This window comes from Vigna umbellata, chromosome 7, assembly GCF_029865625.1.
Source record: "Vigna umbellata cultivar VRB3 chromosome 7, Vumbellata_1.0, whole genome shotgun sequence".
NCBI classification, from domain to species: domain Eukaryota; kingdom Viridiplantae; phylum Streptophyta; class Magnoliopsida; order Fabales; family Fabaceae; genus Vigna; species Vigna umbellata.
Window position 1 is genome coordinate 7,522,094 of NC_142171.1, and position 144,179 is coordinate 7,666,272.

Below are 144,179 nucleotides of genomic sequence, written 5' to 3' on the forward strand. Positions count from 1 at the left end.
TACAGGGGCAACTGCCTGTATTTGATGGGAAACTATTTGATGACTGGCGCATCAAGATGCAAGCCATCTTTGGTTTTCAAGATGTGTCCGAAGTTATAGAAGATGGGTTACCAGAGTTGAGTGAAAGAGCTACTGAAGAGGAGAAAAGAAGTTATAAACTGCAGGTGAAATTGGACAGCAAGGCCAGATTTTTGCTGTATCAATGTGTCAGCCCAAAGATCTTTAACAAGATTTCTAAGGCTTCTACTGCTAAGGAAGTGTGGGACATTCTGGTGAAGATGTATGGTGATGGAGATAAAAACAAGAAAGTGAAATTACAGGCCTTAAGGAGGCAGTTTGAGATTCTGATCATGGATGAGGGTGAAACTGTGGCAGAATACTTTGACAAAGTCCAAGAACTGGTGAATAAAATGAGAGCATGCAAGGATACAATTTCGGATGAGTACATTGTTGACAAGATCCTAAGAACTCTAACCCCCAGATTTGATCATGTTGTAGTGGCTATTGAAGAAGCACGTAATCTGGAGTCTATGGAGATTGAGGAGCTGCTGCACTCATTAGAAGCTCATGAGTATCGCATCAATGAGCGCAAGCAGTGCCAAGAACAGGCCCTACAGGCCAGATCTCAGTTTAAAGGGAAAAAGGGGTTCAAGAAGTGGAATAAGGGCAGCAAGAAAGGTAAAGATTCACAGGAACAGCAAGGGGAAGATTCCAGTGAATCTGCACCAGTGAAAAACCAGAAAACTGGAGGAGATTGGAAGTTTGACAAGAAGAAAGTGAAATGCTATAATTGCCAAAAACTTGGGCATTATGCAAAAGAGTGCTGGAAAGGGGAAGGTGCTAAAAACAAACCCAAGAAGAGGGCTAATCTGGCCCAGGAGGAGGAGTCAGATTCAGAGGCTGTGATGTTGATGGCCAACACAGGAGAGGAGCAGCCAGAGAGCACAACATGGTACTTGGATTCTGGTTGCTTTACCCATATGACAGGGAGGAAGGACTGGTTTGTGAAAATGCAAGGAGCTGCACAAGGGAAGATCCGGTTTGCAGATGACAGGAGTTTGACTGTAGAAGGATCTGGGAGAGTTGTTCTGAGAGATGCAGAGGGGAAAGAAGTGATAATTGAAGAGGTACTGTATGTACCAGGGCTGAAAACGAATCTGCTAAGCTTGGGACAGCTGTTACAGAAGGGATATGTGATGAAAATGGAGAATAACTGTCTCAGCATTTTCAATCAGCATAAGAAGATGATTGTGCAGGCCCAGCTGTCACAAAACAGAACTTTTCGGGTGGTAATGAGTGCAGTAAAACATCACTGTTTTACTGCAACAGAAAATAAAGAAGAATGGCTATGACATCTCAGATTTGGACACCTAAATTTCAGAGATTTATCACTGTTAAGCCAGAAAAATATGGTGAGTGGCTTGCCTAAAGTGGAAATTCCTGAAACAGTTTGCAAGGAGTGTGTCCAATGCAAGCAGACCAGGGGCAGTTTTCAGAAAATCCTACCCCAGAAGTCAACAGAAAAATTGGGAGTGGTGTATTCAGATGTGTGTGGCCCTATCCAAGTAGAAACACCTGGAGGCAGCAGGTATTTTCTACTTTTTATTGATGACTGGACCAGGAAATGTTGGGTCTATTTGATTAAGAGAAAGGGGGAGGTGCTGCAGACATTTGAGAAATTTAAATCTCTTGTTGAGAGGCAGTGTGAGAAGAAGATTAAGGTGTTGAGGACAGATGGAGGAGGAGAGTATACCTCCACTGAGTTTAAAGAGTTGTGTGAAAAGGAAGGGATAGTGCATGAAGTTACCCCTCCTTATACACCACAGCACAATGGTGCAGCAGAGAGGAAAAACAGAACCATATTAAATATGGTTAGGTGCATGCTGAAGAGTAAAAAGTTGCCTAATTTTCTGTGGGGAGAGGCTGTGTTGACAGCCACATATGTCCTTAATCTGTCTCCATCAAAGAGACTACATGGCTTGACACCCGAGGAAGCTTGGACAGGGGTGAAACCAGATGTTAAGCATCTGAAAATTTTTGGATCTATATGCTACAAGCATATACCTGACCAGTTGAGAAAGAAGCTGGATGACAAGGGAGTGCCACTGATTTTGGTTGGGTACAATGCCACTGGAGGTTACAAACTGTATAATCCTATAGGAGGAGCAGTTTGCATCAGTAGAGATGTTGTAGTTGATGAAGCTGGAGTATGGCAGTGGGAGACAAGTGAGCAGGAAGCATCAACCATTAATCTGGAAGATGTCACTGCTGGAGAGGAAACAGTGGAAACAGTGGAGACAGGGGAGAGAAGAGATGACAGCAGGAGAAGGTCATCAAGAGTTTCACAACTGCCAGCACATCTAAGAGACTATGACTTATCCTATGAGGCCACACTCACATCAGAAGGTAACTTTGTTCACTTTGCTTTAATAGCAGAAGCAGAACCAGTTGAATTTGATGATGCAGTGAAGGATGAAAGGTGGTATAAGGCAATGCAGGAAGAGATTGACTCTATAGAGAGAAATCAGACCTGGGAGTTGGTTGATCTGCCCTCTAATAAGAGGCCCATAGCATTAAAGTGGGTTTATAAGTCAAAAATAAATCCACAAGGTGTTGTAGTAAGGCACAAGGCAAGGCTGGTTGCTAAGGGTTTTCTACAAAAGGCTGGAGTTGATTATGGTGAAGTTTTTGCTCCTGTGGCCAGGGTAGAGACAATCAGGTTGGTGGTGTCTCTAGCTACTAAATTTCACTGGTCCCTACACCAGTTGGATGTGAAGTCAACCTTTCTAAATGGAAGGCTGGAAGAGGAAGTATATGTTGTACAGCCACTGGGATTTGAGGTTAAAGGGCAGAATGACAAGGTGTACAGGCTGAGAAAGGCTCTCTATGGGCTTAAACAGGCTCCAAGAGCTTGGAACCAGAGAATTGATGGGTTCATGAACAGTATTGGCTTTGAGAAGTGTGTATCAGAACACGGGTTGTATGTGAAGAGCTGCCAACACAGTGGTAGACAAGAGAAGTTAATTGTATGCCTATATGTTGATGACCTATTAGTTACTGGGAGCTGTGAGGAGTTGATTTCAGATTTCAAACTTCAAATGCTGAGTGAGTTTGAGATGAGTGACTTGGGAAAGCTCAGCTATTTCCTTGGGATAGAATTTACTGAGACTGAAAGTGGAATTGTGATGCATCAGTCCAGATATGTTCTAGACTTACTAAAAAGGTTTGAAATGGTTGACTGCAATGCTGCCAACACCCCAGCAGAAGTGGGGTTGAGACTTGAGAAGGAGCCAGATGAAGAAGCTGTAGATCCAACAGCTTACAGAAGTATTGTTGGAAGTTTGAGATACCTCTGTAACACAAGGCCTGACTTGAGTTACAGTGTTGGAGTGGTGAGTAGATATATGGAATGCCCCAGATTGTCACACTTGAATGCTGTCAAACGCATTCCAAGATACTTGCAGGGCACTCACTCTTATGGAATACTGTTGGGAAGAGGAGAGACTGGGGAAGAAGTGCAAATCACTTCTTACTCAGATGCAGACTGGTGTGGTGATAAAGAAGATAGGAAGAGCACTACTGGTTATATCTTCTTCATGGGAGGAACACCAATTTCATGGAGTTCAAGAAAGGAACCAGTGGTTGCCTTGTCATCATGTGAGGCAGAGTACATAGTTGCCTGTGAAGCTACTTGCCAAGCAACTTGGCTGGGATTCCTATTGGAAGGGTTGAAAATCGAGCTAACTGGAAGAGTGAGGCTGCTTGTTGACAACAAGTCAGCCATAGATCTTGCTAAGCACCCTGCATCTCACGGCAGGAGCAAGCATATCGAGACTCGATTTCACTACATCAGAGAACAAGTCAGTAGTGGTAGACTGGATGTAGTACACTGCAGATCCGAAGACCAACTAGCAGATATACTCACCAAAGCACTCAAAAGTGAGCGTTTTCAGTCACTCAGAAAGCAGATTGGGATGGTGCGAGCTGAGATCAGTGAAGATCGCACCAGGAGGAGGACGAAAACCTAGGGTTTCCGCCGGAGAGGATGAAATCTACCTAGGAAGAGCTTTCTCCGAGTTTAATCGGTGGAAAGTGCTCAGAATCACAGGAGAAGAATTTTCACCGATTGAATTGGTGAAACAAGTGTTTTTCTTCAGAAAAATCTAGTTTTTTGTTCGATTAAACGTTTTTGTTTAGGAGGAGTGTTAGAATAAACAAAAACAGTTCAGATTCAATGTATCAGAACAAGCTATAAAAGCATTTTAAAACAGAAATACAGTTTAGATGTTACTCAGTACCTTGTATGTGTGTTTGCTTTCATTTTTCTCTCTACTCTGATCACCTTCATCTCTGCTTTTCCAGCAAGGGTTACGAACCCTAGTTTTCTCCATTCTCGAGCTCTCATTCTCGCTCTCTCTTTCTCTCTAAGTCTCTGATTCAACTTTCTCTTTCTTGCACGTGGGATTATCACTTAATCCTATCTCTGACCTGTGCTTTCTCGGTTTTACCCTTACCACTTGTGTTTTTCCATTTCTGCCCTTACACTAATAAAATAAAGTCATATAACTTTGGAAAATAAAAATTTCAAAAAACTAATATTAATTTGATTATTTTAAAAAAAATGAATTTATAATTAAATAATAATATATTTTTGTAAAAAACATAATTTTTATTTATATGATAAAATTTACGACATTATGCTTTAATATATTATTTTAGGTCTAGTAACTAATTCATTAGTTATATCATACACTTCTTTAAATATAATAAGTTACTTTATTTTCTAATAATTTATAAATTACCAATGTATCAACCAATTGTCAATTCATTTCATTAGTGCATAAAAGAATTAAGATATTGATTATTTTGGACATCAGGTTTCATTATTTTAGAACTGAAATAAATTTTAATAAAATAAAATTTGTGGCTTTTTAGTTTCGTTATGAACTAAGTATAAAGATTTTTATTATATTTTTATTTTTTTAAAATTAATATTTGAAATGATAAATAAATTATAAAAAATATTAAAAATTATGAATTAAGCTTCGATTCAAATAATAATTGAAGTTTAAAATTTTTTGATTTAAAAAATTATTTAGTTTTAAGAATATTTGGTATTGATTTTTATAAGAATTGAGATTAAATATTTTTAAAATTAAATAATATTTTAAATAAAAAAGTACTAGACACCGGTTCTTCCAAAACCAAAGTTAAATATCATTTTTTTTCATTCATAGTTATAATTAAAGGTTAATGTAGCCTCTTTTTTTAATATTTTTTTGTTTTTCTTTATTTCTACATATTAAACTTACATAGAATACAAAGAAACAACATAACTTATTATATTTATCACATCCAGAATATGTGAGAATCTATTTAAATATGTTATCCTTATATCAAGTAAATATGTTAAATACTAATATAATATATAAGAAAATAAAAAAATACTTCAAACAAAAAAAACATACTTTAACATAAATATACAAAAATAAAATATTAAAAATGTATTTACAAAAAAATATTTTTTCATGAATTTGGGAGCACAAAACAAATTGAAATCGGAAGCCTCACAGATTCTCCAAGTACCAAGTGATAAAGTGTATCTAATGTAAGAACTTGAACAAAAAAAATAATTGTATTAGTCTTTGAAATAAAAAACAGAAAAAAAAAAACTTAAATGAATCTCTCTTGCGATTTCGAGAGGAAAACAAAACGAAGGTAATGAAATTGAGGGTGTGGAATGAAATGGAAAAGAGGATAATAAAAGAGTGATAACAATGACAAAGCGACGACCTGATGACATTTGATGACAAAAGCGTGAATGATAATGATGGTGGCAAAATGACATTTGCAAAAAATTAAAAGATAAAAGATATTAGTTCCTTCATAAAAGTTTTGTAAAAAATAACTCTAGAACACTTTATGCTATGATCATAATAAAAATTAAAACCAAATCCTCTTGTTAGATAAAATAATTAAAAAAAAAACTAAAATTTTGAAAATTTTCAAGAATTGTGAAAAAATTTGAAAATTTTCGCGTATTTTTGAATCTCAGTTGTTGAAGAATCGGAGCAGAAAATGATTTATATAACGAAGTCAAATCTCGTCACTTAGATAAAATAATTAAAATAATAACAAAAGTTTTAAAATATTTTGAAAATATTGGGGACATCTTTAGGCTTTGGTTACGGAGAATGGAAGTAAAAAGTATGTATGACTTTAATTATTAATAACTGAAACCAAATTTTCTCTCTCTCATAAAATAATTAAAATAATAACGAAAATTTTAAATTTTTTTTATATCATTCCGCCTAAAATACTAAGAAACCGAAACAGAAAAAATATGTATAAATAGGTTATTGTATAATTAAAGTCAAATCTCCTCTAGATAAAAAAATTACAATAATAACAATAATTTTAAAAAAAATTGAGCACCTTTTCCACCAGGAAACTCAAACAGGAAAATATATATGATTTCGGTTTCTTTGCCATCAAGATCTATAAAAATTACCATCCCGTCTCTATATTTTTCGCTTTTTTTAAATCAAAACATATCACACAAATTTAAAAAATCAAAACTTCACGTTAAAAACCAATTTATCAATAATCTAGTTTGATTTAAATATATTTTATAATTACAAATTACTTTAAGTAGCTCCTAATTTATTTAATTTTTTTTTATATTTTATATTTTAAAATATATTTTCATTATCCTTAATATATTTTAATAAATTATTACGGGTGTTTATAAAAACGATGGTTGAGAGCAGTATCAACATATTAAATTTTCATTTGAAGTATTTTACTTATTAATTCTTTTTTATAATTCATAGAAAAATATTAATATTATAAGCTAAAGTCGGAAATGTTTCATATGAAAAAGATACACGCAATAAAAATTAAATAAAAACTCAATATAACATTAGTTTAAATAAAAAATAATTTTCTAGAAATAAATAAAATAAAAAATATAATAACACTAATTAGATTAATTAGTTTAAATAAATGACTTCTACTAGTAAAAAAATTAATACAACTTTAAAAGTTAAATAGAATCCCTAAAATACTTAATAAACATTTATTATTTAAAAATAACTAAAATTATATTAGAAATTATTATATAGTATTGTTTATATTATTTTATATTCATAAACTAATCTTGCCCTATATTTCTAATATATAAATTAATATATTAATTTAAGACTTATAAAGAGTCTTAGAGCACATTCTTAATATAATATTTAATATTTAATATTAACAACAAATTATATTTATATATTTTAAGTTTAATATTTCGGTAGGTCTTTTTTTTTTTTTAAATCTCAAATAGATATCCAAGTTATTCGCTGTCTCAATAAGGTCCTTATTTTTGAAAAATTGAAACAAATAGAGGTTTCTCCTCAAATTGGATAAACGTCATTTAAGAGGCCCTTACTTAGGATGCTGACAGTATTTTCGCTTAAGTTAAACCTTCTCGCTTGGGCGAGATATGCAGAAAACTAAAACACAGTTTTGCTGATATATTCGTTTTGTTAGGATGCAATAGATGATGTTAAAGTGAGTTTGCGAATGAAAACTCAAATAGCAATGTATTTGACTATCTTGAATGAATGAAGCTATATTATATTCACTCTACTGTTTGGCTCTCTTGATAGTTGTTTCAGGGTCGAATTTCATCAAAGTAGTATACTTTGTTGTGTAATCCATGAAAATGAGCTATCTTACCTCAATACCAACAATGATGTTAATGGTATATCAAAAAGTAGGAATCCTAATCAAGAAGGGATCATATTCCTGTGGAAGCAAAACCATTTTTCTTTATGTGATAAAGTACCAATGTTTTATCTCTTCATACCTTGCACCCTATAATTTGAGGAAAGAAAGCACTGTGTTGGAAAGAAAGTGGTTGTGAATTAGTCTTTCTTTTTATGAGTTTTAACACAAGGTCGCGTGGTCCCACTTAAGCTAAAAAATTTCACTTAAGTTAGATTGATGACACAACAATTTTAAAAGGATTCGCCTAGACAACCCAAGTTTCACCTAAGTGAAAAAGCTCCAGTGGCTCAACCTTAGTTGCAGGACATTGTCGCCCAGGCGAGCAAATTTCGCGTAAGCGAAAATGTTCTGGTAGGCACCCCTAGTTTTATCCTAAATCTCGCCCAAGCAACTTAATTTTAGCTTAAGCAAAAATGTTCCAGTGCATATCTCGCCAGACGAGAAGGTTTAGCTTAGGCGAAAGTACTATCAGCATGCCACGTAAGGACCTCTTAAACGACGTTTGTCCAATTTGACGGCAAGCCTCTATTTGTTTCAATTTTTCAAAAATAAGAACTCAATTAAAACATCGAATAAGTAGGGACCTATTTGAGATTCTAGACGAAAAAAAAATTTAACATTAAACCTATATTTTATGAATATCTATATTTGATATTTGGAACTTTAGTTACTCATGGCGGAGCAAAAGAAAAAATGGCTTCATTTAATTGAAGGGACATACATGGAAAAAACTTAACGACATTTAGGAAATTTTTTTAACAAAATTAAAAGGTTAAATCATTAAGAATTTACTAGCATAATAAATCTATGTTTTGAATTAATTAGCAACTAGTTAGATACATAAACACAGTTTTTGAAGTATATTTTTATGGTATAATTCTCCCAGACTTCATTGAAATTATATTCATAAAATACAACAATATTTTTTTTTTACCTTTTAACTATGATATAATTTATTTATAAATATGAAAGTGAATTAAAAATATATATATATATATATATATATATATATATATATATATATATATATATATATATATATATATATATATATATATATATATATATATATATATATGATAACAAATATAAATGAAGTTAATAACCGGTTTTCTAAAATTTTGAAATATGTAAGGACCTTAAAAATATACTTAGAATAGAAATGTCTTTTAAAGGTGGAGCTTGATTATTTTATTAATAATAGTCCAAAAATTAATTAAGTTTTATTTTATAAAAATCATTCTTTTAAAAAAAATATTTTTTCTTTGACTTTTTTCTAAGTTTTTGGCCAATTTACTCATATGTTTGATGATCGAAATACATTATAGTAGTCCTAACGAAGAGTACTATAATCTTAACTGGTCAAAATCTTAAATATAGTAAGTTCATCTTTTATCATTCTTTTGAGTCTTTTTGGTGAATCTATTGTATGTCGGGGGTTTTTGAGTTTGCATGTAGAGCTCAAAAATGAATATTTGTTTCATTAGGATTGTTAAGGTGTGATAAGATCTTTGGTCTGAGTTTTCTATGCGTATATATTTCATCATATATGACTAGAGGTCTTTAAAGACAGTAAGGCTCTTTGTGTTAGTAGCTCACAATCCAATTAAGGGAGATCAGTAAATTATAATAATAATTAGGTAGGAAAATGGATACATTGAACACAAGTAATTGATTATATATATGTGAATCAACGTGCATTTGTGTAAACTGAAAGAAAGATTACATGTGCTAGTCGCCAAAAGCTTCGCCTAGGAAGGGTTTGAACAGAGAAGAAGGTTTCGCGTAGCAAAGATAAAGTGAATAAAATTTCACTCTCCTACTCAAATTTTTAATGAATTCACTAACATATAACGTCTAAAAAGTGATATTCCAACATCTTATAACTCTTTGACATCTAAAACTAGAGCATTCAATGTCATACGTGAGTATATTTTCACCTTTGCACCAAACTTTTGTTAAGACAAAATCGTCTATAAGACTTATATGTCTAAACACTATAATATTTTGAAGTTTAATCAAATAACATTAACCGAGACAAGAATCTGAAAATGCTTAACCCAAAAGAATATGATAGATAGAAACACAAGTGCTAAGAACAAAATCCCCAATCATCCATCAGCATAGAAAAACCTTAGGAAAACACTTAGGGTTATATGAAACGAAAAACAACTAGGTTAAAGCTTCCAGATGTAATGCTAAACGACTTACAAGTCAAAGCGTCTAAGAAAGTTATGCTAAACGTGTAAGCTATATTGTACCCAATGGTAATCAGTTGAACTCTCAAGAAGTTATTTTTGAGTGAATCTACATCTACAATATAATAAAAAGAATGCTAACTAATAATATTGAAACACAAAATAATAAATAATTAAATTAGATTAGGTGGGTTGGTGAGCCAACCTGACTCACCACGGGTTCAACCCAGGTGAGCCGGGTTGGAAACTAGCCCGCATAAAATAATTACATTTTTTTTAAACCCAACCCAGCTCAAACACGTGGTGAGCCGGGTTGGCTCATGAGTTACAACCCATTTTGACAGCACTAATTTTTTTTAAGACTCTTCTTTTATGCATTTACTTCCTTGTTATAGCAAACAATTCATCCAACATGTGCATTATGAACCATTCATTTTTATCTTTAAGATGTTCATTTCATCAAATAAGTTGAAATTAACTTCATAATCATAAACTCTAACTTTAATATTGTCAATTGATAACATTTATAACCACACATATAACCAACAAAAAGGTAAACTATCAAATTAAAATAATATATCCAAATCAAATGGCAATTAAGTTATATACATGTAACTATGAACAAATTCAAATTTCTAAATTGTCATTCATGTCATCAACCATATATCAACCATCTAAAGAACAAAATAATATTCAATAATGAATATATATATGCACTGTGAAATACTTATATTAATTATACTCTACCGAAAGCTAACATCTAACCTAATTTAAACATCTCAAGTCTATGCTTCATGTATATATATCACTACAAAAAAGAAGGGCATTACCGAAGGCCAGAAGCCCTCGGAAACAACCCAAAACCGTCGGTAAAAGGTGATTACCGAAGGCTTATCGACGGCCAAAGAGCCCTCGGTAAATCCCTTGTCGCTAACATTTACCGAGGGCTTTTGCCCTTCGATAATTACCGAGGGCCAAAAGCCTTCGGTAATTACCGAGGGCCAACAGCCTTCGGTAATTTCCGAAGGGCTAAAGCCTTCGGTAAATACCTAACGTGTGTATTTACCAAAGGGCAAAAGCCTTCGGTAAGTTGGACGGAAAAAAAAGAGACAATTTTATTTGTAATGAAACTAACAAAATAAACATACCTGCATAACAGTTTTGAAGCACAAACAGACCTGCATAACAGTTTTCAATCACATACAGACCTGCATAATGTGCATCTCAGATGCAATCATTGATCAATATCCATAGAACATCTATTAATGCATATAACATCCATTTAATCCATAGAACATGTAAAGTTATTTAAAACATAAAACAATGTATAACATAATGATGTTCTAACATTCAAAGTCATCCAGCTCATCTAACATCGAAATGATCTAGACTCTAAATGTTATAATCAAAATGTTTCTATAACAAGTTATAACAAAATGAAACTAATAATGTACATAGTTATCATCAGAATGATCTTCATCATCCTGCTCCTCTATTGATGGCTAGACTGTTGATGGCTGGACTGGTGTGGGTTGGACTGATGAGGGTTGGACTGATGAGGGTTGGACTGATGTGGGCTGCTGAGGGGCAACGGGTGACATCTAATATCTTGCGTTTGAATGTGCAATATACTCTTATTTTTTTATTACTTAATGTGTTAACTTACATAATTTAAATACTCACCAAAGCTACGAATACACACAATTCAAAAACTAAGTTAACATAAGCATCATAAATATGCTAATTAAACAATCAAATCCAACATATCATCCAACAATTCAATCAAATATATCATAGAAAATTTATATATACTTAAACACATTATATACACCAATGTATATAATACAATTAGAGTTCGTATAGTTAAATCAAAGATATAATTTATAATAGAGTTCACTAGGTGAGCAAAATAAAATTTGTTGAGTGAATTTATTTAGAAAATTATCCTAGTTGCTCTTTAGTTGAGATTCATTGTGCAAATTTAGTGAAATATCAAAATCTACTAAAAAATTTCAAATTTATCTAACGAATCAAGTTTGAAACAATCCTTATCTATCATGTTTTGCTAAGCGAAAATCAATTCACTTATTATGAAGAACCAGTAGTTTCTACAAAATTCTCTAGGATTTGTACCAAAACCAAAATTCTACCTTTCCACACTTGCAAAACAAGTTTAAATTGTATAAAAGAAATTAAAAATATTATACATTAACTAACATAAACCTGTTTGACCTTTCCAACAAAAAAATCAAAATTTAAGAACGAGTTTCAAAAGAAAATTATAAATTCAAATTCTATCTTTCTTTTTTAAGTCGAATACAAAACATCATAGAGGACTAAAGTCAAAGCACATGTGACAAAAGAGACAGGATATTAGCTAAATATAAATTGAGGTAACCCCAAATGATTCCTCAAGAAATCTTCCCTGCAAGATGGAGGTAAGGAGGAGTATCACCGAAAATCATATTCTACATGTAATCTAAGATTAGCTAACATATCCGCACATTTGTTTTCTTTTCTGTAGATGTGTGTTACTGGTAGTTGTTTTCCATCTATTTTTAATATCGCAAGGGACCATTTCCGGTTTAGCAAAAGCTAAATTTCTTAGTGACGAATCACACTCCAACCAAAGGTTAGTCCATCCTCTATCCACTATAATTTCAGTTGTGATAATAGTCCCCATCAGTTCGGCTTTAAGCGCGACAACCTTTCCAATAATGAAGGCACTGAAGCTTTCCAAGTATTCAACATCACTTCCTCTGAATATTCCTACACAAACAGTTGGCCAGGTGTGCCCTTTGCAGCACCATCAACATTGCATTTCACCATACCTGCAATGGGAGGTTTCAACAAATCCTTGTAATCTATTGTGACTTTTTTGGATGAGCAGTTACATTGAAACTTTTTATGACAATAAAATCTTCGATATCATTGTGAATAGTTTCCGTAGAGATGTTGCCTGCCATCTTACAATTGCTACTTAAAATAGAAAAAGCAGAAGACAATGCAATTAGGGTGTCATATTTAGCATTGTTCCTCATCTTCTACATTATTCAAAAGATGTTGATGCAGGCCGCAATTCTTAGATCTTTGAGCTGAGAACTACATTGCCTCTCCATGAAATGCAAGACATCGTTCGTATTATTGCAAATTGTGTTTGTGTTAAACATTTCAGCCAACAACTTCCAAAAGTCTAATGTGACATTTCAATGAAAGGAGGTATGTTGTAGCATTTCCTGATCAGCTTTGCATAGACCACGTCTAGAGCATATAAAAAGGTCATATTTCTGCAACTTGTTGTCTAGTAAGAGTTTGTTTTTGCAGGATTTTCCATGCCACCAAGCTCCTTGCTGGTGGAACAGTTGCAGCCAAATCAATTTCACCTACCTAGGTCCCCTACACAGGTTGCTGTAGAAAACGTTTTGCAGCCTTAGTGGACAAAATTCCATTTGGTTCCTTCCCCCAAATAGGTTCATCTGGGAAGTCCCCAACATAATATTTTTTAGCCAACCCTACAGGAGAGGTAACCGCTGCAAAATTGTAATGGGCAGACACCATCCGCCATTCCAAGCATCAAAAGCCTTTTTTTAGATTGAGCATAGGAGGAACATGTAAACATTCTATTAAAGGTTGAGAACCACACCAATAGTCTTTCAAGAAGCGTATAGTTTTTCAATCCCCTAGGACCCAACTTGTATGTTATGAGATATTAGTCAAATGAAGTTTCAACCCTGGCAAATAGAAGATGCTATGTATTTTGCAAGCAGAGAACCTCTACTATTTAGAAATCTTTCCCTCATAAAATTGGCCCAAACAGATTTTTCAAACTTGAATTCCCATGCCAGTTTTAGCATGGTCACTTGATTGTTCAGATTTGAATTAATGATTCCCAGGCCCCTTTCTTGCTTAGGTATGCACATTTTATTCCATTTCATTGCCACTAAGCCTCTGTCATTAATGCTTCCACACCAAATGAAATTTCTAATTAACCTCTCCATGTCCTTAATGAGATGCTTACCCCATTTATAAATTCTGAATGAATAGTTTAACAATCGTCCTATGGCGGAGTTTACAAGTTGCATTCTCCCCATCATGCTCAACATTTTCCCTTTCCAGTTTTGTAGTTGTGTCTTCACTTTGTTTGTAAGGTGATTGAAGAAGGGTGCTCGAGGAATCCCTTTGAATAGAGGAACCCCCAAATAAAGAAGAGGTAGAGATCCTCTATGAAATCATGTGATATGTCTCGCAGAATTAGACAAATGTGTTGTAGCTTTTTCCTCCTCATAGAAATTGTTCTTTTCTTGTTAACATGCTGCCATGAGGTCAAGGCATACTTGTCCAGAATATTGTTTAGTGAAATTAGAGAGATTTCTTTTGTCCATTGCAGAAGATAAAAATGTCATCGGCGTATAGGACATGAGACGAAACGATCTTACTATATGAGCTAGTCATATGTTTTACATGGTTGCTTTGGAAAGCGTTTTTCATAACTGTGTTAAGACCTTCTTCAGCCAAACAAAATAACAAGGGTGACACTGGATCACCTTGCCTAACACCTTTGTAACATTTGAAGTATCCAATACAATTGCCATTGACCCTAATCGACAACTTGGCCGATTCCAAAATTGTTCTTATCCAACTGCAGAATCTTATATTGAAGCCAAAAGCCATTAAGCTGGATATGAGGTAGTTCTAGTCAATGGTATCAATGGCCTTTTGGATATCCACCTTGAGTGCTACGCAACCTCCAAAGGCTTTCCTGTCTGACAGATTGATGGCTTCTGAGGCAGTGACGAAGTAATATGTAATGTCTCTACCTTTAAGAAACCCCTTTTGATTTTTGGAGATGATTCTATCGGCTATCGGTGCCAACATATAAGCTAGAATCTTGGATATGATTTTGAATCTAAAATTGGCCAAAGCTATAGGTCTGAAATCAGTAATATTGAGAACATTTGTGGTTTTCGCAATGAGAGCAATGGCATTACTATTCATCTCAGGCATGATCCAATTTTGTAGGAAGAACGGTTGGACAACAAAAAAAACATCTTGACCTACAATGGCCCAATATTTTTGAAAGAAAATTGCACCAAAACCATCAGGACCTGGAGCTCCATGCTTGTTCATGTTGAAGATTGAATTCTTGATTTCTTCCATATTTGGATTGGCTGTGTGGATTTTGTTCTTGTTGAAAATCCAAGTGTGAGTCCAAGTTTCACATTAGATAGAAATGAAAAATTAGAACACCATTAATCCATTGTCTTAAGGTTTTGAGTAGAGAGTGATGTCAATCCCTTATATAGTTGGGCTTAGATCTCAGTGGTGTTTGTATCTCTCCGGTGAACCAACTCCTGATAGACTCAACAAATATTGCTAATGTTTTCTTGCACAAAGTGTTGCGTGTCTTGTGGTCTAACTATTGAATGTTTACTATATAAGTTCTCATAGTGATGATATGGTTTTGAAAGTCCTTTTGTTGTCAATGAATTTTTTATTGTCCATAAGCTTTGTGATAGCTGAAAAAGTTGTTTTTGATTTTGTCATGATTTGGAAGAACTTAGTGTTTCGATCACCATGAAGAAACCAATTTAGGTGGGCCTTTTCTTTCCAGTAGATCTCCTCCATATGCAACCTTTCATTAAGTTTATCTCGTAACTTTTGTTCTTGCAACAAAAAGTCTTCAGAGTGCCTTTCTTGTATTTTTGTCTGAAATTCATTTAAAGCAAGTTGTAGGCCAGAAATTTGATCTTGTATATTTGCCACCTTATATCTGTACCATTCCCTTAACACCGTTTTAAGCATTTTTAATTTTCTCTACAGCACCGACATAGGACATCCTACAATGTGTGTAGACCAGATTTTGTCCACAAGAGTTTGACAATCTTCTCTCTCTTTCCACATTGCTAGAAATCTAAAGGAAGGTTTAGCAATGTCCGCCGAAACTCCAAAATTGAAGCAAAATAGGGTGGTGGTCAGAGTTACGTCTATTCAGGGTTTCACAACTAATATTATTGAACAAGTTTAAACAATTGTAGTTGCAAACACCCTTGTCCAGCCTCATGCCAATTCGTTGTCTTCCTTTCCTGCCATTAGTCCAGGTAAACAACTGTACCCTTGTAGGTATATCCATCATGCCACTATTGTTCAACCAACTATGAAATTCTTTGCATGAGATCTATGTGGCCTAATTCCTGCTTTTTTCTCCTCATTTGAAATAATTGCATGGAAATCTCCAAACACACATGACCCCAGTAATCTTTGTTGAAGGCTTCCCAAATTGGACCACAAGATCCTACATTTAGTGTATAAGATAGCACCATAAAACCCCACCATGAAAACTGAGCAGTTCTCGCACTGTACCCTCAGTGCAATAAATTGAGCATCGTAGCCAATAACATCACATTTAACATTATTTTTTGCAAAAACCCATATAGAGGGTAGCTTGTTCCCACAATCATTGATTGCTTGGAATTGCAATCCCAAGCTAGACCAAAAGGAATAATTTATTTTTTATAGCTTCACCATAGGTTCTGCAACAAACAAGAGATCCACGTTGGAGTCTTTGGTGATTTTTTTTTGAGGTAGTTTCTTGTGCTTGAATTACCCATGCCCTGGCATTCCAATACATTAATTTAAAAACCATTATTGTTTTTTACTACCAGCCCTCTCAAAGGATTTTTTTTCTCTTTGGTAGTCTTCCTTTTTTATTGGTTACAAGTTGAAAGGGGGCCTCATCTTCCCCTTCCGAAATGGAGTAATCTTCCACTTCTGCTCTTCCACTTAAACTGAATCTTCTCTTTTGAATTGTTCCCCAATGGTTTCTTTTAACTTTTCTCCCTATGATATATTATGCTTACACACTGACAGTGAAGGACCAATTGCTCTACAAAGAGAACAAAATTGTAGGAGTTTTTCATATTCTAGTTCTACCACCAGAGCAAATCCTTTTCTTTCCACCATAATTTCACTCGACAAATCATATTGTAAGTCAATGTAAACTAAAATCCGAGCAAAGAACCCTCTTGATTTTTGCAAGGTACACTCATCTAGCGATAAGGGCGTACCAATGCCCCTGGCAATAGAGATGATTCTTCTTTGTATGTGCTTTTGCACTCCTCCAGACCTTGTAAGTGATCCTCTTCATCAACCTGTACAGTAACTATATCTCCCTTAACACATGGAATAGGCAACTGCTTTACCAGAATATCACATGTTACCTTTAGAGCTTGTGCAAAATTTTTTTTGGTTATCATTGTGACGAGGACGTGACCAAGAACAAGGAAAATGATCTTTTTGAAGAACTTAGAGGACGTATGACAAAGGCTAGAGTAAGTAAAGCAAAGGAAGCTCTTCAACAAGTGTTATCCATATTAATTGAATACAAGCCCGAATTTCAAGGAGAAAAGGCCAAGATGATGAATTGCATTATGGTCCAATTGGAAGAAAACTAAATTGTTGCTGTTTTATTTTACAAGTCATGAGTTTGTTTTTAAAATGGTCCAATCTTTGTAAAATTGGTTGACCAAATTATGTCTTTGGGTCAATCAATCAATGAGCTTTAGTTTGTTTTTATTTTCAAGTCATAATAAGGGCCCAATTATGGAAACATAGACATTAAACATGTGGTATGTTGAAGCATCCTTCAAATAAAACTGTGCCACCTGCAAATAAAAGGATGCCTCAACATGTCACATGTTTAAAAAGTTAACGCCATCCATTATATTTAACGGAAAGGGTATTATTGACTCAATTTTATTAAATTAGGGACCAAATTGATCACTTTCAAAATTGGAAGACCCAATTGAAACGAACCCACAAATATAGGAACCTTCGAACCTATTAAACCTATTTTCAAGTCATAATAAGGGCCCAATTATGGAAACATAGACATTAACCCTTAGGGTGTTGCTCCTTCCACCACCACACCTTTCTTCCTCCACCTCCCCAATTTTTTTTAATTCCAATTATATCCTCAAATTAAAATTTTTTACTTATACTATTTTAATTTATTTCAAACCTAGTTCTCCTACTTTACTCCCTGCACTCAATCTTTCCATCTCGCAATTCCGTTTAACAATTTGTCTTCAGTTTTACTCTACAACTCCATTTGTCTTCTTCGTTTCACTTCTCCTCATCTGTTTCTTTCTTCTTCATTTTCCTTACATTATTAAAATACATTAAAAATATATTCAAAAATAATAAATCAAAACATTTAAATTAAATTATTAAAATATTTCTAAAATAAAGAATAAACTAATAAAACAAACCCTAAAATTAAAAACGTAGGTGACATCCTTCAACGGATGTCAACATCCGTTTAAGGAAAAAACGTCCGTTGAAGGATTTTGACATCCGTTGAAGGATGTCACCTCTGTTTAAAGGTTACGTTTTTTATTTTAGGGTTTTATTTGGAGGTTTATTCGAATACGCACCTTGAGGAAGTAACACACGCACTGCACCACTCCACACATTGCACCACGAGAGCGACACTGCACCACGAGAGGGAGACTGCTTGATAATTCTTTCCACCACCATCAACCTTTACAACTTGTAGTATCTCACAACGACAAAATAAAGAGAGGAAGAAATATAATGTTAAAATAAAAGAAAAATATTTTACTCATATACGAAGGACTGGAATAAGTTATTAGTGGAATAGGTTGTGAATGGCTAAAATTAAAAAATAACCCTAAAAAAAAATTTTACTTAGGGGCAAAATAGTAAATGGGAGGTGGAGGGAGAAAGGTGTGGTGGTGGAGGGAACAACACCCTAACCCTTATAACCTTAACTTTTTGGAATGAAATGGATAAGTTAGATTTGCATGAAAAGAAATTAGGGTTTTCTCCCTTCTATCTTAGTGAGAGTGATTATCCTAGGTTCTTGAGTGATTCAAGAACCTTTGGCTGTATAAAAGGATTTTCCATCCTTTATGCATTGCCTCTTTTCTGAGTGTTTTTTTTCCAAAAATTTCATCTAATCAAACTATGCACGTCATTATTAACATATTAGCTCAATTTAACGTTGTCTGAGAGCACTTAACGGTTAGGATAAAATTGGCTTATTTTTAAAAAAATATGACTCAATTGAAACAGTTACACAAATGAAGCCCTAACTGAGATTACCGTAAAAAATAAGGACCAACCAGGAGGTTTAAACCTTATCTTTATCTTTTATTTGTATTAAATATTATTATAAAATAACATGACTAGTGGTTTCCTGTTGAGTTTCTAGATTCCAACAAATCAGATTATTTGGACCAAATCTACCACTCAAGATATATTGGGTGACACTCATTTTCTTAAATTTAAGAAAAGTCTTTTTTTCCAAAGTGTTTCTTTAAAACATAAATACTAATTTTTAAGTAAAGCAAAATCAATTTCTAAGCATAATTTATTTTAGACATTATTAACCGAAATAAATAATTATAAAAATATAAATATTTGTTCTAAAACAGAACTGTGCACTAATTTTTTTTTAAAAAGCATATGACATCATGAAGTGACAAAACTACTAGAAAAATAAAAGAAAATGGTTTAGAAAATTCTGGTAAGAAATTTCTATTGAAAATGTTTCAGTTTTTTATTTATTTGAAAAGTAATATAAGAAAAAGTAATTTACAGTTTTACATGTTTTTGAAAAGTAAAAGTTGAAAAACTATTTTGTTTTATTTTTTTAATGTTTAAAATAAATGTGGACATAATTTGTTTTTGTTAGAAATATTCAAAGCAACCTCTTAAAATAATTAATATTTATTTATTTTCTTTCAATGTTTAAATGTTTAAGCCAGCACACCAAGATCATCCAAAAAGGTTTTTGTAGTAAATAAAAAGAGAAACTAATACAACCATAAATGAAGTAGCAAATGTTGTTCATATGATAAAAAATCTAAAATAAAATAGTAAATATCAGTTTAAAAAAATTCTAGAAAATATTATATTTTCTTCCTTTTACATTAATTAAACAAATTCATCAAGTTCAATATAAGAAAAACCTAAAATAGAGTTCCCATGGTCATCTTCCAGCTACAGAGTGACTAACTTCACTGTGTGAGCCTTTCAACACCTCACCTGTACTCATCCTCCGCTCCGCTTCAGAATGAACAACGCAACACGCAACGAAGCGGAGCGCCTCATTGGGATCGCGGAGAAGCTTCTCCAGAACCGTGATTTGATGGGTTCGCGCGAGTTCGCCCTCCTCGCGCAGGAAACTGAACCTCTTCTCGAAGGCTCTGACCAGATCCTCGCCATCGTCGACGTGCTCCTCGCCGCCGACAAGCGCGTCAACAACCACCCAGACTGGTATGCCATCCTTCAGGTCGATCGGCGGTCCGACGACCTTGATGTCATAAAGAAACAGTACCGCCGCCTTGCGCTCCTCCTCCACCCCGATAAGTCCCGCTTCGCCTACGCTGACCACGCCTTCAAGCTCGTCGCCGACGCGTGGGCTCTATTTTCCGATCCCGTGAAGAAGTCTGTGTACGACAAAGAGCTCTCATTCTTCTCCCGCGTCGATTTGTCAGTTCCCGGATGGGTCCAGCAGGAAAAGCTCTCAGTCCGCAGGCCTGGGCCTGGGCCTGAACCCGGGCCAAACACCCGCAACAGTGCCTCTGCCCGCGATCAGATTCACGCTGATGAAAGTTCCCGCAGGAGAAACTCAACTTTCTGGACCGCGTGTCCCTACTGTTACTGTTTGTATGAATACCCTAGGATTTACGAGGGTAATTGTCTACGGTGCCAGAATTGCGATAGATCCTTCCACGGCGTGGCGGTTCCGACGCTGCCGCCGCTGGTCCCCGGCCAGGACGCGTATTATTGCTGCTGGGGCTTCTTCCCCATGGGGTTTGTAATGGGTAACTTTGGTTCACCGGAGAAAGAGGCGGCGGTGGAAGTGCCAGCACCGCAGCCCCCTCCTCCTCCGCCTCCGCCCGCGTCTCAACCGGCTTCTTCTCTGCCGAATTGGATGCCCGTGCCGGCAGATAACGGTGCGCAGGCGACGCCGGTGCCGGCGAGGGTGACTAGGTCTGCGACGACGGTGGCCGCGAGAGCGATGAACGGGACTGGGCCGAAGAAGAAGAGGGGGAGGCCGAGGAAGTATCCATTGCAGTCATGAGAAGTGAATGTGAATGAAGATTTGTAGGTACTCTGTTATTTAGCTGTTTTTTTTTGTCTGTAGATATGGTTAACTGGTTTTTATCTCTTGAATTGGGGTATTTTCTTTGTCTCTGTAGTTTTTGCTATAGGGTTTAATGTTGTATGCCTTGTTGAGAAGTAGAACAATGTGGCCGGTTATCTTTTGTTGAAAGTAGATTCAGAAGGCCTTAAGGCCCTTAACTTCATTCAGTTGTTTTGAAGAGAATTGAAAATATTTTGTTCTCCTAACTGGGGGAAAGCTTACACCTTCAATGCCATGGACATGGTTTTGAATTGTGGTGGTTGTTGTTGTGGTTATACTGCGAGTTCTTATGAATGAACTGATGTGATCGTAGTTGAGGTTTTGTTGCAGAGCTTTATAGCACTGTTAGTGGGTGTTCAATGTAGTATAGAGTCAGGAATGCTCTTGGTAACTGGTAATCAGAACATGCACATTCTTGATGACTTGTTTATGTTCAAATTCTTAACTTGAAATGTGTTGTTTACTGGGGGGAGGGTGAGCCCTGACACAGTTGTATAGTTGTGACTTGGTGACTAGTTCTAGTTAATCATGGATTCAAATGGTAAGGAACCTTCTCATACTGGGGTACCCTGTTTTTTCTTAATCTGAGATGGGTGGAAAATTCTACTATCTATCACACACTGATGCTTAAAATTAAATACCATTTTGATAGTTAATTTTGGATGGATGATTTGAATTGATGAATGTTCCATGCATGTGTGTTTGAAGTAATCACAGTGATTTTAACTTTACATTGAATGTGTGTGGAGGCATGTGAATTAATCCTGCGTGCCAACCACCAGATAAACAGTGCTGAGAATGCTCTGAAAAGTTCAAAAGAGAATGAATATCCGATAATAAGGAGGGGGTACTTTGCCATTTATAGATTCTCTTTGGGGTACTTTGCCACCAAAGAGAGTTTTTTTAACCCGACTCGTAAAGTCTTTTACATGAAAATAACAAAATTATATAAATTCAAATACATAAGTTTATATAAATATTAATCATAAAAATATTATAAAATATAAAATGAAATGGCAAAATCTCTATGTCTAATTCTTTAATAATGATATCATTATCTTTGTCATAATCTTATCCAACTCTTCCTCTAATCAATATTGTGCATTTTGATTATTTCTAAATGTTATGTTATCAAGAGTATCTAAATCTGTTGTTGTTCAATCTAGGTGAATATTTTCACCATCATTTTCACCTTCAACTTTCAACAATATCATCTGGCTCTTTAGTTATCATTTATCATTTGATTCAATGTCATAAAAAAGAAGAGCAATAATTTTTTGAATTTTTTTTACTTTTCAATTTGTAGTTATACATTATATAAACTAAATTATTAATTTTTTTATGCAAACGATTCTTTCTCTTTGTATGAACCTAAAATGAAATATAATATTTTTAGTGAAGATATAAACATAACAAAGAAAATTATAAATTATAAATAATTTAAATTACCACTCTAAATAAGCTCCAATTATGTTTACATCTAGAAGAACTACAAGTCGAGCTTAGAATTCTAATAACAAATCTCTTCAACTCTAGAGTTCTATCACCTAACATGTGCGACCATTCTCTATGATTTAACTACTTTCTGCACTTTTTTGCATCTATCATTCTAAAAAGTCCTCTACCATAATGAAATTAAATAATTTGTAAATTTCTTCTTTCTGCCATATTTGTTACTAATCTTTTTGTGCACATGTATAATCATTTTTTCACCTCTCCATCATCGTCACATCTAAAGTTAGGTTCATAGTGGAAATGAGGTTCAGAAGATGATTTTTCATCGAGCATTAATTATTCTCCAAACCTGTTTATAACTATATATAATTACCAAACCAATTATGCTATATCAGAAATAATTTCACACATAATAACTAATTAAACTTTGAATGAGTAAAAGTTTGAAAATTTATCTTTTTTTAATATTGTTAAACTTGGATCTAATCTTATCTTTTGCACAATCCATCTCTTAATAAATGAAACTCATTGCATTAATCTTAAGACCATCATAAGAGGGACAACAACTTTCAGACATATGGAGACATTCTTCCAAAACTGGCTATCTAATACCACATGTTCTACTTTCCTCTCATCTTGTGAAGTTTCAAACTTGCTTGTCTTTCACTCCTCAAAGCTAGACATGGCCAACAATGATGCCTTCAATTCATGAAGACAAGCAAGAGTTAAATAAGTCGTGGCAAATCTATTCACACTCGTTCTTATCAAGTATGTACCTTTAGTGAACTTTTTCAACGAAGAAATCAACATTGATATTCTACAAATGTAAGTGGTAATTTTTCATCCCTTCTTAATTGTCAATTGATGGATCTTTAAATTTTTTTCAAAATCTTCAAATATCAAATCAATGCAATGTCTGTTCATGAAGTCCAAAACAATTTTTCCCTTTTTCACATCAATAACTCTCCAACTGCCTTGAAATTTGCAGCATTATCAATGACAACTTGAACAACATTTTCTTCTCCAAACAACATCATCTAACATTTTGAAAACTTTTTCAATTGTTTTTATATGTTTGAAGTGTCAAGTGAATAAAGAAAAATTGTCCCTTTAGGACTATTCACCAAGAAATTGCAAATAGAACGTTTAAGGAATCTTGATGAACGCTGAGACTACTCCATCTACAGGATTGGAGGAACGAAGAAGGATGATTTTCGGAATAATCAGTACCATTATAGAGTCGTGCAGCGGAAGGAAATATAGATGGCGGAAAGCGTGTTTGCTCAAACTCGTATTAAGATGGTCATCTTTTTGCGAAATGATTTTTCTCAGTCTCCATTTATCAATGAAGTTGGTCTCAGCTTCTTCCTCACTTATCCAACCACTCAAATCAGGATCGTGATATAAATTCTTTTGAGATTACTCAAAAGAACTCTCATCAGTTATTTTTGAGTAAATCTATTGTAACATTATAATAATTACGCAAGAATGTACTCAAGATTATATAGCAAACAATATACTATTTATTTTGTAATACTATTTAATTATCAATTTATGGATATTATCTTATTTTTCTTAATTAAGATTAGATAAATGATTAAAAATATAAAAAAAATTAGTTAATGAAATGAGAGGAAAAATGTAGGTTTCAAAATAACTTTTCAAACCTAGAATTTTTCCACTATTATTATTTTATCTAATATATACTCTTAAAGTTCATGTGTATCTTTGTATATAATAAAAAGTAAATAATATAATTAAAAATTAAACATTATGATAGTTAAAAATTATATTGGAAAATAAATTAAAATAAAAAGACGGGTTAAAAGAAATCTTTACTGTTAATGATTAAATATGTCAGAACCATTAAAAACGCACCCAAAACCCCTCTGAACGGACACCAGGTGTCAAGCGACGAGGATCCGAAAATCAGATAGTGGAATGCAGGTGTCAGCAGATGAGCGAACGTTCGTTTTAAACAAAACTGAGTTTTTGAAAGTTACGTCACACCCTCTGCATCATCTTCTTCTCCAAACACTGATATTCTCAAATTCTCCTACTTCTCTCTAAAAACTCTCCCTTCTCTCTACCAATTCACACCCTTTCTCTTCTCCGATCTCCGTTCAGGCATCGTGGAAACATTTTCGGCGTCCAGAGCTTCAGTTTGAACTGATCGGTTTCGAATTCTGAACTGGTAAGTTCTTTTTCTCATTAGCCGTTCGTTATCTGGTACATGCAAACCAATTTCTGGTTTCATGATTTCATCTTGTCTGAGCCTTTGTTGGTCTTCTGTTGTTTGGTTTAGTTTGAAGATTTGTTGAGCGTGAGGGTAGAAGAAATTTTAGTCAGACAAACCATATTCGGTCTCTAGGACGTTCGTTCATGCTCAAAGGTAAAGGAAGCTTATTAATTTAATTTGTATAATTATGTGTGTCGCATGAACGTTCGTTGATTTGATGATTGGAAATGAAATATGGTTGTACTATGTTCTGATGTATGAAATATATGAAATATATGAAATTTATATGATATGGATGTATGAACTTACATAGATAAATGTTGAGAAATTGAATTGAGAGAAATGACTTCTAAGTATGAAATTCCCCTATGAGAGTGTATGTTCGTAACTGGACGGTCTTTGACCGTTTGGTTTTCATAGTAAACTTGGTTAGAATTGGATTCTTTCATTTTGGGAAGAATCCTATTTGAGAACGAGCGTCTTCAATTCGAAATACTGTGCATGAGCGTTCCGCCAAGCACAGTTGGTTATTAATGTTCGATTATAAACTTAAGTATATATATATATATATATATATATATATATATATATATATATATGTAATTGTATATTTTCGTTGTTCATAAACATTACTACAATAGTATATTATTATATTTATCAAGGCCTTCTATTATAAGTTTAGTAGTGCTCGGTCTTACACCCAGCACTCTTACTGAGCAGTGCTCGGTCTTACACCAAGCGCTCATACTGAGTAGTGCTCGGTCTCACACCAAGCGCTCGTACTGAGTAGTGCTCGGTCTTACACCAAGCGCTCGTACTTATTTCTTTTATAATCTATTTTGATGAAAATAGCGTTCGTCCAACTTCAATAGAGTTTTTCTCTTTACCGTGCTCGATCATTGACTAGCATTCAGATTTCTTGATGTAAATTCAAATAAACTAGGTATTTATCAACGTTCGGTTTCTTCATGTGAATTCTTCTAAGTATTATTATTGGAATGTCTTGAAGTGTCTGTATCAATTGGTTTCGACCTAGAGTCTTAGTACTTGGCATGGTCTTTTCAGCGTTCGGTTGGGGTTCTCAAGAGTCAGTTCATCTTATTGGCTCGCTTTGTAAGTAACGTTCGTTCTAGTCGTTCTTGTGATATATATAGTTGTACTCAGTTTCTTTCTTAAACCGACAGTAACCCTCTCAGTCTTAATCTATTCTAAAACTGGAGACCTCTTTGTCTCGTTCCAAGTGTTCGTTCTCGTTCTGAGTTAAGATTGAACGTTCGGTATTTGGTGTCTTTAATAATCTTTGTACCAAGATGAAATTGAGATGATTGATAACGAAAGATGAAATATAGATGATTGATAATGAAAGATGAAATATTTTGGATTATGAACGAGTGTTCCGGGGAGGAATGACTCATGAATGTATATTGGATTTGGTAAAGTATGAATGTGGGCATGCTAAGCTGACGGTTCATCCTGATGTTCTGTGATTACTCGTCCTCACGTAGAGGAGGGTAAGTCATGTGTGGGAACGGCAGGAGGTCCTAGTCCTTATGGTTAATTTGGACAGATAAGACTAACCTCGGGTGGCAGCTGTTGAGGGTATCCCAGTTACTACATCACCCGGGTGCACGAACGTCTGTAGCTACACAGATTTCATACAGTCCGGACAGTTAGTCTAGTATTAGGCTTTGCATGAAACGTATGATGAAATATATCTTGCGTGTTTGATTGTGTGAAATGTATGTTTATACATGAATTAAATTACATAAGCTTACCCTATTTCCTGTCTTGTCATGTATTCTCGTTCATTCGTCTTTGTCATTGCGATGATCACCCTGTGGGTGGGAGCAGAAGGAGAAGAGTTGCTGGAAGAAGCATTGGAAGTGGCGCTGGAGGAAGATAACTTAGTAGAGTCAGAAGTTAAGACCGAGCCGTAGAACCGTTCGGTTAATAGTAGTCTGATAGTAAGGTGAACGCTCGATTACCTTTTCCCTTTGCTTTCGTTTTGACCGTTCGGTATAGGCGTTTGTAAACCGTTCGGTCAAAATTACTTAGGACGTTCGATTTTTAATTTTTCTAGTCTTATTGTAAGGTCGTTCGGCCTTAACCGTACGTCCTATCTTTTGTAAGAACTGAGTTGTAATATTATTATATGTAATCATTCTATTATATGGTTTTACACTGTATTTTTGGGACGTTACATTAATGGTATCAGAGCAATTAGTTCCTAAAACGACCTGCGAGTTGTGGGTTTGTCATGTTTTTCCTCTGAAAATTTGAGTCTAAATTGTATGTTCCACCGTTTTCCCAAATTTAGATGCAAAATTTGTATATTCAACTAAAAGTTTTGAGAACAGAGAATGTCTTGATAGAAGTAATGAGGATGCACACTCATGACTTGTACCAAAGATGATTTTCTTTTCTCAATTCTGATTGAGATTAGACCCTTTCTATCTATTGAATTCGACCGTTTGGTTTCTTGGTGATCGTTCGGTCTCTTACTGGCTTTCATGTGACCGAACGTTCAATTAATTATAACCGTTCGGTCATGCATTGTCTTTTTGACTATGCTGATTTGGCTTTTGGCTGGAGTCAGCATTCGGTTTAAATAGTGTCCCTGAGTTAGACTGATGAGTATTTCTCTCTGTATATTCGGTAGATGGCATCTAAGTCCCCTCCTCCCTCATCTACGGTTATGGATACGCTTAACTCCACGACATTGATGGAATGAATAATCACAGATATGCAGCAACAAAACGTCGCGTTAGTTCAGACTTTTCAACATTTGAAGAGCGTTCGATTTTCAGCAGAGACGTCTCAACAACAGTATGTGGATTCAGTGTGGAAGGATAGTACTACAGCGGGGCCGTCTGTTTCTTCTCTTATTCATCAACAAGAATAGATCTTAGAGAAGGTTCTCTACTACCTCATCCGACTAAGTTCAGTGGGAAGTATTTAAGCAAAAGTTTTGCGCTGAGTACTTTCCGAACAGCGTTCGGTTTGAAAATAAGGTGGAGTTTCCTGAATTGGTTCAAGGAAGTATGACTGTGATGGATTATGCCGATCGGTTTAAGCATCTAAGGTTTTATACATTGGAAACAAATGAAGAATGGCGGTGCAGAAAGTTTGAGAACGGGTTGAGGAGCGACATTAAATTGTGGATCAAGTGGTTGTGTATTCAGGAGTTACCAGTTTTGATTGATAGAGCGAGAGTATTTGAAAAGACCAAACACGAAGTGGACAACCAGCAAACTCAGCAAAGGAGAGTGGAGGAATCGAACATATCTAGAGGTAATTCAGATTCCAGAATAACTCCTCATTCTCGGCCTTATTATTTTCCTTCTGGATATCAAGGTTCTTCCGCAAAGTCAGCTGGTGCTTGTGGTCAATGTGGGCATCAAAGGCCAATAAGTTGCTATAACTGTGGAGGGCCTCATTTGAAGTCAGTTTGTTCTCAATTAAGAGGGAACAAGAGATGTTATAGGTGAAGGAGTGAAGATCATTTGGTAGGAGACTGTTCTTTGAATAAGAGCACATTTACTCAAAAATCGCTCGGTAGGAAGGTTTCAACGGAGCAGAGGTACCAGACCTTAGGCTACAATTAGAGTGTATGTTTTGTTCTATGAAGAAACGATCGGTGCAGGTAATATTATTAGTTTGCTTTTTGATTAAAGCTGAGCGTTGTTTTAATTGTTGTGAGAAGGAAGCTGTTTGATCTGGTGGTATGAACACCAGCAATTGGGTTAGTGGATATCTAACCTGTGAGATTGATGTTTATTATTATGTTAGTGAGAGTGTTATTTTCTAGAATTGACTAACTTAAGAGATACTTCACGTGAATGGTGTGTCGACGTTCGGTATCTATTAAGTTAGACCGTTCGGTAGCAAGAGGGTAGCCGAACGGTAATAGTAAATGTTTGGATTGTGGAGTCCTCCTGAAGAGGCGCCAAGGTTATCTGCTCAAAATAAAGTTGAGTCTCTTTTGCACTAATGTCAGGTGTTAGATTAACATCAGTAACTTCTTATAAGAGTAGCATTAGCAGAGTGGATAGAAATCAATAATCAGTTTAATTGAATTGAACATTTCATTATGGAGTACGCTTGTTTTGCTGACATACAAGAAGGATGAATCAGAGTGGAACATTTGTGAGCATTGCTAGGGGTGTTAAGGATAAGGAGAGTTGTGTGAAGAATTGTTCGAAGTGTTAATTACTGGATGAGTAAAGTGCAAATACTAGGGCGTGTGTAAGCAGTGATAAACCGAGAGTAGGGTTTAGTTGAGAGTTTCAGGGACTTAATATTATAAGTGAGGATACGAACGTTATTAGGGGCCTCAGTTGGGAGTAGAGAGTGAACCGTTCGGTAGAACCGATCGAAAGTGAGCAAAGAAAAGATTTTGAGTTAGGAACGGACGATATCTTGAAGATTCAACCAAAAGATTGTGTCCTTTATAGTTAATTGAGAGATTAATTTTTTAGAAAGGTCATCACAATCAATTTAGTAGTTGGGTTTATAAACAAAAGTAGCCGGTTTATGTGTTATAGTGTAACATGTCAAAAGGTGAAGGAAGAGCTTCAGACACTGAACGAAAATGCTATAACATTACCATAAAATTTATCCCTAACTTTCACGATCAGTCATAAGACTAAGATACTATTAGAGTTACTGAGAGTAGATTGACCAAGAATTTTTGCTTTATAGTCATCGGTTTGAGAAGTTAAGGATAAGGATTGGTTCAACTCTACAGCAGGGAAGTGGTTTGATTGCTTAGAATGCAATCTAGTAGCAATTCAGGTAGAGATTTTCAAATTCATCTTTTGGTTCTGTACAATCATTGAAGAGTAAGTTGGGCAACTAGTTGAAGACTTGTTCAGTATGATTCTAGAGGAACGACCAGACGAATAGAACGATTCAGACATTCGAAGATCTGTAAGAATGGCTGCTTTGGATCAATTAGGGGTTAGAGATGAAGTATCATTTTCTCCAATGACCAAGAAATCCAGTCTCTACCTAAACCTAAGATATTGGATACTCTTCTTCAAACCACTCAACAATTATCTATACTCTCTTCCTCCAACAGTAACAAACTTTTCCATTAAATTTTTTTCCCTTGGAACACTTGTGACTCTTTCTAATAGTAACTTTTCTCGTTCGGTATTCATGTTACCGATCAGTTAACCTTTCAAAGCCATTATCTCTTTATTTAAATGTTATCAACCGGTTCCTTACCTCAGAGTTCTTCTGTAGTTTACTCTCTCCCATAACCATTCATCCTTACTCAAATATAACCGTTCGATATAGTTGAAACCTGTCAACATTGAAGATTTGCTAAGGACGTACGTGTGGGCAGGGTCGTTCGTCCTAAGAAGCTGTTTCCCAAATTCATTGGCCTTATCAAATCCTAAGGAGAATCTGACCAGATGCGTAAGAGATATCCTTGCCTCCCCAACTATCCAATCTTCATCCAGTCTTCCATGTTTCTCAACTTCGGAAGTACATAGCAGACCTTTCTCATGTACTGGAGTTAGAAGACGTTCGTTTTCGTCAAGACCGAACGTTAGAGATGCAACCAGTGCATATTGAAGATAGCCGAACCAAGTATTACAAGAGAAAAGCCATCAGATTGGTGAGAGTGGTCTGGGACGAGAAGACGGGCGAATCTACATGGGAAGTGGAAGATGCAATGAGAAACTTGTACCCTCATCTATTTTCTGGTAAGTCTTAATTTTCGAGGACGAAAATTTTTGTAGTTAGGGGTGTCAACACTCAATTTTGTCCAGGTTGTAAATAAATGTTTTTATTATTTTTCTTTTATTTTATTTCACCTTTTTGTTTTATTCTATTTTTATGTATTTAGATTTTTGCTTTTAATTCAATTTCTGTTTTTCTTATCTGCAATTCGTTTTAATAAAGTCAATTAATCAAAATAGTAAAAAAAATTTGAGAAATAAACTTAAAATTAAAAATAATTAAAAAATAAAATAAAATTGAAAAAAATAATAATAATAATAAATAAAAAAGTAAAAAAAAATAGAAAAAGAGGAAAACGTGGGAAATGGTATGGGATGCGTGTCAGAAGGAGGGGGGCAGGTTGTTAGAAAAGAATATTTTTCCAAGATTTTGGGAGCAGAGAATTTGGTTGGATCAGAGAGAGAAAAAAAGGAAAAAGAGCACACGAGGACCATCATTGGGGAATCATCATTCAGACTCACCATTGGCACAGGCAGAGAAGACGAAAAGCTAGAGAAGGTCACCGGATACAGAGCGATAGCGGCGGCCATAACTACAGGTAAGTCTCTGTTTCACCTGTGCATCCAGATTCATCATGTATGCTTACTGCATAAACTCCATGCACCCCTGTCTCGCCAGCCCATATACCATTGTCACAGAATCATCTATCCCACTCATGCTCATATGCACACTACGCACTCATCGTTTCCGATACCAAATGGACAAGATTCAATCAACATTAAAATCAATCAATAAACAATAAAGATTAGGAGAGGCAGAGAGGAAAAGTGGTGTTGCGGGGAGCATTTGGCATTCGAGAAAATCCTCGAATGGGGAAGAAGAAGAGTGGCGTTGATGGCACCGGTGAGGTTAGGGGCGCGATGGCGTTGAGTCCCGGCAGCCCGGGCTGTTGAAAGGGAATCTGGTGGCCGTGGAGATGAACGCGGAGGAGGATCCTCCCTGAGAATTGCTGTTGTCGAAAAGAGAAAGGCGGAGACGGTGACGTCGTGGCTGGTGGTGGTTCTGGTGGCGCGAGGTGTCGCCGGCGAGGCTAAGGCGTGTTCTGTTTGAAGTGACGGTGGCCGGTTATGGTAGAGGCGGTGGTGAGTTCGTGGTACAGAGCTGGGGACCTTGGGTCAGAGAAGACGTGAGCTGGGGAGTGGGAATGAGGATGAACCTCCTGAACCCCTAGAAAATTCTAGGTTAGAAAGCATTGGACTGGGCCAGGCCCAGAAATGAGCGTACGTCCGGGAGCCTTGGGCCTCTTTTGGAACGCTCGTTTTTTGATCGTTCGTTCAACATTCTCACCAACGAGCGCTCGTTATCCAAACGAGCGAACGCTCGCTATCCTTAAGCCTTTTTTTGACCGTTCGTTCAACATTCTCACCAACGAGCGCTCGTTATCCAAACGAGCAAACGCTCGTTATCCTTAAGCCTTTTTTGACCGTTCGTTCAACATTCTCACCAACGAGCGCTCGTTATCCAAACGAGCGAACGCTCGTTATCTTTAAGCCTTTTTTTGACCGTTCGTTCAACAATCTCACCAACGAGCGCTCGTGCGAACGCTCATTATCCAAACGAGTGAACGCTCGTTAACCTTAAGCCTTCTTGAGCGTCCGTTCACCATCTTTACCAATGAGCGCTCGTCATTTAGCTTTCGTTCCAAACATCCGTTCGCCAATGAGCGCTCGTTCTCAAGCTTTCGTTCCAAGCGTCCGTTCACCATCTTTCCACAACGAGCGCTCGTCATTCAGCCTTCGTTCCCAATGTCCGTTTGTAATTTCAACAACGTCCGTTCGTTATGTCTCTCTACGAACGCTCGTCATTCTGTGCCCTTTACAACGTCCGTTATATTCCCCAATGAACGTTCGTTTCTTTCGACGAACGCTTGTCGTTCAGTACACATTTTTAAACGTCCGTCCGTTGCCTTCCCCAACGAACGCTCGTCCATAACGAGTGTGCGCCATCCAACCTCGTTTTCCCAACGAACGCTCGTCCCCAGCGAGCGCTCGTAGACTAGCCTCCTCTTCTCAGCGTCCGTTCGTCACATCATCCAATGAACGCTCGTCATCTACCTTCCTGTACTCAACGTACGTTCGTCGTATCACCCAACGAACGCTCGTCATTGAGTCTATTTTTCTCAACATACGTTCGTTAACTCTCCCCAACGAGCGCTCGTGACTCTGAGTCTTTTCCCAACGTACGTTCGGCCTTTACCACGGACCGTTCGTTATCCAAGCTTTTCGGCTGACTGTTAGACATCATTTTATTTTTTATTTTGGTACCCCCATTTTTATTATTATTTAATTATTCATTTGCCTTTTTATTTATCTTATTTCATTTCATTTTTTATTTTATTACTTTATATATAATAATTTTACTTATATACACATATAAAATAGAAAATTACAAGAAAAGTTTTAAAGGTTTAAAGCGCACGTGTGACCGCTCGCGTCGTCCTTGTGCTAAAAATCTTTTCTTCTTTTCTTAAATAAAATTTCAAAAATACGTTTTAAAGGTTTAAGCACACGTGTGACCGCTCGCGTCGTCCTTGTGCTAAAAACCTTTTCTTCTTTTCTTAAATAAATATACAAAAATATATTTTAAAGGTTTAAGCACACGTGTGACCGCTCGCGTCGTCCTTGTGCTAAAAACCTCTTCTTCTTCCTTAAATAAAATAATAAAAATTACAAAAATACGTTTTAAAGGTTTAAGCGCACGTGTGACCGCTCGCGTCGTCCTTGTGCTAAAAACCTTTTCTTCTTTTCTTAAATAAAATTTCAAAAATATGTTTTAAAGGTTTAAGCACACGTGTGACCGCTCGCGTCGTCCTTGTGCTAAAAACCTCTTCTTCTTCCTTAAATAAATATACAAAAAGTATACGTTTTGAAAGGTTGAACACTCGTGTGATCGCTCGCATCGTCCTAGTGTTCAATACCTTTCTCTCTTATTTATGTAATATTAAACGAGGGTATGAATGCTCGTGCGATCGTCCGCATCAGCCTAGCACTCAATACTCTTAAGTTTTCCTAAATAAGTAGATAATGGTATGAGTGCTCGAGTGATCATTCGCATCGTCCTAGTGCTTAATATCGTTATCTCTCTTTTCCAAAATAATTAAAAACATTTAAATATTATTTTAAAGGTATGAGTACTCGTGCGATCGTCCGCGTCGGCCTAGTACTCATTACCTTCTTTTTTCTCGAAAATATTAAAAAACATAAAATCTCCAAAAATTAAAAACATCTGCTTTTCCAAACAACAAACAATCTCTTACCTAGAACTACGTAACCCTGATTTCTCATTTTGAATGAGAATACGTAGGAGCAAGGTCAATCCTTGTCGGGCCCAAAAAAACTAAAAAATATATTTTGTTTATTTTTATTTTTATTTTAGGGATAGTTAAACATTTTGAAACCCACATCAAATTCGCGTATTTAGTTAAAGGTACTGCCTTAGGGCAGGCGTTGTAGGGTGCTAATACCTTCCCTACACGTAACCGACTCCCGAACCCAGAATCTGGTTTTCGCGGACTGTGTCTTATCGTATTGTGGTTTTTTCCGTAGTTTCCATAATAAACTATGGTGGCGACTCCAAAATCTCTTTTCGAAACCCGTTTCTTTTTGGATCGTCGTCCCGTCGCGATTCCGGTTGCAACAAGGGGGAATGTCAGAACCATTAAAAACGCACCCAAAAACCCTCTAAACGGATGCCAAGTGTCAAGCGACGAGGATCCGAAAATCAGATAGTGGAATGCAGGTGTTAGCAGATGAGCGGACGTTCGTTTTAAACAAAACTGAGTTTTTGAAAGTTACGTCACACTTTCTGCATGCATCTTCTTCTTCAAACTCTGATATTCTCAAATTCTCCTACTTCTCTCTAAAAACTCTCCCTTCTCTCTACCAATTCTCACCCTTTCTCTTCTCCGATCTCCGTTCAGGCACCGTGGAAACATTTTCGGCGTCCAGAGCTTCAGTTTGAACCGATCGGTTTCGGATTCTGAACTGGTAAGTTCTTTTTCTCATTAGCCGTTCATTATCTGGTACATGCAAACCAATTTCTGGTTTCATGATTTCATCTTGTCTGAGCCTTTGTTGGTCTTCTGTTGTTTGGTTTAGTTTGAAGATTTGTTGAGTGTGAGGGTAGAAGAAATTTTAGTCAGGCAAACCATATTCGGTCTCTAGGACGTTCGTTCACGCTCAAAGGTAAGGGAAGCTTATTAATTTAATTTGTATAATTATGTGTGTTGCATGAACGTTCGTTGATTTGATTATTGGAAATGAAATATGATTGTACTATGTTCTGATGTATGAAATATATGAAATTTATATGATATGGATGTATGAACTTACGTAGATAAATGTTGAGAAATTGAATTAAGAGAAATGACTTCGAAGTATGAAATTCCCCTATGAGAGTGTACGTTCGTAACTGGACGGTCCTTGACCGTTCGATTTTCATAGTAAACTTGGTTAGAATTGGATTCTTTCATTTGGGAAGAATCCTATTTGAGAACGAGCGTCTTCACTTCGAAATACTGTGCATGAGCGTTCGGCCAAGCACAGTTGGTTATTGATGTTCGGTTATAAACTTAAGTATATATATATATATATATATATATATATATATATATATATATATATATATATATGTAATTGTATATTTTCGTTGTTCGTAAACACTACTATAATAGTATCTTATTATATTTATCAAGGCCTTCTATTATAAGTTTAGTAGTGCTCGGTCTTACACCCAGCGCTCATACTGAGTAGTGCTCGGTCTTACACCAAGAGCTCATACTGAGTAGTGCTCGATCTCACACCAAGCGCTCGTACTGAGTAGTGCTCGGTCTTACACCAAGCGCTTGTACTAGTTTCTTTTATAATCTATTTTGATGAAAATAGCGTTCGTCCAACTTCAATAGAGTTTTTCTCTTTACCGTGCTCCGTCATTGACTGACATTCGAATTTCTTGATGTAAATTCAAATAAACTAAGTATTTATCAGCGTTCGGTTTCTTCATGTGAATTCTTCTAAGTATTATTATTGGAATGTCTTGAAGTGTTTGTATCAATTGGTTCCGGCCTAGAGTCTTAGTACTTGGCATGGTCTTTTTAGCGTTGGGTTGGGGCTCTCAAGAGTCAGTTCATCTAATTGGCTCACTTTGTAAGTAACGTTCGTTCTAGTCGTTCTTGTGATATATATAGTTGTACTCAGTTTCTTTCTTAAACCGACACTAACCCTCTCGGTCTTAATCTATTATGGAACTGGAGACCTCTCTGTCTCGTTCCAAGTGTTCGTTCTCGTTCTGAGTTAAGATTGAACGTTCGGTATTTGGTGTCTTTAATAATCTCTGTACCAAGATGAAATTGAGATGATTGATAACGAAAGATGAAATTTAGATGATTGATAATGAAAGATGAAGAGAATATGATATGAATGAAATATTTTGGATTATGAACGAGCGTTCCGGGGAGGAATGACTCATGAATGTATATTGGATTTGGTAAAGTATGAATGTACGCATGCTAAGCTGACGGTTCATCTTGATGTTCCGTGATTACTCGTCCTCACGTAGAGGAGGGTAAGTCATGTGTGGGAACGGTAGGAGGTCCTAGTCCTTATGGTTAATTTGGATAGATAGGACTAACCTCGGGTGGCAGCTGTTGAGGGTATCCCAATTACTACATCACACGGGTGCACGAACGTCTGTAGCTACACAGATTTCATACAGTCCGGACAGTTAGTCTAGTATTAGGCTTTGCATGAAACATATGATGAAATATATCTTGTGTGTTTGATTGTGTGAAATGTATGTTTATACATGAATTAAATTACATAAGCTTACCCTATTTCCTGTCTTGTCATGTATTCCTGTTCGTTCGTCTTTGTCATTGCGATGATCACCCTGTGGGTGGGAGCAGAAGGAGAAGAGTTGCTGGAAGAAGCATTGGAAGAGGCGCTGGAGGAATATAACTTAGTAGAGTTAGAAGTTAAGACCGAGCCGTAGAACCGTTCGGTTAATAGTAGTCTGATAGTAAGATGAACGCTCGATCACCTTTTCCCTTTGCTTTCATTTTGACCGTTTTGTATAGGCTTTTGTAAACCGTTCGGTCAGAATTACTTAGGAGGTTCGGTCAGAATTACTTAGGACGTACGTCCTATCTTTTGTAAGAACTGAGCTGTAATATTATTATATGTAATCATTCTATTATATGTTATACTGTATTTTTGGGATGTTACAAAATAGTTTTTTTTAAAATAATATAACAAACTAATATTCACATAAAATGAGTAACATAATATATATATATATATATATATATATAATATATAATTAGAAAAGTAATCACAAAAGAATTTTCGTGTAATATAAATAGGTATAACATGTATTTTTACTAATTTAATTACGAAGGAACTGTCTTTATTTATTTAGTTTTTATTATATATAAAATAATAAATAATAAATATTGAATAAATTATTTTTCAATATAAATTAGTAATTATAAAAAAAAAGTTATGGAGAAACGAAGATTATTTGATGGAAATAATCTCCTTTCTCGTACCAACCAAACATTCCCTGTTTTATAGAAAATATAATCGAGAATATAATTTCTAGTAATAAACATTAAAAAGGTTATACAAAGAATATAAAATATTTACAGTAAATAATGAGCGACAAAAATGGAATAGAGAGAGAACAAGAGTGCAGGAATAAGGGAGACAATTAGTCAATCAATCACTTATGACACCAAAAGCAATATACTGATTTGAAAGTAGTTACACTCTCAAAAACAATTCCTCAATTCCTTCAACTATAACGCACCTATGCACAAGAAACAATTTCCAAATTCCAAACCAAATATTCAATATTCAATCTTCAAAACAACTAAAAAATATTGAGAAACCAAAACCACCGCTCATTATGCGACAAAACCAACAAATCAAACCACCTTTAAACCCATCCTCTCTCTCCGCTCAGCTCCACCCCCATCACCACCGCGCTCCTCCCTGTCCCGCAGAATATCCACGCTCCGCCGCCACGCCAACTGAACTAGGCGCCGGAACCAGATAAACCGGTTGCCCAACCGGTCCTGTCACGGGCCGAACCGCTTGGAAGATTCCAGAAGGCGTCTGAATGAGATAAATCTCACTCCCGGTCGAAGGAACCGCCAGCGAATAGCCCATATTATTCCTCTCCTGCAAAAACGACACCGTTCCAGAATGAAAACCTTGCGCCTGCATTTGTCCTTGCGTAACTAACGGCGTCACATTCTCCGTCTTCTTTTGAGAGAAACCGTCCGCGCCGTTAACCCCGTTAACCCTACCGTTATTATCTTCCTCTATTTTCATCTTCCGTTGCAGGAGTTGCTGCTCAGTATTGTGACCAATCTGCAACCTCCGAATCTCGGACTCGGGCGCGCGTTCCGTTTCGGTTTCGGCATCTCTGAACGCTGGACGATCCTCGGAGATGCATTCCGTTTCCGGCGAAGGATTCTTCGTAGGAGCATTGGCAGCCGCCGACGGCTGCTTATCCAATCCGAAGAGAAAATCTGGATTTGGCGCTGCCGTATGCGGCGGCGAAGAACCTTCGACAAGCGGAACCTGAACGGAATTCAGAGCGTCGACGAACCACTGCCGCTCGGGTTTGGGATCGGTGAGTGCGAAATTGATGTTGCTGTTGTTGCTATTATTGTTGTGGAGCGAGAACAGAAAGAGGCGGAGGCGTGCGGGTCTGGGCGAGGTGCGGCAGAGGCGATCGTACTCGAGCATCATGTGGTGGAGGTCTTCGTCGTTGGTGACGGAGATTAGAGCGTCGAGGTCCTCGCCGGGGAGCTGGTACTTGAAGAAGGTATCATTGGCGGGGGCGTTGGCGAGGGAGGAGAGTTTGGTGAGGAGGGCGGGGAGCTTGATGTGGCGGTCTACGGCGAGGATCTTGGTGTCGCCGGCGACGTAGGTAAGGTGGTTGTCGTGGGGGCGAGGCTGGATTCGGCCGCCGTAGCTGCACATGAGCTTGACCTTGGAATGGAGGGATGGCGGGGGCTCGTCGAAGGAGTGGTGGTGGTGGTTGTCGGCGTCGGGGTCGCGGGAGCGGGGGGAGGAGTCGCGGGAATCCATGGTGCTAGGGTTTGGGAATTGGGAGGGAACGGGGAATTGAATTTGGAGAGTGGGAGTGGTTGGTGTGTGAGTGTCTTTTGTTGAGAAAGAGAGTAATGGAAAACGGCGTGACGATAAAAAAGGAGAAGAGAAGAGTATGAGTTTTATGGCATAGATGGAGATGGTGGTGGGGTAGCCTACGAGGACCCAATTACTCTCACTTTCTGATCATTACATGCCCATTCATAAGGTACGTCTAATGTTTTTCTTTTTCTATATTTCTATTTTTAATTGATAATATTACTCTTTTTTATATCTTATTCTTAATCACTTACTAATTAAAAATTTAAATATACGAAACTTTATATTAAAATTTTATAAAACCGTGTGTACACCTACTGAAAATACATTCGTCCACGCGTGTCCTTTTTAATGAAAATCATAAAGTATAAATCTGACTAAAAGCCAAGTCTGCTAAAATTTATATTAAAGTTAATTATTTGATATGGATATATGATTTTTTACACTGAATTTTCAATTTTTTAATATAATATTTAGAAACTTAATATATTTATGATTGAACACAAATAGGTTATTTTACACGATTATATATGACAGCATTAGTAAGTTAGCTAATTATATAAAAATATAAAATAATTATATATGTTTTAATTAAATTCTATACGGATGCCTTTCTATGGTTCTCTTATTGTACAATTTAATTAGAATGTGTATAATTTAATGACTAAAAAATAGAAAATTTTAATTGCAGAATTAATTCGTTTTATCTAGACGCGGTAAAATGATTAAAAAATATATTTTCTTTATTAAGTTACAGAATAGCTTTATTTTAAAGATTTAAATGGTTGAGACTCTTATGTCTTATGCCAGTTAATTTGTTGATGGCATTTGAGAAAATAACAAAATATATATTAGGGCTTCCCACGATTCTAAAAGTTGACAGAAGTTGATACAATGATACCATTGTAGAAATTAAATACTCATTGAATATTTACATTTCAATGAGTTTTAATTAATTATTTAGTTAATAATACTTGATTCACTTTAATCACACGCTCTTATTAATTGATCACACGTATATGATATGATACTCGGATAATCAATTAACTACCATTGTAAGATAAATGGAAAAGAAAGTAGCGAAAAAAGTGTATTATTTAACAAATTATTATATCGAATATGAATATTTTGTTATATGTTCATTCAACTATAAATTATTATGTAAAACAAAATTGTTATTTTCATAAATAAATATTTTCGAATTATATTCGAGATAATTCTTTTGGGATAAATATTATAATTATTTAATATTGCATATTATAAAATGAATTTCCTTCTATCCAAGGACGGATACTGCAAGCTCCCGGACGCCCTTTCCAATTTGATTTTTTCAATATATTGCATAGTATATTATTATTTTTATTTAAGGGTTTAAGTATATAAAGAATATCTCTGTTATTTATTTTTCAATAAATATTATATCTTTATGGTGGAGATTATTATACTTTTTTTTTCTCTAAAATAATTTTGAAGAAACATAGTTGTTTCTCCGATAATTTTAAGTAAATTTTATTTTAAAAATTATAATAATTATAAATTACAATCAAATTATTCCAGAGTTAAAATTATTTATTAAATTTCGACATGTTTCCAATTAAGTCCGGAGTCAACACCCACATATTTCATATGAATAATAGAAAAATAGATTTGTAACATTCCATAAATACAATCATAAACCATACAAATAGAATATTCACATATATTAATATACCAAATCAGTCTTACATTAAAGAAATAAAGCACGCTCGTGGCCGAACGGCCTTACATAACTATACAAATATTAAAGGTGTACAATCTGAGCATACCTGACCGAACGTTTTACAAAATAGAAATACCGAACGATCAAATTAAGCAAAAAGGGAAGGGGGTCGCTTTAATACAGCACGCTAATATAACTAAACTAAACAGATAACCGAACGTACTACTGTTCGGCCTTCACTTCAACATCGACGAGATTTTCTTCCTCCAAGATTCCTTCTTCAAGCGTCTCCTCAAGCAACGTCTCTCCATCTGCTCACATCCACACGGATGATCATTGCAATTGACAAGGACGGACGTACAATGACGAGACAACACAAGGAAAAACGAAGGGTAAGCTTATTGAATTTAATTCAAGTCATAACATGCATTTCATAACACATCGAACATATCGAATAATTCACAACATATAATTCACTCAATTCTTTAACTCAATCAATTCCTGATACTAGACTGACTGTCCGGACTGTATGAATTATGTGTAGCTACGACGTTCGTGCACCCAGGTGGTGTAGTAACTGGAATTTATCATCAGCTACCACCCGAGGTTAGTCCCTTCCATACAAAGTACCCCTAAGGACTAGGACCTCCTGCCGTTCCCACACATGACATACTCCCCTCTACGTGAGGACGAGCACTCACGGAACATCAGGATGAACTGCCAGCATTAGCATGCCCACAATCATACTTTACAAAATTCCATATTCATCCATACATGAGTCATTCCTCCCTAGAACGCTCGTTCAAAATCCACAAGCATTATTTCATCTCATATACTGTTCATTCCTTATAATTCTTCACTTTAATCTCATTTTCGTCTTCCATTTCAATTTCATAAAATAACGAGCGTTCAACCCTCTTCATAATGAGGACGAACGTTAAAAACGAGACCGAGAGATCCTCGTTTCAGAAAAAATAAAACCGACATTTAATATTTGACGAACGTCATTTACCACTTGAATCAGTTGAATGAAATGACTCTAAGAAGATCCGATCAATACTCAATAATAATTTAGGTACAAAGGCTCTATGTCGAATCCAAATGGATAGAGACACCTCAAGACGATTAAATGACCATACCGAGAACAATTCAATTATAGAAACCGACTACCAGTCAATGACCGAACGCGGTACACGGAGTTACTGAAATTTGGACGAATGCTATTTCCACCCGTTTTGTAATTTAATACTAGGACGAGCGTTCAGTATAAGACCTAGCGCCACTCATAACGAACGCTTTGGGTCGAGACCCATCGCAGATGTGTACTCATAATAGAATTAGAAATACAGGTGATACGAGATGGTGAAGATAGAATTTAGAAATGACTAAGTGTCCAAAGGTATAGTTATAAGCTTCTCAACTCCTCACATAACACTCGGGGCATCTACGTTCAGCCGAATGCTCAAACGTAGCACCAATACAAGAGGGCGTTCGTCCTTAACTAGAATTCTTTCCAAATGAAAGAATTCCAATTTTAACAGTTTACTAGAGAAACTGAACAGTAAAGAACCATTCGATGACGTACGTACATTTTCTTAGAGAGAATTTCGTCTTCAATTTTTCATCTGTTTCTAACTCAACATTTATCGTATAGTTCATATCTTATAATTTCATATCAATTATCAATTCACATACTTTATAGGATTCGTATTAACAATTCATGCTCCACGATAATTATCCATATTCGCATTCATACATATCAACCATCATCATACATAACAACCAGCATGCACCACATACATTCAGTCAATAACGAACGCTCATACAGAAAACAACATACGAATATCAATTAAATTAAATAAGCTTCCCTTACCTGGATCAGTGGTGAACGTCCTAAGAGTAAGATTTTGATTCATCCAACTACAGCTTTCTACCCTCAACGATTTTCTTAATTCCTCCAACTAAGTCTAACCATAAAAATACATAAGAATTTAGATTGTACCCCTGCATGCAACCAAATCTTGGTTTTGCAGGTAACCCAAAAACGAACGGCTAAGGTCGAGAACTTACCAGCTTCAAACTCTGAAACTGTTCGGTCCAGCAAGAAGTTCACGACGCCGGGATTACTTATATGGTTTCTGAATGATGAACGGAGAAGAGAAAGGATGAGTTTCAGTATAGAGAAGGAAGAGTTTTCTAGAGAGAAGGAGGAGAAAATGGATATTCAGAGTTTGGGAGGAAGACGGTGCGTGCAGAAGAGTGTGGCAGGTTTTTCAGAAATCATTTTTGTTTGCCCCACGTCAAACGGTCGTGCGCTCTTCTGTTGACACCTGCACTCCACTTACTGACTTCCGAATGTTCCATTTTGACACTTGGCAATTTGTGCGTCAGAGTTTGAGTGCATTTTTAATGCATCTGAGCAAGTGTCGTGGGTGCATTTAATGAGATTAAACAGGTGGGGTTTGGGTTAAATTTTCGAGGTCTGACAAGATTGCATATTGAAAATGTAATATATTTTTGGCTTTTAAATTTACATTCTTTGTCACCATATATATAGCGTCTTTCATTTCATTTTCTTTTCTTCCGTTATTTGAAAATAAACTATTTTTAAAGGTTTGTTGACTGTTTTTATCTCTGATATATAATTTGATGTAATGTGATTTATTCAAATTTAATTGATATTTAGAATCTAATTAGTATAAAAACTGTTAACAAAATTATATTTTTTATTTATTTTAATTGTGACATCCCAAAATATATGGCATGCATATATAATAAAGACGTCATCAAGTTATAATATTGGAAAGCAGTTAGAGACATATAACAGAATATTGGGATTACAGTCATCCTTACGATACAAGGGAGTTAAATCTGGAAGTACTAGAGTCTTCCAACATACCAAGGATTCTACATATTAAGGTTTTTCAAAACACACAAGGAAATCCTAATGAAACTAGGATTCAACGTCATCTTCCTCCAACGCCTGCTCTAGGGCACCTTCTTGACATCTGCTCCCATCCAAGTGGATGATCATCGCAAGAAGAAACACACCAACATAACAGGAACACAAACAAGCAAGGGTGAGCTAATTATATAAAAAGCATACAATATAACAATATGTGCATGCAAGATAAACACGCATCCTAACATGTGATATTCTAGACTTGACTCGTCCAGACTTTAGAATGATAGTCGAGCTATGACGGGTCTTGCACTCATGGTGACTTATGATACTTGGGTTCCCCACCTTACCACACTCATGAGGTTAGCCTGTTCCGGGCCTTGAGGCGTACTGAAAGTCCCTAAGACTAAGACCTCCTGCTACTCCTCACCACATGATTCAATCCTCTCTACGTGAGAAGAAAGACCATTGGAGTTTCAGGATGACCCCCAAGACTGAGCTCCTACATTCATTCTAAACATACTTGAATCTCAATAAGAGAATTCACTATGGATCACAACATGAGGCACTACCAAGTAATCCCCTGTGAGGTCCATGGAATTACGTCCATCAAACATACTTTGAAAATCACATACTTTCACTTTTACATTGCATACAACCATAGATATAATACTAATTATACTTCAAAAGACCACAAACAACTTAATAAGTCATCAAAAATCACATGAAACCATTCAATGTACATTAACAAACAATAACAGTCCAAGAAGACCCACTAAACAATACAAAACCCCTTAAACTCATACTTAGACAAGGAAAATAACTTTGAAACCATCACCAACAGTTTCGGAAAGGCCCAAAACCTCTATGACAACCTAGAGAACGTCCAAAAATGATATTCAAAGCCCCGAAAACCACCCAAAACTGTCCTGGATGATTTTCCGACAACAATAATCGATTATCATATGTGATAATTGATTATTTGCAAGAGCTTTGAAGAGGATACAACTCTCTGACTAGAATAATCGATTATCAAGTGAGATAATCGATTATTCTTATCAGTTTTTGACAGCAACGTGATTTTTCTAGTTTTGGTGTATCTTAGACATATCCAAATGAACAATTTAAAATCTGTAACACTAATATTGATATGAAACATGTTTATAGATGAAAGTAAAGTATTGCATTGGTCATTTGGATAGGAATTAGATGTACTAAACCAACTCAATTTCTACTCCAAAACATCAAACTCAATAACTAGAGGACCCCAAACCCAATTCTAACACTTTGTACCTATTCTGACCAATTTGGTGACTCAAACAAGTCACAATCCACTTGCTAAGACTGCCCCAATAGCCCAATTATACCCATAACCCCTAACTCTCAAATTCACTACCTCACTTCCTCCAAAAGGACTTAAAACACTACCGAATCACCAAGTTTTTTACCTAGTTAAAGTTACAACAAATTTCACACTCCAAATCACTTCTAACATGATCCAATACAATAATTAAGTTCATCAAACTCACTATAAATCAATCAATCACAGTTCCATCAATTACATCATTCAATTCAAACCATCCTATATACTTCAAATCCAAAGTATCGTACAAAACTGCACGACAGTCCAAAATTCAACATGCATTCATTTACAAAGCAGATTCAACAAATAAACTCAAAGAAAAATAATTAGCTCCCCTTACCTTGGTGGTTATAAGCACAACACTTTAGAAGAAGCCCTAAAACAGTAACCCTCGCACAGAAACAAGTTCAACAAGACCTACAAACCACCAAATTGGAATAGAGTACAACTCTTAGAGCTAGAATGAATAAGGAAACTAAAGGGAAAAGCTACCAGCTGCATGAAACCAGTAAAGTGGCATGCCCTAGATTCAAAGACAGTGGAGGAGAAGGGGAAAATGACTTACCAGTCGGAATGAAGAAAACGTTCGGTAGAAATGGAACCCTCTACGCCGCGGACGCTTAGGCAACACCTAAATCAAAATCCTACGGTTCAGTGAGCTGGAAATGTAAAGAGAAGGCAGAGCAAGGTTAGGGAAAATAAGAGTTCTAGAGAGAGAAGGGAAAGTCGGCTAATGAACTCAGATTTTGAAATGTCCCTTCTAAGGTCATGGTGTCCTTAGTTTTTTTTACAAGCTTGACTGGTTCAACATAAGACCCAATAGCCCTACATTTTTCAGGCCCTTACATTAATTCACTTAGGTTTGATAATATCCGAGTTTGATTTTCAGATAAATTTTACATAAATAAATAATAGAAATTTCATAATTAAAGTACTTTTGTCCGCATGTCATTTCTTTTATAATTCTGGTTTCCTATAACTTACATTCTCTTAATTTTATCTGAACTTAGAGAGTAATTAAGACTATGTGGTATTACCACATTACACATATGAGGAAAGAACTCAATGAAGAACAAAGTAGACTATAAAAATTATGTTCTTGGTAAGTGGTTGAATCCATACTAAAGATTTTTCTTTTATTTTTTATTTCGGGTGTCTGGTAAAAGGATGATATAGATGTATGGTTGATAGTTGGATTTTTACTTGGAGTTCTCTTAGATTTTTAAAAGTGTCGAAGAAATATTTTTGCTTATATTATCTTTAAGTAAGGAGAGCAAATATTACCTTTTAAATAAAAAAAAAATTGTTTAGATGTGTTCACAATGTGATTGTGAAATTGTGTGTACATGAAATAAGAGATTGCATATATGATTTTTGAGATAATGGGAATTGCATATGATATTAAAAATGAATTGGGTGATTACGAACCACACAAATGTATTTTGGATAATTTCATTATATGTTTATTAATCGTGTGGTTGTTTTCTCTCTAAATCTAAAAGTGTTACTATTAATTAGGTTAGGTTTGATATTGTTCAAATGGTGATTCCTCGCTTCAATGTCAATAGAAACCACTTGAAAAACACTCACCAAAGCACTATTTGAAATAAGATATCATACATGCTTTAAGCAATTTCAAAACTTGTTTCTTTACAACCACTTTCGCGGAGGGATTTAGACATCTTGGAGGTTGAGCTACTAGTTTTGGATCCTGTTCCATATGAATTATATGCATACAATAGGTTTAATCCTTTAGTACATCCCTATTTATGTAGGAATGTCTCAATTGGGTCCTCGTTTTTTAAAGTGTATCAAAATGGTCCTTAATTTTGAAAATTGATATCAATTGAGTCCTTTCCGTTAAGTTGGGTGGACGGCGTTAAAAAAATTGATGAGTGAATGCTGAGATGACGAACGGGGACGCTCGTCCATCAGCGAACGAACGCTCGTCGACCACCGAACGAACGGTCGTCCAGTGTGGAACGAATTGTCGTCCAGCAGTAAGAGGTCGACGAGCGTTCGTTTTCTGGTGGACGAGCGTTCGTTCTCTGGTGGACGAGCGTTCGTTCGCTGGTGGACGAGCGTTCGTTCGTCATCTCAGCATCCACTCATGAATTTTTTTTACGCCGTCCAGCCAACTTAACGGAAAGGACTCAATTGATATGAATTTTCAAAATTAAGGACCATTTTGATACACTTTAAAAAACGAGGACCCAATTGAGACATTCGTACATAATACAATACAATAAACTAAAATCAACTTCTTTTTTTCTCGAGGTGACAAATTACTGTTAATTATACTTTCTGTTCTCTAAATTTCATTTCCCTTTTCTGTTCTTCCATCTCACACTTATTTGGAGGGATTTCATTGGAGTGGTCTGTAATGAGGTATCAAAAGCAAAAGAAAAGCAGTAAAGGAAATCCCAAATTATTGAAATTCGTCCTCATTAAATAAATATTCTGCAACAATTAGCTGAACAAAAAGTGCAACAATTCCAGGAAATATAACAAAAACAAGAAAACAAGCAAGATTCAGAGAATGGATCACCAACAAAATCATTTCGCACCATCTCTCTCTTCTAACGGTTTCTTTAATACTATTCTTTGAATCAATAAAAATCCTTCAATTTAGTGTTTGTTATTTTAACCCGAAGCCCCTCCTTACTTCCAATTTCTCTTCCACCACGTGCTTCTCACCCTCTCTTCCATTTCTAGTTCTTCTATTTCACTTAGAAATCACATCACTAGTGTTTTCTCTAGTCTTGTCAAAATAGGTTGTAACCACGAGTCAACTCGGCTCACCAATCCACTTAATTTAATTTAATTATTTATTATTTTATGCTTCAATATTATTAGTTAGATTTTTTTTATTATATTATAGATGTGGATAAAAAAAATTGTTTTAATAGAGAAAAATATCATAGATTTATCTATTCAAGACTCTAATATTATAATTGGACAAGTAATACAAAAGTTATCAATATTAAAAATGTATTTGTTCGCCTTTTGTGTTTGTTTTTGGATTACGATTGCATTGTATGATATTTTTTTTATTTTAAATTATCTTTGGACTTTAACATCATTTTAGAGTGAAATTTATTTAGATTTGAATTTAAAAAAATTATAATATTTTTTATTTTAAAAACAACTTATAATTAAGTGAGGCAGTGAGCTAACCCGTTTAACCCACCAACCCGTGGTGGGTCGGACTAGGTTCGAATTTTTTCAGCTCGCTAATAAGTGAGCTAGGTTGGATTAGCTCACTAAGTGACCAACCCGTGGTAGGTCGGGCCAGGTTGAGCCAAGTTACCCGTTTTAACCGCTCTAGTTTATTACTATAGATATTTTTCTCTCTTGAAATATGTTCTAAGTTACACTATATATGAAATCTGAATGAATAAAAAATATATTAAAATATTAATATAACAGTAATGTAAACTTTTATAAATTCATATTTAAGAGAAAAGAAATGGAAAAAAAAATCTTCTTGCATCTTCCTTCCCTTTTTTTTTTCTATTTTCATCTTGGTTCTATTTTCCATAAAATAAAATAAACATATTGATTTAAATTTAAAATAGTGGAAGAGACTTAATTTATTGAGCATTAAAATCTAACTTGGACATACATAGGTAAGGGAGCTAACTAGTTTTCTATGTTTATCTTATTATTGTGTTATTTTTAATTAGATTATCGATGAATGAGTTTATTTGTTTTGATGTAGTGATGATTATTTAATGATGACAATAATGAATTTATAAATTTTATGGAAGGAAATTATAATAAATTATTACTATTTTTAGATTATTTATTTTTATTTATTGCTATTTATTTTAATTAATAAGATGTCCTTCACATCATTTAATATTTATTTATCATTATTATTTGTATTTATTTGTTTAGTGAGTGGCTATAACATCCCAAAAATACAATGTAGAATCATATAATAGAATAATCACATTCATAATATTACATATCAGTTTCAAATATAAAGGAGGTATGATTATGGCCGAACGACCTTACATAGTCATAGTGAATTTGCAAATCTTACAATCCTACGACCAAGACCGAACGATATTCAAAATAACTATACCGAACGGTTCTACAAAACAAATAAAATAGAAGTTACAGTAATAACCGAACGGTTTACAAAATAACTTAGACTGAACGATAATACAAAGAAGACCAAAGCCTAACCAAACGGTTCTACTGTTCGGTCTTCACTTCCACCTCAACCAATGTCTCTTCCAGTGCCTCTTCCAGCAGCTCTTCTCTTTTTGCTCACATCCACACGGATGATCATTGCAACAGGAACAAAGACAGACAAAAGAACGAAATAGACAAGACATGAAAAGGGTAAGCTTATGTAATTTAATTCATGGATCAAACATTTTTCATATCACACAGGTTCCACCCTAATCAATGGTACAAGATTAATCATTCATTATTGCATGCAAGAAACCAACATTTGACTCTGACTGTCCGGAATGTATGAATTCTGTGTAGCTACGACATTTGTGCACCCGGGTGATGTAGTAACTGGGATACCCTCAACAGTTGCCACCCGAGGTTAATCTGTTCCGTCCAAGTTAACCTTATGGACTAGGACCTCCTGCCATTCCCACACATGACTTACCCTTCTCTACGTGAGAAAGAGTAATCACGGAATATCAGGATAAACGACAGCTAAGCTTTATCCACATTCATATTTTACCATTCCAATACCATTTCATGAGATATTTCTCCCCGGAATACTCTTACATAACCCAATTCGTTTTATCCATTACATTCATCATAATTTGTTCTCAAAACCTCAAACTAAACCAATTGTAATAGAAATTCAATATGAAGTTGAATACTGAACAATAGCCTTCAACATAAAGAGTGAGATCGAGAGCTCTTCAGCTCACAAACCAATTAGAACTGAAAGAGTTATCATCAGAGCTATGAAAGAAACCGAAAGGAATAACACTCCATTGTAAATAACAGAACCGAATGCTATTTACAAGATGAGCTATTTCATTAAACTGACCCCTGAGAGTTCAAACCAAACACCAAAAAGCCTAGGCCGAGTACTAAGACTCTAGGCCGAACACCACTGATAGAGACCGAACACTTTATAACACCGAATACTAATAACAGACTGAATATTATGAATAAACCGAACGCTATTTATACTTAGTCTTTAATATGAAACTAAAATTAAAGAGGCCGAGCGTTGGGTTTAAGACCGAGCACTATTGAGAGAGAACCCGGTTTATGACCAAGCACTAATAAGCTTATAAATGAAGGAATATACTCTGAATTTAATTACATATAAGTTGGTTCCAACAAAAGTGGGACATAAGTTTAAGAACTTTTAAGAAGTTATTAAATACCTTGACTACACTGATTGTAAAATATAAAATGGGAAAACTAAACATAGACCGAACACTTCTTTCACAAGTTTACTAAGATAAACCGATCGGTCTTCAATTGCTTCTTCCCAAATGAAAGATTAAGTCCAGACCGAACGCTCAAAGGGAACCGATCGGTCAATGATGACCTTCAATGACAAACATCAATTTTTACAGAGAACTACAGACCTCGAATTTATCTTTATATCAATCATTTCCTCAACATTTCTTTTCATACATTCATATAGCCAAAACATGGTAATAAACATACTTCATAATCATCCAATAAGCAACCAAACCTGCCAGCATTCAAAGCAAGAATCAAAATTAAATTATATAAGCTTCCTTTACCTCTAATGCTTAACCGAGAGCTCACATCTTTGCAGAGAAAAGCTCACCACCAGATTTCTTTGGAGACTATGGTTCACGATTTTATAAACTACCCCGAAAGACAAACCAGAAATGTGTTCAGAAAGTGATAAGAAACTCATGCAACTAGGAACTTGGTTTTCATGTATAGGAAAAACCATACGGCTGAGGGAGAGATGAACTTACCAGCTCAGAATGAAAAACTGATCGGTTCAAACGGAAGCCCTCGATGTAAGATCCTTGAAAATATTTGTAAGTTAAAATGTAAGATCCATGAAAAAAAAAATATTTATAATAGTAAATTTTAACATTTTATTAGTAATAATAATTTTAATGGATAGAAAAATGTAAATTTTTGGATATAAAGTTATAGTAATTTTAGAGGGAGAGCTTCAAATTTTTGATAATTTATTTAGGATTTTTTTTAGAAATGTGAATAGTAAATAGTAAATAGTAAATAGTGAATAGTGAATAGTGAATAGGTAAAAAAAAAATATTAAAATAAATTATGGAAGAGAACACTCCACGTAGAATTAATCATTCAGAGATAAAAATGGTGAATAAAAAATAATTTTTGAATAGTAAAAATGAATAGTAAAAGTGAATAGTAAAAATGAATAGTAAAAATGAATAGTAAAATTTTTGGCTATAAATAGCAAAGGGGGGGAGGCTGAAGATTTACACCAAAATTCTAGAGAAATTGTGAGAGAAGAGAGTTAGAGGAAATTCTAGTTAAAGAGAGGAAATTCTGAAAGTTTCCGGAGAACGGTTTGAGAAGAGGAAACTAAGTCTGGAATAGAGGTAAGGGAAGCTAACTTTGAGTATTTCTTTTTGTATTATCTTGAGTCTTGAATATGCTATATTTTTCTTTTGTCTGATTTTAAATCTTAAATATGGAGTATTTTGTTTCTGTATGATTTTGAATTTTAAATGAGAATATGTTTTTTTTGTGTGTTAATATCCAAGTGTGATAGTTGTAAAATGTGATATTGATTATGTTATGTCAATTGTATGTTATTAGTGGTTTATTTTTGTATTTTGGAAGGATTAGAAATTGTCTAACCGGCTCTGCCAGATTCAATTTCTTGTTTCCCCAAACATTTTATTGTTTTCCTTATTTTTTTATTGTATTTTGGAAGGATTAGAAATTGTCTAACCGGCTCTGCCAGATTCAATTTCTTGTTTCCCCAAACATTTTATTGTTTTCCTTATTTTTTTTATTGTATTTTGGAAGGATTAGAAATTGTCTAACCGGCTCTGCCAGATTCAATTTCTTGATTTCCCAAACTTTTTATTTCCTTCCGTATTTATTTTATTACATTTTTGGAAGGATTAGAAGTTGTCTAACCGGCTCTGCCAGATTCAACTTCTTGTTTCCCCAAACTATTTATTTCTTTACTTATTTATTTTATTGCATTTTTGGAAGGATTAGAAGTTGTCTAACCGGCTTTGCCAGATTCAACTTCTTATTTCCCCAGACATGTATTGTTCTTGTTATTTAATTATAATGTATTGATGGATGGATTAGAAGTTGTCTAACCGGCTCTGCCAGATTCAACTTCTTGTTTCCCCATGAATTTTTATATTAAGATTATTTTTATGATTGTCAAATATTGTATTCTTCTATGACCATTTATAGTAATGTTTTATTATTGTTAATTGTTTATAATTATCTTGTATGAATTCTATTATGGATGTTTATTGTGATGATTTTATTGAATGAGTTTGTTGGCTGAAATTAATCTTGTTGGAAGGTTTGGAATAAGGGTTCTGTAATAGCTTGTATATGGGTATTAAATATATATACAGTGTTTGAGGTTGTTGTGAGAGGAAGTAAAATTAGGCATTTTAAGATTTAGAGCATAAGAAAACAAGGTAGATAAATTAAATAAACAAATTGTTAATTATTGAAGGCCTCCCTTTGTTGGTAGGATAGAGGAACCTTAAAAACCTGAGTTGGCACATCCCTGATCATAGAGCAGCCCTGGCCTGGTCCAGTCAGTTGTGACTAGTCATATGTGCTAGCGTCGAAGGTGAGTTTGATGCGTTCAGACATCTGGGTCCTCTCCGGTGACCAATTGAGGTAAAGAAAAATCTCTATTAGGATGAAAATAAAATAAAACAAGTTGATTGTAGATGCATAATATTATCATGGTAAAAATTTCATATATATTTTATTTATCATTACATTGAGCCCAGACTTTAATATGTAGTTCCTAAGATATGTTGATGTATTTTGGTTGATCCATGATCTTTGTTTGGTGAAAATATGTTGAGTTATACTCGTTATGGGCAAAATGAGTTTATAATATGAAGCATGATATCTGGCAATATGTTTAATTTATCGATACCAAAACGGGTTATTATGAATTCATGATTAAAGAATGAACATGATTGAGTTAGGTGGATAAGAGGGTATGAATTGTTGGTTTTTATGAAATGTTGGAGTGGATATGAGAAATCATTACTTATGAAATGATGTTTACTACCGGGAGTAGTATGTTCGAGTTATACCATGAGAGTTTGGTATGAGCAAAGTAACACCTGAGGTTTATGGAAGCAGGCAGAGAGGGGTCTGACCATAAGGCTTCACAAAGTAAGACATAGTATGTAAGTGAGGCTTAAGGAAGCAGGCAGAGAGCGGTCTGATCATAAGGCTTCATGAGTAAGCATGGTACACTTGTAAGATTTATGGAAATGAGAAAGATGATTTTGATAATGATGAATTAATGACATCGGAATAATGATATTTTATCAATTGCAGAAATACATGATTTTAATATTTTTGTTACAAGTTTAATGATTTTATGATATGGTTGGCTTACCCTTATTTGTTTGTACTATGATCATATAACTCATGTTATATGTGATTAGATAATGTTGCAGATGCGGTTGAAAAAGCTTAGAGATGAGAGAGATGCGGGGAAAAAATTTCAGGGATTTTTGTAAAAAGAATAAATTTGTATTGGGAAGATTATGTTGTGTAAAATTTATAAGTTGAAATTTCAATGGTGAAGACTATATTGTTTAAAGTTTGTAAGTTTGGTATTGTACTTTGGAGTAATTGAAATAAAGTTTGATTGTTTATATGAGATATCAAATTAATTTAGTCTCTACTATCAGTAATACCCTTTAAAATATTCGGGTGTTACACTCGACGCCGGGAGAGTTCAGACGGGGCCTGAGTGGTGATCGGAAGAAGAAAAATGAGAATTTCTTAGAGAGAAGGTGGAGAAGATTTAGAGAGAAGGAGGAGAGAATGGAATCTTCAGAAATCTGGGAAGAAGGGTGCATGCAGAAAATGACACAGAGTTTGAAATTTGGCATTAAATACTGCCTTCACTAAAATCGAACGACCACTCTCCTACAGCGACCTGTTTTCCACTATCTGAAATTCTAACTCTTTCTCCTTGACACTTGGCTTCCACTACTTGGGGTTTTTAGTGGGTTTTTAATGGGTTCTGACATTCCCCCTAACTACAAAAATTTTCGTCCTCGAAAATTAAAACTTACCAGAAAACAAGTGAGGGTACAAGCCCTTGATGACATCTTCCAACTCGCAAGTAATGTCACCTATCTTCTTGTCCCAGACCACTTTCAATAAACTGATGGTTTTTCCCCTGAGTTGTTTGGTTTGGCTATCTTTAATGCTAACGGGTTGCATCTCTACCGAACGATCTTCTCGGATCTGAATGTCCTCTACTTCTAGCACCTGAGAAGGATCGACTATATACTTTTTGAGTTGAGAAACATGGAAAACTGGATGAAGGTTGGATAATTGTAGAGGTAAGGATATCTCGTACGCAACCGGTCCTATTCGCCTTAGAATCTGGTAAGGACCGATAAACTTGGAAGACAGCTTCTTAGACCGAACGGCTCTGCCAACGCCAGTAGTTGGATTCAGCCTAAGGAACACATGATCTCTTGTAGCGAATTGCAAAGGCCTTCTTCGCTTGTCAGCATAGGACTTCTACCTACTCTGAGACGCTTTCAACCTATCTTGAATTAATTTCACCTTCTCGGTTGTTTGCTGAGTGATTTTCGGCCCAGTCAACACCACTTCTCCCTCTTGAAACCAACAAAGTGGCGTTCTACACTTTCGGCCGTAAAGAGCCTCAAAGGGTGCCATTCCATTGCTGGACTGAAAACTATTGTTGTAGGTGAATTCTACCAACGGTAGTACTTTGTCCCAAACTCCTAAATGATCCAAGACACATGTCCTCAACAAGTCTTCAAGTATCTGGATTGTTCTCTCAAATTGACCGTCCGTTTGAGGATGATAGGCTGAGCTCATTTGTAACCGACTCCCCAATTCTTGTTGAAGCAACTGCCAGAACCGAGAGGTAAATTTGGGATCTCGGTCTGAAATAATGCTAGACGGAACTCCATGTAACCGAACGATCTCCTTGATGTAGAGTTGAGCTAACTTTGTCATAGACATCTTGAGGTTGACAGCAAGAAAGTGTGCACTCTTTGTTAACCGATCCACTATAACCCATATTGCATCATGGTTCTTTACCGTACGGGTTAAGTAGGTCACGAAGTCCATAGAGATGTTGTCCCACTTCCATTCAGGAATTTCCAGCTGCTGAAGTAGACCGCCCGGTCTTTGATGTTCTACCTTTGCTCTTTGACAAGTTAGACAAGAAGATACAAACCGAGCCACGTCACTCTTCATTCCTGACCACCAAAAGAACTTCCTAAGGTCTTGATACATCTTAGTCATGCCTGGGTGCATGCTAAGACGACTTTGATGTCCTTCCTCAAGAATTATTCTCTTTAACTCCCCATCATTAGGAATACAAGTTCTACCTCTGTATCGTAGGAGACCGTCCATTCCAGTATTGAAATCCTTTGCTTTGTTTGTACCTATCAAGCTCAAGATCTTTTGCAGATCCTCATCAGCCGATTGCTTCTCCTTGATTCGGTCAAAGACATCACTGGATATTCTAAGAGTACAACACCTTATGCCGCTCGGTTCTAACTCGAACTGCAACCTTAAGTCTCTAAAACTCTCAACTAGACTCAATTCACGAACCATCATTACCCAGACATGAACTGTTTTTCTGCTCAACGCATCAGCCACTACGTTAGCCTTCCCGGGATGATAAAGCAGTTCAAAATCATAATCTTTAAAAAACTCTAGCCACCGCCTCTGCCTCATATTCAATTCTTTCTGATCAAAGAGATACTTGAGACTCTTATGATCACTAAAAACTTGGAACTGTGCTCCATACAAGTAATGCCTCCATATCTTCAATGCAAATACCACTGCTGCCAATTCAAGATCATGAGTAGGGTAATTCTTCTCATGTACCTTCAACAAGCAACTACCTTCTTTTCTTGCATATGTACACAGCCCAAACCTTGGTGAGAAGCATCACAGTAAACTTCGAACGGTTTGGCAGTGTCCAGAATAACCAAGACTGGAGTACTCGTCAACTTCTGCTTCAGTTCTTGAAAGCTAGATTCACAGCGATCGGTCCATGCGAAAGGGTGATCTTTTCTGGTCAGCTGAGTCAACGGCGCTACTATCTTTGAAAATCCTTCAATAAACCTTCTATAGTAGCCGGCCAGCCCCACAAAACTCCTTACTTCAGTAACCGAACGAGGCCTCTCCCATTCTAACACAACTTTCACTTTAGCCGGGTCCACTAAGATACCCCCAGCTGATATCACATGTCTCAAAAACTGCACTTCTTCCATTCAGAATTCACACTTGGAGAGTTTCGCATACAATTGCTTTTCCCTCAGTATACCGAGCACTATTCTCAAGTGTTCTTCATGCTCTGCTCGGTTCTTGGAGTAATAAGGATGTCATCTACGAAAACGACCACAAACTTATCCAGGAATGGTCGGAAAATACGATTCATGTAATCCATAAATATGGCCGGAGCATTGGTAACTCCGAACGACATCACCACATATTTGTAGTAACCATACCGAGACCTGAAGGCAGTCTTCTGAACGTCTTCTTCCTTAACCAATATTTGATGATATCCTGACCTGAGATCTATCTTTGAAAATATGGTAGCTCCATTTAATTGATCCAACAAATCATCAATCCTTGGCAAAGGGTACTTGTTCTTGATTGTTAGCTTGTTCAATTGCCTGTAATCAACACAAAGTCGAGAGTTGTCATCCTTCTTCTTAACAAGCAGCATAGGGGCTCCCCAAGGTGATGCACTTGGCCGAATGAATTGCTTATCCATTAACTCTTCAATCAGCTTCTTCAGCTCGGCCAACTCCGTTGGAGACATTCGGTATGTCGCAATAGAATCTGGTCCAGCCCCTGACACCAAGTCAATAGAAAATTCCACTTATCTTGGAGGAGGTAATCCTGGTACTTCTTCAGGAAAAACATCCAGGAATTCTGCTATAACCGAACGATTTTTACTCTTCACCTCTTGTACCGAACGGTTTAAACCTTGCTCTCCTTCAATCACTGACAAGTGAAACAATATTAGGAAACAACTGGCGCCTTCCATGATATCTTCCCTTAGTTGACCGATCGTTACAGAAAATTCTTCCTCTTCATCAGAAAACACTAACTTCTTCTCTCCATTATCAATAAGAATGTGATTGGCAGTGGACCAATCCATTCCTAGAATTACCTCTAAATCTTGTAGAGGTAAGCATATGAGGTTCACTTTAAATCTACGCCCCTCAACTTCAATTGGACATCTAATACATATAGTAGATGTCCTAATCTCTCCAACTGTTGGGTGATGACAAATTTATGAACACCGAAAAACGGTGCCAAAAACTTGTTTAACAATCGGCAAGTATGACCGAATCGTATCAAGTAATAAAACTAGGTAAGACCAAGTATCATTTTCCTAAAGGACTCACGACCTAGTTAGTTATATGATTTGTTGATTATTTGAGACTTGTAAACAATTGATTGTAGGTTTTAAATGCAAAAGACAGTAATTAAACATGTATGCATGAATTTGATCAATGGAAAAGAGGAAAACAAACACTTTAATGAATTAGATGGATGAGTATGTTGTTGGGGTTATCAATTTCATCTTGTTCACTCTCATACATTTTAGGAATTCATCATTCTTTTCATCAATTGCTAATGCCACTCTCTAAATCACCTTGCAAGAAGGCCTATCCTTAATTACGAGTTCATACAATTCCTAGCATTCCTAGTAATTAGTTCTGAAGTGCAAGATCTTAAAGGCAACCAATATGCTATTGGGAGAAATTCCCCGGATCTAGATTTCCCCGTACGTTCCCATATCGACAAAATCAATAATCATGACAATGAATGAGTTAAACAAAGCAAGCATTAAGCAAAGAGGAAAATCCCTAACTAAAGATGAAAGAAAGCATGTATCTTAATATAAGATGTTAAAACAAATTCCATATATGAGAGTTTCACAAGACTACATTGATTCCCCAACAACAATACAAGGTTTAGTTCACCATATTCATGGTGAAACTAGATGAACAATAATGAAAGAATGAAAGAGATAGAAAAACCCTAGAAAGAGAAGAGGAGAGCCGTCACCATCTCCCAATCTACCCCCAAGGGGTGAAAAGTGTGTTTCTGCTTCCTCCCAGCCAAAGATACAAACCCTAGGACGTGCAGGTCCTTAAATAGGGCATAAAAATAACATAAAACAAGTCCAAGCCCATAAAAACAAAGAAAACCGGTCCAAGCCCACTTAGAATGGCGCTCAGTGGTATTTTACCGCTGAGCGTTAATAGCGCATGATCCATTTTGCCCCCAGCTGCTGTTTTTGCCCCTCAGCGGTGAATTTGGCACCCGAAAAGTGCTGCTCAGTGGTATTTTACCGCTCAGCGGAACTTTTTCTGTATTCTGGTTGACTTTTCAGCATTCTGATTGACTGGTTGACTTTTCTGGTTGACTGGTTGACTTTTCTGGTTTCTGGTTGACTTTTCAGCATTCCAATCATTCGGTACTTCAATTCTTCTTTCAAATCATTCAGTTAGCCTAAAAAATCAAGGGAATCTTGCACAAAACCATTAAATTAACTTTTTACTCTCTTATTCACAAAACTAAAGCAAAAATATGAGTTCAAGCTAGTTTCTAAGTCTTAAAGGTTGCTTTTCGTATCAATTTTAAGCATAAAAATAACGGTTTTTCAACCGTTATCACAACCCCAAACTTAAAACTTTGCTTGTCCTCAAGCAAACAAGATGTAAATCAATCTTCCATCAATCCATATAATGGTTCACCACATTCAAAAATCCTTCTTTCAAGACGAGTAAATACTCAATTTACCTCATCATCAAGACTTCAATCAAGATGTACACATGCTTTTAGTGATCACTCAAACACATACTATCCAACAAATGCTATTTTCATGAATGATCAATTAACTAAGCAAAGATGTTCTTATGTGTTCATGGAATCTATCCTCACTAGATAAAGTGTTTCACTCAAACACACAAGTGTATAGGAGATATTCACTCATTCACTCTACTATTACAATGTCACATGAATCAACTTTGCCTTTCATTTAACCATAGTAAAAAACACTTACAAGCACAGATCATCACAAGGACTTTTCAATGGCTTATAATGTGGTTGGGTTAACAAGAAAATTGGTTTTTCTAGATCACAAAACCCTTGAGTTAAGAGAATCATATAAACACAACCATTCTTACTTATTCCCAACTTTCCTTTGCATTGAGCTTTGCTTTTTCTTCTCTTTTCTTTCTCTTTTTCTTTTTCTTTTCACATACTTAGTTCTTAGCTCTTAGCTCAATGCTTTCAATTTCCCTTTCATAACTTCCCAGCAACCCCAAACTTGGACATTTGTCAATACCACAAAATATTTTCTACTTAACTCAAGGTAAAGCTTTTCACAAGGGGTTTTCAAATTATGTTCAAAGCTACGGGTTCAAATGATAGAACACATAGTGCTCTCTTTTAGTGGGCTAAATTTGTGAATTTGGCTAATAAAAGGGTTACCAACAAATGGCCTTGATCATATGATGCAAACAAGCAAGTAATTCAATCATAGAAAACCTGGGCAAAGTCATTCATGCTTTCACACTAATAGTATTCAACAATAACAACTCTGGAGCTCAAAACCTCACATATAAGCTCATTCACATTCTACATATAACATCCTGCTTAGAATCATAATCACAATCACAATATCTTGCATTTGTTCACAATGCTTGTGAACCACCTGTATAAGCATATAATGTGCACATTCTCAAAGATCAATCAATATCAAAGCATCATTAGGCATTACTTATCAAACAACAATCATAAGCAAACCATCATAACAGACAAAGTTTCCAATTGAGTACATCAAATCCTATTCTAAAAACAAAAGTGATTGATAAAACAAATCCTACTCTAGTGCTTTGAAAAACTCAGCCTCATCAATGATGCTCTCTCCCAACCCCAAACTTAGATGGAAAACTAGTGAGAAAGTGAGTGGAAGGGATATTTTCTAAAGAGGAATGAAAGGAAAAATGTAGAGAACCTTTAGAAAAGTGTTTAGGAGTGTGTGTGCAGAGAAGAATCTGAAAATAGAGGCCAAAGCGTGACTTAGGGTATAAAAATACCCTAATGGGCTCGGGTTCCGCTAAGGGGCAACCTAAGCCCATTTTACGATACCACCGCTCAGCGGCACTTTTGTGTTGTGCTTTTCTTCTTCCTAGCTTACCCTAGGTGCCTTCTACTCATGCCCCTCACTTGCTCCCTGTAATTAATTTCTCAGATCACTCAAACATTCAATCTCTATCATGCAACTAAAGCAGAATCAAAACAAATAATACAGATAAAATCAATCAACTGGGTTGCCTCCCAGGTAGCGCTTGTTTAACGTCACGAGCCTGACCCAAAATCCTCCAGCACCCTTCAGTAGATGCAAATCTTTCTTACCAACACCCATCAGTAGGTGTATACAAACATAGTATCCTTCAGTAGATACTCTTTCGCCTAACATCCATCAGTAGATGTAAACCCTGTAACAAACTTATAACAAAAACAAAAATACCAAAAAGTTCAAAATTACATCACCAAACCAAAAATTAAAAGTTCTTAAATCACTAGGTTGCCTCCCAGCAAGCGCTCTTTTAACGTCACTAGCTTGACCCAATAAAGCTCAAGTTCCTTCTTCTTTTTCTTCTTCTTTCTACTGAACTTCTTTAGAAATTTGATCAAACCAGGAACCTGTTGCAATGTTTCAATCATAGGAACTTTAATCTCCAATTTCTTAAAGATTTCCATGGAGCACTTAAATTTCTTATCCTTCCTATGATACTTCTTTGGATGACGAAGAGGTTTTTCATATGATTCTCTCTCTCTTCCTCTCGTCCTCTTTCTCTTTTCTCTCACTTTCTTTTTTTCTTTTCTTTTTCTACTCACTTTCTCAAGCATCACACAAATTTTCTCTTCTTCTTTCTCTTCTCTCTCTTTTCTCTCTTCTTTTTCCAACTCAACTTTTTCAACATTTACACTCACTAGCACTTCACAATCTTCCCTGGGGTTAACCTCAGTATTAGCCCCACAATTCTTGTCAAGCCTTTCTTCCAACTGCTTAGTAATTTGACCCATTTGAATCTCCAAATTCTTAATAGTAGCTTCAGTGCTCTTTTGAGTAGATTCAGTTTTCTGTATGAACTGATGAAGAGTTTCTTCCATCCTTATTGATCTTTCATTAAGTATAGAAATTTGTTGCCATAAGGTTGGTTGTTGTTGTTGCTTGTGAAATTGCCCTGATTGTCCAGCTTGCCCACTTTGTCCTTGACCAATACTTGGGTGTGGTTTCCACCCTTGATTGAAGTTCCCCTGACAGTATGGAAATTGATTGGCCATGGAGTTAACATCCTCTAAAGCTTCCACTGGAAAGGCGCATTGACCATTGATATGATCACCACCACATAATTCACACATCTGTGGTTGAACCTGTGCAACCGTCTTTAACTCTTTTGGCAGTTGTGCAAGTATCTTTGTGAGATTCTCCAATTGTTGAGTTAGTATCTTGTTCTGAGCTAGCAAGGCATCATTAGATTGCAATTGTAGAACTCCTTTTTGTTGAATAGGAGCTCCTCTTTCACTGTTCAGCTCATTATCATTAGTAGCCATGTTTTCAATTATTTCCGTAGCTTCCTCTGGAGTCTTCCATTTGATATTGCCTCCAGCTGAGGCGTCAAGCATCATCTTGGTTTGTGAACAAAGACCTCCAAGGAAGATTAGGACTACTTCCACTTCATCAAATCCATGCGTGAGAGTCTTTCTTAATAGGCTTTTATATTTGTCCCATGCATGACCTAGTGATTCCTCCATGTCTTGCCTGAAAGATGAGATCTCTTGCTTTCCTTTGTTTACCTTGGATTGTGGGAAGTATTTGTTCAAGAACTTTGTCACCACAGCTTCCCACTCTGTAAAGCTCCCTTCTGGAAAAGAGTTCAACCAAAGCTTAGCGTTGCCTCCTAATGAGAATGGAAACAGGATAAGTTTGATTGTTTCGTCAGGCACCCCATTTATATTCACTGTATTGCAAATTTCATTAAAGGTTGTGAGGTGCTCATATGGGCTTTCATGAGACAACCCATTAAATTGATTACTCTTAACCAGCTGGATCAACGCTGGTTTCACCTCCATGTTGGCTGCATGGACCCTCGGTCTTGCTATGCTGTTAAAATGTTGAGGGCCAACCACATTGGTGTAATCTGCAAGAGTCCGTCTAACATTATTATTCTCCATCTTCTCAATGTTATGGTGAGAACCTTGTGGCAAAGGTTGTAAAAGATCTTCCGAAGGAGGGAAAAGTTCTCTAGATGTACGGATTCTTCTCCTACGTCTTTCTCTTCTAAGCCATCAAGAAGAGGTTTCGAGGTTTTCTTGCTTCTAGTTCGAATTGCTTCCTGCATACACAAGAAAACAAGTCCCTAGAAAAATTTGTTAGCACAAAAAGATAGAGAAGATATAAAATAAGAGATAAGAAGATAAAAGATAGAAAGATAGATGATAAAAATAAAAACAGAAAAATAAAAACAGAAAACAGAAAAAATAAAAATAGAAAATAAAATAAAATAAAATAAAATAAAATAAAATAAAACAAAATAAAATAAAATAAAAACCGAAAAATAAAAACAGAAAATAAAAACAGAAATTCAAATTTCAAAATTAAAATTCAAGTCAAAGATAATCAATAATCATACAAATGAACTAGTTAAACCACGAGTCCCCGACAACGGCGCCAAAAACTTGATGACAAATTTATGAACACCGAAAAACGGTGCCAAAAACTTGTTTAACAATCGGCAAGTGTGACCGAATCGTATCAAGTAATAAAACTAGGTAAGACCAAGTATCGTTTTCCCAAAGGACTCACGGCCTAGTTAGTTATATGATTTGTTGATTATTTGAGACTTGTAAACAATTGATTGTAGGTTTTAAATGCAAAAGACAGTAATTAAACATGTATGCATGAATTTGATCAATGGAAAAGAGGAAAACAAACACTTTAATGAATTAGATGGATGAGTATATTGTTGGGGTTATCAATTTCATCTTGTTCACTCTCACACACTTTAGGAATTCATCATTCTTTTCATCAATTACTAATGCCACTCTCTAAATCACCTTGCAAGAAGGCCTATCCTTAATTACGAGTTTATACAATTCCTAGCATTCCTAGTAATTACTTCTGAAGTGCAGGAGCTTAAAGGCAACCAATATGCTATTGGGAGAAATTCCCCGGATCTAGATTTCCCCGTACGTTCCCATATTGACAAAATCAATAATCATGACAATGAATGAGTTAAACAAAGCAAGCATTAAGCAAAGAGGAAAATCCCTAACTAAAGATGAAAGAAAGCATGTATCTTAATATAAGATGTTAAAACAAATTCCATATATGAGAGTTTCACAAGACTACATTGATTCCCCAACAACAATACAAGGTTTAGTTCACCATATTCATGGTGAAACTAGATGAACAATAATGAAAGAATGAAAGAGATAGAAAAACCCTAGAAAGAGAAGAGGAGAGTCGTCACCATCTCCCAATCTACCCCAAGGGGTGAAAAGTGTGTTTCTGCTTCCTCCCAGCCAAAGATACAAACCCTAGGACGTGCAAGTCCTTAAATAGGGCATAAAAATAACATAAAACAAGTCCAAGCCCATAAAAACAAAAGAAAACCGGTCCAAGCTCACTTAGAATGGCGCTCAGCGGTAATAGCGCATGATCCATTTTGCCCCCAGCTTCTGTTTTTGCCCCTCAACGGTGATTTTGGCACCCGAAAAGTGCCGCTCAGCGGAACTTTTTCTGTATTCTGGTTGACTTTTCAGCATTCTGGTTGATTGGTTGACTTTTCTGGGCTAGTTGACTTTTCTGGTTGACTGGTTGACTTTTCTGGTTTCTGGTTGACTTTTCAGCATTCCAATCATTCGGTACTTCAATTCTTCTTTCAAATCATTCAATTAGCCTACAAAATCAAGGGGATCTTGCACAAAACTATTAAATTCACTTTTTACTCTCTTATTCACAAAACTAAAGCAAAAATATGAGTTCAAGCTAGTTTCTAAGTCTTAAAGGTTGTTTTTGGTATCAATTTTAAGCATAAAAATAACGGTTTTTCAACCGTTATCATTGGGGTTGACACCACTAGATCCAACTACATCTCACTCTCGGTCAATCTCAATTTCTCGACACATGCCTTCAAGATGAAGGAATGTGTTGCCCCCGAATCAAACAAAACACAACATGGCAGTCCATACAAGAAGCAAGTGCTGGTGATAAGTGTACCTGAGCTTGCCACTTCAGCTCCTATTATAGCATAAACCCGACCGACCGCTTGTGCTCGGCCACCACCTCTCTGTTGAACTCTTCCAGCATTCGGCGGCCTCATCACAACTCTCCTTTCCATATTACACTCGCTCTCCAAATGGCCATTCCTCCTACACCGAGTACAAAACTTCCCTCCTACAAATTGAGGACAGGAAGACTTGTAGTGAGGTCCTCCACAGTGAAAACAAGTCACTGTTCCTTGTTGTCCAGACTGACCGACAACAACTAATGACTGAGAAGGAGACCCACTAGAGTTGGCGGTTAGTGCAGGCCGAGAATAAGGGGTCCTCCTCTGACCCGAAGTGTTTCTTGAAAGGATAGGTCCTCTAGCCGTCTGCTGTTGTTGCTTCTTCTGTTGTTCCACCTCTGAGATATTCTTCTCTAATACTTTAGCCCTTTCAACCATGGCAGGAAATGACTTAATACACAAACTTGAAATCAGCAGTTTGAGATCACTCTTCAATCCATTCTCAAACTTACGACACTGTCATTCTTCACTTATAGCCATGGTATTAAATCTGACTAGATGCTTAAACTTGTTGGTGTATTCGAATACCGACATACCTTCCTGCTTTAGCTGAAGAAACTCAACTTCCTTAGCGAACCGAACGCTATCTGGGAAGTACTCCTCATAGAACTTACTCTTGAAAACCTCCCAAGAGATGGGAGTCTGGTTGTCTGTTAATATCATCTTCATGCTAGTCCACTAGTGACTAGCCTCCCCAGTCAACAGATACTCGGTAAATGTCAACCTATTGTCATTCGGACACCTCTTGGCATTGTAGATCCTCTCCATATCACGCAGCCACTGGTCGGCCTCATCAGGAAGACACTTCCCATTGAACTTAGTAGGGTGATGTTGAAGAAAACTCTCCAAACTCCACTCGGTTTGATGAGTTGTCGAGGAAGATGACACTCCAGCAGTATTCCTAGTGGTTGATAATATCTCCATTAACTGCCTTTGAGTTACTTCGAATTTTGCTCTTGCAGCTTCTAAACTTTGCAATGCCACCGTGTTCTGTTGTACTAGAGCAGCGTTTTGCTATTGTAGAGCCTCTATCATTGACTCTAGCAATCTAGTGTTGTCAGGCGTATCCCGATTGGTAGGTTGAGGAGGAGGTCTAGGAGCCATCTCTTCTCTGATAAGCAGAGAAAAAGAACCATCAGTTCAATTCAAAGAGTCAAAAACTACAAAACCGAACACTAAGTACACAACAAAAGCTTAGCATACTCATAACCTACAGTATTTCTAAGGAACAAAACTGCTCTGATACCATTAATGTAACATCCCAAAAATACAGTGAAGAACCATATAATAGAATAATCACATTCATAATATTACATATCAGTTTCACATATAAAGGAGGTATGGTTATGGCCGAACGGCCTTACATAGTCACAGTGAATTTGCAAACCTTACAATCCTACGACCAAGACCAAACGGTATTCGAAATTACTATACCGAACGATTCTATAATACAAATAAAATAGAAGTTACAGTAATAACCGAACGATTTACAAAATAACTTAGACTGAACGGTAATACAAAGAAGATCAAAGACTGACCGAACGGTTCTAATGTTCCGTCTTCACTTCCACCTCAACCAATGTCTCTTCCAATGCCTCTTCCAGCAGCTCTTCTCCTTCTGCTCACATCCACACAGATGATCATTGCAACAAGAACAAAGACAGACAAAACAACGAAATAGACAAGACAGGAAAAGGGTAAGCTTATGTAATTTAATTCATGGATCAAACATTTTTCATATCACACAGATTCCACCCGATCAATGGTACAAGATTAATCATTCATTATTGCATGCAAGAAACCAACATTTGACTCTGACCGTTCCGACTGTATGAATTCTGTGTAGCTACGACGTTTGTGCACTCAGGTGATGTAGTAACTGGGATACCCTCAACAGCTGCCACCCGAGTTTAATCTTTTCCGTCCAAGTTAACCTTATGGACTAGGACCTCCTGCCATTCACAGACACGACTTACCCTTCTCTACGTGAGAAGGAGTAATCACGGAATATCAGAATAACGCCAGCTAAGCTTTATCCACATTCATACTTTACCATTCCAATACCATTTCATGAGATATTCCTCCCCGGAATACTCTTACATAACCCAACTCGTTTTATAAATTACATTCATCATAACTTGTTCTCAAAACCTCAAACCAAACCAATTGTAATAGAAATTCAATATGAAGTTGAATACTGAACAATAGCCTTCAACATAGAGACGAGACCAAGCACTAGGAGTGAGACCGATAGGTCTTCAGCTCACAAACCAATTAGAACCAAAGGAATTATCATCAGAGCTATGAAAGAAACCGAAAGGAATAACACTCCATAGTAAATAACAGGATTGAATGCTATTTACAAGATGAATCATTTCATTAAACTGACTCATAAGAGTTCAAACCGAACACCAAAAAGCCTAGGCCAAGTACTAAGACTCTAGGTCGAACATCATTGATAGAGATCAAACACTTTATAACACCGAATACTAATAACAGACTGAATATTATGAATAAACCGAACGTTATTTATACTTAGTCTTTAATATGAAACTAACATTAAAGAGGTCGAGCGCTGGTTTTAAGACCGAGCACTATTGAGAGAGAACCCGGTTTATGACCGAGCACTAATAAGCTTATAAATGAAGGAAAATACTCTGAATTTAATTACATATAAGTTGGTTCCAACAAAAGTGGGACATAAGATTTAAAATTTTTTAAGAAGTTATTGAATACCTTGACTACACTGATTGTAAAATATAAAATGGGAAAACTAAACATAGACCGAACACTTCTTTCACAAGTTTACTAAGATAAACCGATCGGTCTTCAACTGCTTCTTCCCAAATGAAAGATTCAGTCCAGACCGAACGCTCAAAGGGAACCGATCAGTCAATGATGACCTTCAGTGACAAACATCAATTTTTACAGAGAACTACAGACCTCGAATGTATCTTTATATCAATCAATTCCTCAACATTTCTTTTCATACATTCATACAACCAAAACATGGTAATAAACATACTTCATAATCATCCAATAAGCAACCAAACATGCCAACATTCAAAGCAAGAATCAAAAGCAAATTATATAAGTTTCCCTTACCTTTAATGCTTAATCCAGAGCTCACAGCTGTGCAGAGAAAAGCTCACCACCAGATTTCTTTGGAGACTATGGTTCACGATTTTACAAACTACCCCAAAAGACAAACCAGAAATGTGTTCAGAAAGTGATAAGAAACTCATGCAACCAAAAACTTGGTTTGCATGTATAGGAAAAACCATACGGCTGAGGGAGAGATGAACTTACCAGCTCATAATCAAAAACTGATCGGTTTAAACGGAAGCCCTCGACGCCGGGAGAATTTAGACGGTGCCTGAGTGGTGATCGAAAGAAGAAAAATGAGAATTTCTTAGAGAGAAGGTGGAGAAGATTTAGAGAGAAGGAGGAGAGAATGGAAGCTTCAGAAATCTGGGAAGAAGGGTGCATGCAGAAAATGGCAGAGAGTTTGAAATTTGGCATTAAATATTGCCTTCACTAAAACCGAACGGCCACTCTCCTGCAGCCACCTTTTTTCCACTATCTGAAATTCTGACTCTCTCCTTGACACTTGGCTTCCACTACCTGAAATTTTTAGTGGGTTTTTAATGGGTTCTGACCATTTATATTTATTTGTCTATTTATTTTGGAGTGTTTTAACTTTTTTATTTATTTATTTGTCTTTATTATTTATATTTATTATATTTAGTGAGGTATTTATAATTTCATTTTTATTTTTTGCCAATTTATTTTATTTAGTGAGGTATTTACAATCTCATTTTTATTTGAATTTATTTGTTTATTTATTTTATTTAATGAAGTGCTTTTAATGTTATTTCATTTTCATGAATAGTCTTGAGCATAGATCATCGTGCAAATATAGTAATTTTGTGCTTTAATAATTTTCTGATATGATGTGATTTAGTTATACTGTCTTGTAAATTTTTGTGATCTAAGAAATTGAATTAATTAGTCTTGAGCATATTACCGCCACGTAAATATAATATTTTTGTGCTTTAATAATTCTATAATGTGATGTGATTTAGTTATACTGTTGTGTAAATTTTCATGATCTTATAAATTGAACTACATTCAACTCATCTATCTAAAATTTATGTTTCTGTAGTATAATTAAAGCAATTTGAATCTAGTTTGCTGTTTGCTGTTTCTGTGTCAAATGTTATAAATAAAACCAGTTTGCTGTTTATTTATGAAAATGCATGTAATCTGTCCGATTTTTATTCTGTATTTATAAGTAAATAATTTGATACTTATGAGTTCACAAATGGATTTTTGGGTATGAAAATGTAGGTTTAGGATTAAAAATAACCTCATTTAAAATTTTATATGAAAAGTTATAAATAAAACAAGTTTAACGTTTTATTATGAGATGCTGATACAAAAATTTCGTTTTTTTGGTTATTGTTCTGAATTCAATTTTTTGTATTGATACTATTTTTTTTTACACTAATCTTGCATTATTGCTTAGTTTAATTAATATATTAGGGTTTTAAATGTAAAATAGTTTTATCCAATTTTCTACATGTATATGATTGATGTAAAGCATATATGTCAAATCAATATATTTATGAAAGATAAAGTTAATAGTGACAAATTGTGTGTTACCTTATCATGATTTCTAAATCATTTATGTGTTGAGTCCCCTAATGCTTTGATAGCATAAATGTGTGAACGAATGTGTTGTTTTTTCAACTTGTCTTTTTTATTGTTATTTGGTTGCTTTATTCTAGTGTTTATGGCTAAAGCATTTGATGTTTGTTTGTCTCCGTGTAAGTGTTATATTAGTTATAATTAGAGGTACGCATGTTAGAATCAAACTTTTTTTAGCCGTGTTTGAACTATATTCAAAGTGGTTTCTTAAGCAGTTAATTGTATTAAGAGGTAGCTTGGTTGAATAGAAGGTTCTTAGAGTGTTGAGTTTAGAAGACGAATGTCTCTTGACAAAGAACTCTAACAACTATGTTTGGACTTGCTTTAAAGAGTTTTTAGAGTGTTGAATTTAGAATACAAGTGATTCTAAACAAAGAGCTTTATAAACTAGTATTTGATGTTGGTTTCTTAGATTGTCGAGTTCAAAATATGGGTGTTTCTAAACAAAGAGCTATAGGGACTATTATTCGATTTCATGTTTGTGACATAGTACTAGTAAATAAATATTGCAAGATAATATGACATGTTTGATTTGTTTTCATGTTAACTCATCCTTTTGTTTGTTTATGTTTGTGTTTGACTGCGATGATAATGATTTATTATGGGAGCTCAAGTAAAGATGTATAACGGTTAAGAGTGAGAAGAATTGAGATAATAGAGTTTAAGAATTATCTTTTGGATGGTGTATTTTATTCTACTACAATAAAACTTGATGTAAACAAAATGATTCTTGTCATATATGAAATTTGAATAAGTTTGATATATAATAAAAAAAATTCTTATGTAAATTATGGTTAGAAGTAAATACTTGTGTTTCTAGCACTAAAATTTTGTAATGTATAGTTATTTTATTGAGAATTTAAGTGATTGAAACTTGATGAGTTATCATAGGCTTAAAGTTATTAGGGATAGAGTTTGAGTAAATTTGTGAATTGATTTTGACATGAAATTAAAATTGAGATGATTCTCAATGCATGAAAATGAAGTTCATGAAATGTAGTCTTGAACATTGTAAATACTTTATGTTAAATTTCAATTACACACTAACTTCGTGATAAAAATACAAAAGGAGATTTTTTGTGTTTTTGTAAACATTATTGTCAAATTGAGTTATAGATTACAAGAGTTATAACATGTTGTATAAATTTCTTAAAAAAGAACTATATTTATCACTTGCTACATCGCAACTCATGCACTTGTTATTTCATGCTAACTCTCATGCACTTGTTATTTCATGCTAAGTCTCTCATTCTTAATATCGTCCTCAATATAACCTAAACATCTCAACATATAACCTAAATATCTCGGATTCTTGAAAATAATAAGAAATTTATAAATAACTATGTAATCAATATTGTATTTTCATTTATTTTTAATATTCACGTCTAATAAATTAAAGTGACATTTCTGTTAGCTTTGAGAAAAATTGTTTAATTTGATAGAATTTCTTTGCTTCGAAAATAGTACTAAGAAAAAGATTGATTTTCTACTCCATTTTTCGATAGAGTGAAAAAATTTAGCTTGAGAAGAAATAGAGGTGAAAACTAATGTTGACTTCCTGTTATATTTATGATTGAGCAAAACTACAAAAAATCAATATAACAATTTACAACTTTTATACAAACTTAAACGGACAAAACGTACTATAATTTACTTAACTTGCACTTCATTAAACTCATAAATAAATTCATGATAACTATAAGAAATTAACTATTCTCATAAAATATCGTCTAATGATTATTGCCATTGACAAATAAAATTGGTTTAAACGCAACTCAGTACTATCATTAATAGCTTCATTGAACTTATACTACCCAAAAGTACTATAATTTACTCAAATATAACTTGCTCATTGAACTCATAAATAAATTCATAATAACTAAAAGAAATTAAATATTCTCATAAAAAATCATCACTACTACAAAATGATTATTTTACATTGAGAAATAAAATTAGTTTAAATGCAACCGTTGTAGGCAAAAGTATAGTGATATTTTTGTAATTACAATACTATCAAAAAATAAATAGCTTTCCTTACTTTTCTTTTAACATGCTAAATCAAATTTAAACTCTCAATTTCATTACTTTAACAATAAAATTAAACATATACATAAAAGACTTTGATAAATAATCTAAATGTAGTCTCATGTTATCTGACAAAGAGAGATTTACCTTAACCTCCAAAATTAATACATGCGAAAAGAGGATAAAGAGATATTTACTAAAAGACGAGTTATAATTAGACAAAAATGTTATATTCTCTATATCACTAAAATGGGTTTAATATAAGAAAAGATGAACAAATTCTTCACTATTTTATAAAAAGATAGAGAAAAAGTACTTTAAAGAGATAATATTTGTTTATAAAATAAGTTTAAATCATATTTATAAGCTTTTCAATTTAATTAATAACATATTCATATTTTATCTTCTTTAAAATATTTCTACTTGTAACAATGTAAATACCTTACAACAAAACAAGATTCCTACGTTTCATAATATTTATAACAATATATAACAAGGTTCATACATTTTATGTATAATTTTACTTTTAACTATATTTTAAAATAAAAAAGATAAATATATAGAAACCATCTCTACAGACAAATTATTAATTTCTTCAATATCATAACACATTACAAATCACATTATTATTTTTATTCTTTTTTATGTTCATTCTTTTTCTCATTTATGTGTCGAAAACAACTTTTGTTTACACTCCTTTCTCTCTCTTTTTTTTTCCACTTCTCTTTCAGTTCTACTATTTTGTTTTATCTTCTCTACTAAAGAAAGATTAAAAGGCATGCGTGAGTTTTAGGGGTGACATTTTAATTTATTTTCTTTATCTATTTTCATACTCTCTTTTTTTTTACTTTTTTTCATTTTTAATTAAACACTTTTAATATTATTTTATTTATCACTTCTTTCTTTCTCGTTTACCAAATAAGCAATATGTTTAGTTTTTAAAAGGCTTAATACCCTATTTTGTCTCCAGTTTCGCTCGAAAATATCAAATTAGTTCATCCTTTAAAAAATGCATCAATTACGTTCTCACTTAATAAAATTTGCATCAATGAAATCCCTTCCGTTAAATTCGTACAAACGACGTTAATTGAGGCTTAATAAATTAACGCTGTCTGTACGGATTTAACGGAAGAGATTTCATTGATGCAAATTTTAGTAAGTGAGGACATAATTGACGCTTTTTTTAAAGAATTTTCGAGCGAAACTGGGGACAAAATAAGGTATTAAGCCTTTTTAAAAATATAGCTGAAGAGAGTGAATATAAGAAAACGAGAGTGTTTTTAAGTAGAAATAAGAAGGATGAATGTATTATAAATAATTTAGTGAAATACAAAAAAAAAGGCTACACAGAAAATAATTATAGCACAATTAATTATTATAGTGCATAAAAAGCAAATACGATGTAAATTATGCTTCACCGTCAATGGTGGAATAATAAAAGGTTGACTAAAGTTTTTAAATTTAAGTTGTCCTTATTATAATAACAGCAACAAGAAATTCTATTACTGATAAAATAATAATAGCAAACAAGTAATATAATAATATTTATTTATTTTTAAATCAAACAATGTTAACAAAATTAATTCTCAATCATTTTCACCGATTTCTTTATTTATTTAATTTCTTTTACCAAACACCCTTAAAATAGTCAACACACAACAAAAAGGCATTTAAACTTTGGAGAACTTATCTATTGATTGTTGGGAACCATATAAACAAAATACTTGCCTAAAATTATTTCTTGCCTGACCTTGTTTTCTGAAGTATTGTTATTACTTTAATAGAAAGGATACGAAAGAAAGAGATAGAAAATATAAAACATCTGACAAAATATTAGTTTACAATGAGCATATGTTCGTGCTGTCCAGCAGGTTACCCTTTCTAAAAAACGAATATTACTTTTATTTAAAATTATCGTGACACTTTAGTTCTTTGGGTACATAATTGGGTGAGAGATCTAGGTATATTATAATGTAGGTGAGTTGGTCAAATGAAAAAGTACATTACAGATGGTTTTTGTGAAACTGAAACTGATTACAGCAAGGTGTCAGTCCCTTAAAAAGTTGTTCTTACCGTACATACACAGGTCTAGACTTCCCAGAAATATTTTTTTGTATAATTGTGCTGTGCCGACAAGTGAATTGCATGAAATAGTAGAAACTTTTATGGACATGTGGCCTATACTGGGCCTTTTTCTAGAGGAAAGTGACATAACATTTGCCCATCAGCATTTTTCTGCAGCTTTTTCATCAAATCATCTGTTTCTATTACGTGCCATTTTCTTCCTTACTCTCATTACTGAATTCTGGAAAATTAGAGAGAATAAATGCAGACAATATCGCAGGCAATACCAGCCACTCCTCCTTTATCTGTTCACCAAACAAACAAATTTTAAAGCTGTCACAGACTAGTAATGTTTAGCAGCAATTGACATTTAACGAAGAATTAGAGCTTTTTTGCTAAAATACCTCTAGAAATCCGTATTCTAAATCCATCAAAGCCACTGCTTTTCCATAAGGATATTTTGGAGAGAATTTTACTGCTGTCATCAAGCAACTTTCTTCTCCATTTCCATAGTTTCTAGTTTCATACTCCAATTTTCTCCCAGGAAAGATAACCACCTGCGAAAAATTGAGTGTTAAGATTAACAACATTGAACCTTAGAAGAATGAATCTCTAGCTCAAGCCCCAAATGAACTGAGATTAACTCAACATTCGGTAATAGATTAAAGAATATATATAGAAAAAGAAGGTTACATTCCGAGTGCCTGTGAGCTCAAATAGCTCAAATAAACGTTTATCTTCATCACCGGTCTTCTTTATCTGTAACACCCAGTTAGAGTTCATCATTGACCAGACTGTTCCTTTTAACTCGGCAAGAAGATGGGTGTTACCGGATGCAGTCCGGCCGATAACTTTTTTATTGATACTACTCTTTGTGTTCTCAGTTGACAGGTTCCTATAGCAAAAATAACATGAGAAAATGGCAAGAAAAACTATATTTGTTAATTAAGATTGCTATGAGAAAACGGCAAGAGAAAGCATCAAAGCTAGTGCTTGGCACTTTTAGCAGAGTGAGAGAAAAGCCCAGTTTTAACTGATTCAACATTGTTAATTAGTAAGCAACTCAGCTCATGATATTCTAAACTCCATAAGCAATTTGACTTACCCTGTCTGGATGTTGATTATCTTATTGCGTGCTTCATTCACAACATTTATATTTGTCCAACATTTAATTTGCTGGGACCTTCTCGGAAGTAGGAAGGAAAAATAACTTTTTTTGAATGGAAGCATAGAAACAAAGTGCAGCTTATACGGTACTGAAACTGGAGGAGTTAAAGACAGACCAATGCGAATGCTAATAGGCTTTGACCAATTGACTGTACATGTCAAATCTAACCATTTGTCTATTGGCAGTTTAGATGCTACATTTTGCAAATCCTCCAAATTGATTGAAGTTTTTCCCAATACTTTGTGTAGCTTTAGTCCTCTAAAGTTAAAACTTGGGCGAGAAATGAGTTCAAGGAGTAACTCTCCATTACTTTCACATTGGAAAACAGCAACTTGTTTCCCTTGTGACTTTGAGGAAATGCTTAATTGCTTCTTGGTATTGAAAAGCACATCTTCCTGTTTCTTGTTGAAGGACACAAGTAGCTTGCCTTTATGGTCGGATGGTAAGTTTCTCACGTCAACAATCTCAAGCATCACCTGAATAAGAATCATGAACAAAAAATGTTGCAACAGTTGTCCAAAAAACATGACAAGTTACACTTGTTAGGGAAAGGGATCCTCTCCAGTAAAACAAGAAAACCTTGAGATGGTGAAGTGTTTTTGATCTCACCATATATTATTCTAAACATCTACTTTCAATAAAAAAAAATTATGTTAATAAAATTATTGAAAGTCTAGGATCTCATGCAGTGATAAAGTAATTAAGCAGGATCCATTTCCCAATTGCTAGTGTCTTCTCCCGTAACAAAGAATATAGAAGAAATAAATATTGGAGGCTACCTGCACAAGCAGTTTCTGTGGAAGTTGAATCAGATTTTGGTTCGTGTTATTGGATGGAGCCGAACAGAATTGGTGAGTACCAACTATCTTATACTTATCAACAGTAAGAGGAGAAGGGGGGTTACCCCTGTACATTGCTCCTGCTTTCCAGTATCTTGAACCAAATGTCTCTTCCCACTGTCTGGTGGTTTCAGAAAAGCCGACATCCAGCTTTTGGCCCTTGGTCCTATTAGAATCTGTGTCATCATGTTCTAATACTTTGCCCATAATTGCCACTAGATCGTTACAGTAAGACACGGGATGCAATTGGTGAGAGTGCCATATGAGGTCAATGTCATAAGTTGGAACACTGAAGCGGCTTATGTGCCTCTCTCTATTCCTCTTTATCAAATGCAGAAACCCCTTGTATCTGGCCACAGCTCCTTCAAGAAAAGTATCCACTTTCCAATAAGGCCTGGAAACCTGTCATTGAAGTTGGAGACCAATGGATAAGCACAAGCTGGTATTGCTTTCAGACATTTTATTCATTGAGTAATTTCATTATATACTTTACTTGAATAAAAATCACCTTTACTTTCATTGAAGTGTTAGTCCAAAACCAATGTACTCTATTACATATGCTTAGTAATCACTTTACCCATAAAATGTATGAACAGCAAGTTAAAATAGCACCTGACACTGGCTTATTTGTCTATACTACAGATTGAAGGTTAGGTAGGTATTAACAAGGCAGGCCACTCCAATCTAAATTTCTTAATTACCTGATAGAAGAAAGTAGTCTGTCTTTTAACAGCTGAAATCAGATCATAATTGGTGGTACTTTGTTTGGCTTCCAAGAAGTTTTCAGCAAAACCTTGTAATGAATGATTGTTTAGACCAACAAGTTCATATGGCTCACTTGGATACATTGAATCCCAGACTTTCTCACTTTCCTCTTTGCTGGTTCCCTGAGTTGAAGATAACACTTTCGAATTGCCTAATATTCTCCCATAAAGTTCGATGCAGTCAGTTTTGTAACGCACCTGACACAAATGTTGGAAAAGGGTGATTCCAGAAATACAACAATTCTTTCAGAAAACAAATTCACAAATAAAAAGAAAACTTATATGTAATTTTGACTTCAGCACTCAAGCTTACCGGATTAAGCCTATGACAGTGCCAAATCCATTCACAATCAAGAGGCACAACCAAAGGGATTTCTGTCACAGGTGACTCAGTATGTTTGGCCAGTAAAGGAAGCCAACAATACTTATACCTAAAGACAGCACAAACACTAACGATTAAAACACAATCTATTGAAATAAAAGGTGAATGAATATACAACACAGGAAACATGCACATTTCAGGCACTAACATACATAATAGGATTTTAGTTACATGCCCGTGAAAAACTTGGTAAGAGCACGAGTAATACATCAAATAGTTCCTTAAATTACCGAGAGCTAATTAACTTTGATATAAATTTACAAAAATATTAAACCATTAAAATGATAAAACATCAGTTATTTAAATCATCAGTTTCATAATTTTAGAATTAAAACAAGAGTGTAATCTATAGCATAATAGCTATAAATATTTTATTCTGTCAATTTATTAAAAACTATTATAATCACAAATTTTAAAATAATTATACAAAAGTCAAAAGGTTTACCAACAATAGAATCCATGAGTAAATGAAAATATAATTTTGGCTTAATACTACTTTTTTGTCCCTATTTTTGTCAGTTTTGCTCGATATGGAACTTATTTTTTCGAATGTTCAATTTAGTCTCTTATATCGCAATTTATGTTCAATTTGATCTTTTTTTCCGACAACGTTTAAATCAATAACGGCATAGCGTCCATGTAAGAAAAAACAGAACACATCATCATCTCACCATGTCATCACCATCTTCTCCAAACCAAAAACCCTAACTTCTGTAGATTGGGGTTGATTTTGATTTCTGTAGGTTTTTGTTATTTAATTGAAAGTAATTTGAGAGTTTCGCTTATTGCAAATAGTTTTGCATCAAGGTTGAACGAGTTCAATGATGGTGTAGTTTGTGGTTTTGCAGGTTTTCACAGAAGAGGCATGATTTCACGAATTAGGATTGATGTTTGATTTAAGAATTATGGGTTTTCAGCAAGTTTAATAGTTTTGTGATTTTTGACAAAGCGTTTATGGAAAGAAAACTAGGGAAGATGGTGATGACATCGTGACAATTTATTCCTTTTCTTGTTAAGTAGACATTTAAACGTCTTTAACAAAAAAACCAAATTAAACAGATTATATTTAACATTCTAACAAAAATAAGTCCCACCTAAAGTAGGCACTAAAATTGATATTAAGCCTATTATTCTAAAATTCATATTAAGCTTATTATTTTATGTAAACTATAGGACCTTCTAATAAAACTTCAAAACTATTTTCATTTAACATTTTCTTTTCATATATACAGATAGAGAAAGAGAGAGACAAAGTATCTCAAAACCGACAACCAAGATTAATAATATATACTTATCAGATGTTTCCATCGATCCTGATTCGTGTCCATTAACAGTAAAAACACTAAGATAATTGTAGTATAGTAGTTTTAAGAGTTAAACTAAACGAAAATTTTAGATACTAAATTTATGGATTCTTAAAATTTCAGGAAGCAAAAGATACCTGTAAACAGCTATGCGCAAAAGTGGGCCATCATCATAAAGGTCACGATTTCTATCAACCTCTGCAAGAAACAGAAGCTGTTGTTTAGCCGTAGCAACGAGGTTTTCGCTTAACACGATTTTCTGAGCTTCAGCCCACTCCAACTCTTGCTGTGTCTCCATGACGGTTGCTCAATTTCACCTTCAAAACGCAGAACAAAATGATCAATATAGCTATTTAAGGCTTTGAATAAACTTCGAAACGAAGATTCCTTTCTTTTTCTGCCCTCAATCGTGAAGATTTTGAAAATTTTCCTTCTCATTCGGAAGCGGTGACCCAGTTATGGGGGAAGTAAAATAAAAATCTGTTGAAACTTCACACGCTACGCGGATACTTTAGATTAGATTTTGAGAAGAAACCTGTGATTGAACTTCGTTCATTCTGACTGAGAAAACTATTGAGGTGGGTTTTATTTTGGGGTTTATAACTATGAAATAATTTTTAGTGAGTTTAAAACTGTCTTCGCTAATTAATATTGAAATTTAAAATTAATTTTATATCCAAAAGAATAATTTGATTAATTTTAAAAGGTTTAATTATGAATTTACTTTCCATACTGTTCAACGTCTCTTTATTTTTTTTTATTTTCTTAAAATGATTTAATTTGATCAATACCGTTGAATTAACCGTAGTGTCGTGTTTGTATCAATGACATTTTTAATTTTTTCATATTTTTAAATTAAAAAAAAACAAAAAATTGTCACAGGTCATCGTGTCACTGACCCTATTTCTTTTTAATTTAGTCCACGTGTTTATAATTTAGGTTTTTTCTATTTTAAAATAAAATAATTTGATCATCTCTAATTTAACATCAAATAATTACATTTAATTACAAATAAATGTTAAAATATTTTCTTTGAATTTATACATAAATGACTCTCTTTAAATATTTAAATTAATTTATTTTTACATAAAAAGTTTCTATTAAAACATGATTTTTTAAATATACTAAAAATTAAATATAAAGTAACTTGTAATTGTTAAATATTTAATATAATAAAATATTTTAATTGTAATAAGTATCCCTTTACATTAACATTTTTAACATTTTTAAAAAATTACAAGTTTAAATAGTAATTTTTTTAATGTAAAAATATAAAAGAAATTAATTTTCAGGTGGAACAATTTATGTATAAATTATAAAAAAATATTTTTACAAATATATATGAATTGTAATTATGTTTATTTATAAATTTAGTTTTCAGTTAAAACGACAAAATTATTTTATTTTAAAAAATAAATTGAATCGAAATTATAAATGTGAAGGCTAAATTGAAAACAAATATTATCATGATAACAAGAGTGACACATGTGGCAGTTTCTGTTTTGTTTTTTGAATAAAAATTCTTTTTAAAAATATGGTCACATCTTTTAAGACTAGAAGACTAGAGTGGTAACATGACACTACTACCACATGATGTGACCATAATTTGACATATGACACATTTTGTTTTTAAAAAAAATTAAAAATTCTTTTTAACAGCATAAAAAAATAAAAACTTTTACCAATTGACATATAACATGATCGGATACAGTTAAAGTGAATCTAACAAAAAATTCAAATTGAACTGTTTTAAAAAACTAGAAATATTAAATTGAATCCAAGAAAATAAAAAATAAAAACAAAATTAAACCAACCAAACAGATACAAAATCCAAATGTATAATTAAATCAATTTAAAATTAAGGGAAATATTAACTTGATATGATTCTTAACATTATAATATAAGTATTTTCTTAAACAAAACTGTGTACAGTGTTCTCAATTTAATCAATCTATAATTTTTTTTTCTAAAAATTTGAAAGTTTACTTTAGTCTAAATTGTGATTAGTAACGTTCTTTTAAGATATAGTGGTAACATGATACTACTACCATAATTTGACAAATTACGGTTTTTGTTTTTAAAACAAATTAGAAATTCTTTTTAAAAGAAAAAAATAAATTTTTTTACCAATTTACATGTGGCATGGCAGACACACGATTAAAGTGAATCTAACAAAAAAAAATCAAATTGAATTGTTTTAAAAATAAAAATATTAAATTGAATCCAAAAAATAAAAAATAAAAACAAAATTAACCAACCAAATGTATAATTAAATCATTTCAAAATTAAGGAAAATATTAACTTGATATGATTCTTAACATTGTAATCTAAGTATTTTTCTTAAACAAAACGTTGTACCGTGTTTTGAGTTTAATCAATCTATAATTTTTTTTTCTAAACATTTGAAAGCTTACTTTAGTCTAAATTGTGATTAGTATGTTAAATTATATTAATAATTTACATTGGTTCATGTAATTTAAAGTATAACTTTGATGTAAGGATTCTAATGTGATGATTATTAGAATATAAGGTATTAAAGTTATTGGGGTTATTTTAGAGTTATTAAAATTAATCCCTCTCTTCTCACTCTAAAAGGGCATTTTTGTATTTTATTAAAGTTAATTAAAAATATCATAAAAGAAGACACGTTAAGTTTCTGAAGAGATATAGAGAACGTAACGTTCTTAGAAAAGAAGAGAAACCTGACAGAGAAAAGAAAACCTTCTACAACTTCTATATCATCCAGAAGGCATTAAAGTGGAGTAAGAGAGATAGAACAGTTGACAGGAAAAGACAGGAAGAAGTGCACAATGGATCCAAGTTAGTTCTTCTTTACTGTATATGTGGGAATTGTGAGTATTATGAAAAATTCAAGATCCTGTGTGTGTTTTTTTTTTTCATTCAATTGAAAATTAAAGAATTGCTTACAAGTGGTATCAGAGCCAGGTTTTGAATTTTATGATTCTCCATGAACGATAATTTTCTCAATTTTGAAACCCCTAATTTGAAACCCTAATTTTGAAATTATGAAATTTAGGGATTTTAAATTTTCAGATGTTTAATTATTTTATTGGCATGAAAGAAAATCGATTCACTGGACGAATCTTGAAGTCGCAAGTTTTTGATTTTTTATTTTTTGAATGTTGCATTAAAGCAACTTTACCGTTGCATGATAGTTTCAATTCACTGTAACGTGAATTTCATCTAGGATGTCATATTTGTTTTTTATTTGATTACATCATTAAAGCAACTTTAGTGCTCCAGGAAAACTGCAATTTAAATATGCCATTAAAATCCCGCAATGTAGAAAAGTGAAATCCCTTGAATTTAACTTCTGGAAGCCGAAAGTTTTTTTTTTAATTTTGGTTGTCACCAACTTTATTGTTGCAACACTATTATAAGAGAAGCAATTTTACTGTTGTGCTTATGTTAAATTCTAAACATTGTTATGCATTAAATGGAAATTATTTTGTGAATTGAAAGTGAATGTTAGGTAAGGTAATTGGAATGCAGATGTGAATTAAAAGTTTGAAGGTTATGCTTTTAATTAGAAAAGTGCATGACGCCCATGACATAATGTGCATGACATATATAATGTTTTGTTTTATGAATTATTCATAATATAAAAGATGTTTAATTATGAATATATATAATAATTAGTCATTGATGTAAGGATGTTATGGATTACCCAAAGGTGAATATACAAACATATATAAATGAATGACTTGATAAGTCATTCATTTAAGTTCACCTTTGGGTGATTCTTAAACTGACAAATTCCATATATATACTTTAATAAACAATCAATCATACTTAAAACTATATGTATGCTATCTTTGGATATACAAACATATACTAAGTACATGAAATGTTTCACTTTAATGTCATCAATTATAAACCATGGTTCACCTTTGGGTAATCCATAACATCCTTACATCAATGACTAATTATTATATATATTCATAATTAAACATCTTTTATATTATGAATAATTCATAAAACAAAACATTATATATGTATTGCACATTATGTCATGGACGTCATGCACTTTTCTAATTAAAAGCATAACCTTCAAACTTTTAATTCACATCTGCATTCCAATTACCTTACCTAACATTCACTTTCAATTCACAAAATAATTTCCATTTAATGCATAACAATGTTTAGAATTTAACATAAGCGCAACAGTAAAATTGCTTTACTCTTATAATAGTGTTGCAACAATAAAGTTGGTGACAACCAAAATTAAAAAAAAACTTTCGGCTTCCAGGAGTTAAATTCAAGCGATTTCACTTTTCTACATTGCGGGATTTTAATGGCATATTTATATTGCAGTTTTCCTGGAGCACTAAAGTTTAATGATGTAATCAAATAAAAAACAAATATGACATCCTAGATGAAATTCACGTTACAGTGAATTGAAACTATCATGCAACGGTAAAGTTGCTTTAATGCAACATTCAAAAAATAAAAAATCAAAAACTTGCGACTTCAAGATTCGTCCAGTGAATCGATTTTCTTTCATGCCAATAAAATAATTAAACATCTGAAAATTTAAAATCCCTAAATTTCATAATTTCAAAATTAGGGTTTCAAATTAGGGGTTTCAAATTAGGGGTTTCAAAATTGAGAAAATTACCGTTCATGGAGAATCATAAAATTCAAAACCTGGCTCTGATACCACTTGTAAGCAATTCTTTAATTTTCAATTGAATGAAAAAAAAAATTGCTTACATAGTAACATTATTTTAAGACTAGAAGACCATAGTGGTAATAAATAATAAAGTTTAGAGATTAAATTTACCATACATAAGAAATTTGGATTTCTTATTTTGAAAGACTAATATAAAAATGTTATAATGTTTCAAATTAAAATAATAGTTTATCTTAAAAATTTTTTTTCTTTTTCAATTTTAAGTTCATCAATTGTCATTATTAGAGTCAATCACCACACATATGAGTTATTGTCTACTTTTTTAGCCTAAAACTTTGTCATGGTTTCGTTTTTAAAAGACAGACCACAGAGTTAAAAACATATTTAAATTATCTTTGACCCCGACTCCTAAGCGATGTGGTACGATTGGATGTATCGGAGAGTAAGTTCCCTAGTTGAAGTACGAGAGGAATGAAGGTTCATCCCTAGTGAAGGGTTAAGGAAACTGATTATTCGTTTTTAAAACCTTGTTTTCAACCCACAGTGAGCGTTAATGTTTTGATCCCAATTTCATCAATTGTCATCGTTAAGGTCAATCCTCGCACATCTGAGGTATTGTTCACTTTGGACCTGGAGTTTCATCATGATTTTGTTCTTAAAAAGCGTCTCGGAGGGTGGAATGAGTATTTAAAGTGCCTTTGGCCTCGATTCCTAAGCGATGTACGAGTATTGAGCACATAAGGACATAAGTGCCACTGTTTGGCCCCAAAGGGATCTCCCCCTGTGTTTTAGCTCCTAGGATATTTGTTGTATCTCCCACTGTTTGCTTATATTTGATGAGACTAATTGATTACATAAACACTGTAATCGATTACTTCATACAAATATGCTTTGTGCAAGTGGTTTTGTCATTTAAAAACATGAGTATGCATACTACAGATGTAAACACATGTATGACCATAGTAAGTATGCAAACGAATCAGTTCAAGCACACACAAACATGTAAATGCAGATATGCATATAAAAAACATTTTAGTGTCATGCAAGAAACATATAGAAACATTTATGTTGTTGTTATCATAAAAAACAAAACACACAAGGGATTGGGTTTACATTACTCCCCCTATCAACAAACTCAAATAAGACAAGGTCTAGCTTCCCTTACTTCACAAGAAACAACCCCAACTCAAAGAACACTCCGCCAATTACTTGAATCGCAAGGAATACCTCAACGAACCTAGGAAACACCAAATTGAAAACATATAGAGTCCTTAGAACTCGATGAACCAATAATGAGTAAGAGAGACAGGATTACACATGCAACAATACCAAATTCTTCTAAACCATATTGGANCCAGACATGAACTGTTTTTCTGCTCAACGCATCAGCCACTACGTTAGCCTTCCCGGGATGATAAAGCAGTTCAAAATCATAATCTTTAAAAAACTCTAGCCACCGCCTCTGCCTCATATTCAATTCTTTCTGATCAAAGAGATACTTGAGACTCTTATGATCACTAAAAACTTGGAACTGTGCTCCATACAAGTAATGCCTCCATATCTTCAATGCAAATACCACTGCTGCCAATTCAAGATCATGAGTAGGGTAATTCTTCTCATGTACCTTCAACAAGCAACTACCTTCTTTTCTTGCATATGTACACAGCCCAAACCTTGGTGAGAAGCATCACAGTAAACTTCGAACGGTTTGGCAGTGTCCAGAATAACCAAGACTGGAGTACTCGTCAACTTCTGCTTCAGTTCTTGAAAGCTAGATTCACAGCGATCGGTCCATGCGAAAGGGTGATCTTTTCTGGTCAGCTGAGTCAACGGCGCTACTATCTTTGAAAATCCTTCAATAAACCTTCTATAGTAGCCGGCCAGCCCCACAAAACTCCTTACTTCAGTAACCGAACGAGGCCTCTCCCATTCTAACACAACTTTCACTTTAGCCGGGTCCACTAAGATACCCCCAGCTGATATCACATGTCTCAAAAACTGCACTTCTTCCATTCAGAATTCACACTTGGAGAGTTTCGCATACAATTGCTTTTCCCTCAGTATACCGAGCACTATTCTCAAGTGTTCTTCATGCTCTGCTCGGTTCTTGGAGTAATAAGGATGTCATCTACGAAAACGACCACAAACTTATCCAGGAATGGTCGGAAAATACGATTCATGTAATCCATAAATATGGCCGGAGCATTGGTAACTCCGAACGACATCACCACATATTTGTAGTAACCATACCGAGACCTGAAGGCAGTCTTCTGAACGTCTTCTTCCTTAACCAATATTTGATGATATCCTGACCTGAGATCTATCTTTGAAAATATGGTAGCTCCATTTAATTGATCCAACAAATCATCAATCCTTGGCAAAGGGTACTTGTTCTTGATTGTTAGCTTGTTCAATTGCCTGTAATCAACACAAAGTCGAGAGTTGTCATCCTTCTTCTTAACAAGCAGCATAGGGGCTCCCCAAGGTGATGCACTTGGCCGAATGAATTGCTTATCCATTAACTCTTCAATCAGCTTCTTCAGCTCGGCCAACTCCGTTGGAGACATTCGGTATGTCGCAATAGAATCTGGTCCAGCCCCTGACACCAAGTCAATAGAAAATTCCACTTATCTTGGAGGAGGTAATCCTGGTACTTCTTCAGGAAAAACATCCAGGAATTCTGCTATAACCGAACGATTTTTACTCTTCACCTCTTGTACCGAACGGTTTAAACCTTGCTCTCCTTCAATCACTGACAAGTGAAACAATATTAGGAAACAACTGGCGCCTTCCATGATATCTTCCCTTAGTTGACCGATCGTTACAGAAAATTCTTCCTCTTCATCAGAAAACACTAACTTCTTCTCTCCATTATCAATAAGAATGTGATTGGCAGTGGACCAATCCATTCCTAGAATTACCTCTAAATCTTGTAGAGGTAAGCATATGAGGTTCACTTTAAATCTACGCCCCTCAACTTCAATTGGACATCTAATACATATAGTAGATGTCCTAATCTCTCCAACTGTTGGGTGATGACAAATTTATGAACACCGAAAAACGGTGCCAAAAACTTGTTTAACAATCGGCAAGTATGACCGAATCGTATCAAGTAATAAAACTAGGTAAGACCAAGTATCATTTTCCTAAAGGACTCACGACCTAGTTAGTTATATGATTTGTTGATTATTTGAGACTTGTAAACAATTGATTGTAGGTTTTAAATGCAAAAGACAGTAATTAAACATGTATGCATGAATTTGATCAATGGAAAAGAGGAAAACAAACACTTTAATGAATTAGATGGATGAGTATGTTGTTGGGGTTATCAATTTCATCTTGTTCACTCTCATACATTTTAGGAATTCATCATTCTTTTCATCAATTGCTAATGCCACTCTCTAAATCACCTTGCAAGAAGGCCTATCCTTAATTACGAGTTCATACAATTCCTAGCATTCCTAGTAATTAGTTCTGAAGTGCAAGATCTTAAAGGCAACCAATATGCTATTGGGAGAAATTCCCCGGATCTAGATTTCCCCGTACGTTCCCATATCGACAAAATCAATAATCATGACAATGAATGAGTTAAACAAAGCAAGCATTAAGCAAAGAGGAAAATCCCTAACTAAAGATGAAAGAAAGCATGTATCTTAATATAAGATGTTAAAACAAATTCCATATATGAGAGTTTCACAAGACTACATTGATTCCCCAACAACAATACAAGGTTTAGTTCACCATATTCATGGTGAAACTAGATGAACAATAATGAAAGAATGAAAGAGATAGAAAAACCCTAGAAAGAGAAGAGGAGAGCCGTCACCATCTCCCAATCTACCCCCAAGGGGTGAAAAGTGTGTTTCTGCTTCCTCCCAGCCAAAGATACAAACCCTAGGACGTGCAGGTCCTTAAATAGGGCATAAAAATAACATAAAACAAGTCCAAGCCCATAAAAACAAAGAAAACCGGTCCAAGCCCACTTAGAATGGCGCTCAGTGGTATTTTACCGCTGAGCGTTAATAGCGCATGATCCATTTTGCCCCCAGCTGCTGTTTTTGCCCCTCAGCGGTGAATTTGGCACCCGAAAAGTGCTGCTCAGTGGTATTTTACCGCTCAGCGGAACTTTTTCTGTATTCTGGTTGACTTTTCAGCATTCTGATTGACTGGTTGACTTTTCTGGTTGACTGGTTGACTTTTCTGGTTTCTGGTTGACTTTTCAGCATTCCAATCATTCGGTACTTCAATTCTTCTTTCAAATCATTCAGTTAGCCTAAAAAATCAAGGGAATCTTGCACAAAACCATTAAATTAACTTTTTACTCTCTTATTCACAAAACTAAAGCAAAAATATGAGTTCAAGCTAGTTTCTAAGTCTTAAAGGTTGCTTTTCGTATCAATTTTAAGCATAAAAATAACGGTTTTTCAACCGTTATCACAACCCCAAACTTAAAACTTTGCTTGTCCTCAAGCAAACAAGATGTAAATCAATCTTCCATCAATCCATATAATGGTTCACCACATTCAAAAATCCTTCTTTCAAGACGAGTAAATACTCAATTTACCTCATCATCAAGACTTCAATCAAGATGTACACATGCTTTTAGTGATCACTCAAACACATACTATCCAACAAATGCTATTTTCATGAATGATCAATTAACTAAGCAAAGATGTTCTTATGTGTTCATGGAATCTATCCTCACTAGATAAAGTGTTTCACTCAAACACACAAGTGTATAGGAGATATTCACTCATTCACTCTACTATTACAATGTCACATGAATCAACTTTGCCTTTCATTTAACCATAGTAAAAAACACTTACAAGCACAGATCATCACAAGGACTTTTCAATGGCTTATAATGTGGTTGGGTTAACAAGAAAATTGGTTTTTCTAGATCACAAAACCCTTGAGTTAAGAGAATCATATAAACACAACCATTCTTACTTATTCCCAACTTTCCTTTGCATTGAGCTTTGCTTTTTCTTCTCTTTTCTTTCTCTTTTTCTTTTTCTTTTCACATACTTAGTTCTTAGCTCTTAGCTCAATGCTTTCAATTTCCCTTTCATAACTTCCCAGCAACCCCAAACTTGGACATTTGTCAATACCACAAAATATTTTCTACTTAACTCAAGGTAAAGCTTTTCACAAGGGGTTTTCAAATTATGTTCAAAGCTACGGGTTCAAATGATAGAACACATAGTGCTCTCTTTTAGTGGGCTAAATTTGTGAATTTGGCTAATAAAAGGGTTACCAACAAATGGCCTTGATCATATGATGCAAACAAGCAAGTAATTCAATCATAGAAAACCTGGGCAAAGTCATTCATGCTTTCACACTAATAGTATTCAACAATAACAACTCTGGAGCTCAAAACCTCACATATAAGCTCATTCACATTCTACATATAACATCCTGCTTAGAATCATAATCACAATCACAATATCTTGCATTTGTTCACAATGCTTGTGAACCACCTGTATAAGCATATAATGTGCACATTCTCAAAGATCAATCAATATCAAAGCATCATTAGGCATTACTTATCAAACAACAATCATAAGCAAACCATCATAACAGACAAAGTTTCCAATTGAGTACATCAAATCCTATTCTAAAAACAAAAGTGATTGATAAAACAAATCCTACTCTAGTGCTTTGAAAAACTCAGCCTCATCAATGATGCTCTCTCCCAACCCCAAACTTAGATGGAAAACTAGTGAGAAAGTGAGTGGAAGGGATATTTTCTAAAGAGGAATGAAAGGAAAAATGTAGAGAACCTTTAGAAAAGTGTTTAGGAGTGTGTGTGCAGAGAAGAATCTGAAAATAGAGGCCAAAGCGTGACTTAGGGTATAAAAATACCCTAATGGGCTCGGGTTCCGCTAAGGGGCAACCTAAGCCCATTTTACGATACCACCGCTCAGCGGCACTTTTGTGTTGTGCTTTTCTTCTTCCTAGCTTACCCTAGGTGCCTTCTACTCATGCCCCTCACTTGCTCCCTGTAATTAATTTCTCAGATCACTCAAACATTCAATCTCTATCATGCAACTAAAGCAGAATCAAAACAAATAATACAGATAAAATCAATCAACTGGGTTGCCTCCCAGGTAGCGCTTGTTTAACGTCACGAGCCTGACCCAAAATCCTCCAGCACCCTTCAGTAGATGCAAATCTTTCTTACCAACACCCATCAGTAGGTGTATACAAACATAGTATCCTTCAGTAGATACTCTTTCGCCTAACATCCATCAGTAGATGTAAACCCTGTAACAAACTTATAACAAAAACAAAAATACCAAAAAGTTCAAAATTACATCACCAAACCAAAAATTAAAAGTTCTTAAATCACTAGGTTGCCTCCCAGCAAGCGCTCTTTTAACGTCACTAGCTTGACCCAATAAAGCTCAAGTTCCTTCTTCTTTTTCTTCTTCTTTCTACTGAACTTCTTTAGAAATTTGATCAAACCAGGAACCTGTTGCAATGTTTCAATCATAGGAACTTTAATCTCCAATTTCTTAAAGATTTCCATGGAGCACTTAAATTTCTTATCCTTCCTATGATACTTCTTTGGATGACGAAGAGGTTTTTCATATGATTCTCTCTCTCTTCCTCTCGTCCTCTTTCTCTTTTCTCTCACTTTCTTTTTTTCTTTTCTTTTTCTACTCACTTTCTCAAGCATCACACAAATTTTCTCTTCTTCTTTCTCTTCTCTCTCTTTTCTCTCTTCTTTTTCCAACTCAACTTTTTCAACATTTACACTCACTAGCACTTCACAATCTTCCCTGGGGTTAACCTCAGTATTAGCCCCACAATTCTTGTCAAGCCTTTCTTCCAACTGCTTAGTAATTTGACCCATTTGAATCTCCAAATTCTTAATAGTAGCTTCAGTGCTCTTTTGAGTAGATTCAGTTTTCTGTATGAACTGATGAAGAGTTTCTTCCATCCTTATTGATCTTTCATTAAGTATAGAAATTTGTTGCCATAAGGTTGGTTGTTGTTGTTGCTTGTGAAATTGCCCTGATTGTCCAGCTTGCCCACTTTGTCCTTGACCAATACTTGGGTGTGGTTTCCACCCTTGATTGAAGTTCCCCTGACAGTATGGAAATTGATTGGCCATGGAGTTAACATCCTCTAAAGCTTCCACTGGAAAGGCGCATTGACCATTGATATGATCACCACCACATAATTCACACATCTGTGGTTGAACCTGTGCAACCGTCTTTAACTCTTTTGGCAGTTGTGCAAGTATCTTTGTGAGATTCTCCAATTGTTGAGTTAGTATCTTGTTCTGAGCTAGCAAGGCATCATTAGATTGCAATTGTAGAACTCCTTTTTGTTGAATAGGAGCTCCTCTTTCACTGTTCAGCTCATTATCATTAGTAGCCATGTTTTCAATTATTTCCGTAGCTTCCTCTGGAGTCTTCCATTTGATATTGCCTCCAGCTGAGGCGTCAAGCATCATCTTGGTTTGTGAACAAAGACCTCCAAGGAAGATTAGGACTACTTCCACTTCATCAAATCCATGCGTGAGAGTCTTTCTTAATAGGCTTTTATATTTGTCCCATGCATGACCTAGTGATTCCTCCATGTCTTGCCTGAAAGATGAGATCTCTTGCTTTCCTTTGTTTACCTTGGATTGTGGGAAGTATTTGTTCAAGAACTTTGTCACCACAGCTTCCCACTCTGTAAAGCTCCCTTCTGGAAAAGAGTTCAACCAAAGCTTAGCGTTGCCTCCTAATGAGAATGGAAACAGGATAAGTTTGATTGTTTCGTCAGGCACCCCATTTATATTCACTGTATTGCAAATTTCATTAAAGGTTGTGAGGTGCTCATATGGGCTTTCATGAGACAACCCATTAAATTGATTACTCTTAACCAGCTGGATCAACGCTGGTTTCACCTCCATGTTGGCTGCATGGACCCTCGGTCTTGCTATGCTGTTAAAATGTTGAGGGCCAACCACATTGGTGTAATCTGCAAGAGTCCGTCTAACATTATTATTCTCCATCTTCTCAATGTTATGGTGAGAACCTTGTGGCAAAGGTTGTAAAAGATCTTCCGAAGGAGGGAAAAGTTCTCTAGATGTACGGATTCTTCTCCTACGTCTTTCTCTTCTAAGCCATCAAGAAGAGGTTTCGAGGTTTTCTTGCTTCTAGTTCGAATTGCTTCCTGCATACACAAGAAAACAAGTCCCTAGAAAAATTTGTTAGCACAAAAAGATAGAGAAGATATAAAATAAGAGATAAGAAGATAAAAGATAGAAAGATAGATGATAAAAATAAAAACAGAAAAATAAAAACAGAAAACAGAAAAAATAAAAATAGAAAATAAAATAAAATAAAATAAAATAAAATAAAATAAAACAAAATAAAATAAAATAAAAACCGAAAAATAAAAACAGAAAATAAAAACAGAAATTCAAATTTCAAAATTAAAATTCAAGTCAAAGATAATCAATAATCATACAAATGAACTAGTTAAACCACGAGTCCCCGACAACGGCGCCAAAAACTTGATGACAAATTTATGAACACCGAAAAACGGTGCCAAAAACTTGTTTAACAATCGGCAAGTGTGACCGAATCGTATCAAGTAATAAAACTAGGTAAGACCAAGTATCGTTTTCCCAAAGGACTCACGGCCTAGTTAGTTATATGATTTGTTGATTATTTGAGACTTGTAAACAATTGATTGTAGGTTTTAAATGCAAAAGACAGTAATTAAACATGTATGCATGAATTTGATCAATGGAAAAGAGGAAAACAAACACTTTAATGAATTAGATGGATGAGTATATTGTTGGGGTTATCAATTTCATCTTGTTCACTCTCACACACTTTAGGAATTCATCATTCTTTTCATCAATTACTAATGCCACTCTCTAAATCACCTTGCAAGAAGGCCTATCCTTAATTACGAGTTTATACAATTCCTAGCATTCCTAGTAATTACTTCTGAAGTGCAGGAGCTTAAAGGCAACCAATATGCTATTGGGAGAAATTCCCCGGATCTAGATTTCCCCGTACGTTCCCATATTGACAAAATCAATAATCATGACAATGAATGAGTTAAACAAAGCAAGCATTAAGCAAAGAGGAAAATCCCTAACTAAAGATGAAAGAAAGCATGTATCTTAATATAAGATGTTAAAACAAATTCCATATATGAGAGTTTCACAAGACTACATTGATTCCCCAACAACAATACAAGGTTTAGTTCACCATATTCATGGTGAAACTAGATGAACAATAATGAAAGAATGAAAGAGATAGAAAAACCCTAGAAAGAGAAGAGGAGAGTCGTCACCATCTCCCAATCTACCCCAAGGGGTGAAAAGTGTGTTTCTGCTTCCTCCCAGCCAAAGATACAAACCCTAGGACGTGCAAGTCCTTAAATAGGGCATAAAAATAACATAAAACAAGTCCAAGCCCATAAAAACAAAAGAAAACCGGTCCAAGCTCACTTAGAATGGCGCTCAGCGGTAATAGCGCATGATCCATTTTGCCCCCAGCTTCTGTTTTTGCCCCTCAACGGTGATTTTGGCACCCGAAAAGTGCCGCTCAGCGAACTTTTTCTGTATTCTGGTTGACTTTTCAGCATTCTGGTTGATTGGTTGACTTTTCTGGGCTAGTTGACTTTTCTGGTTGACTGGTTGACTTTTCTGGTTTCTGGTTGACTTTTCAGCATTCCAATCATTCGGTACTTCAATTCTTCTTTCAAATCATTCAATTAGCCTACAAAATCAAGGGGATCTTGCACAAAACTATTAAATTCACTTTTTACTCTCTTATTCACAAAACTAAAGCAAAAATATGAGTTCAAGCTAGTTTCTAAGTCTTAAAGGTTGTTTTTGGTATCAATTTTAAGCATAAAAATAACGGTTTTTCAACCGTTATCATTGGGGTTGACACCACTAGATCCAACTACATCTCACTCTCGGTCAATCTCAATTTCTCGACACATGCCTTCAAGATGAAGGAATGTGTTGCCCCCGAATCAAACAAAACACAACATGGCAGTCCATACAAGAAGCAAGTGCTGGTGATAAGTGTACCTGAGCTTGCCACTTCAGCTCCTATTATAGCATAAACCCGACCGACCGCTTGTGCTCGGCCACCACCTCTCTGTTGAACTCTTCCAGCATTCGGCGGCCTCATCACAACTCTCCTTTCCATATTACACTCGCTCTCCAAATGGCCATTCCTCCTACACCGAGTACAAAACTTCCCTCCTACAAATTGAGGACAGGAAGACTTGTAGTGAGGTCCTCCACAGTGAAAACAAGTCACTGTTCCTTGTTGTCCAGACTGACCGACAACAACTAATGACTGAGAAGGAGACCCACTAGAGTTGGCGGTTAGTGCAGGCCGAGAATAAGGGGTCCTCCTCTGACCCGAAGTGTTTCTTGAAAGGATAGGTCCTCTAGCCGTCTGCTGTTGTTGCTTCTTCTGTTGTTCCACCTCTGAGATATTCTTCTCTAATACTTTAGCCCTTTCAACCATGGCAGGAAATGACTTAATACACAAACTTGAAATCAGCAGTTTGAGATCACTCTTCAATCCATTCTCAAACTTACGACACTGTCATTCTTCACTTATAGCCATGGTATTAAATCTGACTAGATGCTTAAACTTGTTGGTGTATTCGAATACCGACATACCTTCCTGCTTTAGCTGAAGAAACTCAACTTCCTTAGCGAACCGAACGCTATCTGGGAAGTACTCCTCATAGAACTTACTCTTGAAAACCTCCCAAGAGATGGGAGTCTGGTTGTCTGTTAATATCATCTTCATGCTAGTCCACTAGTGACTAGCCTCCCCAGTCAACAGATACTCGGTAAATGTCAACCTATTGTCATTCGGACACCTCTTGGCATTGTAGATCCTCTCCATATCACGCAGCCACTGGTCGGCCTCATCAGGAAGACACTTCCCATTGAACTTAGTAGGGTGATGTTGAAGAAAACTCTCCAAACTCCACTCGGTTTGATGAGTTGTCGAGGAAGATGACACTCCAGCAGTATTCCTAGTGGTTGATAATATCTCCATTAACTGCCTTTGAGTTACTTCGAATTTTGCTCTTGCAGCTTCTAAACTTTGCAATGCCACCGTGTTCTGTTGTACTAGAGCAGCGTTTTGCTATTGTAGAGCCTCTATCATTGACTCTAGCAATCTAGTGTTGTCAGGCGTATCCCGATTGGTAGGTTGAGGAGGAGGTCTAGGAGCCATCTCTTCTCTGATAAGCAGAGAAAAAGAACCATCAGTTCAATTCAAAGAGTCAAAAACTACAAAACCGAACACTAAGTACACAACAAAAGCTTAGCATACTCATAACCTACAGTATTTCTAAGGAACAAAACTGCTCTGATACCATTAATGTAACATCCCAAAAATACAGTGAAGAACCATATAATAGAATAATCACATTCATAATATTACATATCAGTTTCACATATAAAGGAGGTATGGTTATGGCCGAACGGCCTTACATAGTCACAGTGAATTTGCAAACCTTACAATCCTACGACCAAGACCAAACGGTATTCGAAATTACTATACCGAACGATTCTATAATACAAATAAAATAGAAGTTACAGTAATAACCGAACGATTTACAAAATAACTTAGACTGAACGGTAATACAAAGAAGATCAAAGACTGACCGAACGGTTCTAATGTTCCGTCTTCACTTCCACCTCAACCAATGTCTCTTCCAATGCCTCTTCCAGCAGCTCTTCTCCTTCTGCTCACATCCACACAGATGATCATTGCAACAAGAACAAAGACAGACAAAACAACGAAATAGACAAGACAGGAAAAGGGTAAGCTTATGTAATTTAATTCATGGATCAAACATTTTTCATATCACACAGATTCCACCCGATCAATGGTACAAGATTAATCATTCATTATTGCATGCAAGAAACCAACATTTGACTCTGACCGTTCCGACTGTATGAATTCTGTGTAGCTACGACGTTTGTGCACTCAGGTGATGTAGTAACTGGGATACCCTCAACAGCTGCCACCCGAGTTTAATCTTTTCCGTCCAAGTTAACCTTATGGACTAGGACCTCCTGCCATTCACAGACACGACTTACCCTTCTCTACGTGAGAAGGAGTAATCACGGAATATCAGAATAACGCCAGCTAAGCTTTATCCACATTCATACTTTACCATTCCAATACCATTTCATGAGATATTCCTCCCCGGAATACTCTTACATAACCCAACTCGTTTTATAAATTACATTCATCATAACTTGTTCTCAAAACCTCAAACCAAACCAATTGTAATAGAAATTCAATATGAAGTTGAATACTGAACAATAGCCTTCAACATAGAGACGAGACCAAGCACTAGGAGTGAGACCGATAGGTCTTCAGCTCACAAACCAATTAGAACCAAAGGAATTATCATCAGAGCTATGAAAGAAACCGAAAGGAATAACACTCCATAGTAAATAACAGGATTGAATGCTATTTACAAGATGAATCATTTCATTAAACTGACTCATAAGAGTTCAAACCGAACACCAAAAAGCCTAGGCCAAGTACTAAGACTCTAGGTCGAACATCATTGATAGAGATCAAACACTTTATAACACCGAATACTAATAACAGACTGAATATTATGAATAAACCGAACGTTATTTATACTTAGTCTTTAATATGAAACTAACATTAAAGAGGTCGAGCGCTGGTTTTAAGACCGAGCACTATTGAGAGAGAACCCGGTTTATGACCGAGCACTAATAAGCTTATAAATGAAGGAAAATACTCTGAATTTAATTACATATAAGTTGGTTCCAACAAAAGTGGGACATAAGATTTAAAATTTTTTAAGAAGTTATTGAATACCTTGACTACACTGATTGTAAAATATAAAATGGGAAAACTAAACATAGACCGAACACTTCTTTCACAAGTTTACTAAGATAAACCGATCGGTCTTCAACTGCTTCTTCCCAAATGAAAGATTCAGTCCAGACCGAACGCTCAAAGGGAACCGATCAGTCAATGATGACCTTCAGTGACAAACATCAATTTTTACAGAGAACTACAGACCTCGAATGTATCTTTATATCAATCAATTCCTCAACATTTCTTTTCATACATTCATACAACCAAAACATGGTAATAAACATACTTCATAATCATCCAATAAGCAACCAAACATGCCAACATTCAAAGCAAGAATCAAAAGCAAATTATATAAGTTTCCCTTACCTTTAATGCTTAATCCAGAGCTCACAGCTGTGCAGAGAAAAGCTCACCACCAGATTTCTTTGGAGACTATGGTTCACGATTTTACAAACTACCCCAAAAGACAAACCAGAAATGTGTTCAGAAAGTGATAAGAAACTCATGCAACCAAAAACTTGGTTTGCATGTATAGGAAAAACCATACGGCTGAGGGAGAGATGAACTTACCAGCTCATAATCAAAAACTGATCGGTTTAAACGGAAGCCCTCGACGCCGGGAGAATTTAGACGGTGCCTGAGTGGTGATCGAAAGAAGAAAAATGAGAATTTCTTAGAGAGAAGGTGGAGAAGATTTAGAGAGAAGGAGGAGAGAATGGAAGCTTCAGAAATCTGGGAAGAAGGGTGCATGCAGAAAATGGCAGAGAGTTTGAAATTTGGCATTAAATATTGCCTTCACTAAAACCGAACGGCCACTCTCCTGCAGCCACCTTTTTTCCACTATCTGAAATTCTGACTCTCTCCTTGACACTTGGCTTCCACTACCTGAAATTTTTAGTGGGTTTTTAATGGGTTCTGACCATTTATATTTATTTGTCTATTTATTTTGGAGTGTTTTAACTTTTTTATTTATTTATTTGTCTTTATTATTTATATTTATTATATTTAGTGAGGTATTTATAATTTCATTTTTATTTTTTGCCAATTTATTTTATTTAGTGAGGTATTTACAATCTCATTTTTATTTGAATTTATTTGTTTATTTATTTTATTTAATGAAGTGCTTTTAATGTTATTTCATTTTCATGAATAGTCTTGAGCATAGATCATCGTGCAAATATAGTAATTTTGTGCTTTAATAATTTTCTGATATGATGTGATTTAGTTATACTGTCTTGTAAATTTTTGTGATCTAAGAAATTGAATTAATTAGTCTTGAGCATATTACCGCCACGTAAATATAATATTTTTGTGCTTTAATAATTCTATAATGTGATGTGATTTAGTTATACTGTTGTGTAAATTTTCATGATCTTATAAATTGAACTACATTCAACTCATCTATCTAAAATTTATGTTTCTGTAGTATAATTAAAGCAATTTGAATCTAGTTTGCTGTTTGCTGTTTCTGTGTCAAATGTTATAAATAAAACCAGTTTGCTGTTTATTTATGAAAATGCATGTAATCTGTCCGATTTTTATTCTGTATTTATAAGTAAATAATTTGATACTTATGAGTTCACAAATGGATTTTTGGGTATGAAAATGTAGGTTTAGGATTAAAAATAACCTCATTTAAAATTTTATATGAAAAGTTATAAATAAAACAAGTTTAACGTTTTATTATGAGATGCTGATACAAAAATTTCGTTTTTTTGGTTATTGTTCTGAATTCAATTTTTTGTATTGATACTATTTTTTTTTACACTAATCTTGCATTATTGCTTAGTTTAATTAATATATTAGGGTTTTAAATGTAAAATAGTTTTATCCAATTTTCTACATGTATATGATTGATGTAAAGCATATATGTCAAATCAATATATTTATGAAAGATAAAGTTAATAGTGACAAATTGTGTGTTACCTTATCATGATTTCTAAATCATTTATGTGTTGAGTCCCCTAATGCTTTGATAGCATAAATGTGTGAACGAATGTGTTGTTTTTTCAACTTGTCTTTTTTATTGTTATTTGGTTGCTTTATTCTAGTGTTTATGGCTAAAGCATTTGATGTTTGTTTGTCTCCGTGTAAGTGTTATATTAGTTATAATTAGAGGTACGCATGTTAGAATCAAACTTTTTTTAGCCGTGTTTGAACTATATTCAAAGTGGTTTCTTAAGCAGTTAATTGTATTAAGAGGTAGCTTGGTTGAATAGAAGGTTCTTAGAGTGTTGAGTTTAGAAGACGAATGTCTCTTGACAAAGAACTCTAACAACTATGTTTGGACTTGCTTTAAAGAGTTTTTAGAGTGTTGAATTTAGAATACAAGTGATTCTAAACAAAGAGCTTTATAAACTAGTATTTGATGTTGGTTTCTTAGATTGTCGAGTTCAAAATATGGGTGTTTCTAAACAAAGAGCTATAGGGACTATTATTCGATTTCATGTTTGTGACATAGTACTAGTAAATAAATATTGCAAGATAATATGACATGTTTGATTTGTTTTCATGTTAACTCATCCTTTTGTTTGTTTATGTTTGTGTTTGACTGCGATGATAATGATTTATTATGGGAGCTCAAGTAAAGATGTATAACGGTTAAGAGTGAGAAGAATTGAGATAATAGAGTTTAAGAATTATCTTTTGGATGGTGTATTTTATTCTACTACAATAAAACTTGATGTAAACAAAATGATTCTTGTCATATATGAAATTTGAATAAGTTTGATATATAATAAAAAAAATTCTTATGTAAATTATGGTTAGAAGTAAATACTTGTGTTTCTAGCACTAAAATTTTGTAATGTATAGTTATTTTATTGAGAATTTAAGTGATTGAAACTTGATGAGTTATCATAGGCTTAAAGTTATTAGGGATAGAGTTTGAGTAAATTTGTGAATTGATTTTGACATGAAATTAAAATTGAGATGATTCTCAATGCATGAAAATGAAGTTCATGAAATGTAGTCTTGAACATTGTAAATACTTTATGTTAAATTTCAATTACACACTAACTTCGTGATAAAAATACAAAAGGAGATTTTTTGTGTTTTTGTAAACATTATTGTCAAATTGAGTTATAGATTACAAGAGTTATAACATGTTGTATAAATTTCTTAAAAAAGAACTATATTTATCACTTGCTACATCGCAACTCATGCACTTGTTATTTCATGCTAACTCTCATGCACTTGTTATTTCATGCTAAGTCTCTCATTCTTAATATCGTCCTCAATATAACCTAAACATCTCAACATATAACCTAAATATCTCGGATTCTTGAAAATAATAAGAAATTTATAAATAACTATGTAATCAATATTGTATTTTCATTTATTTTTAATATTCACGTCTAATAAATTAAAGTGACATTTCTGTTAGCTTTGAGAAAAATTGTTTAATTTGATAGAATTTCTTTGCTTCGAAAATAGTACTAAGAAAAAGATTGATTTTCTACTCCATTTTTCGATAGAGTGAAAAAATTTAGCTTGAGAAGAAATAGAGGTGAAAACTAATGTTGACTTCCTGTTATATTTATGATTGAGCAAAACTACAAAAAATCAATATAACAATTTACAACTTTATACAAACTTAAACGGACAAAACGTACTATAATTTACTTAACTTGCACTTCATTAAACTCATAATAAATTCATGATAACTATAAGAAATTAACTATTCTCATAAATATCGTCTAATGATTATTGCCATTGACAAATAAAATTGGTTTAAACGCAACTCAGTACTATCATTAATAGCTTCATTGAACTTATACTACCCAAAAGTACTATAATTTACTCAAATATAACTTGCTCATTGAACTCATAAATAAATTCATAATAACTAAAAGAAATTAAATATTCTCATAAAAAATCATCACTACTACAAAATGATTATTTTACATTGAGAAATAAAATTAGTTTAAATGCAACCGTTGTAGGCAAAAGTATAGTGATATTTTTGTAATTACAATACTATCAAAAAATAAATAGCTTTCCTTACTTTTCTTTTAACATGCTAAATCAAATTTAAACTCTCAATTTCATTACTTTAACAATAAAATTAAACATATACATAAAAGACTTTGATAAATAATCTAAATGTAGTCTCATGTTATCTGACAAAGAGAGATTTACCTTAACCTCCAAAATTAATACATGCGAAAAGAGGATAAAGAGATATTTACTAAAAGACGAGTTATAATTAGACAAAAATGTTATATTCTCTATATCACTAAAATGGGTTTAATATAAGAAAAGATGAACAAATTCTTCACTATTTTATAAAAAGATAGAGAAAAAGTACTTTAAAGAGATAATATTTGTTTATAAAATAAGTTTAAATCATATTTATAAGCTTTTCAATTTAATTAATAACATATTCATATTTTATCTTCTTTAAAATATTTCTACTTGTAACAATGTAAATACCTTACAACAAAACAAGATTCCTACGTTTCATAATATTTATAACAATATATAACAAGGTTCATACATTTTATGTATAATTTTACTTTTAACTATATTTTAAAATAAAAAAGATAAATATATAGAAACCATCTCTACAGACAAATTATTAATTTCTTCAATATCATAACACATTACAAATCACATTATTATTTTTATTCTTTTTTATGTTCATTCTTTTTCTCATTTATGTGTCGAAAACAACTTTTGTTTACACTCCTTTCTCTCTCTTTTTTTTTCCACTTCTCTTTCAGTTCTACTATTTTGTTTTATCTTCTCTACTAAAGAAAGATTAAAAGGCATGCGTGAGTTTTAGGGGTGACATTTTAATTTATTTTCTTTATCTATTTTCATACTCTCTTTTTTTTTACTTTTTTTCATTTTTAATTAAACACTTTTAATATTATTTTATTTATCACTTCTTTCTTTCTCGTTTACCAAATAAGCAATATGTTTAGTTTTTAAAAGGCTTAATACCCTATTTTGTCTCCAGTTTCGCTCGAAAATATCAAATTAGTTCATCCTTTAAAAAATGCATCAATTACGTTCTCACTTAATAAAATTTGCATCAATGAAATCCCTTCCGTTAAATTCGTACAAACGACGTTAATTGAGGCTTAATAAATTAACGCTGTCTGTACGGATTTAACGGAAGAGATTTCATTGATGCAAATTTTAGTAAGTGAGGACATAATTGACGCTTTTTTTAAAGAATTTTCGAGCGAAACTGGGGACAAAATAAGGTATTAAGCCTTTTTAAAAATATAGCTGAAGAGAGTGAATATAAGAAAACGAGAGTGTTTTTAAGTAGAAATAAGAAGGATGAATGTATTATAAATAATTTAGTGAAATACAAAAAAAAAGGCTACACAGAAAATAATTATAGCACAATTAATTATTATAGTGCATAAAAAGCAAATACGATGTAAATTATGCTTCACCGTCAATGGTGGAATAATAAAAGGTTGACTAAAGTTTTTAAATTTAAGTTGTCCTTATTATAATAACAGCAACAAGAAATTCTATTACTGATAAAATAATAATAGCAAACAAGTAATATAATAATATTTATTTATTTTTAAATCAAACAATGTTAACAAAATTAATTCTCAATCATTTTCACCGATTTCTTTATTTATTTAATTTCTTTTACCAAACACCCTTAAAATAGTCAACACACAACAAAAAGGCATTTAAACTTTGGAGAACTTATCTATTGATTGTTGGGAACCATATAAACAAAATACTTGCCTAAAATTATTTCTTGCCTGACCTTGTTTTCTGAAGTATTGTTATTACTTTAATAGAAAGGATACGAAAGAAAGAGATAGAAAATATAAAACATCTGACAAAATATTAGTTTACAATGAGCATATGTTCGTGCTGTCCAGCAGGTTACCCTTTCTAAAAAACGAATATTACTTTTATTTAAAATTATCGTGACACTTTAGTTCTTTGGGTACATAATTGGGTGAGAGATCTAGGTATATTATAATGTAGGTGAGTTGGTCAAATGAAAAAGTACATTACAGATGGTTTTTGTGAAACTGAAACTGATTACAGCAAGGTGTCAGTCCCTTAAAAAGTTGTTCTTACCGTACATACACAGGTCTAGACTTCCCAGAAATATTTTTTTGTATAATTGTGCTGTGCCGACAAGTGAATTGCATGAAATAGTAGAAACTTTTATGGACATGTGGCCTATACTGGGCCTTTTTCTAGAGGAAAGTGACATAACATTTGCCCATCAGCATTTTTCTGCAGCTTTTTCATCAAATCATCTGTTTCTATTACGTGCCATTTTCTTCCTTACTCTCATTACTGAATTCTGGAAAATTAGAGAGAATAAATGCAGACAATATCGCAGGCAATACCAGCCACTCCTCCTTTATCTGTTCACCAAACAAACAAATTTTAAAGCTGTCACAGACTAGTAATGTTTAGCAGCAATTGACATTTAACGAAGAATTAGAGCTTTTTTGCTAAAATACCTCTAGAAATCCGTATTCTAAATCCATCAAAGCCACTGCTTTTCCATAAGGATATTTTGGAGAGAATTTTACTGCTGTCATCAAGCAACTTTCTTCTCCATTTCCATAGTTTCTAGTTTCATACTCCAATTTTCTCCCAGGAAAGATAACCACCTGCGAAAAATTGAGTGTTAAGATTAACAACATTGAACCTTAGAAGAATGAATCTCTAGCTCAAGCCCCAAATGAACTGAGATTAACTCAACATTCGGTAATAGATTAAAGAATATATATAGAAAAAGAAGGTTACATTCCGAGTGCCTGTGAGCTCAAATAGCTCAAATAAACGTTTATCTTCATCACCGGTCTTCTTTATCTGTAACACCCAGTTAGAGTTCATCATTGACCAGACTGTTCCTTTTAACTCGGCAAGAAGATGGGTGTTACCGGATGCAGTCCGGCCGATAACTTTTTTATTGATACTACTCTTTGTGTTCTCAGTTGACAGGTTCCTATAGCAAAAATAACATGAGAAAATGGCAAGAAAAACTATATTTGTTAATTAAGATTGCTATGAGAAAACGGCAAGAGAAAGCATCAAAGCTAGTGCTTGGCACTTTTAGCAGAGTGAGAGAAAAGCCCAGTTTTAACTGATTCAACATTGTTAATTAGTAAGCAACTCAGCTCATGATATTCTAAACTCCATAAGCAATTTGACTTACCCTGTCTGGATGTTGATTATCTTATTGCGTGCTTCATTCACAACATTTATATTTGTCCAACATTTAATTTGCTGGGACCTTCTCGGAAGTAGGAAGGAAAAATAACTTTTTTTGAATGGAAGCATAGAAACAAAGTGCAGCTTATACGGTACTGAAACTGGAGGAGTTAAAGACAGACCAATGCGAATGCTAATAGGCTTTGACCAATTGACTGTACATGTCAAATCTAACCATTTGTCTATTGGCAGTTTAGATGCTACATTTTGCAAATCCTCCAAATTGATTGAAGTTTTTCCCAATACTTTGTGTAGCTTTAGTCCTCTAAAGTTAAAACTTGGGCGAGAAATGAGTTCAAGGAGTAACTCTCCATTACTTTCACATTGGAAAACAGCAACTTGTTTCCCTTGTGACTTTGAGGAAATGCTTAATTGCTTCTTGGTATTGAAAAGCACATCTTCCTGTTTCTTGTTGAAGGACACAAGTAGCTTGCCTTTATGGTCGGATGGTAAGTTTCTCACGTCAACAATCTCAAGCATCACCTGAATAAGAATCATGAACAAAAAATGTTGCAACAGTTGTCCAAAAAACATGACAAGTTACACTTGTTAGGGAAAGGGATCCTCTCCAGTAAAACAAGAAAACCTTGAGATGGTGAAGTGTTTTTGATCTCACCATATATTATTCTAAACATCTACTTTCAATAAAAAAAAATTATGTTAATAAAATTATTGAAAGTCTAGGATCTCATGCAGTGATAAAGTAATTAAGCAGGATCCATTTCCCAATTGCTAGTGTCTTCTCCCGTAACAAAGAATATAGAAGAAATAAATATTGGAGGCTACCTGCACAAGCAGTTTCTGTGGAAGTTGAATCAGATTTTGGTTCGTGTTATTGGATGGAGCCGAACAGAATTGGTGAGTACCAACTATCTTATACTTATCAACAGTAAGAGGAGAAGGGGGGTTACCCCTGTACATTGCTCCTGCTTTCCAGTATCTTGAACCAAATGTCTCTTCCCACTGTCTGGTGGTTTCAGAAAAGCCGACATCCAGCTTTTGGCCCTTGGTCCTATTAGAATCTGTGTCATCATGTTCTAATACTTTGCCCATAATTGCCACTAGATCGTTACAGTAAGACACGGGATGCAATTGGTGAGAGTGCCATATGAGGTCAATGTCATAAGTTGGAACACTGAAGCGGCTTATGTGCCTCTCTCTATTCCTCTTTATCAAATGCAGAAACCCCTTGTATCTGGCCACAGCTCCTTCAAGAAAAGTATCCACTTTCCAATAAGGCCTGGAAACCTGTCATTGAAGTTGGAGACCAATGGATAAGCACAAGCTGGTATTGCTTTCAGACATTTTATTCATTGAGTAATTTCATTATATACTTTACTTGAATAAAAATCACCTTTACTTTCATTGAAGTGTTAGTCCAAAACCAATGTACTCTATTACATATGCTTAGTAATCACTTTACCCATAAAATGTATGAACAGCAAGTTAAAATAGCACCTGACACTGGCTTATTTGTCTATACTACAGATTGAAGGTTAGGTAGGTATTAACAAGGCAGGCCACTCCAATCTAAATTTCTTAATTACCTGATAGAAGAAAGTAGTCTGTCTTTTAACAGCTGAAATCAGATCATAATTGGTGGTACTTTGTTTGGCTTCCAAGAAGTTTTCAGCAAAACCTTGTAATGAATGATTGTTTAGACCAACAAGTTCATATGGCTCACTTGGATACATTGAATCCCAGACTTTCTCACTTTCCTCTTTGCTGGTTCCCTGAGTTGAAGATAACACTTTCGAATTGCCTAATATTCTCCCATAAAGTTCGATGCAGTCAGTTTTGTAACGCACCTGACACAAATGTTGGAAAAGGGTGATTCCAGAAATACAACAATTCTTTCAGAAAACAAATTCACAAATAAAAAGAAAACTTATATGTAATTTTGACTTCAGCACTCAAGCTTACCGGATTAAGCCTATGACAGTGCCAAATCCATTCACAATCAAGAGGCACAACCAAAGGGATTTCTGTCACAGGTGACTCAGTATGTTTGGCCAGTAAAGGAAGCCAACAATACTTATACCTAAAGACAGCACAAACACTAACGATTAAAACACAATCTATTGAAATAAAAGGTGAATGAATATACAACACAGGAAACATGCACATTTCAGGCACTAACATACATAATAGGATTTTAGTTACATGCCCGTGAAAAACTTGGTAAGAGCACGAGTAATACATCAAATAGTTCCTTAAATTACCGAGAGCTAATTAACTTTGATATAAATTTACAAAAATATTAAACCATTAAAATGATAAAACATCAGTTATTTAAATCATCAGTTTCATAATTTTAGAATTAAAACAAGAGTGTAATCTATAGCATAATAGCTATAAATATTTTATTCTGTCAATTTATTAAAAACTATTATAATCACAAATTTTAAAATAATTATACAAAAGTCAAAAGGTTTACCAACAATAGAATCCATGAGTAAATGAAAATATAATTTTGGCTTAATACTACTTTTTTGTCCCTATTTTTGTCAGTTTTGCTCGATATGGAACTTATTTTTTCGAATGTTCAATTTAGTCTCTTATATCGCAATTTATGTTCAATTTGATCTTTTTTTCCGACAACGTTTAAATCAATAACGGCATAGCGTCCATGTAAGAAAAAACAGAACACATCATCATCTCACCATGTCATCACCATCTTCTCCAAACCAAAAACCCTAACTTCTGTAGATTGGGGTTGATTTTGATTTCTGTAGGTTTTTGTTATTTAATTGAAAGTAATTTGAGAGTTTCGCTTATTGCAAATAGTTTTGCATCAAGGTTGAACGAGTTCAATGATGGTGTAGTTTGTGGTTTTGCAGGTTTTCACAGAAGAGGCATGATTTCACGAATTAGGATTGATGTTTGATTTAAGAATTATGGGTTTTCAGCAAGTTTAATAGTTTTGTGATTTTTGACAAAGCGTTTATGGAAAGAAAACTAGGGAAGATGGTGATGACATCGTGACAATTTATTCCTTTTCTTGTTAAGTAGACATTTAAACGTCTTTAACAAAAAAACCAAATTAAACAGATTATATTTAACATTCTAACAAAAATAAGTCCCACCTAAAGTAGGCACTAAAATTGATATTAAGCCTATTATTCTAAAATTCATATTAAGCTTATTATTTTATGTAAACTATAGGACCTTCTAATAAAACTTCAAAACTATTTTCATTTAACATTTTCTTTTCATATATACAGATAGAGAAAGAGAGAGACAAAGTATCTCAAAACCGACAACCAAGATTAATAATATATACTTATCAGATGTTTCCATCGATCCTGATTCGTGTCCATTAACAGTAAAAACACTAAGATAATTGTAGTATAGTAGTTTTAAGAGTTAAACTAAACGAAAATTTTAGATACTAAATTTATGGATTCTTAAAATTTCAGGAAGCAAAAGATACCTGTAAACAGCTATGCGCAAAAGTGGGCCATCATCATAAAGGTCACGATTTCTATCAACCTCTGCAAGAAACAGAAGCTGTTGTTTAGCCGTAGCAACGAGGTTTTCGCTTAACACGATTTTCTGAGCTTCAGCCCACTCCAACTCTTGCTGTGTCTCCATGACGGTTGCTCAATTTCACCTTCAAAACGCAGAACAAAATGATCAATATAGCTATTTAAGGCTTTGAATAAACTTCGAAACGAAGATTCCTTTCTTTTTCTGCCCTCAATCGTGAAGATTTTGAAAATTTTCCTTCTCATTCGGAAGCGGTGACCCAGTTATGGGGGAAGTAAAATAAAAATCTGTTGAAACTTCACACGCTACGCGGATACTTTAGATTAGATTTTGAGAAGAAACCTGTGATTGAACTTCGTTCATTCTGACTGAGAAAACTATTGAGGTGGGTTTTATTTTGGGGTTTATAACTATGAAATAATTTTTAGTGAGTTTAAAACTGTCTTCGCTAATTAATATTGAAATTTAAAATTAATTTTATATCCAAAAGAATAATTTGATTAATTTTAAAAGGTTTAATTATGAATTTACTTTCCATACTGTTCAACGTCTCTTTATTTTTTTTTATTTTCTTAAAATGATTTAATTTGATCAATACCGTTGAATTAACCGTAGTGTCGTGTTTGTATCAATGACATTTTTAATTTTTTCATATTTTTAAATTAAAAAAAAACAAAAAATTGTCACAGGTCATCGTGTCACTGACCCTATTTCTTTTTAATTTAGTCCACGTGTTTATAATTTAGGTTTTTTCTATTTTAAAATAAAATAATTTGATCATCTCTAATTTAACATCAAATAATTACATTTAATTACAAATAAATGTTAAAATATTTTCTTTGAATTTATACATAAATGACTCTCTTTAAATATTTAAATTAATTTATTTTTACATAAAAAGTTTCTATTAAAACATGATTTTTTAAATATACTAAAAATTAAATATAAAGTAACTTGTAATTGTTAAATATTTAATATAATAAAATATTTTAATTGTAATAAGTATCCCTTTACATTAACATTTTTAACATTTTTAAAAAATTACAAGTTTAAATAGTAATTTTTTTAATGTAAAAATATAAAAGAAATTAATTTTCAGGTGGAACAATTTATGTATAAATTATAAAAAAATATTTTTACAAATATATATGAATTGTAATTATGTTTATTTATAAATTTAGTTTTCAGTTAAAACGACAAAATTATTTTATTTTAAAAAATAAATTGAATCGAAATTATAAATGTGAAGGCTAAATTGAAAACAAATATTATCATGATAACAAGAGTGACACATGTGGCAGTTTCTGTTTTGTTTTTTGAATAAAAATTCTTTTTAAAAATATGGTCACATCTTTTAAGACTAGAAGACTAGAGTGGTAACATGACACTACTACCACATGATGTGACCATAATTTGACATATGACACATTTTGTTTTTAAAAAAAATTAAAAATTCTTTTTAACAGCATAAAAAAATAAAAACTTTTACCAATTGACATATAACATGATCGGATACAGTTAAAGTGAATCTAACAAAAAATTCAAATTGAACTGTTTTAAAAAACTAGAAATATTAAATTGAATCCAAGAAAATAAAAAATAAAAACAAAATTAAACCAACCAAACAGATACAAAATCCAAATGTATAATTAAATCAATTTAAAATTAAGGGAAATATTAACTTGATATGATTCTTAACATTATAATATAAGTATTTTCTTAAACAAAACTGTGTACAGTGTTCTCAATTTAATCAATCTATAATTTTTTTTTCTAAAAATTTGAAAGTTTACTTTAGTCTAAATTGTGATTAGTAACGTTCTTTTAAGATATAGTGGTAACATGATACTACTACCATAATTTGACAAATTACGGTTTTTGTTTTTAAAACAAATTAGAAATTCTTTTTAAAAGAAAAAAATAAATTTTTTTACCAATTTACATGTGGCATGGCAGACACACGATTAAAGTGAATCTAACAAAAAAAAATCAAATTGAATTGTTTTAAAAATAAAAATATTAAATTGAATCCAAAAAATAAAAAATAAAAACAAAATTAACCAACCAAATGTATAATTAAATCATTTCAAAATTAAGGAAAATATTAACTTGATATGATTCTTAACATTGTAATCTAAGTATTTTTCTTAAACAAAACGTTGTACCGTGTTTTGAGTTTAATCAATCTATAATTTTTTTTTCTAAACATTTGAAAGCTTACTTTAGTCTAAATTGTGATTAGTATGTTAAATTATATTAATAATTTACATTGGTTCATGTAATTTAAAGTATAACTTTGATGTAAGGATTCTAATGTGATGATTATTAGAATATAAGGTATTAAAGTTATTGGGGTTATTTTAGAGTTATTAAAATTAATCCCTCTCTTCTCACTCTAAAAGGGCATTTTTGTATTTTATTAAAGTTAATTAAAAATATCATAAAAGAAGACACGTTAAGTTTCTGAAGAGATATAGAGAACGTAACGTTCTTAGAAAAGAAGAGAAACCTGACAGAGAAAAGAAAACCTTCTACAACTTCTATATCATCCAGAAGGCATTAAAGTGGAGTAAGAGAGATAGAACAGTTGACAGGAAAAGACAGGAAGAAGTGCACAATGGATCCAAGTTAGTTCTTCTTTACTGTATATGTGGGAATTGTGAGTATTATGAAAAATTCAAGATCCTGTGTGTGTTTTTTTTTTTCATTCAATTGAAAATTAAAGAATTGCTTACAAGTGGTATCAGAGCCAGGTTTTGAATTTTATGATTCTCCATGAACGATAATTTTCTCAATTTTGAAACCCCTAATTTGAAACCCTAATTTTGAAATTATGAAATTTAGGGATTTTAAATTTTCAGATGTTTAATTATTTTATTGGCATGAAAGAAAATCGATTCACTGGACGAATCTTGAAGTCGCAAGTTTTTGATTTTTTATTTTTTGAATGTTGCATTAAAGCAACTTTACCGTTGCATGATAGTTTCAATTCACTGTAACGTGAATTTCATCTAGGATGTCATATTTGTTTTTTATTTGATTACATCATTAAAGCAACTTTAGTGCTCCAGGAAAACTGCAATTTAAATATGCCATTAAAATCCCGCAATGTAGAAAAGTGAAATCCCTTGAATTTAACTTCTGGAAGCCGAAAGTTTTTTTTTTAATTTTGGTTGTCACCAACTTTATTGTTGCAACACTATTATAAGAGAAGCAATTTTACTGTTGTGCTTATGTTAAATTCTAAACATTGTTATGCATTAAATGGAAATTATTTTGTGAATTGAAAGTGAATGTTAGGTAAGGTAATTGGAATGCAGATGTGAATTAAAAGTTTGAAGGTTATGCTTTTAATTAGAAAAGTGCATGACGCCCATGACATAATGTGCATGACATATATAATGTTTTGTTTTATGAATTATTCATAATATAAAAGATGTTTAATTATGAATATATATAATAATTAGTCATTGATGTAAGGATGTTATGGATTACCCAAAGGTGAATATACAAACATATATAAATGAATGACTTGATAAGTCATTCATTTAAGTTCACCTTTGGGTGATTCTTAAACTGACAAATTCCATATATATACTTTAATAAACAATCAATCATACTTAAAACTATATGTATGCTATCTTTGGATATACAAACATATACTAAGTACATGAAATGTTTCACTTTAATGTCATCAATTATAAACCATGGTTCACCTTTGGGTAATCCATAACATCCTTACATCAATGACTAATTATTATATATATTCATAATTAAACATCTTTTATATTATGAATAATTCATAAAACAAAACATTATATATGTATTGCACATTATGTCATGGACGTCATGCACTTTTCTAATTAAAAGCATAACCTTCAAACTTTTAATTCACATCTGCATTCCAATTACCTTACCTAACATTCACTTTCAATTCACAAAATAATTTCCATTTAATGCATAACAATGTTTAGAATTTAACATAAGCGCAACAGTAAAATTGCTTTACTCTTATAATAGTGTTGCAACAATAAAGTTGGTGACAACCAAAATTAAAAAAAAACTTTCGGCTTCCAGGAGTTAAATTCAAGCGATTTCACTTTTCTACATTGCGGGATTTTAATGGCATATTTATATTGCAGTTTTCCTGGAGCACTAAAGTTTAATGATGTAATCAAATAAAAAACAAATATGACATCCTAGATGAAATTCACGTTACAGTGAATTGAAACTATCATGCAACGGTAAAGTTGCTTTAATGCAACATTCAAAAAATAAAAAATCAAAAACTTGCGACTTCAAGATTCGTCCAGTGAATCGATTTTCTTTCATGCCAATAAAATAATTAAACATCTGAAAATTTAAAATCCCTAAATTTCATAATTTCAAAATTAGGGTTTCAAATTAGGGGTTTCAAATTAGGGGTTTCAAAATTGAGAAAATTACCGTTCATGGAGAATCATAAAATTCAAAACCTGGCTCTGATACCACTTGTAAGCAATTCTTTAATTTTCAATTGAATGAAAAAAAAAATTGCTTACATAGTAACATTATTTTAAGACTAGAAGACCATAGTGGTAATAAATAATAAAGTTTAGAGATTAAATTTACCATACATAAGAAATTTGGATTTCTTATTTTGAAAGACTAATATAAAAATGTTATAATGTTTCAAATTAAAATAATAGTTTATCTTAAAAATTTTTTTTCTTTTTCAATTTTAAGTTCATCAATTGTCATTATTAGAGTCAATCACCACACATATGAGTTATTGTCTACTTTTTTAGCCTAAAACTTTGTCATGGTTTCGTTTTTAAAAGACAGACCACAGAGTTAAAAACATATTTAAATTATCTTTGACCCCGACTCCTAAGCGATGTGGTACGATTGGATGTATCGGAGAGTAAGTTCCCTAGTTGAAGTACGAGAGGAATGAAGGTTCATCCCTAGTGAAGGGTTAAGGAAACTGATTATTCGTTTTTAAAACCTTGTTTTCAACCCACAGTGAGCGTTAATGTTTTGATCCCAATTTCATCAATTGTCATCGTTAAGGTCAATCCTCGCACATCTGAGGTATTGTTCACTTTGGACCTGGAGTTTCATCATGATTTTGTTCTTAAAAAGCGTCTCGGAGGGTGGAATGAGTATTTAAAGTGCCTTTGGCCTCGATTCCTAAGCGATGTACGAGTATTGAGCACATAAGGACATAAGTGCCACTGTTTGGCCCCAAAGGGATCTCCCCCTGTGTTTTAGCTCCTAGGATATTTGTTGTATCTCCCACTGTTTGCTTATATTTGATGAGACTAATTGATTACATAAACACTGTAATCGATTACTTCATACAAATATGCTTTGTGCAAGTGGTTTTGTCATTTAAAAACATGAGTATGCATACTACAGATGTAAACACATGTATGACCATAGTAAGTATGCAAACGAATCAGTTCAAGCACACACAAACATGTAAATGCAGATATGCATATAAAAAACATTTTAGTGTCATGCAAGAAACATATAGAAACATTTATGTTGTTGTTATCATAAAAAACAAAACACACAAGGGATTGGGTTTACATTACTCCCCCTATCAACAAACTCAAATAAGACAAGGTCTAGCTTCCCTTACTTCACAAGAAACAACCCCAACTCAAAGAACACTCCGCCAATTACTTGAATCGCAAGGAATACCTCAACGAACCTAGGAAACACCAAATTGAAAACATATAGAGTCCTTAGAACTCGATGAACCAATAATGAGTAAGAGAGACAGGATTACACATGCAACAATACCAAATTCTTCTAAACCATATTGGAAACGAAAGAGAAAAGGAGTCCGAACTTACTTGCTCTATTCTTGAAATTGATCGACTAGATATGAAGATAACTCAGTTGTGATCTCCTAGGAACTTCCTCATCATCAAACAAATTATTAGGGGATAGAAATCTTAGAGAGATGTGAGAGAGAACAAAGAGAAAGAATTTTAGAGAGATAGACGATATTTTAAGTAATGAAACGAGTTTAGAAAATTCTATTTATATTATTGAATTATTTTAAAATAAAATATTTGGTCTCACTACTTTAATACACATACCAACTCTAATACTCTATTTTCTAAGTTCTTAAACAATAAAATATTTAATTAAAGATATAGAAATTTGTAATAACTGATTTAATTAAATTAAAAATGTATTAATACTTACGAATTGTGGTTAAAAAAGATTCAGATTTATTTTTTTTAGGTTTAATAGGTTCGGAGGTCCCTATATTTGTGGGTTCATTTCAATTGGGTCCTCCAATTTTGAAAGTGATCAATTTGGTCCCTAATTTAACAAAATTGAGTCAATAATACCCTTTCCGTTAAATGCAATGGACGACATTAACGTTTTAAACATGTGGTATGTTGAAGCATCCTTCAAATAAAACTGTGCAACCTGCAAATAAAAGGATGCCTCAACATGCTACATGTTTAAAAAGTTAACGTCGTCAGTTACATTTAACGGAAAGGGTATTATTGACTCAATTTTGTTAAATTAGGGACCAAATTGATCACTTTCAAAATTGGAGGACCCAATTGAAACGAACCCACAAATATAAGGACCTCCAAACCTATTAAACCTTTTTTTTTAATACTTATTGAAGTGTATTTTAAATAGGAACCGATTTATATTTAAATATGAATTTGTTAAAAAGTTATAAATAAATTCATTTTTACCTTTTATCTTCTTTTCCTTTTATTTTGTTTTAAATAAAAAAATCCATGCGTGTTTTTCTTTTTATTTTTTAATTTCTTTTTCTACTTTCATGTCTCACCACTTTAGCAATAAAGAGAGACGTAATGAGAAAGTATCTTGATCACGCTCTTCTAATATTTACCTCTCCTTTTTTAAAACGACATGCTTAATGTCGCCAAGGATATGATTATATATTATATTATAGGTTTAATACCTCTTTTGGTCCCTCGAAAGAGGGCAAATGTTCAATTGGGTCCTACCTTTTTTTAGAAGTTTAATGTGGTCCCAAATTTTGTAAAAAGTGTGCAATCAAGTCCTTTTTGGAAACGGCGTTAATTTTTAACGGAGCAGCTGACAGGGTGGACTGAAGTTTTGCTACGTGGCTGTGTGAGGGTAATACGTGGTTTTCCTAATTCGAAAAATCCTAAATTTGAAAATTAGGAACCTAATTAAAATTAGAATTAAGAGGGAAAACTCCCAATCTGAAAGTATTATGAACCCTAAATTGGAAATCCCAATTTCTTTCTACCCTCTTCTTCTTATGTCTGCTTCGTCACGCTCATGTGAGGGAAAGATATAGTTTTCCCTTCTCTTCTTCTCCTTCGGCGCTGCTTTGCAACCATATGGCAGCTTCCTTTCTCTCACATTGGGACAACTTGCGACAGCTTTGGGGTGGTCCGCGGCGGCGGAGCTTGTGAGCGACACAGCGGCAGAGGCGCGACCCTTGGGGTTTCGATGGTGGTTCGCGCGGTGGGTCTCGAGCGACAGGTTTGCGGAGATCAACGAAACTTCGCCGAGGTTGGCCGCTGGATCTCTGGGTTTTGGTTTTTGTTTTTGGTTCTGGTTTTCTGCAGGTGGAGGGCTGGCCTCGCGGTACTTTTCGAACACGACGAACACCCTTCAGAAGAAGTCATTCGTATCTCAAACACCAATTTCTCTCTAACTCAAACCCTAATTTCTTAACCTCAGTAATATTACCCTCTCACAGCCACGTATCACCCTCACACAGCCACGTATTACCCTCACACAGCCACGTAGCTAACTTCAGTCCACCCTGTCAGCTGCTCCGTTAAAAAATCAACGCCGTTTCCAAAAAGGACTTGATTGCACACTTTTTACAAAATTTGGGACCACATTGAACTTCTAGAAAAAGGTAGGACCCAATTGAACATTTGCCCCCTTTCGAGGGACCAAAAGAGGTATTAAATCTATATTATATAAGGAGGATAATTTTTTTAACCACTTTTAGTGTTATATTTTTCGTTGCCAATTTTATTCTTTAATAAAATAAGATATATTTTTTTGTGATTATATTATTATTTTCAAATATAATTGTCTAACTTTTTATCAATTCTTCATTTAAAATGATTATTAGTGCAGAAAAGACTTTTAACGTCTGTTATTTTTGTCTTTTAACGTCAGATATAGACTCGACGTCTTTGTGGGTGACGTTAATCAAACGTTGAACTGTATACACCATACATCTATATAGACGTTGGACTGTATACACCAGACGTCTTTATAGACGTCGGTCGGTATACACCAGACGTTTATATGGACGTTGGATATGGATGTACCAGACGTCTATATAGACGTCAGATGTATCTGTATCCGACGTCTATAGACCTGGAACATTTTGTTCATGGTAACTTGGATGTCTGTTTGTGCACTGACAGACGTCTATAAACGTCGGACATGACATTAACAAACGTCTACTGGATTTTTTTTAAAGTTAATTTATTTTTACAATAAAACCACACCTGAAAAACAGAAAATTGTCCTAGAACAGTATACTATAATATATATATATATATATATATATATATATACACACACACACACATATGTGTGTGTGTTTTTTTTTTCAACTATAGAAAGTTCTAATTAATCTAAAAAACAATCCAATACCAAAACTATCAAAATATAAACTTAAACTAAACCTAAGTAATGTTCAACAAAAAATATAAGTGTTCTTAGCTCCATCTTTGCAGAAGATAAGCTGTCCACTCCTGCCTTATCTGCCTAATTGTGTCCTCTGGTATAGAAGATGTACTCTTGAAGCGCTGCAAAATGAAGAAAGATTCAATATGGTTTCATATATGTTCAAAGATGAATTTGATTTGTAATGTATTGAAGGTATGCATCATTACCTCATTCCAGTCATATGTAATGGCAGCTCGAATGATGGTATTAATCCAAGACATGACATAGAAGCCACATTCCCATGAATCTAGCTGCTTGTTACACTAAAATGACAAACTAAATAGTCAAGAATTTAGATCATTCAATAAGATAGAAAATAATTAGAACTATAAATGACTTACAACCTTTGGATACAAAACTTGAACTAGTTGACCCCGGGATTTACCCATAACTCTATTTAGATTGAAAACACAAAGTAAAATTAATATAACTATATTTATGATAAAAATTTAAGGTCAACATGAAATTCAAATTCATTTTTGGAGAAACACTTACCCTTGAAGCATGCTTCTCAAGTCATTTTTCATCTTCCTGTGCAGCGAACAAAACCATATAATTTTACCTTGTTTGGGAATCATGAGCATGAGCTGCCAGTGAGATCTATCACGAATCATAAATAGTTAGTAAACTAATTAAGTAAACTGTAATGAACTTTTACATAAAATAAAACATACCCATCAATGTATGGCACAAAGTATACGTCTCTATTTGACTCAGCCATCCATGATTGCAAATAATTTTGTTTGCTTTCAAGTGTGTTACCAGAAGCTTGAATGGTCTGAGGTTCAACAAATCCATACATGGAAGACCGACCTTGGTCTACAATGATTGTATCCATGTACTTAAAACAACAAAGTTAAGTTGTTAGAAACTAAAAATCTAAATAAAACTAATATGAAAGACAAAATTAACTATCTTACATGCACCATAGTTGAAGGATGGAAATATTCAACATCCTGTCTCCCCTAATGATCTCCAATGCATCATTGAATGTGATATATAATGGCACATGGGGGGGAGACCAAATAATCTCAAATCCTAGTATATTTCTAATGGTCCTCTCTTCAACCTAGGTAATCTTGTCATTAGCTTTGATAGAGGATCATCCTCCCCTTCAGTCATCTCATCATCTTCATCTATGACTGGTTCATGCATCGGCTGCTTTTGAGGATGTGTGAACTGAAGATAAGAATTTCAAAGTTATCAATAAATATTTTTAAATTTAACATACAAATACTAATAATAAAAATATTATACATGTGGAGTAGCAATGTGTGACATGATCAATGCTCTAGACCAGGCTATAAACGATCCTATGGCCTCCCCCACAAAATGAATTTTTGGAGTGGGTACAGGAACCTGAGCCTGGGGATCCCGAACCTCGTCAATCGTCACACGCACGTTAATCCCTTTAAGATCTTCATGTATCTTTCAACAAGGTACATCCACCTCTGACTAGATGAAAAATCAAATGAACCATGATATCAAAAAAGAAGGTGGAAAATACATCTTCAATTCACATAGTAGTCTTATTCCTTCATTTTCCAATTGATCTAAACCTCGAGGGTCAACAACTTTCTTGCAAATGGCATTAAAGAACAAACTCAGACGTGTTAGAATACCCCTAACAGAAAGAGGTAATATGCCTCGAATAACAACTGGTAACAATTGTTGCATCAATACATGACAATCGTGAGACTTTAAACCAACTAACTTTAATTCTTGCATAGAAACAATGTTACTAATATTTGAAGAATAACCTTGTGGAACCTTCACACTTCTTAAAGAGTTACAAAACTTTGTTTTTCTTTTTTAGAAAGAGTGTGACAGGCTGGGGGCAGATAGGTGCATATTTCTATTATCTATGGATGTAACTCAGATCAGATTCTCATGTCAGCTAAATCATGTCGTGCTTTTATTCCCTCTTTGCTCTTCCCTTTCACGTTTAATAAAGTTTCGATGACACTGTCACAAACATTTTTTTCAACGTGCATCACATCAATACAATGTCTAACATCAAGTTTACACAAATATGGAAGATTAAAAAATATTGAACGTTTCTTCCAAATGTTTCTTGCAAAGGTACTTTTATGATGTTTTCCGAACACAATGTCAATGTTTTAGATTTTGTTGTACACCTCTTCACCATTGTGGGGTCTGGACACAACCTCATCCTCAGCACTTCCATTAAATGCTTTTTTCAATCTACGATAAGGGTGATTATGAGGAAGGAATTTCCGATGTCTTGTATATACCGTCTTCTGACCATGCTTCAATTGAAGGTAACTAGTGTTTTCTTCACAAATGAGACATGCAAAATGACCTTTAACACTATAACCGCTCAAGTTTCCATAGGTTGGGAAATTATTTATAGTGCAAAACAACATTGCACGCAAACAAAAATTTTCTTCAACATGTAAATTGAACACTTCGACCCCTTCTTCCCGCAACAATTTCAAATCATCAATTAAAGGTTTCAAGTAAACATCAATGTCATTTCCAGGTTGTCTAGGACCCGATATCCATGCTTCAATTGAAGGTAACTAGTGTTTTCTTCACAAATGAGACATGCAAAATGACCTTTAACACTATAACCGCTCAAGTTTCCATAGGTTGGGAAATTATTTATAGTGCAAAACAACATTGCACGCAAACAAAAATTTTCTTCAACATGTAAATTGAACACTTCGACCCCTTCTTCCCGCAACAATTTCAAATCATCAATTAAAGGTTTCAAGTAAACATCAATGTCATTTCCAGGTTGTCTAGGACCCGATATCATCATGGACAACATCACATATTTTCTCTTCACGCACAACAAAGGAGAAAGATTGTATATCATCAACATAACTGGCCATGAACTATGTTTGCTACTTAAGTTCCCATAAGGATTCATACCATCAGTTGCAATGCAAGTCTTAAGTTTCTTGGATCTGCACCAAATTCTGGAAATGTTTCATCGATCTTCTTCCATTGTGCTGAATCAGCTGGGTGTCGAAGAAGATTATCGCACTTTCTTCCAATAACGTGCCATTTAAGGTTCTTTGCATCTTCTTTAACAGAGAACATACGTTTGAACCTAGGTATTATAGGCAAATACCACATCACCTTAGTAGGTGCACCATCATTACCTTCATCACTAGTGTTTCTGTCAGATTTCTTCTTAAAACGGGATAAACCACATGTTGGACAATACTTTAGCGAAGCAAACTCCTTTATGTACAAAACACAATCATTAGGACAAACATGTATCTTTTGATATTCAAGACCCATTGGACACAAAAAAAATTTTGCCTCGTAATTACGAATAGGTAGTATTATTTTCTGGAAGCATCTCCTTCAACAACTTCAACAACTCCAACAACTCTGTGAAACTCTTATCGGTCCATCCATTCCTTGCTTTTAAACTAAACAACTTCAAAGTTGCAGACAGACGTGTAAAGTTCGAGCATCCTGGAAACAACGGTTGGTCTGAATCATTTATAAGAGAATCATACAAATTAGCTCTTCCAAAATTATCTTCACCAACATCACGTATCATGTCCTCTAAATGATCACTCATCCATTCTTCCACATAATTCGTCCCTCGTGACGTGGTAGGCTGGTCTAGTACTTCTCCATGCCAAGTCCAAACGGTATAAGTTCTCATTATGCCGAACATGAATAGATGGTCACGCACATTGCCTAAGTCTTGTCGTATTTGATTAAGACAACGAACACAAGGACAAAAATATGTCCCGTTCACAGACTTTGCATTTTGTTGAACATATTGCAAGAACACCGAAACACCCTTCTCATATTCTTCATTGATGCGACGTTCATTCATCCAGCTTTGATCCATACTATGTTCGTAACATACTTCATCAATTTCAATTTTTTAACTCTCACAAGGTTAGGCCCTACCCATTCAGAAAAATTATTTTTCATAATTTTCTAAGTCATGTGCAAAATAAGTCTAACATGATAAATTTGATAAAATTTTGACAACATTTCGCATTGGTCTCCAAAATACACGAAATGAGAGTGGTCACGGATGACCACAATCAAATATGGATCAAGAGAACAACACAAATAATCTGAACCAAAATTTTATCAATCTTATCCATAAACTTCAACGTACCTGTTATAGCAAATTTTGAAAAATAATTTTCCCAAACTGTCAATCAAACAATTCAAAATTTAATACAATCGATTGAAAGATTAATCGTTTGTGTTAAATTTCAAACGGGAACTAAGTTTCACTCAATGATTTGATACTTATAATCTAACACAACAAAACTTAATCACATGTTGTCAATACCAAATTTCGTTCTGATCGTTTTTTGGCTTTACTGTAGTCTATTATATTATTTACTTATTTTTATTTTTATTTTGTTCTTTTTTTGTATTTATTTCATTTATTTTGTTCCTTATTTTTCTCATTTCATTTGGTTTTTATTATTGTTTTATTTTATTTATTCTAAATATCTACTTGTTTTAAAATATATAATACATAAAAAATAAAATTTACAAAAAAAAATATTTTAAAGGTTAAGCACATGTGTGATCGCACGCATCGTCCTTGTGTTAAAACCTTTTCTTCTTCTTTTCTAAAAAAAACAATAAAATAATTTAAAGGTTTAGGCACATATGTAATCGCACGCATCGTCCTTGTGCTAAAACTTTTTCTTCTTCTTTTCTAAAAAATAATAATAAAATATTTTAAAGGTTTAGGCACATGTGTGATCGCACGAATCGTCCTTGTGCTAAAACCTTTTCTTCTTCTTTTCTAAAAAAAATATAATAATAAAAATATTTTAAAGGTTTAGGCACATGTGTGATCGCACGCATCGTCCTTGTGCTAAAACCTTATCTTCTCTCTTAAGTAAAATTACGAAAAATGTTTTAAAGGTTAAGCACACGTGTGACCGCTCGCGTCGTCCTTGTGCTAAAAAACCTTCTCTTCTTTCTTTAATTAAAATAACAAAATATGTTTTAAAGGTTAAACACATGTATGATCGCTCGCATCGTCCTTGTGCTAAAGACCTCTCCTCTTTCTTTTTATAAAAAAATACCAAAAATGAAAAAAATCTTCAAAAACTAAAAACATCCATTTTGAATAAACAATCTTTCAGCCATAAAAACATCCGTTTTGAACAAGCAGTCTTTCAAGCCAGAACTACGTGATCCTTGATTCTCCATCAAAAGTGGAGATACGTAGGAGCAAGGTTAGCCCTTGTCAGGTTCACTTCTCAAAAATCCAAAATTATCCATAATCTTTTCCAAACAAAATTCTCAAACAATTTCCTAAACAAAATTTCCAACACAGTTTCCAAAACTCATCCCAATTTTGAATTGAAAACTTAAATATATATTTTACCCTCTTCTTATATTATACTATTGAAAAAATCGTTTTTTATAATAAATAAAAATGACTTATTATTATTATATATGATCTGACATTATAATTCTAGACATATAGTAAGTCTCTACATATTATGACGTAACAAATAAGTACATCATGATAAATTCAACATAAAGTGAAAAATACATTATGATAAGTTCAACGTATTATAACATAAAAAAAATATATCATAATAAATTCAACGTTGAACAAGAAAGTATATCATAATAACAGAAAATATTTAATCAATTTGATTCGTGCAATTCCTTAGTAACATGATAATCTCTTGTCATAACTTTTATCACCAATTTCAATACTACATTCCTCTTTTTTTCTCCAATTGAACATCTTATCTTCTCCATTACCTCTTTTATCCTCTTCATAGTCTTCGAATAAAACTATTCCCGTTGAAAGAAATTTCACATTACTCTACTCTTTTGCATATATCACGTTAACATTCACAATAAACAATTTTACTTCAAAGTAATGACTTAAAGAAAAATCATCTGATTCGCCACATTTCTCATTTCCTACCAACTTTAACGTACTTTTTTCTTATAATCACCACATTCTAAATTCACTTTTACATGTTTTTTTCCCCAATATATCTACCAACTCAAAGTAAAACCACCTTTGGTCTATATTCATTCAAATAACTCCCCAATATGGTAAATTTGTTGTATGGATTTCCTTTATGGAAAAACCAAGAAATTTTTTTGTAAAGCATAAATTTGATAAAACACAATTATTTAACTATCTTTATATTACAAACCACACAAATATAAACAATAAAGACAATACCGAACATTATCATAAGTGTTTGATAACTTTACCATATAAAACCACTGTCTTCATGAGGTTGTTTATGTGATTCTAAATTCATGAGTCCTATTATTGAACTTTCTTCACAACATTCACACGCAACTCCAACACCCTACTTATTCCACTTTCTTCCAACATTATATGTAAGTTTACTTTTAATTTCCTCTTCACTTTCATCATGTTTCCTTTCCTTTTTAATCTCATTCGACAAAAATTATTTTACTGTTTTGAATAAAAATAATTAAAGTCACATTATTTTATATTTATTATGAAACAACATCATTTATATTAAACACAAAAATTTACATTTCTTAACCTCTAAATGTCATAACCATTAAAATCCACTCAAAGACCCGTCTTAGTGGATTACATGTGTTAAGGAAGGGGATCCGAAAATCAGATGGTGGAAGGCAGGTGTGAGCAGCTGAGTGGCCGTTCAATTTTGATGTATGAAGAAAAACTCTAAGTTTTTAAAATTTCACACCACTTTCTGCATGCACCCTTCTTCCTCAGATTTCTGAAAATTCCATTCTCTCCTCCTTCTCTCTAAAAAGCTCTTACTTCTCGCTAAGGATTCTCATCGTTTTTTCCTCCAATCATCACTTAGGCACCATTTCCACTCTTCTGGTGTCAAGGGCTTTCGATTGAACTGATCAGTTTGTGAAGCTGAGCTGGTAAGTTCTTCTCTTCACTCAGCCGTGCGGTTTTCTGGACATGCAAACCAAGTTCTGGTTTCATGTGTTGATCACTCTTCTAAAAATGAGTAGTTCGGATAGTGTTTTGGTTTTTACTTGGTTTAGTTTTGGAGATTTGTTGAGCGTTGAGGGTAGAAGGATTTGTAGAGGTGAACCAGTAATCATACCTGTGAGCGTTCGATCACGTTAGAGGTAAGGGAAGCTTATATAATTTGATTTCTATTCTCGTTCTTGAATGTTGGCATGCTTGATTGATTGTTGGATGAAATATGAAGTATGATTATTACTATGTTTTGACTGTATGAATGTATGAAGATAAATGCTGAGGAATGTATTAATAAGAGTATGTAATTCCATATGAAACTTGACTGTTCGGTTTTCTCGTGGACTCGGTTGGAACTGGATTCTTTCATTTGGATGGAATTTCAGTTGAGGACCGAGCGTCTTCGTTTAGTAATATTTATATATATATAAGCGTTCAACCAAGGATATTCGTTCCTTGGTATTCTGTTATAAATTTAAGTATATCTATATGTAATTGTACATTTCGTTCGTCCTTGAACATTAGTTAAATGATATCTTATATTTATCAAGCCTTTATTCTATAAATTAAGTAGTGCTCGGTCTTACACCAAGCGCTCGTACTATGTAGTGGTCGGTCTTACACCAAGTACTCGTACTAAGTAAGTGCTAGGTCTTACACCAAGTGCTCATTCTCCTTTCTATAATCTATCTTGATAATAAGAGCGTTCATCCAAACTCAATAGTGTTCTCTCTCCACCGTGCTCGGTCTTCGACTAGCATTCGGTTTTCTTGATGATAAACTCATAAATAAGCTAAGTATTTATAGCGTTCAGTTTCTTCATATGATTCCTTTAAGTACTATCATTTGATGTCTTACAGTGTTTGTCTCCATTGGTTTCGGCCTAGAGTCTTAGTACTCGGCCTAGGCTTTACTGTGTTCGGTCTAAACGCTCATGAGTCAGCTCATTAAATTGGCTCACTTTGTGAATAACATTCGCTTCTATTAGTCCTTGTGAAATATTATTGTAATCGGTCTCTTCCCAACCCCGATAGTCACTCTCTCGATTTTGATCCGTTTTGGAACTGGAAACCTCTCGGTCTCACTCCAAGTGTTCGGTCTCGTTCAGGGTTGAAGATTTACGTTCGGTATTTGGTATCCTAAGGGATCTTTGTTCAAATTGGTTTAGTTGAGGTTTAATAATGAAAGATGATGGAGTATGATATGGATGAAACGTATTTGATTATGAAAGAGTATTCTGGGGAGGAATATCTCATGAATGAATATTGGAATTGGTAAAGTATGAATGTGGGCATGCTAAGCTGACGGTTCATCCTGATATTCCATGATTACTCGTTCTCACGTAGAGAAGGATAAGTCATGTGTGGGAATGGCAGGAGGTCCTAGTCCTTATGGTTAATTTGGACAGATTGGACTAACCTCGGGTGACAGCTGTTGAGGGTATCCCAGTTACTACATCATCCGGGTGCACGAACGTCGTAGCTACGCATAACTCATACAGTCCGGACAGTCAGAGTCTAGTATTAGGCTTTGCATGAAAGAGTTAATGATTTTATCTGATTTAATTGATTGTGTGTAATATATGCTGATACATGAATTAAATTACATAAGCTTACCCTATTTTTCTGTCTTGTCCGTTTTGTACGTTTGGTTGTTGTCTTGTCGCAATGATCATCCGTGTGGATGTGAGCAGAAGGAGAAGAGCAGTTGGAAGAAGCGTTGGAAAAAGAAAGTTTAGTCGAAGTAGAAGTTAAGACCGAACAGTAGAACCTTTCGGTTAGTATTTAGTTTAGTTGTACGATGATCGTTCTATCATCTTTTTCCTTTTTCTTTTGTATGACCGTTCGGTATAGGTCTTTTGTAAACCGTTCGGTCAGGATTGAGTAATTGTACATTTTTAACTTTCTAGTTATTCTGTAAGGCTGTTCGGCCATAAGCGTACATCCTATTTTATGTATGACTGATATGTAGTATTATTAACATGTGATTATTCTATTATATAATTTTATACTGTATTTTTGGGATGTTACACTAAACATAACTAAACAAGATAAATAAAACCATGTCATGTACATAATGATGATGTTAAAAAAAATATAAAATATTTAAATACCCAATTCAATAAATTTGTATCTAAGAGGGTTAATTAAAAATACCAATAGAAACTTAAAAGTTATTAGTCTTTGATAGATCTTGTATATGCCAAAAAGGACAGAAGATTAATTATCTCGAAAAAATATACAAGGATAAAATTGTTCCGACTTTTAATTTCAAATTTCCATATAAAAAGTAAATCTTACTAATATTGGTAAAAAATATATTTATTTATTAAAAAAATCATATCAGGATATATTAAAAGTTTCGATAAAAATTTTTGTATACTACTTTTTCAAGGAAAAATATATTTATAATGTTATTTCATCAGAAAAGAAACTTTTAATCAGTATTTAAAAGAACCACTTAAGATTTGAAAATCATAATACATTTATTTGACCATGACAAGAGAAGTTCGTAATAAGACAACGGTTTAAAATCTGTATTTAAGAGAAAGTAAAATAAAACTCAACTTTTATTTCCAAAAGTCAACTTTTTTAGTTCCTTACTTTTAACTCTTCAATAATTTCTTTTCATTTTCATTTTCTTTCCTCTTAACCAATCATTTCACGTATGTGAAACACAATAAGATATAAACTTATACAACGCAAACACAATTCAAATAATTCATTTTGAAATTATTTTTATCAATTTAGTGTGAATTAATAAAAGACGCTATATATAATATATTAATAAGTGGCTATAAAGTACCAAATTTGAAAATGGAAGGACACAGTGTTTTGATTCAAATGGAAGTGTAGCAAAGAAGATAAAGCATAGGAAGTAACCAAATATTTGAAATTCCAATTTTCAACTTTGTCCCCTCCCTTTCCAACAGGTTAGGCCTAGCTCTTTATTCCCCTGACCTCCTCTGCTACCCAATCACAGTTTTTTCCTCTCTTTCATAATTTCATTGCATTCCTCATCAATAGCCACAAGGATTTCAATTAATCCATTTTTCTTCAACAGTGTAAATTAGAAATTGTCGTCTTCACATTATTTTGGTTGTGAGAGAGAAGAGAGAGCGAAATTCACAAGAGAAAGAGGAAGATGGTGTTGAGGAAAGTGGGGAAGTATGAGATTGGAAGGACAGTTGGAGAAGGAACCTTTGCGAAGGTAAAGTTCGCTCAGAATACGGAAACTGGTGAGAGTGTTGCAATGAAGGTGCTCGACCGTAGCACCATTATCAAGCACAAAATGGTCGATCAGGTACTCTCTCTCTCTTTCTCTCTTGTTTTCTTATTCATTGAATCGATTTCTGAAATTCAAGCATCGTCAGTTAATTTAGTAATTATAATCTTGAATTTACGAAAATTGAATGTTCTGTTATGCTGTTATGGTATGGCTAACTCGATCTTTGTTCTAGGGACTAGCAATTAGTTTAATATCTGATTTTGAAATTTATCAGTCGACTGAGTTCGTGTTTGGATTTATGTTATATCATCCAGAATCAGGTCGAAAGACTGGTTAACTTGGTTTTAGTTAAATTTTAGCGTGTTTGGATTCACTTTGAATCATTCAGAATCTGGATGAAAGATCAGTTAACTTGGTTGTAGTTAAATCTTCGTTTGATTTCAAGTTGGAAAATTAATTTTAGGTTTAGAATTTATTTGACTTGAAGCCATTTAGATAACTTTTGCGTTGGATAGGATAAAAAAAAAGTTATACTCGATTTCATTACTAGTTTTTAGACTGTAGCAAAAACATAATAAATGTAAACTGAGATGAATTTTAACGGAATTCTAGATGTAACAGAAAAACAAGAGATGAAAGAAAACTGTCTTCTATTATTAGAAACTTACTTCTACAAGAATTACAAGTTGCTTCTTTTATAGAAGCCTATTAACATAACAAAGTGACGGCTGTCCTATACGTTAATAAATTTCACCAAATCAGTTTCGTTAAAAAATTTTCATGGACTCATACACACTGAATTCCTAACATGCTATTTTTATGGATACGATTATATGCCGTTGTGTCTGCGACCAAATCGCCTGTTAGTTTTAAAAATAAGGTTCAAATTGATTGATAAATGATGCCGCAATTTACGAAATAAAATTGATTGACGTTGAAGTTCCCTTTCTTAATTTCAAGAACAGGAATATTGCTCTTTATTTTTCTACGTAAAAGGGAAGACAAATAATAATTTCCTTTTCTGCAAGTTCTTTTAATAAGCTATTAAAAAGGGTTCTTTAAAATAATTAGTTCTGATATGCAATTTTTATTGTTTTCAAAGTATTTTTGGTATAGTAGAAAAGCACAGGGAATGCATTTTTGGTTCCTTCAATTTTGTGAATGTGTAATTTTGGTCCGTGCAGATCTTTAATTACACATTTGGTCTTCTAGTTTTATAAAATTAAACAGTTATGGTCCAATGTTAATATGTTTTTCAATATCTACCAAAATGATAACAAACTTAGTTACCTATTATTTTTTTACGTAGAATATTAATAATCATGTTTAATTGTAAGCTTTAACATTATTTCTTTACGTTATTTCTTTGGTTAGCAATTAGATGGTAAATTATGTTGATCTGAAATTTCTTAATTCTGATAATTTGGAAGACTAAATGTGCCATTTAATTTTATAAGGACCAAAATTGCACATTAACCAGGGCCTTAACCTTTTATGATGAACTATGAATATTAATTAAATTCTTTGATGCTGAATGAATACTTTGATTGGATTTGACTTCATGCGAGTGAGTGGGAGTTTAAGACGTTTAGGCCTTGGTTTCTTCCTTTTTAAGATATGAGAGGTTTTTGGTACAATGGTGGCAGAGGTTTAAATCTAAGAACTCATATTAACTTTCCAAGCCCCTCACTAGATGCTAGAGGTTTGATGACTATATTTGTGAGTTATGATTGCTATGGTTCCTATTTTTGTTTTGTATTTTATTTTTATTTATTTGTTTATTTTTTAATAATGCAGATCAAGAGGGAAATTTCTATTATGAAGCTAGTCAGGCATCCATACGTTGTTCGTCTGTATGAGGCATGTGATATTCTTTTTCCCTTCTTATATAGTATGTTTGAAATAAGCTATTTCTGGGCAAAAAGGCTTTTAATTTAAGGATTGCTCCAAGAGATTTTGGTAAAGAAACTCATTGAAGGATTGGTACTAGAGATTTTTTCTTAAAAGGTTATTAATTACTTTGTTTTCCACTTCATGATGAATTGATGATTATCATTGGAGTGTTAAATATGATATCAACTATAAAGTTTTAGAACTCTTTTCTAGCAAGTAATGTAAAATCAAAATTATAGAAATCTCCGTTCATTAATAGATTGAGAGAGGAACAATATTAAAAGATCATTTCGGAATCTGTCTTGGTTTTCTGGTACACTTTTTCTCCTGGAATGTTACAGAAGAAGGTGCACAATGTCTAAATATTTTGTATGATAAGTCTTTTAATGTTTCTCTCTTGTTGGCTATCATCACTCAATACTCACAACTCATTCTTCTTTGATATATGACTTGTTTTCAGGTTCTAGCTAGCCGTACTAAGATTTATATCATATTGGAGTTTATTACAGGTGGTGAATTGTTTGATAAAATTGTGAGTAGCTCAAGTTGGATTTATGCTATAAGCTTTTAGTGTGACTTTTATCAGTAATTTTCTCAGCATTGATGTTGCTAATAAATAAAGTAATGTTGTAGGTAAGCCATGGGCGTCTCAGCGAAGTTGACTGTAGAAGATACTTCCAACAGCTTATTGATGGTGTAGATTATTGCCACAGTAAGGGTGTTTATCATAGAGATTTAAAGGTTTGTGTTGAATGGGATATGGAATTCTGTCTTCATATTTATCATGATTTCTGCTAATTAGTATTGTTTTCTGGCTGCAGCCTGAAAATCTTTTACTTGATTCACAAGGAAATATTAAAATTTCTGATTTTGGTTTGAGTGCATTTCCAGAACAGGTGAGAGATTTCTAAAAATTAATTCTAAAATTGACTTTAATTCATGTGTCTGATATCAAATATTCAAATGTTTTCATACTGTTGTTCAATGTTATTTTTTGGAAAATCTCAGGGGGTCAGTATGCTTCGGACAACTTGTGGGACTCCTAATTATGTAGCTCCCGAGGTAATACGTGATTGGTTTTCTTCTTTTTTTAGTAACATGTTCGAATCAATTTTTCCATAAACACTTCTAAGTAGGGGGGGCAAAAACGGCCGAGCCTTGGCAGCCTAGCCAAAAACAGTGGGCCGGGACGACCTCTTCAATCGGGCAGTCTGACACATCCCGTCCTGGAGTGTTACTCCCTCCACCACTACATACTGCTCTTTACACCTCCTCATTTCTCTTTTGTCCCTGAAAAATATTTAATTCATGGTGGTTAAAAAGTATTTACTTTCACCAACATCTACCAACCCACTATATCAATGCACCCCACACCTTACTCATCAAATTTCTCTTGCTTCTTCTTCCCTCTAATTGTGCTAATGTGGTGGCCGAAGGTGGTATAGTGGTGGTGTCAAGTAGAAGGTTCACAAACGGTATCACTTAAACGGATATCCCGGAATCATGACGGATATCAAGTTGAAGTGTAAACAGATGTCAATATCCGAGGATTTCACTTTGGACGGGGCATTGAGTCACGTATGCTAGTCCAAACCGAGGAAAATCGATTTGAGGTTGATCAGGGCGGAGAGGTCAGGGACTTGGCCGGAGAGTGAGTTTCCTTTGAAGCTGAGGACTCGGAGTTGGTCCAAACGGTTCAAGATCTTGGCATCGAGAGAACCGGTTGGAGTGGTCCAGAATGAGCTTTCTGACTCTTCCGTTGAAGCAGTCTTTGACCCCTTTCCAAGTGCACACGTCGGCTCCCTTCCACCATGGGAGCTTCTGGAGAACGTCAATGGAGGATTTGAGAGTGAGTAGTGGCTGGGAATCGTCTTCTGCTCTGGTGGGTTCGGACAAGAAGAGACAAAGCACGGAGACACAGAAAAACAAAAGCATAGGATCTCTCCATGTTAGGGACCAACCAACCATAGTTGAAGTTGCAAACGAGGACTTCCAAGTTCAACTGTTTTGGTTTCCCATTACGAGAACCATTGAACACTTTAATGCATTTGAGGGTTAACAGTTAACTGACGTACATAAATTACAGCTGAAAAACGGTTGAAGTTGAGACAAATCTTTGGTTTTCTTAGCTGTTTCACTCACTTTTAAGTCTTCAGATCTACCATTGACATTTACAAAACCCTCTCTTTCTATGATCCACTCGTGTGTCATGACATTCTTGTGGTAGAGTGGAGTAGAGTAGAGTAGAGACCTCAACTACTCATCTAACCCAAAAGCTTGAAATTAGATTGAAGTTTGAAGTATGAAGCAATAACCATAACAGTGGAAACAATAATGGAAGAGAGAGCTATGTTTGGACACTCAAGGGATCCATCAAATTGGAGACACCTACCGTATGATTGAAATCCTTATGATTGAAGAAGAAGCTGAATCTTGACGCAAATGAGAAATTGGGAAAAGAAGATGGAAAATTGGGGAAAGAGGAAGAGGAGAATAAGAGAGGAAAAGAGAAAGTAAGAGTATGGGGTGTGGTGTGGGGGTGTGGGGTGTGGTGTGGGGCTGCGTAGAGAGTAAAAACTTAGGGTTTTAAAAAAAAAGTTAAAAAAGTAAAGGGTAAAAGTAAAAATGATATTTTGGGATTTAAAAAAAAAATAGAGAGGTGTAGGGAGCAATATGTGGTGGTGAAGAGAGCAACTCTCTCCGTTCGTCCATCGCTGCAGGCCAATCCAGCAGCCCAACATCATTAAAAAATCGAGAGTGGCTACCTACACCACCACATATTTCTTCTTGCACCACCCCATTCCATAATTGTCTTTTAGTAAAAATTGAATTACCGTGATTAAAACGTTAAAAAAATAAACGGAAATGGAAAATTTGAGCCTTCAATCGGATATCAACATTCGTTATTCGTTGAAGCCTCTATGTCCGTCATCTACTTGCATATTTTCCTCGCCGTAAATTTTTCAATTGAGTTTTTTCTGATGTTTTTCACGAGACAATATATAGTAAAATACAGTAAAACACACACAACTCTTCTTAATAAGGTTTTAGTAGTTAATAAATATTTCTCATTTCTTTCAGAGACCCGCACACACATTTTACACACATATATATATATATATATATATATATGTATATATATATATATATATATATATATATATATATATATATATATATGGGAAAGAGAAGGAGAAGAGGGGTGAGTGTGAGGTTGGGTGACAAAAATTGAAAGAGAAGAAGAGGAGAGGGGAGGGTGGTGGGTGTGAAGGTGGGTGACGGAAATGGAAAAGAGAAGGAGAAGAGGGAGGATGGATGGGTGTGAGGGTGGGTGATGGAAATGGAAAAGAGAAGGAAAAGAGGGGAGGAGGGGTGGTGGGTGACGAAAATGGAAAAGAGAATGAGAAGAGAGAGGGGGAAGGGAGGTGTGTGTGTGTGTGGTGTGCTGGAATGAGGGTATAAAATTAGGATTTTTAATCTAAAGTATAAAAAGTTAATGGTAAAAATAAAAAAAATTAACTTAAGGATATTTTTGGAAAAAAAAGTAAATTGGAGAGGTGCAGGAAAAAGACTGTAGGGACCAACTTTCTAAAAAAACTAAATGTAAGAAACTCGCCTTTTGCCCAACCCGACAAGTTAGCCCAATAACCTGTAATCATTAAAAAAACCTAAGGGTGTTGCTCCCTCCACCACCACACCTTTCTCCCTCCACCTCCCCAATTTTTTTTAATTCCAATTATATCCTCAAATTAAAATTTTTTATTTTTATTATTTTAATTTATTCCAAACCTAGTTCTCCTACTTTACTCCCTGCACTCAATCTTTCCATCTCTCAATTTCGTTTAACAATTTGTCTTCTGTTTTACTTTACAACTCCATTTGTCTTCTCCGTTTCACTTCTCCTCATACGATTCTTTCTTCTTCATTTTCCTTACATTATTAAAATACATTAAAAATATATTAAAAAATAATAAATCAAAACATTTAAATTAAATTATTAAAATATTTCCAAAATAAAGAATAAACTAATAAAATAAATCCTAAAATTAAAAACGTAACTCGGAGTCCGTTTAAGGAAAGAACTGATGTCAACATCCGTTTATGGAAAGAACGGATGTCAACATCCGTTTAAGGAAAGAACGGATGTCAACATCCGTTTAAGGAAAAAAACGAATGTCAACATCCGTTTAAGGAAAAAACAGATGTCGACATCCGTTTTTTCCTTAAACGGATGTTGACATCCGTTTTTTTCCTTAAACGGATGTTGACATCCGTTCTTTCCTTAAACGGATGTTGACATCCGTTGAAGGATGTCACCGTTTAAAAGTTACGTTTTTTATTTTAGGGTTTTATTTGAAGGTTTATTCGAAAACACACCTTAAGGAAGCAACACACGCACTGCACCACTCCACACACTGCACCACGAGAGCGACACTGCATCACGAGAGCGATACTGCACCACGAGAGGGAGACTACTTGATAATTCTTTCCACTACCACCAACCTTTACAACTTGTAGTATCTCACCGCGACAAAAGAAAGAGATGAAGAAAAATAATGTTAAAATAAAAGAAAAATATTTTACTCATGTAGGAGGAACTAAAATAGGTTATTAGTGGAATAGGTTGTGAATGGGTAAAATTAAAAAAATTAACCCTAAAAATAAAATTTTATTTAAGGGCAAAATAGTAAAGGGGAGGTGGAGGAAGAAAGGTGTGGTGGTGGAGGGAGCAACACCCAAAACCTAATTATAAAGAACTCACCCTTGCCCAGCCCGACAGGTCCGCTCGTCCAGCCCGGCAGGAGTTTCCTGATTGAAGAGTGATGGAGGGGAGTTCTTCTAATGCTGCATCTAATAATTTTGAAAAGGGAAATGATGAACACTGAATGAAGAAATGATGATGGAGTTGATTGTTAATTATTTTAAATATTTAGTACTATAGTGATAGAATGATTGTGAACAAAAATTATTTAACCTATGAACATGTTTTGATATATTATGAGAAATTCAAACGTACATTCGGATATTATATTCAAATAAGTAATAAATTATTCAAATAAAACCTGCCATCAACTCAACAACCTGCCTAGTAGTCCGGCATCAGCCCAACAACCTGCCTGGTAACCAGCCATAAGGTCCTAACATTAACCCATTTCAGCTTGCCAGCTTGCCAGCTTGCCATTCCGAGTTGTAAAAATCAATCCATCATTGTCAGGCTAGCCCGACCCATTTTTGGTGGACCAAAGTCAGGTTAGGCTTAAACAGGCTGGGTTGATCTGTGTTGCCACCCCTACTTCTTCTAAGAAAAGGAAAAGTGAAATAATTTTTTTCGTAAACTAAATTCAGCCTATACATGAACTAATTTGTGTAAACTCTCTCAGATTTGATTATGGAAAATCATATTTTTAATTTATGTATAAGCTAGTTTTAGTTTATGGGGGAAGTTTTTAATTTTTTTTCCTTATTCTTTTAAAGTGCCTGAGGAAAAAATGACTCAAATAGATGCAAATGCTTCCATGTCATCTTCTGCTACTGACTATTTTTTGAGCTTGGCCTTTGCGTTGAAAACTTATCTTTGTGACTTCAGGTACTCAGTCACAAGGGTTATAATGGTGCTCCAGCAGATGTTTGGTCCTGTGGAGTTATCCTCTATGTTCTATTGGCTGGATATCTTCCCTTTGACGAACTTGATCTAACGACGTTGTACAGTAAGGCATGAATTTATATACACGGCAAATATATGTTTTACTGTATAATAGATTGGATCCCCTGTTGTAAATGTCTTAAAACATTTTTCTTGCTCATAGTCACTGCTGTTGCTGTAAGTTCTTGTGATACAGACTCTCTTCACGGTGTCAAATGCTCAGGAAACACTTTTATCAAAGCTTTTGTTCAAAATGAAATCTTAGATCATTATGAAAGCTGCTGAACTCTTTTTCTTATTCTTGTGTAGATCGAGAAAGCACAGTTTTCATGTCCTACTTGGTTTCCGGTCGGAGCAAAGTCTTTATTGCACAGAATTTTGGACCCAAACCCTGAAAATGTAAGAATCGGCCTTATGGAGTAAATTTATTTTTTCTGTCAGAAGAACGTTGAGATACTGCCTTTCACTGTTAATTTATAACTAATGTCTGTTTCATTACAGAAGCAGAGAAAGAGTTTTGTCTCTGTGATGTCGTTAATTGTTGTATTAGGATTAGAAATCTAAAAAAGCCTAATAGTGTGATGATACGTAGTTGTCAAGCCTGAATATTGTCTTGACTACGTTCCTTCAAAATTAAATGAAAAAATGTTTATCACTAATAAGTTTACCCTATGGAAGGATATGATAATAACTTTAGGTTACCGAGTAATCAGGACGAAATGAAAGTTGCAAGTATCTGATTTTATAAATTTAAGATAGCATGGAAAATGCATAGAAAAGTAATATACTAGTTTTTTTATGTTGAAGGGAAATAGTTTTTGGAGCTCAACCTTTTAGTTTTAATTATTAATACGCAAGGGAAGAAAAATGAAATTTTGTGCTTGTGCGTGCACTAAGTGGCCCTTAGATATACAAAACATTTTCTATTTTCTCTTTTAACTACAAAAATGTCATTTTGTTTGACTTTTTGCTCTTGTTTTTAAAATCATGAATGGGAAACAATGAAAGAATAACGAAAAGTTGTTTTCATAGTTTTCTATATAAACTTTTGAAAACTGAAAATAAAATAAAAATATGACTATATTTTTGTAATTAAAAAGTTAAAATAAAAATCGTTTTTTTCTAACCAAACTGGCTTCATATTGTTACTACTGAGAAATCTATGTGCTCTCTTATAAATAGAAAACGGAAAAAGGGAAATAATAGATGTTTTCTATTCAATTTAAAAAAACGACAACGAATAGACAAATTAGTTTAAAGTAAAAATGTTTTTATCAAAGGCCTTATCCTGCTGATGAGAAATCTTTAGGCTCTTCGTATAGACAAATTAGACGAAATTATGTTTCACAAAACACTTCTTGTTCCTGTTCTAGATTATTGGTTCCATTAATATCAAGAACGTGCTCGATTCATTCTCGCCTTTCAAGGATATCTTTTTCATTTTCTGTTGCAGGGTATGCTTTAGTTTACATGGATATGACAAGTTCATAATGTATTAATCATAATATTCTAGTGGATTTAGTTTTTCCTTCTAATACTTGTTTTTTTCTCACAACTCTCTTTCCCATTCTCATTGCCGTTTGTGTTTCAGCGTATAACCATTCAGCAGATAAGGAATGATGAGTGGTTTCAAAAGGAATATGTTCCAGTCAGTCTCCTCGAGTACGAAGATGTAAATCTGGACGATGTAAATGCTGCATTTGACAATGTTGAGGTCTGTCTACTCTTTAATTCTGCTTTAGGTCAAGTTTAATTCTATAGGAAACCTGTCTATTTAAGCTAATCCACCGGAACTTTTCCAAATGTACTCAATGAGTTTCGAATCCTAGAATAAATTTATATTAATAAAAATGCTCTGTTCATCTATCTTCCTATATACTTTTCTAGAGTAGTTCAACTGTACAAAATAACAGTATTAGCAAATAAATGGTAGAGCTTTAGTATTAATGTACTCAAATTTACGGTGTAATCAAATATCAAAAGATCAATGATGATGGAAATAACAGAAAGGAACTGATTCAAATGCAAAAACTTTCACACTGTTTGTCTTTGTTAATTTTTCTTCTCTTCAATTCCGGAAGCTTGCTTTTTCTTTATGCATTCATATAGAATGCATCTTCTCAGTCATGTTAACATATTGATTATTTTGTGACTGTAGGATCAGATCACTAATCAGCAATGTGAGAATGACGACATGGGTCCTCTAACTCTTAATGCATTCGACATGATCATTTTATCTCAAGGCTTAAACCTTGCAACCTTATTTGATCGCGGAGAGGTATTTAATTATGATATTGTAATTGTGTTTGTGCCAATTTTTAAATAATCATTTGTGCAAACAGCCAAATAATTGCCGATGTAACCTATTAATGAAACGTTGCATAAGCACTGCTTGTACTTGTAATCCTGACCAAGTATAATAAAGTGCATTATTGCACGTCCCATCTTCTGTATCTTGATGTATATGAATCATGTTTGTTTCTCTTTTATCCTTACAGGACTCTGTTAAATACGTAACACGCTTCATCAGTCAAAAGCCACCAAAAGTGGTTTTATCGAGTATGGAAGTTGTGGCACAATCAATGGGGTTTAAGACGCATATTCGCAACTACAAGGTTTGTAACCTGTAATGCTGCTTAGTAAATTGCAGCGTTTACTGCTCTTACACCCTCCCAACTTAGTTGTTCTTAACTATTTTTGCTAGTTCACTTATTTACTAGTAGAACACTGATTGAACAGTGTTTAAAGTAGGGCTGAGCATAATTAATCTAATTACACTAAACTATAGATTATTTATACTATATTAAACTATAAAAACTAAACTATTTTTACTAAAAACTAAATTATACCATTTTGTGGTTCAGTATTAAAAATCTGAATCTTTATATTTGCACTACAGTTAACGGCATAAACTGTCTCTTTTATGTTTATCTTCCATATAAACTGTCTCTTTTATGTTTATCTTCCATGGTGTTTTGCGGTAAAGCCTTTTCCTATCACTTTTTTCTTTCAATCACGGATTCACCATGGTCACAAAGATTTTCTGTCGATGGTCCTGTTGCCGTTCTATTTTTGCATCTTTTAGGTTTAATTTTCACATGTTAAACTCATAAATTTCCGTTTCTGATTTAATTTTATATCTTAATTGGAGATTTTTTGTTTTGTTAATTTTTGTGTTAATTAGCTGTTTTTAGGTTCAATTCCCAATAGACAATCCAAAGCATAATGAAATTATGTCTCTCATTCTTATTCAATTCTTCACGAGGCAACATAAATAGGCAGTAGTCAGTTTATAGTGTTTAAAATATTTAGCCATCGGACCAAAGACAATGCTGGCTGTGCTTGTATTCACAGATAGACTTGTATTCACAGACGATAAATGATTTCTGTTAAATATAAAATTATTTTAATAGATTACATGTAAAAATCATATTCTGCACATAACATATAATAGAAATAATATTTTATATGATCTGTATAAAGTATAAAAATATATAATTTATCTTAAAGATTAAAATAAATAACAATATTTAAAACCCAAAATAAAAAAATTTGCCGTAAAGACTCTAACGGAAAAATAAGGAGTCTAGTAAAACTGACTTACACTCGTAAGATTTGATTATTAGTTAATAGATATAAGTTCAGTTTTTTAAAACTAAACTCTTAACAATATAGTTTATATATAATTTTAAATAGTTCATTTTTTTTTAGTTTAATAAAAATATAGTTAACTAGTTTAGTATAGTTTAGTATAGTTTAGATACTTAGGCTCAGCCCTAGTTTAAAGCATATAAGATGCTTGGAATACCACAGTATTTGCTGTCCTTCAAGCAGAGATGAATTCTGTGTCCAAATGACTAGACAACGCACATATTTTACCTTTTACATACATGTAATTGCTCCTAAGTTTCTTCTCTAGACTGTTGACATGACAGTCACAATTTGAACAAAATATTGCTGCTAATAACAGTTATTATCATACATATTTTGATAAAATGTACTGCTACTGCTTTTCTACCAATTAACTGCTATAATTGCCCCTGACTCTTGGTTCCCATCTACAACCTAAATACTTAAAAGAGCTAATTATTTTGAAAGTAAAACTTCCCACAGTTTCTTAATTTAATTAATCTGAACGGATATTTCTCTACATTTTCAGATGAGAATAGAGGGTATTCCAGCAAACAAGGCTTCTTATTTCTCCGTTATACTAGAAGTAAGTTCCTATTTTCTTCTAGATTTTCAGACTCCCTAAACATTGTGGCTAATAAACGAGTTTATTTCCTGGTCGATTTTTCTCTTTGTTTAAGCAGGTTTTTGAAATTGCTCCTACTTTCTTCATGGTGAACATCCAGAAAGCAGCTGGAGATTCCAATGAATATCTCAAGGTCAGTTTTTGAGGTTATCGTTTTTTGTGGTCTCACCCCCGCTCCCCATCTCTTTTTTATTTTGTACTTTATGACAAAAAAGTAGCTCGTGGATGTTGCAGTTCTACAAGAACTTTTCTAACAATCTTGAGGATATCATGTGGAAACCATCCCATGAGAAAAGCAAATTAAGGAACTCCAAGACTAATTGCAAAGAGCAGTAGTTCCCGTAACCTGCTGTATCATATACTATGATTGAAAATTGGAGAAAAACCAAAAAGACAACATGGTTTTGAAGAGCGCCTGAGCCTTGCACGTCTTCGAGGTTAAAAAGCCAACTCTGCTAAGCCCCCTCTTTAGTATCTATCCCTATAGAGATATATAGCCAATAGAAAATAGGAATCAGGTATAAAAAACTACATCTAGAATTTTATAATGTTAATATTTGTAAATCTCTTTTTATCTCTCGTTTGTTGGCCCTGCCATTACATTGTAATATGTTCGTATAGGGAAAAGAGTGCTAGAGATGATTGAATTGTAATAATCTTCTTTTCAATTTCAGTTACCACTGTTTTAAGTATACTGATTTCAAGCACAGCTTATGCTAGTTCCTTAGCGGGAAAAGAGATACAATTTATTTATCGTTGTTCTGTACAGATGTAAAGTTACAGTACTGAAACTACTTCATCGTGAAGGTTCCTCTGTTGAAAAATGCATATAACTTTACTTCACCTTAAGGGCAATTTAAAAGGACACTTAAAATATTAATTAATTATAGAATATATTGTTGTTCATTATATACTTTCTTCTATAATTAACACATGTTTCACCTTAATGCTAAGTTATATGAAACTTTTTGACATTGCCACTCTTGAACTACGCTTTGTATCACATTTTATGCCAAAGTGCAGGCGCAATAACCTGCAATGCACTAAATTAATTATTATGCTGTTATTTTTTTTATAAATGTTACTCTGCAACAAAAGAGAAGAGATCTAAGTATAAGTGCAATGGGTGATGCGACGAAGAAAGAGAAAAAAAGTGTTGTATAAATTATGATCTGGATAACATAACTAGATTCACAAGTTAGATTTTTTAAATGATTTGGATTCAAAGGAATAGTTATCATTAAACTTTCGAATATCATGACCATTTTGCAAACTGTAGTATGGCTTTCGATTGAATGTCTATCAACTCAAGAAAATTAAATCGTAGTTTCATAAGTCATGAGAGAAAGGAAAGTGATGCAGCAGTATATACATTAGTGGCAGTCATTGTGTCATTTGTAACTGAACTGCGATTACATAATTAGTTTTTGGACTATTGAATATTCTATTGTAAATTCGTTCTGTACATTCTTAATCAAATAACATACCTGCTCGGGTTCCATTCAATTGTTGGAATCCATACTTGATTGTTCTTCGAAGACCCTCTCCCGTCCTAGAACTTTCGCAACAAGTGGTGTCAAGGTAACCTTTCAAACATAATTCCACAACGGCTGACAGTACTCGCAATCAAACACTTTTTTGCGGAATTGAAGATCGTCTCACTACACAAATGGAAGAAAGATTCATGGAGATTGGTACTTCATTGAAGCGCACGATATAGGACATGTTTCGATGCCACGAACATTCTTCTTCCTCAGATTCTGGTTCTTTTTCTCGCCCTTATTCTTGTAACACACGACTTGCCTGTTTGGATTTTTCCCGCTTTAATGGTGATGGCGTCAAGAATTAGATCATTCAATGTGACACGTTCTGTTCCTATATTGGCGCTACGTTCGTCAAATCTTCTCGCTGTCACGGGCCTAGAATTAGTGGGGCCTTAATCACGACCCAATCCAGAGCCCAACCCTCTAATCAGTGTTTTACCTTAATCACTTTTGCAGACCTACCTGTCATGACCGTCCGGTCGAGTGCTCGAGTCTTGCCGAACGTCCCATGTGTTTTGTCTGGGACCGTCCGGGGGTCATCTGGTACATCAGCGGTTGATTTGAGTCGTTGATCGTGCCTATGGTACACGTGTCGTGCTATCATAGGCCGTCTGTCTGGAGTAGTGGGATTGTCGCTTGATCTGAGTCGTTGATCATGCCAGATTTGAACGGTGGATGTGGATCAACGGTTTCAAAAATTTCGCTATAAATGGGGCTCAGTCACTTTCACACACACTCTTTTTCTTCTGTTGCTGCCGTTCGGCCGAAAATTCTTTTTCCAAGGTAATTAATAAATGTCTATTATTCGCGTTTATTCTTCTGATGCGTCTACGGGCAGGGGAGGCGGGGAGTCATCAGACGGGAGCAGGTCGTTGTCTCCCAGCTTGGTGTCTTCGTCTTAATTGAAAAGCCCGAGCAAGAGGGGGGATTTGGGCCGAGGTCTCCCGTGGGTGGCGACGAGAGGGTTATAAACGGGATATCGCTCTTCCTTCTTCAGGGAGGCGACGTCATAGACGCTGAACGGGCAGAACCAGTCGGCGGATGGCCCGAGATCGGGGGATACGTCTGGGCTTCTCATGAAGTGGGGTCCTATGAATCCGACTTTTCTACCCGAGAGGAATTGTGGTTGTGGGCAGAACGATCGTACATAGCGAGGGATGGAGAAGACTCCCGTTTGATCCGCCTCGGCGTTAGTCACCCTAACGAGCGAGTCTTTCATGGAAATGGGGCTCACACTAAAGATTTTTTCTTTGTATATATGTATTTGTTCAACCAGATGTTCGTTCGGGTGCCGTTCGCTACATTCTAGTCTTCCGTTCTTCAAAGGTTGGACGTCGCTCCTTCTCAACTACATCCGAACGGTGAGCCTGTATTCAAGCGTTTGTGGCAATGTGTTCGGCGCTAGCTATTACTCCCACTGTTTCCGTCTTTCTCCACTACTTTAACGTCCGGCTGATTGGCAAGCGGGGCTGGGTCTCTTTAACCTCCGTCCACGATTGTTGTCTGTTCAAGCCATACTCGGAGTCTGATAAGTTGTCGTTGAAGCTATCAAATTAATACTACTTTTCAAGGCAACTTCAGTATTGCCAAATAGTATTTAAGAAAGTAGATAGGGTTAAAGTAACCCTGAGTCGTCTCCCAATGAATACGGAATTGCCTTTTAATATTTCAATCTTATAAATGTAATACAATGTTCAAGAATGAAAATGATGTTTGGAGAATGTTTAAAAAACAAATAAGAAACTTAAAAACGATTATAATGAAATAGGCTAATTCCACTGCTTTTCAAAGATAGATTCATTATCGGTTATTCACAAATCATTGTTCAAGTTTCAAATTAATTAAAGTACATTCTTAATTAATTTGAGGGCGATCATGCAATTAACCAAAGTAAATTCTCAATCAAATGCAAAACCTTTCTAGATTATTCACAATAAATTCAACCAAAGTACATTCTCAATCAAATTCTATTGTGTTTAATCATGTCTATTCTTAAATCTCCTAACCAAATTAAAAGCTAATCAATCAAAGTAAATTCTCAATTGATTATAGTTGAAATTATTACTACCAATCAAAGTACATTCTCAATTGATAGTAAAAACCGTTTAATCATATGAAAGTTCCTAAATTAAATCAAAGTAATTTCTCAATTAAACCTAGAAACCCTAGAACTCATATAATCAATATGCATGTAGATTCAAACACATTATGATGCAAAAATCTTTGCTTTTAATTTGATAGAGAGATGAAAGACATAAAGAGAGAAGTACTTAAATCAATAATCAAAATAAACAATTGCATTAACTTAATCTAACCTCAGAATCCATAATGAAATTACAGCAGAATAGCCCTAGATGCTTAGCTCTCCATGAATTGAGTTGAATACAAGATGAAAGAAAAGTGAGAGAAGTGGTGAATGAATGAATGAAGTGAAGTCCCTTTTCTGCCTCCCTGGGTCTCTTTATATAGGACTTGATTGGGCTTGAACTTTGAATATTCAGTTGACAAAATCTTTTATCTTATATCTTCCAAATAACTAAAAGATTTATATAATTATAACATTATTTGGAAGATATTTTCTGTTGATATTCCCAAATTAAATTAATTCAACAACTGAATTTTATCTTTTAGCTTTTCTGGCTTTCTAAAATTGCACAAATGCCTTGAAATTTCCTCTATCTGCACTTTAGCCCCTTCAGAATTCTCCAAAATTGCACCAGAACCCTTGTTTGACTAACTTTGACCAGACTTAAGGAGTGTTGACCAACTTTGACTGAGGAAGAGCACGCCCAATGAGGGACTGACACGTGGAATTCCCCCTTTCTCCCAAATTAGGGTTCAGATTGGGAAAAGGGCTTGCCCTTACGCCTCTGCGAAAGAGAGAACGTGCTGTTCTCTGTTCGAGACCATGGCTTCGGCCTATGGTGGTTCTGCTGGCGGCGCATGGTAGTGGTGCGAAGAAGATCATGGAGGCGCTGCTCTTCGGTGGTGTGTTTCTGGATTTGTTTGCTGCAGGTGCGAGATACGAAGGTGATTGAGGCTCGACATTGGCGATGCGACAATGATGCGAGGAAGATGGATGAAATCGCGCATTTGGGTCTCTTTAACCTCCGTTCATGATTGTTGTCTGTTCAAACCGTACTCGGAGTCCTTCAAAAATTTCAAACACCGCTACTTCAAAGTAATAATCAAAGAAGGCGGTCGCTCCAAGTTTCACACCGAAGTGGGCGGTCCCTTGTTCCCCTTTTATTGGACGAGGGATCTTGCCAAAATAAATGTTGTGTCGGTCAGCCCTATGACCCCTGTTGAGATAGAGGCAGTTAAGACCATTGACGCCTTATCCCGCCGTCTCCCTGCCCGAAACCTAGTTGAATGGCTTGGGCATGAGGATTTTGACCAAATGGCGTTCGGTACGACATTTGCCAATATCTACGTGTTATTTTCCTATTAAGTTAGCTAAATTCATGTTTCCTTTTCAAATATCATGTCTCTCCCAGCGTCCCGCAAGACTAGTTATGTACCGTCTTCTCGAAGGAGGGATCCCCGGTCGGCCGGATCAAGCCATGCACTAACGGGCTCTCAATCGAGGATGGTGGCGCAGCCGAATCCTCCTCTGACAATCGTCGCTCAACCGCCTCCCGTGGTAAACCTGGAGACGTCTGAGGCGGCTGTCATCCCTGTTGCTACCCCTCTTGATAAGAAGAGAAATTCCAAAGAGGGATAGAAGTCGTCCTCGAAGATGAGTCGCCGGGAGGGTAGCATGCCTCACCCCTTGCCGGGTGGTCTCTTCGACCCGGCGTTCAATGTGAGTGGTCGCCTGAGCTTTCCTGTGAGCTCGTCGCAGCGAGCGGTGGTGGAACCCATGTTAGAAAAAGACATCACTGAGGTCGAATTGGAGTTTGCGAGCTGGGGTACAATGCTGGCATGGTATCAGTGCGAGTTTGCTGATCGTAGGAGTGCCGGGGACGTCCAAGCGGAGCTGGTCGCCGAAAAGAAGACTGTGGAGGATATTCGGACTCAGATGGAAGCTCTCACTCTTGAGCATCAAGATTGCAACAGAAGTTGGACGAGGCGCATTATGAGCTGAGCACGACCGTTCAACAACTGAAGGATACTCGCACCATGAGCGACCAGATAGTAGAGGAGGCCGGGCGGCTAAAGCTGGAGGCGAAGAGGCTAACTGCAGGCGAAAAGGAGCTGCAGGAGTAAGTAGATTGCTTGGCCGACAAGCTGGTGAAGGCCAACGAGACCATTGTTACTCTGAACACAAATGTTCAAATTGAGCATGAAGAAGGTTTCAATAAGGTTCTCCATCAGACCGCCTTTTTGCTAGGGGCAGACCCTTTGGTTGCCGGTTTCGACATTGACCAAGATGTTTATGATGACAAGATGATTCCGGTAGATGCTTTGTCGGTCAACGAAGAGGTGACGGGCGATGAAGATGTGTGTCCGGACGACGATGATGATGAATGATTGAGCGTGAGGGGGAGTGTTTTTTGTTTTTACTTTTTGTGAGAATTATAATGTTTTGTTTACCGGCCGGTGGCCATTCACTCCTGACTGTAACTACAAACTTGAATTTTATTAATGAACTTTGAAGTTTTTAAACTGTGCTTTATCGTCCGACCGTCTACTTTATCTTTTGCCCACGATATTTTTCATTCATGCTTTTTGGAAAGTTATGCTGCTAAGAGACTTTGTTGGGTTTTGACCATTCGGTTTGGGGTGTTCGTGTTATGAACTTTGTTTTCCTTAAGTGTAGTGACTCCATGATTGGATTCGTCGTTTTCCTTGTCGAACGATGGGTGTTCTTTTATGAATTTGCTGTTCGCCTCTTGATCGTTTTTTTAGTTATGGATTCGGGTAGCAGTGGTTCTGTTTATGAACTCGCCATTCACCACCCATTCGGTTTATTTAGCTTTAGGGTGGCAGTGGTTCTATTTATGAACTCGCCATTCACCACCCGTTCGGTATAGTTAGCTTTCGGGTGGCAGTGGTTCTATTTATGAACTCGCTATTTGATGAAAAATTTATGAACACCGAAATACGGCGCCAAAAACTTGTTTAACCCTCGACAAGTGTGACCGAATCGTATCAAGTAATAAACTCGGTAAGACCAAGTATCGTTCTCCCAAAGGACTCACGGCCTAGTTAGTTATATGATTTCTTGATTATTTAAGACTTGAGAACAAATTGTTATAAGTTTCAAATGCAAAAGACAAAAAGTAAACATGTATGCATGTGATGATCAATGGGAAAGAAGAAACAAAACACGTGAATTGAAATATGTGGATGAGTATGTTGTTGGGGCAATCAATTTCATCTTATCCACTCTCATATATTTTATGAATTCATCATTCTTTTCATCAATGTTAATGCCACTCTCTAAATTACCTTAAACCCGATGTCTCGGCGAAGAAAGCCTAATCATAATCACTATTTTACAATGTCTTGTCTCCCTAGCAATTAATCATGCATTATAGTGAACGGAAGCTTAACGGCAACCAACCATCATATTCCTATGTCTAGGTTTATACTACTGTTGGGAGAGTTTCCACGGATCTAGATTTTACCGTATGTGTCCATATCAATAAAACCAATAATCATGACATCGAATGAGTTAAACAATGCATGCTTTGAGCAAAGAGGAAAAACCCTAACTGATGATGAAAGAAAGCATGTATCATAAATATGATGTTTAAACACAAAATTCTGTATATGAGAGCTTCAAAAGATTACATTGATTCCCCAACAATAAGAAGAGTTTAGTTTACCATATTCATGATGAAACTAGATGAAATACAATGAAAGAGTGAAAGATAGAACCCTAGAAAGTTGAGTAGGTAGCCTTAGCATCCAAGATCTTCCTCCAAGGGGTGGAAAGGTGTGTGTTTGCTTCGTACTCTGCCAAAGATACAAACCCTAGGACGTCCTAAAGCTTATATACTATTCTAAAAATTACAGAAAAGTAGGCCTAAGCCCAAAATAATGGCGCTCAGCAGTAAAATACCGCTCAACGGTAAGTGCGTGTGTTGAATTCTTCTCCTCAGCTGCACTTTCACCCCTCAGCGGTGCCAACGAGTGTTAAGTAGTGCCGCTCAGCGGTAAAATGGCGTTGAGCGGTACTTGCGGCTTCTCTTCTTTTGTACTTTTTGAGTTCTTTTCTAATTCCATCTCTA

General features: G+C 34.5%; 7 protein-coding genes across 8 annotated transcripts; 2 read left to right on the forward strand and 5 right to left on the reverse strand.

Annotated features, from left to right (window-relative positions):
* The first annotated feature begins 19,962 nt into the window (after nt 1-19,962).
* Nucleotides 19,963-21,398, forward strand: LOC124842462 (Chaperone DnaJ-domain superfamily protein). Its single transcript, XM_047318952.2, has one exon. The coding sequence runs from the start codon at nt 20,071-20,073 to the stop codon at nt 21,082-21,084; it is 1,014 nt and encodes a 337-aa protein (XP_047174908.1). The 5' UTR covers nt 19,963-20,070; the 3' UTR covers nt 21,085-21,398.
* Nucleotides 21,399-37,277: 15,879 nt separating this feature from the next.
* LOC124827807 (uncharacterized) lies at nt 37,278-38,937 on the reverse strand. Its single transcript, XM_047300955.2, has one exon. It carries the CDS (start codon nt 38,686-38,688, stop codon nt 37,564-37,566), a length of 1,125 nt encoding a protein of 374 aa, XP_047156911.1. The 5' UTR covers nt 38,689-38,937; the 3' UTR covers nt 37,278-37,563.
* Nucleotides 38,938-64,094: 25,157 nt separating this feature from the next.
* Nucleotides 64,095-64,964, reverse strand: LOC148195076 (uncharacterized). The gene is made up of 2 exons (XM_088095078.1): nt 64,824-64,964; nt 64,095-64,685 (listed from the first exon to the last, which is right to left on the reverse strand). Exons 1-2 carry the CDS (start codon nt 64,962-64,964, stop codon nt 64,095-64,097), a joined length of 732 nt encoding a protein of 243 aa, XP_087951204.1.
* Nucleotides 64,965-73,008: 8,044 nt separating this feature from the next.
* Nucleotides 73,009-78,182, reverse strand: LOC124821338 (glycine-rich domain-containing protein 2-like). The gene is made up of 9 exons (XM_047293207.2): nt 78,087-78,182; nt 77,689-77,868; nt 76,179-76,296; nt 75,803-76,063; nt 75,042-75,503; nt 74,200-74,738; nt 73,788-73,989; nt 73,499-73,651; nt 73,009-73,399 (listed from the first exon to the last, which is right to left on the reverse strand). Exons 2-9 carry the CDS (start codon nt 77,847-77,849, stop codon nt 73,298-73,300), a joined length of 1,998 nt encoding a protein of 665 aa, XP_047149163.1. The 5' UTR covers nt 77,850-77,868; nt 78,087-78,182; the 3' UTR covers nt 73,009-73,297.
* Nucleotides 78,183-92,131: 13,949 nt separating this feature from the next.
* Nucleotides 92,132-93,001, reverse strand: LOC148195077 (uncharacterized). Its single transcript, XM_088095079.1, has 2 exons — nt 92,861-93,001; nt 92,132-92,722 (listed from the first exon to the last, which is right to left on the reverse strand). Exons 1-2 carry the CDS (start codon nt 92,999-93,001, stop codon nt 92,132-92,134), a joined length of 732 nt encoding a protein of 243 aa, XP_087951205.1.
* An 8,041-nt stretch (nt 93,002-101,042) lies between these two features.
* Nucleotides 101,043-106,216, reverse strand: LOC148195078 (glycine-rich domain-containing protein 2-like). Its single transcript, XM_088095033.1, has 9 exons — nt 106,121-106,216; nt 105,723-105,902; nt 104,213-104,330; nt 103,837-104,097; nt 103,076-103,537; nt 102,234-102,772; nt 101,822-102,023; nt 101,533-101,685; nt 101,043-101,433 (listed from the first exon to the last, which is right to left on the reverse strand). Exons 2-9 carry the CDS (start codon nt 105,881-105,883, stop codon nt 101,332-101,334), a joined length of 1,998 nt encoding a protein of 665 aa, XP_087951159.1. The 5' UTR covers nt 105,884-105,902; nt 106,121-106,216; the 3' UTR covers nt 101,043-101,331.
* Nucleotides 106,217-124,255: 18,039 nt separating this feature from the next.
* Nucleotides 124,256-137,299, forward strand: LOC124832865 (CBL-interacting serine/threonine-protein kinase 8-like). 2 transcript variants are annotated; one of them, XM_088094185.1, is made up of 15 exons: nt 124,256-124,368; nt 124,500-124,739; nt 126,462-126,524; nt 127,018-127,089; nt 127,191-127,298; nt 127,379-127,453; nt 127,566-127,619; nt 132,145-132,270; nt 132,511-132,600; nt 133,793-133,915; nt 134,360-134,479; nt 134,700-134,816; nt 136,361-136,417; nt 136,515-136,589; nt 136,691-137,299. In XM_088094185.1, exons 2-15 carry the CDS (start codon nt 124,581-124,583, stop codon nt 136,790-136,792), a joined length of 1,341 nt encoding a protein of 446 aa, XP_087950311.1. In that variant the 5' UTR covers nt 124,256-124,368; nt 124,500-124,580; the 3' UTR covers nt 136,793-137,299. The 2 variants fall into 2 exon arrangements, with proteins under 2 accessions (XP_087950311.1, XP_087950310.1); XM_088094184.1 differs by having other exon boundaries at nt 124,297-124,739.
* The last annotated feature ends 6,880 nt before the right edge of the window (nt 137,300-144,179 follow it).

What these genes read in the sequence shown, in the direction of transcription:
- LOC124842462 (XM_047318952.2), top strand. Translation starts at nt 20,071, where the DNA reads ATGAACAACGCAACACGCAACGAAGCGGAGCGCCTCATTGGGATCGCG.
- LOC124827807 (XM_047300955.2), bottom strand. Translation starts at nt 38,688, where the DNA reads ATGGATTCCCGCGACTCCTCCCCCCGCTCCCGCGACCCCGACGCCGAC.
- LOC148195076 (XM_088095078.1), bottom strand. Translation starts at nt 64,964, where the DNA reads ATGAAGATGATATTAACAGACAACCAGACTCCCATCTCTTGGGAGGTT. An exon ending in TAAAGCAGGAAGGTATGTCG is followed by an intron (nt 64,686 to 64,823) that starts GTATTCGAATAC and finishes TTGTGTATTAAG; the next exon opens with TCATTTCCTGCCATGGTTGA.
- LOC124821338 (XM_047293207.2), bottom strand. Translation starts at nt 77,849, where the DNA reads ATGGAGACACAGCAAGAGTTGGAGTGGGCTGAAGCTCAGAAAATCGTG. An exon ending in CACAGAAACTGCTTGTGCAG is followed by an intron (nt 74,739 to 75,041) that starts GTAGCCTCCAAT and finishes ATTCTTATTCAG; the next exon opens with GTGATGCTTGAGATTGTTGA. An exon ending in AGCTCACAGGCACTCGGAAT is followed by an intron (nt 73,652 to 73,787) that starts GTAACCTTCTTT and finishes AATTTTTCGCAG; the next exon opens with GTGGTTATCTTTCCTGGGAG.
- LOC148195077 (XM_088095079.1), bottom strand. Translation starts at nt 93,001, where the DNA reads ATGAAGATGATATTAACAGACAACCAGACTCCCATCTCTTGGGAGGTT. An exon ending in TAAAGCAGGAAGGTATGTCG is followed by an intron (nt 92,723 to 92,860) that starts GTATTCGAATAC and finishes TTGTGTATTAAG; the next exon opens with TCATTTCCTGCCATGGTTGA.
- LOC148195078 (XM_088095033.1), bottom strand. Translation starts at nt 105,883, where the DNA reads ATGGAGACACAGCAAGAGTTGGAGTGGGCTGAAGCTCAGAAAATCGTG. An exon ending in AGACTACTTTCTTCTATCAG is followed by an intron (nt 103,538 to 103,836) that starts GTAATTAAGAAA and finishes CTTCAATGACAG; the next exon opens with GTTTCCAGGCCTTATTGGAA. An exon ending in ATAATCAACATCCAGACAGG is followed by an intron (nt 102,024 to 102,233) that starts GTAAGTCAAATT and finishes TTTTTGCTATAG; the next exon opens with GAACCTGTCAACTGAGAACA.
- LOC124832865 (XM_088094185.1), top strand. Translation starts at nt 124,581, where the DNA reads ATGGTGTTGAGGAAAGTGGGGAAGTATGAGATTGGAAGGACAGTTGGA. An exon ending in TTTATCATAGAGATTTAAAG is followed by an intron (nt 127,299 to 127,378) that starts GTTTGTGTTGAA and finishes TTCTGGCTGCAG; the next exon opens with CCTGAAAATCTTTTACTTGA. An exon ending in ATTTCTCCGTTATACTAGAA is followed by an intron (nt 136,418 to 136,514) that starts GTAAGTTCCTAT and finishes TTGTTTAAGCAG; the next exon opens with GTTTTTGAAATTGCTCCTAC.